Source organism: Neolamprologus multifasciatus, chromosome 6 (genome assembly GCF_963576455.1).
Source record: "Neolamprologus multifasciatus chromosome 6, fNeoMul1.2, whole genome shotgun sequence".
Taxonomy (NCBI): Eukaryota; Metazoa; Chordata; class Actinopteri; order Cichliformes; family Cichlidae; genus Neolamprologus; species Neolamprologus multifasciatus.
In genome coordinates this window covers 28648333-28791223 of record NC_140444.1, presented here as the reverse complement: position 1 = coordinate 28791223, position 142891 = coordinate 28648333, and the positions used below count along the sequence as shown (strand labels likewise).

General features: G+C 41.8%; 8 protein-coding genes and 2 non-coding genes across 10 annotated transcripts; 4 read left to right on the top strand and 6 right to left on the bottom strand.

Moving 5' to 3' along the window:
* The first annotated feature begins 33625 nt into the window (after nucleotides 1-33625).
* On the top strand, nucleotides 33626-68983 carry gna12a (guanine nucleotide binding protein (G protein) alpha 12a). Its single transcript, XM_085162694.1, has 6 exons — nucleotides 33626-34528; nucleotides 39921-40139; nucleotides 57301-57351; nucleotides 57434-57634; nucleotides 57957-58163; nucleotides 60942-68983. Exons 1-6 carry the CDS (start codon nucleotides 34211-34213, stop codon nucleotides 61101-61103), a joined length of 1158 nt encoding a protein of 385 aa, XP_085018820.1. The 5' UTR covers nucleotides 33626-34210; the 3' UTR covers nucleotides 61104-68983.
* Nucleotides 63956-80679, bottom strand: ern2 (endoplasmic reticulum to nucleus signaling 2). The gene is made up of 24 exons (XM_085162692.1): nucleotides 80353-80679; nucleotides 79362-79479; nucleotides 79237-79270; nucleotides 78618-78690; nucleotides 78463-78535; nucleotides 78245-78367; nucleotides 78063-78164; nucleotides 77796-77855; nucleotides 77462-77678; nucleotides 75738-75816; nucleotides 75487-75637; nucleotides 74358-74509; nucleotides 74059-74247; nucleotides 72715-72856; nucleotides 72428-72541; nucleotides 72172-72262; nucleotides 71239-71428; nucleotides 71050-71146; nucleotides 70711-70910; nucleotides 70440-70587; nucleotides 70054-70181; nucleotides 69722-69845; nucleotides 69523-69590; nucleotides 63956-69421 (listed from the first exon to the last, which is right to left on the bottom strand). Exons 1-24 carry the CDS (start codon nucleotides 80440-80442, stop codon nucleotides 69239-69241), a joined length of 2946 nt encoding a protein of 981 aa, XP_085018818.1. The 5' UTR covers nucleotides 80443-80679; the 3' UTR covers nucleotides 63956-69238.
* Nucleotides 80680-82803: 2124 nt separating this feature from the next.
* On the bottom strand, nucleotides 82804-94379 carry LOC146517233 (carbohydrate sulfotransferase 12-like). The gene is made up of 6 exons (XM_085162693.1): nucleotides 93837-94379; nucleotides 91861-92497; nucleotides 91501-91643; nucleotides 87995-88123; nucleotides 87707-87899; nucleotides 82804-83443 (listed from the first exon to the last, which is right to left on the bottom strand). The coding sequence occupies exons 2-6, from the start codon at nucleotides 92386-92388 to the stop codon at nucleotides 83171-83173; spliced, it is 1266 nt and encodes a 421-aa protein (XP_085018819.1). The 5' UTR covers nucleotides 92389-92497; nucleotides 93837-94379; the 3' UTR covers nucleotides 82804-83170.
* Nucleotides 94380-100811: 6432 nt separating this feature from the next.
* Nucleotides 100812-107096, bottom strand: eif3ba (eukaryotic translation initiation factor 3, subunit Ba). The gene is made up of 19 exons (XM_085162929.1): nucleotides 106863-107096; nucleotides 105661-105853; nucleotides 105415-105534; nucleotides 105263-105320; nucleotides 104954-105082; nucleotides 104681-104838; nucleotides 104308-104439; nucleotides 104140-104206; nucleotides 104007-104053; nucleotides 103718-103928; nucleotides 103552-103624; nucleotides 103327-103449; nucleotides 103156-103234; nucleotides 102822-102960; nucleotides 102583-102708; nucleotides 102236-102313; nucleotides 101873-101981; nucleotides 101674-101786; nucleotides 100812-101378 (listed from the first exon to the last, which is right to left on the bottom strand). The coding sequence occupies exons 1-18, from the start codon at nucleotides 106960-106962 to the stop codon at nucleotides 101686-101688; spliced, it is 2043 nt and encodes a 680-aa protein (XP_085019055.1). The 5' UTR covers nucleotides 106963-107096; the 3' UTR covers nucleotides 100812-101378; nucleotides 101674-101685.
* On the bottom strand, nucleotides 102429-102513 carry LOC146517232 (small nucleolar RNA SNORD60). The gene has a single exon (XR_014874792.1). It is a non-coding gene; the product is annotated as a small nucleolar RNA SNORD60 (small nucleolar RNA).
* On the bottom strand, nucleotides 103032-103113 carry LOC146517231 (small nucleolar RNA SNORD60). Its single transcript, XR_014874794.1, has one exon. It is a non-coding gene; the product is annotated as a small nucleolar RNA SNORD60 (small nucleolar RNA).
* Nucleotides 107097-107250: 154 nt separating the features above from the next.
* On the top strand, nucleotides 107251-115144 carry brat1 (BRCA1-associated ATM activator 1). The gene is made up of 12 exons (XM_085162927.1): nucleotides 107251-107627; nucleotides 108284-108432; nucleotides 108528-108675; nucleotides 108905-109361; nucleotides 109694-109801; nucleotides 109957-110048; nucleotides 110135-110235; nucleotides 110600-110795; nucleotides 111040-111113; nucleotides 111805-111889; nucleotides 111978-112264; nucleotides 113326-115144. The coding sequence occupies exons 1-12, from the start codon at nucleotides 107501-107503 to the stop codon at nucleotides 114244-114246; spliced, it is 2745 nt and encodes a 914-aa protein (XP_085019053.1). The 5' UTR covers nucleotides 107251-107500; the 3' UTR covers nucleotides 114247-115144.
* A 347-nt stretch (nucleotides 115145-115491) lies between these two features.
* Nucleotides 115492-123093, top strand: LOC146517228 (GRB2-related adapter protein-like). The gene is made up of 5 exons (XM_085162930.1): nucleotides 115492-115793; nucleotides 115878-115975; nucleotides 116263-116382; nucleotides 120343-120652; nucleotides 120762-123093. Exons 1-5 carry the CDS (start codon nucleotides 115716-115718, stop codon nucleotides 120939-120941), a joined length of 786 nt encoding a protein of 261 aa, XP_085019056.1. The 5' UTR covers nucleotides 115492-115715; the 3' UTR covers nucleotides 120942-123093.
* Nucleotides 122879-142377, bottom strand: slc5a10 (solute carrier family 5 member 10). Its single transcript, XM_085162932.1, has 15 exons — nucleotides 141981-142377; nucleotides 141822-141893; nucleotides 141085-141189; nucleotides 140560-140619; nucleotides 139469-139573; nucleotides 139248-139353; nucleotides 138976-139056; nucleotides 138670-138875; nucleotides 136143-136278; nucleotides 126961-127068; nucleotides 126718-126868; nucleotides 126471-126639; nucleotides 123804-124019; nucleotides 123209-123302; nucleotides 122879-123075 (listed from the first exon to the last, which is right to left on the bottom strand). The coding sequence occupies exons 1-15, from the start codon at nucleotides 142086-142088 to the stop codon at nucleotides 122879-122881; spliced, it is 1914 nt and encodes a 637-aa protein (XP_085019058.1). The 5' UTR covers nucleotides 142089-142377.
* Nucleotides 128424-137401, top strand: sack1gb (scaffolding CK1 anchoring protein Gb). Its single transcript, XM_085162928.1, has 5 exons — nucleotides 128424-129732; nucleotides 131049-131216; nucleotides 132129-132253; nucleotides 133437-134823; nucleotides 136507-137401. Exons 1-5 carry the CDS (start codon nucleotides 129241-129243, stop codon nucleotides 136876-136878), a joined length of 2544 nt encoding a protein of 847 aa, XP_085019054.1. The 5' UTR covers nucleotides 128424-129240; the 3' UTR covers nucleotides 136879-137401.
* Nucleotides 142378-142891: the final 514 nt, after the last annotated feature.

The window sequence follows — 142891 nt, the reverse complement described above, 5'->3', positions numbered from 1 at the left end:
AATGATGATATTACATTACATTTAAAAGTCCAGTTTATAGAATGGCACTCGCTGAGCAGCTCTTTCCCCTTTGAAAAGAATCTGTCATTTCTTTCTTTCTCCATCATCATCCTTTTATTTTTCAGTCCTTGGGAAATACAGCAGCTGTACTTAGAGCTCACAGATTTGTGAAAAACTACTGAGAAACCATTTGTGTTGAGCAGTTTGAAAAATTTGTCCATCCATTCATTCTCTTCTGCTTATCAGGGTCGCGTGGTGGGGAGAGGGGAAGCTGGAGGCTATCCCAACTATCATAGGCCGAGATAAAAAATATCACATATTATTCATGTTCATGTTATTAACCCGCCTCGTGAGTGTTCTTAATTGAACCGTGCTTGCTATCATTCATCCAGTCATCTTTTCAGTGTTCCAGGTTGACACAGCCGAGACGACCTGAGTTGTTGTTGATGTTCATCCGAACAGCAGTCTGCAAGCGTGTAAACTACTGTTAGCCAGTGTAGCAGAACGCCGTTAGACCAGCGTGTGCAAGGCGGAGGACAGTGCAAATCTTCAGTGATGGATGGCAGCTGTAAATCTGGCAGTGGAAACATTTACATGCAAATAATAGCATCTGTCTGCAGGCTACTCACGCATGAGATGCATAAGCACGCAAATCATTATAAAGTATGCAAACACAAGACTACACACAAACAAAGGAGAAAAACCACGGGGAGAGATGTGAAACTACACACACACGCACACAGCAGAGGTAATGAGATGATGTATGAGAGCTTTTAAGCGCCTGTCCAGAGCCTCCTTTACTTCACTCTCCACTGGTCTTTCTTTCCAGCTCTCTGTGTGCATCTCTCTCCCTTTTTTTTGTCTCTCTATGATTATTCGGCCCCTCTCTCTCTCTGACTGTTGCTCAAACATGATGTATTTGCTTATACTCTCTTAACGCAAAAAAGATGGACAGAAACTGCTTTTGATCAGTTTAGAATAATAAGGCTGAAAAAGAAAGAAAGCACCCTTTGTCTGTAGTTTTCACATTGCTTTTTTCCCCCACTATGATGTTGAATCCAGGAAGAAACTGGTTCCAGGATTACAGCTATGAACTCATTTTATACTGTTTCATAAGTTCGGCCACGATAAGTGAAAACATGTGATGAGGAGAGGTGAAGTTTACCTTTGCTATTCTAGCAATTAAAAAAGGAATGCAGCCACATGTTGGTGTTTGTTTCAAGTCTTGATTTCGGCAATATATCCATTGCTGTCTATTCTTTTTATTTGGAAACAGAAGTGACCGAGACTTCTTGGACGGTCATATTATCCAATTGCTATCCAAGACTCAGAAGCACACTTAGAAATGGAGACAGTGTTGAGAGGTTTATTTACAAAACATGAGAAGAATCTGAGCCAAAGGAGTGCTTAAGGTAACTTCAACAAAGTAATGATTGAAACTGTACGATTCAGCATAGACTGGATGAGATGCACTGGTGGGTGATGAGCTGATGGAGTGCAGTGATCCCAGTGGAAACAGGCAGAACGACACACCGGGAGGACTTCACAGGGTTTGCTCACTCACTCACACCAGAGAAACATGGCAGGAGGCGTGAGAGATGGTGAGAAAAGGGAGAAAAGAAATACACTGGGGATAACTACCAACCATGTCATGTAATAATGATTAACTTTAAGCCCTGGTACATTCTCTTCTGCTTATCAGGGTTGCGGGGTGGGGAGGGAGGCTGGAGCCTATCCCAACTATCATGGATGAGTTATAAAATGTCACCGAAATGTATCGTTTTATTATGAAATGAGCCATAGAATCCAAACTTGCTTTTGCACTGCGCAGCATACATGTTTATTCTGACAGCCTCAAGTCATCTGAGGAAAGCAGTTCTTGAAACATGGCTTCCTCTATTTTTTTTATCCCCCAGGGCTTGTTCCCATCCTTCAAGTTACACGTGATTTAATAAGACATGTTGTGAGCTTATGTGATCGAAATAACTAAAATGTCAGATGCTTCCGAATTATCAGTAAAAAATATTTTTCTTGGACAAAAGAGATGTGACTTATTCATGTCTCAGCCAGTCATTCGGAGCATTTTAAAGGAGAAAAGCATTCTTCGGTTGAAAGGAAATGTTCAAATATAAAGTCATATTCAGCCTCCGATGAGGTTTACGGTGAATTTGAGAGGTCACGAGCCAACAAGCGAGCTGTGAACCGTGTGTTAGACCACCAGCTTAAACGATTAAAGGCTTTTGATGCGTGAAGACGCTGTGCCTCTCCGCCTTTGGACTGCAAAAAGAATCCCATAAATTTCATATCTTTTGTAATCAATGCTGTTTAGAAGGCATGTGTTGAATGGTTACCTTGGCGATCTCAGTGAATTACCATGTTTTATTCATTTACCTATTCAGCCTGACATTGTGTTCTTTTTAGCTGAGGCTCTGACGTAACCACTTGATGAGCTTTAGCACAGCCGCTGCAGTTATTATCCTTTCAATCAAATGATGAACTTGAAAGTTTCTTCTTGTTACATTTATTAAAGAAGTCAATAGAAGCTTTATCGTCTGTACGGTCTGGCACACAGCCACCTGGTGTCAACCCTGTGTCAGTTTCATTCACACAGGTATGCTCTTCTATTTACGATAGATCGCACAAATTGTTGATACCTCTTTTTCTCAGACTGTGTGTTTTTTGTTTTTGTTTGTTTTTTTCAAATTGGGAAAAAAAATAAATCAGGAGCTTGGCATTAAAAACATACTTGCTAAAAAAGTTATGAGCTGCCACGCAGTGGTAAGGCAAAGGTTAAGAGGGTCTGAAGGGAAAAGGCGATGAGCTCTGGCAAAAACTGCAGCTCTGTCACTTCACAGACGTCTACACCTTGAGTCACTGGTCACTGTGATATTGGAGGAGTGTTTTTAAAGAGCAACAAAGTCATCGGGAGGAGCGGCTGCGGCTTAAGCTTGATTTAGACTTCTGTGGGAAATCTGTGTCCTAACTTGTGATGTAACCAGGAACCCCCCTTTAACCCTGCACTGCAACCTTCCACATCATTCAGGTCGTTGTGGGGTATCTGGACCTGATGTGTAGTTACATTTCTCAGGGGTGCAGGTCAGATTAGGTGGAAAGTTACGGCACACGGTTACAGCGTAAATTAGGACACAGATTTCCAGCTGAAGCATAATTCACACTTTAGTCTTAAAGTTTTTTTTATCATTTAAAAGCAAGTTAGAACTGTTCGCTGTTGTCATAGCTCATATTTGACTTTTGCTTTCACTGCATGTCTTAGTTGTGACACCAAAAGCTTCCTTGAGTTCACGAGAAGATCATCCACATTACAGCATTATAGTAGGTGAACACTGCAACTTATCCAAGTGCTTAAACTAACAAGTTGTCCTAAGCAAGCGCTTATAAACTCAACTAACCTAGCACCAGGTCGGGTCCCTTTTGCCTTCAGAACTGCCTTAATTGTTCATGACATTGATTCAAGGTCTTCCACTCCACTACATCCCCAAGGCACTCTAAGAGAAATCTGGTGACTGTGGAGAACATTTAGAGTGAATTCATTGTTATGTTTTTTTTAGTGTGAGGACTCTCTAAGTCTGCAAAAGTCTGTGTGGGCGTGAGAAGGAGAAGGAGTGGGAACTGAGTTTAAACAAAAAGTGAGCCGTTTATTACGGCTGATAAAACATGAATACAAAATAAAGCAAAAAGCAAATAGGGGTGTAAACTAAACTAAAACCTAAACTGGAAAAACTAGTCTATGATAACTGTGACAAAAAGGACGTGAACATGATTCAGGGCACGAGCATTTGAGAAACTATAAAGAAAAACCATGAAGTATGGAGATGACCATAGCCAAATCATGAAGTACCTGAGCTTGACATAACATGGCGGGGGAAAAACAGATGATCTGACAAAGACTGAATGAAAACACACAGACTAAATGCACACATGAGGTGATCAGGGGAAGTGGAAACATATGGGGAAACAGCTGACTGTAATTAACATAATGAAGAGGAACAAAACACGCTGAACATGGAAACGCTTGACTCTTCAAAATAAAACAGGAAACATTGAGAGATGTGACAACACAAGAGTGACAATAAGGAAGAAACAGATAGGGCTGGGTATCGTCACTGATTTCTAGAATCGATTTGATTCCATTCGATTTGAATCGAGGAAATTTTGCCTCAGACAGTCAGAAATATTATAATTCTGATCACTTACATGTCCATATTTTTATATCTATGAAAACAAAGTTGACACTTGCGAGACTTTATCAAAGGTGTAAGCATGACGTGTCTGAGGATAAAACGCAGAAAAACATGAAGGCGACTTTCCTGGCCTGGGATTTTATAGCAGATGACCTTAAAAATATTCTGCAGTAGATCAAAAGTGAAAGAAAACCACTAATCAACATATGAACATTACCTGATGCTGCTGAAGTAAAGCAGAGCAAAGTTACAGAGGTTTTATTAGAGACACAGCTAAGCGTTTTGCAATTTTTGTATAATTTTAAGAAGTTTACATTTGTTCAGTAGCCTGCTGAACAGCAGAGATGAGGCTTGTGATGCAAAATGTGAAGCGTAGTTTGGATCTTCTTTGGCTGCCAGTTGAGTCAATATTGTTTGGAGAGGTAAAAGGGCGTAAACACAAAGCGCAAACCCGCCGAAACACCAGAATCAGCGAGCTGTCGGCTTTCAGCCCCGACCGTGTCCGTGGTGTCGGGTGAGTTAGGCAACATCTCACTGATTCTGATCCGTCGGCGGGTCCGCGCTTTATGTTTACGTCTTTGTGCAGAATCCTTGTTCCTGCTCTCATTTACTGTTTTGGCTGTTTGGTGGTTGTTGAAATTTTGTGAGGTTTAACCTGAGATTCTGGTGTTTTGGACAAAAATTACTTTACTGATTACTTATTTTCAAAAGTAATTAGTTACTTTTTAAAAACATGATTTGCAACCTGAATAGGTAATAAAGCAATTGATCTTTCAGCATAATCCATCATATAAAATTTAATTAAATGAAAAAGTCTCTTTTTAAAACTTGTTTTATTAGTTTTAATCTTTTAACTTTATGCATCAAACAAAAATTAAATTATATGCAACATTCACTGACTGGAAGAGATTTGTTTAACATTTAAACTTATTTTCTGCACATTCCAGCACCTATGCATATTCTGATTTATTTATAAAATTAAAAAAAATTGTGTTTACACTCACTCTTTCAACTAGATGCAAGTAAAACACAGCAGAAAAATCAAAAATCAAATTAAAAAGACTCAAAAAAAGACACCTGTTGCTCTATTTTCACCTGTATAACAGGAGTGGGGCAGGCGGAGGTTTGCCCTGGTGCAGGTATGCTGCAGTGGTCATGTCAGTGGAAGGATGCGGGAGTTTCTCTATGAATTTCACATTCCCGTGGCAGCGTAGTCGGTGCTTGCTCAGAACTTTAGGGGTTTTTTCGCTGTAAAAATACATTTTCTTCCCATGCAGTGAACAGCGGACGCTAATGTTTTTGTCACTTTTTACAGAATCAAACTCAAAGTAATGTCAGTACTTCCACACTTTAAACGCTGCACGCTCATACTCTCTCCCGCACTTGTTATATTATCCATTGTTGATCTGCACACAGCTGTTGCCACGAACGTCGCACTCGCTTACGTCATTGTCATGAGACACTCTCGCAAACGAAATCACGGTTTAGTAACGCAGTAACGTAGCGTGCTTAGGGGAAAGTAACAGTAATCTAATTACCTTTTTTTGCAATACTAATCCATTACTTTACTCGTTACTTGAAAAAAGTAATCGGATTACAGAAACTTGTAACAAGAAAAGACTTATAAACCAGGAGTTGTAGAAGAAACAAAAACTAGAATGAAACTCAACTAAATCCTAACCAATAATAACAACAACACAAGATATTTCAAATACAATACAAGAAACTGCTGGGTCACAGGCCAGCACCTGACAAGGACAGATAATATAAAACAAATGCTCTCATTGGTTTAAGTGCATTTTTATGAATGTGTGTTTTTACCTGCCATTAAGCAACGTCCTACTTTGCAGGTATTTATTCATTTGCACAAACCTGTAATCCCTCCATCTAATCCATGAAAATATGTGAATGCACTCAGTACAAATACATATATGCTCCAATAATTTCTGCTCATGCATTCACAGGCGAGCTTGCACCGACTAAAAGCCACACACACTCTCCACTTTCTGCATTAAACCTCCTTTAACAAATCCTCCACCTCCTTCATTCTCAACAGCCCGCAGAGCCCTCTCTCATGTCCGATGAATGGACTCCTCCGAGGAGCAGTTTTACCTTCAACCTCTGCTAAAGAGCTCTCTCGGAGACTCTTGTCTTTGTCGAGGCGTCTAAATTGTACACGCATACACACATTTTTTGCTGTTTGCAAAGCAATCTTGCACATCTACAACCAGCAACCTTCTGTCCAATTAGATCTCTCCCTGTCTTACTGTGTATAATTCCAGTTGATGGTTGCTCCTTCTTTCTGCTTTGCATATAAATTGCTAAACATGGTTTCATGATGTCTGTCTAACCGCACTGCTCGAACGCTGCAAACAGTCACAGATGATGGAACAACAGAGCATAAAAAGAATACAAGATGTAGAATAAACACACACTGCTGTATGTGTGCGTGGGTGCGTCTGATTCTGCAGTAGAGATTGTGTGATTCCTGACAAAGGATTTGCCGAACAAATCTCTCCAGTTTTTTCAGTCCACCACATGCTCTTCAATATAACAATCAATGCCGCTAATTCACCTTTTTGCTGATGAGTTGGGGACGGTAAAGGTCTTCTTTGCAGAAATGTAACAATTCTTTCAACAAGGGGCACAACAATAGCAACCTAATCATGTTTCAGAAGGTGATATTTACTGTGATTACAAGCGAGGGTGACATGAACAGGGTTTTTTTCATCAGTGAAATAACCACTTGTTGTAGAAAAGGTCACCGTTCGTGTCTTTGTACTGTGCCTGTGTTTCAGTGGAGACTAAGAAAGTGTTAAGTTTATAGTTTGTTTGTTTTTCCTGCAGAGACCTAGGAGACAGTAACAGATTACCTTTCTTTTTCCAGTTCAGTGTTTTTAGAAGTTCTTTTTCTAGCTAACATTTGCAAACTTTCGTCATTTGAGCTCATTAATGATTCCAGCAGTTCTGCCAGCATTAAAATGTTGGTAGTCAATGTTTGAACTCACAAGCAGAAGCTGTGACGCAGAGCAGGAGAGGTTAAAGGAGCTTGACTGAGTCTGACTTCAAGGTCGGCAAAGGGCGTGAAGCCAAACACACTCGAGAACGAGAGCAGAGCAAAAACAACAAGAGCAGGCAAAAAAAGCTGGAGAAAGCAGGCAGCCTAACAAAAGCAGAGAGTTTGACACAACGGCTGCAGTGACAGGATTTGCAGTGAAATTACAATGAGAGAGAAGCTGGTACGACTCAGCGGTCATGTAGTGTGTTTTACACCAACTACAGGGCCTGTGAAAAATCTTTTTCACAGGTACAGGAGGTCTTCCTGTTCTTGCTGCAGGAAGACGTGACAGCAGAATGGGAACAAACTGAGGCTGCTGTGAAGATCGGGAGGCTGGAACAGGTGAAAGTCAGAGTCATAATTAAAAGTTAACTCCTTCGCATTTAAGGCAGAAACACACGAGCGGCACCGTTCTGCTTATTTAACTCTTCACCAGAAAGTAAATAATGAATGAGAATGTAAATGGAGCTGCCTGAATCAACTATAAAAATATAAAGAAAAAAATGACTCAGTAAATAATTCAAATGTCAATATATTCACCAACAGTTTAAAAATTATATGTGGGCATGATTTCCGTTTTTTAAATGCGTAAAATATGGCATTACTTGAAATTTCAGTTTATTAACTAATTCCCCTGTTTTTGTTCTCTACTATTTAATTATTAGCACCATTTAATAATGTAAATATGGTTACTTATAATTGCATTTTCCACAAGTATTTATATCTATCTCTGTATTTTCTATTTACATTTCTTTTGGGATTATGCTGTTTTATGAAAATGAAGGAGCTGCCTTTCAAAGTGTGTCCTTGTGCCTATCCGTGATCGATGTGAGGCCCACATCTGGGAAAACTGCCCCCAGGCTTGAGCTCACTAAAGAACTGAGACACTAATGCGTATTTTATACTTCTTCAAATTTGCGTCATGACTTACGATGTAATCAGAAACTACTTTTAACCCTACGCTGTAACCTTGTATGTAACCTGAGAAATGCAACTACATGCATCCTGCAATGACTTGAATGGTGTGAAAGGTGGTGTTATAGGGTCAAGTTAGGATGTAGATTTCCCATAGAAATCTGGAAAAATGTGTTTTCTCTCAGTGGCTGGTAAGTAGTTGGTGGAGTGTGGCTGTTGCAAAGTGGGTGCTACACCAGAAACTGCCTTGTGCTGGCTTTGACCACCGGCAGGTTGTCCCTGAAACCAGGACTTTTGAAAGGGCACAGCTTTTACTTTGAAGGTAAACTCTCCATTTCCGCTTAGCAAGTTATTGCAGACAAGTCGGAGTCTTCCAACTGAACTAGAGGCAGCAACATCAAATTGCTGCAGGCTGAAGCACTCAGAAGCAGGTTCTCCAAAAGTTGATTCTGTTCATCTGGACGTAGCGTTTTCCAGATGAATGCATCAAGACGTCAGAAGCAGGTTATCAGTGTTTGGCTATAGTTAGTTTTATGGGTGATTTTCAAAAGCTGCACAGTTTTCTAAACACTCGCACAGTTGAGAAAATCAGGTTTTAAATATTCTCCTCCACAGAAATACATATGCAACAGGGTCAGACGTAAAACCTTTGAGTTCCCACCGCTTACACACACTCTTTCCACTGTGCTCTCTTAGTGTATATTAATTACACGTTAATATGTAATTACACGTATTTCTATATATTCAGAATCATGTATATCTTTTATTTCTTCTTTTAAACATGACACTTTTGATCCTCATTAATTCTCAGAATTTAGTCCTGCGTGGCTTCTCCCAGTGCTCATGTCTGGTGCAGCTTGCGTTTTCAAGGCTTAAATCCCTCAGTAATTTCATTACTCGTTATATTTCTGTCATTTTTATTCATTTTCTCGTACTGTTTAACTCTGCCAAGTACTAAGGTTCTGTTTTATTGCATGCAAGCTGTTTTTATTGTTGTTGTTGTTTTATTAACAATTTAACGTGTCTTTCATACCTCAAATTGCTAACCATTGCAGCAACGCATAGCTGAAGAACACACACAGGGGCACGTAATTAATCATAAAAGCAAAGCTGTTCACTCCAAAAAGACTAAATATCAAGAGCTTCTTTAGTGAAGAGACAAACCCACACAGAGACGTCCACACATACAGATACAAACATACAGCTTCAATAATTAAGTGGCTGATCACAGAAAATTGAAAGAATAATCTCTTTGCTAGTTACTGTTGACACAGTCGTGAACATGAAAGCCAGGACTGATGCGTGTGCGCACAAGCACGCACAGAGGGAGAGAATGATGTTTTCATGTCTTTTTTTTTTCTGCTTTCACCCTCTCATTTTCATGCTGTTTTATTTAGACTCATCAAGAATTCTGTCAGAAGTTGTTTTTGAAGACTTTGGCTTAGTACCATGCTCCCTTGTCCTGGTTTTGTTGATATTTTTCTTTCTAAATGTTAATTCCATGCATATGTGTACGAGTGTGCATTCGCCTCTTTGTGTGCGTGCATTTCTGTGTGTGTGTGTGTTCGGAGGAGTCCTTGGGGTGGTGTTTACATATAAAGCTGGAAGCTGCCCGACAACAGCCACCACAATGTCCCAGCACTAATTAACTAATTAAAACACAAACAGGGAAAAACAGGAGCGGACGTACTGACAGACAGTGAGTCGCAGCCAGCTGAATGTGTGCAGGGTGAACTGACAGTCAGACCTGCTCTGCTCCTCTCCTTCAATCTAACTTGATTTCTGAATGTGTGATTGTACACTGGAAAAACAATTGAACTTCTCATCATCCTGCGTCCCTTTCCAAAAAGGCCTGTCATCGGGTTATTTCATAGGAAATCCTGTGAATGAATCACTGAAACTGTCCTGTTACTGTCATTACAGTTTACGATCATTCAGCTTTCCCCTTCTGCAACCTCACCATGACCTGTGTCACAGCTAAAGAGCTCATTCCCTTTAAATCTGACGGCAGCAGGGTTGATGCCAAAAATAAATTTCTCCAATAAGAGCTTCTGCATGTTCTTTGCACTGAGGCAACTTTCCTGACTAAACACTATACACTAATGTTTTTTATGCTCCATTTTATAGGCAAGTGGGGTAAACTGTTCTGGGACCGATAACGCTGTAAGTAACTGAAATTGTTGCAAACTGTCTGGATAATGTCAGACTGTACGCCTTTGTGATTCCTCTGATGCAGTTCTGTCCACGAACCACTGATTCAGTCTCCATCGACAAGATTAAACCCCCAAAATACTCATGATGAATGGGTAACATTATTGGTCCTGTGATTAGATCACTTATTCATGAAAGACATTCAAGTTTGCTGACAGTGGCGAAAAATGGAAAACTTCAACTTGTCAGCAATAAAATGCACCACTGCCCAGCTGTGGTTACCTTGCCCATTGTCCATATTATTATTAAAGTTACTCAAGAATGTTAAAACAAAGTCTTTTACAAACACAGTCATGGATTTTTTGACTTTCAAACCAGCGACGGTGGACCTTCCTTTTGTTTTATATTGAAGTCCTCACAGTTCTCAGTTTTCTTGTTTGTCTCTCATGATAGAAAATCAATCCAGTGTGTCCTGCGTTTACAGCTGTGTGGGAAAAAAAGCATTTATCAGTTTAAGGATGTAACATATAAATCACCCAGTCTTTATCAGTTCTTAAAATTAGATCAATACAACCTGAGGTGAACAAGAAAACATAACATATTACACAGCGTTGTCATCCGTTTATAAGTAGCAGTGTGCAAAAACCAAAATACACCCCATGATCAGCACTAAGTTGAAGTAATAATTTTCTGTACGACTTCATCAGTTTCTCATGTTGTTGTGGAGGAATTTTGGTCCACTCGTCTTTCTAACGAAGACACATGCAGACCATCCACCTCACACCAGAAAGTCCGTTTGTAATGAAGTTTAAATGTTTTGTTTGTCTTTCAGGGTTTTGAAATTTGGAGGATTCTGATGATGAAGATGAGTCGCTTCTGAAACTGTTAAGGCTAAAAATCTAGAAAGACTTTTAGTAATTTGTAGATTACCCCCAAGGGGAAGTATACCCACACGATATTCTGCTCACTAAAACAACACGATCTTTCACCCTCAGATCCCAAAAAAGCCAGATCATATGGCACCTGCTGCTCAAACACTGGCAAAGGTTCAAGATGACTTAAATATTGCTGCGGGAAGAACCAACAAATCCAGAAAATTACAATGATGTGATCCTACAAGGCTCCACATCAAGTTCAGGCCAAGGATAAAACGCTCCCGATATGTGAGGTTCACGTCTCCCTTTTGAAATGTAATTAATGATTGAGGTTCAGGCCCATGAGGAATCCTCTTCTGAAATTCTATTCATAATATTGCTAATTGGCTAGTTGAACCAATTAGCAATATTAAAGAGAAATTGGAAGACTTTTGCACCAAGAAGAAAAAGTAGAAAGAAAAACACCTTCTGAATACTCTTAAAAACTGTGCTGTTGCTGCTTAAGTACCACAAAAACAGATTGATTGTCTTTAAGATAACTAAAAACAGATAAATATATTTATATAACACAAAAAATAGTACTACAGCAAAGATAAAATTGGGAAACGATGACTTGTTTCAGGCCCTTTTTCTCTCCGTCCTCTGTCCCTTTTGTCCCTCGTTGTTTTCTCTTTCCTCACCTCGAAGCACTCACACCAGATGGCTGCTCATGAATTTGTTTCTGTGTTAAAATAAAACAATATGTTATTTAAACAATGACAACTTCTATATATAAATATATGGATAAAAGTCATAAAATACACTTCAACAATTTCCTGGAAACATTCCTGAGAGATTTTGGTTTATTGACACGACAGCATCACACAGTTATTTTGTCAGCTGCACATACCTGATGTCAATCTCCTGTTCCACCACATCCCAAAGTTGGTGCTTGGAGACTATTTGAGTACAGAGAGCTCACTGCCATGTTCAAGAAACCAATCTCAGATTACATGCCACTCGAAGAAGCCATCACAAGATGGTTACAGATGAGCCATGCTTTCATGCAGTAAATTCTGATCCAGTCATCCAAATGTTGCAGCAGAAATAAAGACTCTTCATTCTCTGTTAACCCTATAGATGGTTGCATGGGGCCAGCCTGCATGGGGCCAGCCTGTCTGGCACCAACAACCGTGCCATATCTAATTGTAAAACACTTATACTGAATTTTCATTTTGAACTTCTGCTGACAATCTCAACCATGTCTACATGCCTAAATGCACTGACGTGCTGCCTGTCGTGAATGGTTCAATTTTAAAGATTCTTTGGGTGGTGTTTACATATAAAGCCGGAAGCTGCCCGACAACAGCCACCACAATGTCCCAGCACTAATTAACTAATTAAAACACAAACAGGGAAAAACAGGAGCGGACGTACTGACAGACAGTGAGTCGCAGCCAGCTGAATGTGTGCAGGGTGAACTGACAGTCAGACCTGCTCTGCTCATCTCCTTTACTCTAACTTGATTTCTGAATGTGTGATTGCACACTTGAAAAACAATTGAACTTCTCATCATCCTGCGTCCCTGCTAAATATTTTTCCAAAAAGGCCTGTCATCTAATTGTAAAACACTTATACTGAATTTTCATTTTGAACTTCTGCTGACAATCTCAACCATGTCTACATGCCTAAATATACTGACCTGCTGCCTGTCGTGAATGGCTCAATTTTAAAAATTGTTGTCATTTTTTTTATGTTTGAATTTTATTATGGTTATTATGTAAAGCATTTTGCCCTCAGGAGCTCAGTGAATTCCAGCGTGGTACTGTGATAGGATGCCACCAATGTGGAAAGTCCAGTCATGACATTTCCTTGGTACTAAATATTCCACTGTCAACTGTTAGTGGTATTAGAACAAAGTGGGAACAACTCAGCCATGAAATGGTAGACCACGTAAAATCAGGGTCAGTAGACGCTGAGGCACGTAGTGCGTGGAGGTCACCAGCTTTCTGTAGAGTCAATCACTACAGAGCCCCAAACTTCATGTGGCCCTGTGATCAGCTCAAGAACAGAGTTTAGAGAGCTTCATGGAATGGGTTTCCATGGCCGAGCAGCTGCATCCAAGTATTACATCACAAAGCATAATGCAAAACGTCAGATGCAGTTTTGTAAAGCACGCCACCACTGGGCTCTAGAGCAGTGGAGATATTCCCTGGAGAGACGAATCGCACTTCTCCGTCTGTCAATCCACTGGACAAGTTTTGCAGTTTCCAGGACAACGGTACGTGTCTGACTGCTTTGTGCCGAGTGTAAAGTTAGGCAGGAAGGGTGGATTATGGTGTGGAGTTGTTTTTCAGGAGTTGGGCTTCTAGTCCTAGTGAAACCAGCTCTTATAACTTCAGCATACCAAGACATGTTCCCAACTTTGTGAGAACAGTTTGGGGATGGCCCCTTCCTGTTCCAACATGACTGAGCACCAGCACACAAAGCAAAGTCCATAAAGACGTTGATGAGCAAGTTTGGTGAAGAAGAACTCGACTAGCCTTCACAGAGTAGAACACTTTTGGGGTGAATTAGAGCGGAGACTGCAAGTCAGGCCTTCAAATCCAACATCAGTGTCTGACCTCACAAATGCACTTCTAGAAGAATTGTCAAAAATTCCCATAAAGACCCTCTCAAACCTTGTGGAAAGCTTTCCCAAAATAGTTGTAGCCGTTACAGCTGCGAAGGTTTAGCTGACATCACATTAAACCCTATTGATGTCAGCCAAGGTCAGATGTGTGTGAAGGCAGATAAGTAAAAACTGTTAGCTACATGACTTGATTCTGTAATTATAGCTTTGAAATAGGTCTAATTGTTAAATAAAAAGCCAGCGGTGTGCATGTGTGTGTGTGTGCATGTGTGTGTGTGTGTGTGTGTGTGTGTGTGTGTGTCCATGACATTTTTCTTCATCTTATCCGCTGTTTACATTTGTTGGCAAGTCACTGCAAAGCACTCGCTCCATGTCCCTTGTGGAAAAACGACAGTCAACAGTCTTTCCCACTTAACCTCAATGATGTGTTATACATACAGATATGAGCCAAGGATTCAATGCATCTGAAAAAGTTCGACTTCCTCTTTTGCAGCAAGATTTCAAAGCTAGCCCACATTTATGTCTGGAGAGCTACGTTTATCTCAGAAGATTATCTTTAAAGACCAGCCTGAACCTCATGCTGCTTTGTGATTATCAGGAAGTAAATTGAGTTCAAGATCAACCTGATGATCCTCAAGTGCATCTTTGTATTTCCAGCAAAACACTTTTAGTTACTTTACACATCGATTTCAGGTCCAGGGTCAAAAGTGCCCGATGCAGTTATTCACTTCTATATTTTCTAAATCACTGAACGCATTAACAATCATTCCGTGTGCCTTTCAGGTCTCAAACATTTTCAACCCTGATATCTCTCAGGTACTCATGCATGGATATGTCTGTTTATGTGTGCGTAGTCTAATAGGCAACACACACAAATAATAGACATCTGGGTCGGGGACTGGGTGTGTTTTGGTTACTACAGGTCACCCAGACAGTTGCATTGTGTGTGTTCGGTCATGCAGGAAATCCGAAGCCTTTGCAGAGCAGACAGGGGAAACAGGTCATATATGTGTTTATACGTGGCACACAGTTCCACACAAACATGCAGACACGCACTGAAAGCCCCTACAATGCACACAAAGAGCACTCTTACATTGTTATTAAAGTTGGATATTAGGCTGTCAGGGATGAAGAATTTGCAGGAGGAAACAGATTTTTTTTCAAGCTCTCTCAAAAATGAAAATGTCAGAGCTCTTAATGAAAACAAATCCTGTCGCGCTGAATTCATACAAATATAACGCCACATAACATAGTGTACTTAGAGAGTAAAACACACAAAGGCATACACATGCAGAAGAACAGCAAGACGCCACATTAGTTTGCCACTTTTCTTTACGCTAATGGACACAGTGGAAGCAAAAGTAAAATTTACATAAAATCTGGTATTTTTGTAAAATGTCATTGGGAAATAACGCAGCACACTTCTTCTGGTGAAAAGTCAGCTTCTTTGTTTATCACCGCTCACATATCAATCATCGGGGAAACACATTTCAATGTCTTCATTTCTTTCCACAAACAAAATGATGAGATATTTTCTCTCCAAGCTCACATGTTGACTAGGAAACATACAATACATCGAAAGAAAGGTTTATGCTTTAAGTCACCGAAACAAAAGTGGATACAGTTTCACATTGATACTATTGTGTTTTACACTTTTTCTTGTCTTTCAACACAATCTTTGAAACTTACTTTTGTGATGAACTTTTGTCTCAAGATGTTACAATAGTCAAAAGAAATCAAGCCTAGTTACAGAAAAACTCTAATTATAATGATACATTTAATAAGTAATTCCTAAAATGAGCTGCAGCAGCTGCTGTTATGGAGGTCCTGGGGGTCCAGACCCTCTTCCAAAAAGATCACTCTGCTCCGCTCAGCTGGATTCTAATAACACATTTTTACAATTATAATCATAGTTGCGCTACACTACAGTTTGGTGATGAAAAGTTTGGTAATTACCGGTAATCACCGGTAAGTTATTGTCACAGCCAAACTTGTGCTAACCAGTCTGTTAACAATAGCTTGGCGCTCTGCAGCAACTGCAGTGGAACGAATGAGAAGAACCTGTGCAAGTCAAATATATCCTTTTGAACTAATAAGAGGTCATTTGTCAGCTTGTGCAGCTTTTAAGCCTGAGAACTGCAGAAGTGCATCTTTGTTTGTAATCTCATGTTTTGAGGACCAAGCTTGTAAGCACAACGACACTCAAATGTTTTGTGGGGTTTTTTTTGTTTCTTTTTAATTATTATTATGAAATTAGTCAGTCAGTCACAAGACACGAGAAGAGATAGAAAGCAAAAATGATCCCTTATGAACACACACTTGGCTACAGTGGGAGGAAATGGAAACTTCTTGTTATGTGACGGCTGTGTGCAGGCAGGAGAAGGACCCAAAGTGCAGACTCCAGAGACAAAACTTAAACTCAAAACTGCTTTAATGTTAAACTAAAATATAACATAACTGGAAATATCAAAATAAACTTACACCGGAGGATAGAAAAAACACACAGCTAAATAAACGGTAGATCGCGACAATGACAAACTGAAACACAGGGCTTAAATACATAGAGGGAGCAATCAGGGAATGGACAACAGGAGGGAAACACAGCTGGGGCAAATCAGAACTGACGAGACAAGGAAGCGTAAACTGAACACACTGAGATAAGACAGAGACCTTCAAAGTAAAACAGGAAACACATAACACAGACTGAACAAAAGACACAGACTCACATGCAGGCACTACAACAGAGGGAACAGAGATGTGGGACCAGGGCAGACACAGACACCGACTGGACACGGGGATATAGCAGACAGGGGAGACAGCAACCAAGGATTACACAGAAACAAACCATAAGACATGACTCTAACGAAAACCCAAAGACTAGAAATTATAAATAATATAATAAACTCAAAAACCCTGGTTCAACGACCCAGGCATCCTAACAGTTCTATGCTGTCAGTCCAGGACAGTCTCATAAAAGAGATTCTTCTTAATCTCAGGAGTTTCGCTTCCTCATTAAAAATAAAGGTTAATAAAAACAACAAAATGAAAGAACCCCCCGGCAGAACCTGGCTTAGAGAGGTGGCCATCTGCTCAGCATTTGGAGTGAGGGCAAAGAGATGAGAGAAAAGGAGACCACAGAGAAATGAGACAGTACTGGACTTATCTTGGAAATATGGGTTCTGGATCTTTACTGTGTCGTGAACAAGAGAAGAACCACAGCTGATGCCTGCTTCTCCAGATGGCCATGAAGGGATTAAAATAATTGTCAATATTCATCTTGTAGTTATTTTATGCCAGGTTCCCAGAAAACAACTTTTTGGCTTCATCTGACCTTGAACACTTTTGACAATCCTTCATCAGTAATTTTATATGACAGAGTTTTCTTGATTCTTAAATATGATGTCATACTTTTAATGCAATGACTGATGAACATCTATAGCATTATTATTATTGCAATACCTGAATATTTAATTCTGAAGCAGCTTTCCATTGTGTGGGTTACATTCTGGTACTTGTTTTAAATCGATTAATGTCTGTTTAATGCATAGTTAGGAATTCTTGTTAAGGTCTGATGAAAAAAAATTTAATCTGTCTTTTTTACATTTTAAAGTACTGTCAGTGTTGTACTATATATAAATATATGTATCTAGTTAAATGGAAGAAAGAAGGTCTTGTGGGAAATACTAGAAATAACCACTTTAGTCACAGCAGGTTGGAGATGCATGTTGATGTTTAAGATGTTAGTGATAATACAGAATAAAGACAACACTTTTACCCCTTCATGTTGTTGAAAACCTCTGTACACTAGACGTGCTCTGATCGTCCAGTCAGCCTCCAGCAATTACACAGGTGACCTGGCCGGTCAGTTAAAAGCTGGTCTATATCATGTATGCACACACGTACATTGCAGCGCAGGCAAGCTGTCACAGCCACCTACTGAAACATTGTTAGCGTGGAAACATTCAAATCTAATCAGACATTTAAATCTCCTTCACCAAACTAAACATGGATACAAGCTAACAAAGGCAAAGTGGCTAACAGCCTCGGTATGAGCAACGCATCAAAGTAAACATGAGGAAAAATATATAAATGAGTGAAAAAGAGAAAATTGTCAGTGTCCTGTTATCTGGTGAATTTATTAGCATACTGGGAAATATGTATATAAAATTTCATTTCATTATTTTTTTTAATCTCATTCCAGTAGCAGAGCGCTTTAGTTTTAGCTCTTTCAGAGAGAGAATGTGTGACTTACCAAAGTTTGGGGGAAATTGCGAAGCTTAATAATTTCTTTATTACGGAAATAATATTTTGTGTATCAAAAATGAAGAAAAGTTCATTTTTGATAATACATGCTGTCAGTTATTGTTCTTGGAGAGAAAATTGGAATCAGCAAAAAAATAAAATAAAATGAGAAGTTAAAATTGGCCAAGAAAAATGTGATCGGTGTGTCTCAACCATCCATCCTGACTTCCACTCTAAGAGGTTAAAAAATGGCAGTGCTTCCACTTTACCTCTGAAAAAGTCAGCCATTATTTAAACAATGACCAGAGGCTTAAACAATAACTGCAGATGCTGTTTCATTTGTCTGGCCTTTTCTTGTGTATTTGATAGTAAGGTAAAGGAAAAGGAATTCCCCATAAAGAGAAAATACATGCACAGCAACATACGCTGCAAAAGGATTTACACTGATCTAAATATCAGACACACGCGCTCGCAAAGAGCATCGGATATCTGAGTTGTAATCCAGGATTAGCCAGATTAAGATCTCTAGCTATGTGTGTGTCAAACAATTATCGCCAGAAGGGCCTGTTTGCAGAAACGAAAAGATAGACACATCAACAGACAGAGAGCTTCAAGAGAGTGACTGTGAAGAAGAACAAATTATCTGTTCTTATTCTCTTAAAATGTCAGTGTTTACTTCATAAGGCTGACAGAGAAGGAGGAGGAGTGGAGGCAGAAACTTAATGAAACTAAAGAAAAAGATGGCATAAGAGAGGAGCAAGGTTAGTACGTGTCGGCTGACAGAACCTGGATGAATGACAAAGCCTTGTAATTAATAAAGTCAAAGGATAATCAGGGGGCAGCATGCGCGTACACTTGGAAACACAAGCTTCATTCACACTGCTTCACACACACACACAGACATGTATATGACGGGGAGCATATCGCTCCACACAGCCAAGGACCAGAGGCGGCTGTGGAGTGATCGAGTAGCTGAGAACAAATATAAAGTGAGCGAGCGCCTAATGAACATTTTAAATGAGGACATTCCTGTGAAAATATGATAACCCTCCTGCCTCACCCACTGTGTCCCTCCCCTCTCCCTTCAAGCTCTAATGCCAATACTTCTTCATCCTCTGCTGACCCTCCCCTCTTCCTCCTCCTCTTCTGTGTATGTCCTGCGCACTATAAACATTGCGTTATTTTAATTAGGATCTGTACGCTCCAACACTTTAATTTTCTCATCCTTATTTTCCCCAGAAATCTCACTTTTATTAGCTATCAAACCATTCCAGGCCAAACTCATAATTACATACTATCAGGGGGGGATGTGTGTATGTGTGCATGTGTTGGGGTTTATATGAGCTTGCGAGGACCTGTGAGGAAATGTAAGGAGACAGAAATCTTGCTGATCTTCGCAGAGTAAAGAGGAGATTTTAAAGATCAATTCATGAGACCCTCAGGTTTGTATTACAAGTTTACATTTAAGACTGCTAAGGGGAAAATCAAAGAGGCATTGAAATGCTCTCAAATGCATAATATGCATGTATATAGAGTGTGCGTGTGTGTACTTGTATTATAGGAATTATGTGGTCCTGCCTCCTCTTTTAGGGACAAACTGTCCCCATAAAGTAAATTATTACATTTTAGAGCAAAAACCTAGTTTAAGGTTAAATTCAAGTCAGATTATGGTTTAGATTTAGGTCAGGGTAAAGGCTAGATTTAGAAGAGTTGTAGTTGTAGTTATGGTTGTGGTAAGCCTGAAGGAAATGAAAATAAGTCGAGGTAAGGTCCTCAGAAGTGATAGAAACGTATCTGTGCGTGTGCGTGTGTGTGTGTGTGTGTGTGTGTGTGTGTGACAGGAGGTTTTTCCTCTTTATAAATTCATTGTTTGGGCAAATGTTAGAGCGAGGGGTTATGTTATTTACCTGTGGTAATTGGTTTTCCCAAATGGCAGTTTTCCTCATTACACACACACACAGACATTCACATTCACGCACATACACACAGTAATAAAGGGTAAGACAGCGATGATGCCATTTCAGATAGTGAAAGCTCAAAGTCAACACACATACTGAGCACACATATACACACAGCTGTTCAGTCATACGTGTGTGTGTAGCCAGCAGTGTTTTAGTGAAACAGTGATGATCTTAGTGTAGAATAGCATAGTGAGAGAACTAATCAAACACACAGGCTACCCAGCAGTGTCACAAATACATCCATTACACAAAATCCTGATATTTGTACTCCTCATGGCCTCAGGTGAATACTAACTGAGAAAAGTGTGTGTGTCTGTGTCAGGAGAGAGCTGCTCTGATGCCACCACATGAAAATAAAACTGTCATTTTCCTCACAGTCATAATTAACAGCATTAGTAAATTACTGAACAAATGGTTCCACAGCTGGATTGGGACCACACCGCTGGAAAGCAACTCCAAAATGTAGCATGTATAGTTTATCCAAACTGAAATCTGAATAAAGATACCTTTGAAGGCGAAGCTACATGGGGACTAATGCTACTCTCGTCCAACATCAACAAAAAGTTAACAAAAGCAATTGCAATTAAACAATTCAAAGACCACCATCTTTATAAATGGTTGCCTCAATGACAAATACCTCAAGTTCTTAATAAAAAAACATTTAAGAATTGCAGCTAAACATTTAGCAAACCATAAGCTAAGTTATAAATCTTAGCTTAAATCTACCAATGAGTTTAAATATCCCAAATGAGCCCTCTATTTGTAAGAAACTGTCTCAAAGTAGGAAACAAAGAGAGAGTCCACAAAAGAGGTTTAGTAAAATAAAAGATAACGTATTAAACCTAAACTAACCAAGATGTCAGCACCAGAGAAGGTTGATGTCAGGTGGAGAAGAAGAAAATGAAAATACAGAGCTGTTCATCTGAGCTAGGTTTTAGAGTCTAAAAGGTCCAGGTGAATTACACTAACTGATGACCTTCATGTATCGGTATCTCAGTTTCAGTTTTCAGCTTTATTTGTCATATGCAAGTTAGCACAGGGTCAACATTGCAATGAAATGTGCTTGATGAGCAGAAGACAATTCTCTCAGCAGTATAATACAATATAACAGACTCTCTCTCTCTCTCTCTCTCTCTCTCTCTCTCTCTCTCTATATATATATATATATATATATATATATATATATATATATATATATATAACGTATATACAACGTAATTGTATCAGCCAGTTGGGATCAGTAAGGATATGCTGGAACTTTCTTGATGAATGGGAGCAGCACCACACAACTGGAGCACCTGAGTTTGTCTTTCATGTTGTATATGACTTAATCAGTGTCATGTTTTCAGCATCAGCCCTCTTATCAACGATGTGACAGAGCCTTATTCAAGCTATAAATTTCTGCCACTGGAAACAGAATTATTTTTTCACTGCGGTGGGCCTGAATAAATTACAATTCATGCTGCAGCCTCTGTTTATATAAAATGTTTCACCTCTGTCCAGACACTGGCATGATCTCCCATTTCTTCCCGCATCACAGAGTTTCTGTACAGCGGTGCATCTTAGGTTTTAGTCGCTGTGAGAAGACTTTTCTCTGCCTCTTCCCACATCCTGGATAACATCTGTGACAGCTGGTTTGCTCCCAAGGGAACAGAAATATACCAACCTGTCTGTAGCAGCTGCTGACCCTGGGCTGCAGGGATATGGTGTTTGCAGCAGGCAAAATTTTGCTCATTTTTTGAGAGATGCTACCAGACAGAAGGGATTCCCTTCCTCCACAGATAAAGTGACCTATTACTACTTTTTCTGTCTCTCTAAAATGGCAGTTTTTGTTCTTTGTAGTTGCTATGATGTAATACTTTTCTTCATTCTCATCACATTTTGGGATGAACGAGCTAAATTTGAAATACAGCTACCCCTCCTTCCCCCTGTATCTGTACAGCAACTGAATATTGTACCGGCCCTTGTTCAATAAACCCTTTGGATTGTGTGGATTTAGTGTTGCAGAATATTTTCAGATGCACTTCGGGTCTTCAGGTGAAATTGGGAGGTGATGGTGTGCTATTTTCCTGCCCTTCTAATCTCTTTCACAATGCTTCTGAAAATATTAACAGCTGATTTAAATGCATCAAATACCATAAACAGCTAACCCGAGGCTTAGCCAGATAACAAGGCTAAAGCCTGAGGTAGTTTTCAGTGCTGTAGCTCTTTCCTTTGCAATAGTTGTCCATTTGGATCCAAAACCCTGTCTCAAGACTGTGTTGTTAACATTCTTCTTAACAGTTTATGTTTTTTTCCACCACTAAATTATGTATGCCTGAGAGGGTTCCTTTCTGATCGTCTCTCATTTTGTTAGGTTAGCTGTCATGTAAGCAGGCCTGCAGGTTAGCACTGAAGGTTTATTTTCTTTATCTTGTTTCGATGACCAAGTGTTAATGATTTAATGAAGTGTATCTTAGAACACCTGTAATTCAAAGTAACACATGTACAGTAAAGAGTGTGAAGTCAGTGACTTTATGTCATCAATGAAGAGACTCATGCTAAAACACATTATTTGGTTCGATAAACTATAGGGAACAATTTCTATCATATGCAAGAAAATCTATACGACTGGGAAATGTCAATCAAACATTGCACATGTGCTATCCTGAAGAGACTTTAAAAAAAAGATTTAAATAAAAAAAAGCTTGTGATTTAAGTCTGACTGCTGCAGAGATGCTTACCATTCAGGAAAATCTTCAATCTGCTCTGTGCATAATAAAGCCTTCTACATAACTTGAAAAGTGAAAAATGCCTCGGTCTGAAGAAGAAAGTAGAAAAGAGCAAAATTACCTGAAGTACAACCTTTTCCTTGAAAGACTATTTTGTATGAGACCCTTAATAAACCAATTTAATATTGGAGGCTCTGCAGACACACTGAATGGATCAGGATGAAGCGGCTATGTGGATGATGAAATAAACTCCACTTTGTACAAAATCTATCAAATATGAATCCTTCAAAGATTGTGATTCAGAAGATTTACAAATTAAATGACATGAGAATTACTGCAGAATTCATTTTCACACAATTTATCTTTCGTTTTTCGAAGCTGAAAGTCCACCAATTCAGCTAGAGACAAGATGGCGAATGCATGGCTTTGATGGCTCTTGTCCCACTTCTTTGAAGGAGAAAATTAGGAAGTGTTAACTCTACTCAGCCTCGCTCACTCTTGCCCAGATGACAAGGCAATAAAGCAGCAACAAAAAGGAGCATGATGTTGATTTCACAAAGTCGCGCTTTAGTCCCCCTGAGTTTACTCCAATCTATCAATTCAATCAAGGCAAGTTCAGTCTGAATAAGACTGCTACCTTAATGCCTCGGGTGGAAAATGGAAATACTCTGGCTTGCAGACATTGAAGAGCTGGCAGGTGTCAAAGTTTTCAGATACCTGGTATTAATGCAAAGAGTCAGCCAGAGTCGTGGCTCCTGTGTGAACAATAAATGGGCCGGCACCTGCTGGCAGCTTGGAAAAGATTGGATTATTAGCATCAAGTATATATATAGGGGTCAGACTCTGTAGTAACCAGTGTTGGGTAAGTTACTTTAAAATGGTAACTTAGTTACATTACTAGTTACTTCTATAAAAAGTAACTCAGTTACTTCAAGTTACTCGTTACTTTCAAAGTAACTAGTTACTAGGGAAAGTAACTTTGGTTTTACTCAGAATTCTCTTATTAATGTGTTGCTTCCATAACTTTGCCAGTCTTCTAGCTTGCTTGCTTGCCACAAGTGCACTGTGCCACCTACCAATAGAAAGGAAAAGATAATGTGCATATTTCCACGAGAGAAATCCCACGCCTGGACCGTCATTGACTGCTGCCATGATTCTAGCCTATGTCACAGCGTCATGTGCGCCTTTTACATCCAACACAAAAACTGAAGTCGTGGTGCTTTGATTGTACTCAACTTCTGCCTTCTGAATAGGAAGATGTGGGTAACACCAGACTGCAGATGAGCTGCATACAGGGCTGGACTGGGACAAAAAATCGGCCCGGGCATTTTGACTAGAGACCGGCCGCCATTATAGGAAAAATCATAAAGCCTTTGAATGAAAACAAACGCTATTGTGACAGTGATATACACTGTTCTGATGGTATATATGCATCAATCTATCAATCGTTTGTTGTAAGATTCAGATAATTATTTTTTAAAAGCTAGACATTTTAAATGAGAATAAGAAAGAAAAGTATTTCTTTGTGCCCACCTCTCCCTGTTAATGCCCTACCTGGCCCCCCTGGCAACACTTTGCTAGATCCACACCTGCACAGTTACCAGCTGTCAGCTACCTAAAAAAGGATCCTGGTGTTATTTGTCTCTCAGAAACAGTTCATAACTTCCCTTCAACTCATTCCTGTCACCTAAAAGGTAAACTTGTTTCTCCATCACCTGTTCAGCTCTGATGATTCAGTAAGGACGTCTCCTGGTTTCATCTTCATGTTTCCCTCTCACCAGATAACCAAACCGACATCATGACCAGCAGCTTTTTTGCAGCTGTGGCTCCAGCAAACATCAGCTGATAGTAGAAATTAATATTAAATAAATTCTAACAACAGCTGATCAAGCTTAAACGTGCTGCTGTTGTTTAACGCACATCGGCTGGTTTCCTCTTTGTGGCGCAAAGTGGGCGATAAACAAACAAGAGAGCCAATCAGCTGATCATTGATCAGTTTTCATGATTGAAGTAGAAACGGGAGAGGGAGGGGGGGGAGAATGAAAGAAGAAGAGGCAGCTGTGCAGCAAAGACACAGAATAACTCCAGCTTTGTGCCTTTTTCATTGTAGCTGAATTACGGGACAAACTGTTCCTTTTCACCTCAATAAGAAACGCGTAATATTTTCTCTGAATACCAGACGGGACAGTTGGCAACTCTAATAACTTATGAACAAAATAAAGTTCAACATCATTAACTTCATAGCACCCACCCAGCTGTATAGAAACTCCGTCATGCTAGCTAGTACGCAGTACGGAAAAAGTCAGAATAACGAAAATAAACTCCACCTAAACTTGGTTTATATCTGACCCAGATAGACTGCAGGTCATAACTTCTTACCTGAAGTTCAGTTCACACTTGGACCGGCGGCCGCCTCGGGTCTCTTTTCCTTCTGTCCCCTTTCCCTCATCCACCTGCTGCCTCCACCACTTGCTAATGTTACAGAATCTGTGGAAGCACCGCGATGCCACCACACGAAGTAACGAATAACGACCCTATCTAAATCCCAGTAACGACTAACGCGTTCCTGATTTTGGCATAATAACTAGTTACCGTGCTCGTTACCACAATAATAACGTAGTTACTGTAACGCGTTACTTAATAACGCGTTAGTCCCAACACTGGTAGTAACTGCCTAAAAAAAGCTTTGTATTACTAGAAACACTTTTTCTAAAGCAAATAATGATTATTTTATAAGCTGAATGTGTTTTTGTGACTTAAATGTCAAAAGGGGTTTGTTGTCTAAAGAGGTCATTTGACTTTGAAATACATATTATTGTACTCCATTATAGCATTTTAATGAGTCAAAACTGAGCATACACAGGGTTTCCTGTGGCTTTCTGTATGGTTATGATAGCATGTCAGGGGGTTGTTTTGAGCTCTTATAATAAAATTTTGTGATATTTATTCATAAATTAAATTTGTGAATAAATTTCTATGTGCAATCAAAGGGTGGTGGTGGGTGGCACTTTGACAATCCCAGGATCTTGTCTTTGCTTTTTTGCAGATGATGTGGTTCTGTTTGCTTCATTGAACAATGGTCTCCGACTTGCATTGGGGGGATTTGCTGCTGAGAATGATGCAGCTTGGATGAGAATTAGCATCTTTTAATTTGAGGCCACGGGGGAGACCAAGTATTTCAGGGTCTTGCTTACAGATGATATGAGAATGTATTGAGTACAGAGTGTGCTGTAATGCTGATGGTGTGCAAGTCTGATATGGTAAAGGGAGAGCTGAGTATGAAAGTGAGTCTCTTGACTTTCTGGTCAATCTGTGGTCTCACCCTCACCTATGACCAAAAGCTGCTAATAGAAATGAGCTTCATCCAAAGAGTTTTGAGGCTTTTTCTTAGAGAAAGGCCGAGGAGCTCGGTCATTCAGGAGAGGGTCCATCTCAAAAGGAGCCAGCTGAGGAGGGTTGAATGTCTGACTGTGATTCTTTCCCACACTTTCTAGGTGAAGTGTTTAAGGCATGTCCAACCAAAGATGTTGCTTAGATGGCTTGGGAACACCTCAGTGTACTCCCCGAAGGAGGTGGCTGAGGAAAATGGATGAATGGATGGAAATGAGCTAAAAAAGGATTCTGGCAGTGTAACCACATTAGCCTTCTGTTACTCGCTAAAATCTCTGGTTGGATTTCTTAAGTCTGACCATTAAGAAAGCTGAATTATTTACGTCCTCTATCTTTCCCAATAGTTTTACCATCTGTCATTTTTCTTTGACTTTCATTGATCCATTTATTTTCTTAACTTATCCAATTTAGGGTTACCCTATCTCAGCTGTCATGGGGCTAAAGGTAGGATATCCTTTGGACAGGTTACCAGTCTATCACAGGATTGTCAACACATGCTAGCTTTGCAAAGTTGCATCTGAACAAATGACAGGACTTCTGGAACAAGTGGTTTGGAAAGATGGCACCTGGTGAAAACTTAACACAGCATCACAGCACAAACACCAACTGTCAAGCACGGGAAAGCAGCTGAGATGATTTCCACTTGTTTTGCAGCCACGGGACCTGGAAACCTTGCAGTCATTGACTGGCTCATGAACACACTGTATACAAAAATATTCTAGAGTCAAAAGTGAGGCCATCTGTCTGACAGTTAAAGCTTGGCTAAAATTGGGTCATGCAACGGGAAAATGATCCCAAACAGGGCAGAAAATTTACAACAGAATGACTGAAAATAAAAAATCAATCGAGGTGATACAATAATCCAGTCATTGAATTCTGACTGAATATATATGCAAATTTTCTTAAAGCTGCATTTTCTCAAATACCCAGTAGGGGCGACTCCTCTGGTTGCAAAAACAAGTCCAATTGTAAAGAACTCTATAAGATATGACTCCACTGCTTGCTTTATTCATCATCTCACTAAACACTTTCATTCATTTTTATGGTCCCAACTCATGAGTTCAAGGAGCAATTACATTTATATTCAATAATAAAACATGAAATTCATTTGAAAACTTATGGTTCCAGTTGGAGTAAAATGGAAGATAAAGCAGGTTTTAGAGTCATAATGATCAAAGAAAGGGTCATGTGGCTGTATCCATATTTTATATACAATCTATGAACTGGACAGCAGAGGAATCTGAGGACATCTGGTGGCTGCATGAAGAATGTCATAAATTAGAAGTACTTGGAGCATGGCAACTAAAAGATTCATGTGGATAAATTGCTGGCTGTGAGGTCTTTGGACGGCTTGTGTTACTGCCCAGCAAAATCTTGTTGCGCTGTTGTCACTCTAATCCCAGATCTCAGATACTAACATGGTTTTGTGAATGATACGGGGGAAAAAAATACACCAAAAATGTCAAACGTATGCAAAATTAGGTGTGTAAGCGGGTGTAATGCGCCAGCCCTAGAAGTTGCAAAACGCCGTACGCTGCCACTCAACCCACTGTGCCTCCTCTCGCTGACATCGAGGAGCGAGCACAGCTCTGCCATTAGAGAGGGAAGAAGAGAAGCCTGTTGCACTGTGGGCCCGTCAATCACTGCTTACAGCTACATTTGGCATTGCAGTCAGGTACAAAAAGTGTGTTTTGTGCCAAACTACCTCAAGTCAGACAGGCATCCAGACAGTGTACCTGAATAACAATATTTCATCAGAGTAAAGTGGGAATAACAGGGAACAGGATGTGGGGAGTAAACATAGTTCAGGATGGAGCTGCAGTCGTGTTGTTATGTCTTACAACAAAAAAGCAACATACGTCTTCAAGGTTCTCCTCTACCTCTCCTCCTACCTCCCCTGTTCTTCAGCTGTAGCAACTCCTTCCTCCTCCTTCTTCTCCTCCACGCACACACACCACTCAACGTGCCCTTCCAGATTCATTAGCATATAAATAACTCGTAAAACACAAAACACACACACAAGGCAGCGGTGCCATCACACACATGCCATTTGAGGTGGTGTTAAGAGGTGAATGTGGAATATTAGTGGGTATAAGCAGACTCTGGTGTCCATTAGTATGTGTTGGTGTGTGCGTGTGTGTGTGTGTGAGAGAGTGAGCGTTGTGCCAAACCTGATGAAAAGGCTTTTAGACTAATTACATGAGAAGAGTGTGTTGCTATCTGTATGAATTTTAATCTTGCGCTGACATCTTTCTCTCTCGCTCTTTTTCTCATACACACAAATACAATGTGTAGACACACACAGCTCTAGGTCAGTACTCTGCTGCAGATGTGCTTTAAATTAGGGAGACATTTTAATAGAATAACTTCTATTAACACGTGTCCATGTGTGCACAGTGACGTCTTCCACAACTCCAAACCCAACAGCTGAGTGAATAAAGACCACACGTTACCCACAACAGATACCTTGTTTGTTGACCATGCATTTTATTTGGCCCCTCTTCCTTCCTCTACTGTTTAAATTGAAGGATAAAAGGGGGATTTTGAAGTGAGGAATGACTGGATTTTTAAAAAAATATTGTTTTAAAAATCTGATGTAACAGTGCCCTCTGTCCAGAGAAAGTTAGAACTGCAACAGGACATTTCCACGTGAAAAAGTGTTCCTTACATTTTCAAACAGCTTCTATCTCAAATCAAAGGCGCAAAGCCAATTTTTATCCCCTCAAAAGTAGATTGCAATCAGTGCAGTATTAAGTGCTGTCTTCTTTTGAAGTTGCAACAAAGGCAGACAAGTAGACAGCCTATGACATTTGATACGAGGAAATATGGAGATAAAAATGTAAGACGATATAGATTTGGGTTATTAAGATAGCCTTGATTCCAGGTTCATGGGCCAAAAAACAAAAAAAGAAATACCATTAGACACTGTAATGAAGCCCAAGCAGCATGTAAAAGAGAAGCATGGATCATAACAACAAACCACTAGACGTGTTTGCATAGTGGATCAAAGAGGATGTCAAGTAAGTAGAACTTTTCTATTTGCAAACTCAAAAACAACCTTTTTATGCTTCACTTTTGCTTTTCTATGCGAGGCTGTTACTACAACATGGGCTCATTTGGTCACACTTAAAAGCGGGATAATGGATGAGCAAATTAAAGTCACTTTCAGCTTAATAATTTTCATGCACTGGCTTTGAAAATTCTAATTGTTTCTGCCAGTGGAAAAATCCACTGGCAAGATATTTCAGATAATTCTCCTTCTCATGCTTTTAGAAAGTATGAATCATATGAATGCCCTTGAGTTAGGTTAGCATGTAGAAATCTCCCTTTATAAAATCCAAAAATCATGTGATTTCCATCCCATTAATCCCATTTAATCAGAGGTTTGTGTGTCACAGATGTAGAGAGCATAAACATGGATGTCATCACCCTTTGGTTTTGAACTGTTTTTAGAAGTCCGGCTACCGGCTATTTATTTCTCCTCCCAAAACTGAACCGGGGATCTTTCCTTGTTTGAAATTTATTTAAAAAGAAATTCCAAAAGGCTCCAACTGTACACGCACAGCACAGGCTTAGCAGACTCAAATTCGCTCCATCCATCTGATTACATGGCCACAGACCTAACTAAACCATCCAGGTAGATGAGTTATTAATTAATTTGATGTGATGAGAGGGTAAACTTTCCATAAAGAACAAATGTGCTTTTTAATGCTTTAAACCTGCACATTTTAACATAGGAGTCAATGAGGCTTGACTCCCTTTTAGAGTCTGCTTCAAGTGGCCACTTGAGGAACTGCAAGTTAAAATGTATTGTCCTGCAATGTCCTCATAAACTGTAATATAATTTACATGCAAATATGGTAAACTAACTTAACTTGAAAAAACTGCAATGTGAACCCATGTCTTCTGTAATGATATCAGTGTGTTGAACTAACAATGCTTTTGCCTGCTGCACAACCTCAATTTCATCACATTTTTACAATTTCAAGTGTAACATTCAATTTGTAATAATCAGTCAGTTATGTCAGCAAACGGCTGTCTGTGTCTATTTCAACATCTAACTGAGTTTCAGCATTCATGTCCTTTGAAGGGATCTGAAATGAGTAAACACTGAGCACATTTTTGGATTTCCTTAAATCTTTACAAACTATATAAATAAAGATGGATTTGCTTTGAAGTCAGCCAAGTAAAATGTTTCATAGGAGGGAATGTACGATGCTTTATGGGCTATAAAACCATGATACTGTGTCCCAGTAAGATTTGGATGAGGAGATGCCAGTCCAAATGAAAACAACACAAATGAAATCAAATTTAAACTGTGGCTGCAAACACTATCAGCTCGTCCAAATGGACTCGCTCTGTTGGACCTCACTCCTCCTTGCAGTCCACCCCCACCTCCGCGTTTGCTGCTTCGTCCAGCTGGCTGGTTTCGGCTGAGTCCACTTCCTTTTGACTCACATCACCGTCTTGGTAACGGCGGACAGTTGGTGGGCAGAAAGACGTCTCCAACGATGCTGGAGGTCCGCAGACCCAACTGGCGTGTGTGTGATTATTCTTGTAGGGAAACTAGCACTGAAACAACCTGGATCCCGTGGATGATTAGACTCAGACAAGCTGGCAGGGACACTGTGGAGCAGAGGGTCTCCTGTTGGTTTGGCTGAGTGAGAGGCTTGGCCTGCCTGGTCCAGGCATGGATGCTACGCTTTGGCTTGCTCAACAGAGAAGAAGTGAAAGAGTGGAGAGAGTGAATGAGGAGAAGGCGTGCAGCCCAAGGAAGTGTGCTGAAGACAAAGGCAGGCTGTCTTGTAACTACTCTGTAACTACTTTTATTAAACTACACTTTGTAGCCCCAGTCTTCTCTGCATGCTGGCACATCAGACGTCATTCTTCATTACTTCACTATCTCCCAGTAAATGACACAGATTTGGACTACATCAGTTTGCACAGGTTAAGCTGTAGGCTAATTAGTTTAACATTTAAACTAGTTTTGTGTTGTATTTACACGTCTCGTTTGATTTTTCAACATATAATGGTACTTTAACTCTGATTTGACATATCACAACAATATTTTCATTTAAATTGTTATATAACAACACAGTATCACAGTCCAAATTGCATACCTCCTCTTTTTTCAGTTTTCCAGTGTAGTCAGGCTTGCAGATGCATTTTAATTTCCACCCATTTTCATCCACTCGTCCAATTCAGGGTCATGGTGGGCTGGCGCATATTCCAGCTGTCATGGGTACACCCTGGAGAGCTTGTCAGTCTGTCGCAGGCAGATAACCATTCACACTCACATCTTCGGCCAATTCAGAATCACCAATAAGTCTAACAAGCACTCTTTGCACTATGGAAGGAAGCCAGAGTACCCACACAGGTCCACACAGAAAAGTCCCAGTGTGGATCTGAACCCAGAACCTTTTTTGCACCACACTGCAGATTCCTACCAAAATAAAAATCTGGTAATCCACAGGAGACCCTAACTCTTCGCTGCTACTCAAATCTTATGGTTTAATGTGTTTGAATGAGGCAAAATCTGTTAATCTGTTTAGGGGCATCAGGGTCTGGTGCTGCAGGTCTTGAGTTTGAATCCACTGTCTGGCCAGCACCTTGTCATGCATGTTAGGTTAATTAGTGATTCTCAATTAGCTGTACATGCAAATGTGAGCATGAATGAGTCCTTTGGTGGACTGGAAACCTGTCCTGGGTGTATCCCACTCTCACTCCATGACAGCTGGGGTATGCCACACACCTCTCATCCTGTAACCCTAAACAGAATAAGAAGTAAAGAAAATAGAGGGATGGCCTGGTTTACACATACAGTAAGAAGTTGAATTGGTAATATCCAGCACCTGGAATGTGTCCAACTCAATTACACACAGTGTAGAAAAATTCAAGGTTTGTCTGCTTGCCGTGTTTGTTTGAAATTCCACTGATCACTAAACACGTGGTCAGATTTTGAGGTTCTTGGGAAAATATTTAGATCAAAATTGTAAAAACTGCGAGCTTCATAAAGACGTGAAAGTAAAATAAAATAAATTATTGGAAATGGAAAAGCTAAAAGGATGAGCTTTACGATGCACTGCAGCAATATGGATAAAAATCAGAGTCAGTAAAGACCGATTTCTGGTCTGAGCTATAACTGACAAATTACAGACCACGAATCGGAAATCTGATTGGACTAATTCAACTAAAGAAAATGGTTTGAATATCTCAAGATGGATCTAACCTGCATCAGCTCAGAAATATCATGAGACTACTTCAAACTAATGCACTAAACTTAATTGTTTCATTTAAAATGTGGATGCAGCAAGAACTTTATACTTTTATTGTGATTTTTTTTCAATCATTTTAAACATTTTGATTAGCCAGTGTGACTTTCTTTCAGGATTTGGGAGCGAACATTTGAAAAGAGAAAATGTGTAGCTGTATAAAACTACAGATCATCTTGGTGTGTGCGATCACACAAGCCACAGTATTCCTAGGCAACACTCCAACTCAAGAGTATTCAGTAATCATTAATACCTCATTACATGTTAACATGAGTACTCAATACTTAGTGCAGCATTCAGTGTCCTTTTTGTGAAGGTAGCTTGCAGTGTTGCAATGTTATTTTACATCGTGAGCCACTTACGACCCACTTTGATCTTAAGTGGGCTGGACCAGTGAAACTCACCTGTTTGTCAGCGTAAAGAAATTTAACTACACATTTAATCCTAGAAATATTTTAATTAAAGAAAAAGAAGTGCAGTTTTTCTACATGATACAGAAATGCTTCAGCAGTAAATGAAAGACATCTGTCAGCCCGACTCTTCAGCTTAAATTCTGAAAAACAAACATGTAAAATGACAGAGAGGGTTCTGGTATCCGATTGTCCAGACTGTCTGTCAGTGAAAAAACATTAACTTTCTGTCATTTAACTCTTTACCTGTTACTTATTTACTTCAGTGTCGTATGAATTTCCACTGCTGAGGACTTCAGGAGAAAAGCTGCAAAAATGATGAAAACACAGATAAATGTCCAAAATTTATGCTCAAATTTGCCAAAGTCCCCCAGCAGGCCAGATTGGAGCCTTTGGTGGGCTGATTCTGGCCCCCATGCCTTATGTTTGACACCCCTGATCTAGTACTCAAACTGCCTCTGTCTCATATTTTTTGCTAAACTAATGCCTGCAGACCCACGCTCACAAACATCATCAACTATGCCACAAAGGTAAATTGGACTTTTGTACCTCCTACTTCATACACACTTAAAAATTAAACAGGATGTGCAACAGGGGTATAAAGTGCCGAGCCAATAGCCCCTTGGGTGCCCCACTTTACTCAGTGCTAATGGGCCACAGGTATCTTTGACCTTGGCCTGTAAACTTTTGTGACCACATGTAAAGTCTGTGTGACGCTGACAATAAACCATCCACAAACAGAGCTGTAAAAGTGCTCAAACCGAGCTGGACCACATTTCCCAGTGATGACGCGCGCGCGCGCGCGCGCGCACACACACACACACACGAACAGCAGGAGAAAACATCACCAGCAGCGCTAAATGTTTCTGTTTTTCTTCTATATGTATTTCCTTCCGTCTGCTAGCGCCCCCTGTCGGGAATTATCAGTAACCCTCAGCAGTCTGGCCGTCCCAGCGCCGCCCGCAGGAGCTTCCAAGTTCACAAACCGCTGGCTGTGTTTGGATAGTTTGGATAGCTGTCCCACGGAGTCAGATACCACAGCCTCAGCGTTGTTACAGTTGTTGTGCTTTGGATGAACACACGGACTCCAGGTCAACTTTCTGTTTTTGTTTTCGGGCCTCTAACATTTGAGCATTTAAACTTTCTTTTGTTGCTTTCTGGCTTTGTTTCTGTGTCCAGAGTGATTTCTGTGGATGGCGAGGTCTAACCAAGATGGACACGGGCTGTCTGCCGGTTGAAGACTAGATAACGGCTTCTCAAACTAAATGTAGACTTTTTTTTTTTTTCGCGTGTTTATCGTGTTTATCCGTGAACTTTGTAGTCGCAGCATTTCCATCCCGGGGTGGGGGATCAAAATCCTATAATGAACATTTTCCCACTGGAGTTTCGGTAAACTTTTCCCACGACTCGCCATGTCGGGAGTGGTCCGCACCCTGAGCCGCTGTCTGCTCCCGGCCGAGGCCAGCCGGGACCCCGGCGGCAGCAAGGAGAGGAGCCGGGAGAGAGACGCGGCGCAAGAGCGGGAGGCGAGGCGCAGGAGTCGGGAGATAGACGCGATGATCGCCCGGGAGAGGAGAGCCATTCGGCGGCTGGTGAAGATCCTCCTGCTCGGGGCCGGGGAGAGCGGAAAGTCCACATTCCTCAAACAGATGCGCATCATTAACGGGCAGGAGTTTGATCAGAAGGCACTTCTGGATTTCCGGGACACAATCTATGAGAATATACTGAAGGTAAAGACGTGGCTCCACATATCTAATGTTTGCCGTGTTTGTTAAACATCCAAATCATGTTTTATATATGAGAAGGACAACAGCGAGGGGGCTTTTTGAAAGTTTTCACAAGTAATTGACACTTTAGGTCACTGTGGCTCTAACTATTCAGATTTTTAAACTAGTTGATTATGTCTTAGCTTTTATAATAAATCTGATTGATTTTTATTTTTTTAGACAGGCAAAACCTTTTCTGAGGAAAATCAAGATGATGGGAACAATTTATATCTGCAGGCCTGGGCCATTAGCGACTAAGGTTCACACACTTATTTAAACACACACAGAGGTCTGTTGACATAGTGCATATTTTTATCCTGAAGTGAGTCTATGTGTGTGTGTGTGTGCGTCCTGTCCCTTTGTTTGCTGTCATGGCTGGGCCTCCTTCACCAGCTAACAATACCAGACTATTCCTGAGGGATGAGCACATCCGTCCTGAGTGCCACACAGCCCAGACGAGGATGATAAGAGCCTGCACTTCTGCACAGACAAGACAGTATTCAGTACCCTCCCCCAAACACAAGTATACAGTGACCGTCCTGTCTCGGGCCAGATCAAGAACACAATCTTCCCACACACCACATATTTTACCATCAGCCAAACTCCGGAAAACACACACAATACGCGATGTGTAGGAGCTGATGGGCCAGGCCAAAACTACCAGCTATTACCCCGCTTAAAACATCTGTAATTCCCTCACCAGCGCTGCAGTCATTCGTCATGTAAAGTATATAAAGAGCGAATGTTAGTATTAGGGCTGTAAGTGGAAGTTATTTTCATTAATGATTAATCGTTTCTGTTTTATTCCTCTGTTCAGTGTCCGCTCTTTTCCCCGTCTTTTTGGATGTGGCTTTTTCTTTGCAAATCTGCACAGAAGGCCACGATCCTGGAGTGACCTCACCACTGCAAGAAAAAAAAAGCTTCTGGTTGAAAAGTGATGCACTCTTGCTCAGTTGCAGATTCGGTGCTGTTTGCTGAAGAGAGTAGCGCACGCGGTTGTAAAATCTGGAGTTTATTGGAGGTTCATGCAGGCAAATTGGGTGATGCTCCGCATACTCGACGTTTATGGCTTCTTTAATCAGCACAAGCTGTGCTAACATAATTGGAAAAAGGTTTTCCCGATGATCAATCATCCCTGTAACGTGATAAACGTTCACTGGGCGACACAATGTGCCACTGAAGGACTGATGGCTGCTGGAAACAGGTCTTTGAGCATCTATGTAGATGATACAATAACAATAATAACTAATTTATCATCAGTGGTTGAATTAATGAGTGTTAAAAATCATATCTGGATAATTTGGTGTTGGGAAACGAGGACATTTTGAAGCAATCCCAGCTTAACCGCACTTAAAAAAATAAAAAGCAAATGCTGTAAATGGTCATCATCCCAACACTGGATCCTTTCCAAAAGTGTTAAAGCAGTAACTCTCCGACCTAAATTTCATTTTGAAGAAGACAAAAAAGTCACAAGAAGCCAAACTGCTGATCCGTTTAAATATGGGATGAAGATCGTGTTGGTTTTTTGGCCTCCAAATCAATGTAGTGTGAATAATATGGCGTGCACCGTGATCAGACACCTCACTGACGTCACACTGACAGTTCCTGTGAACGTTAAAAAGGAATGCAGCACATTACCGGTCGTGCTCCTGCGTGCATCCTACACGATGTGCCTTCTTTGAGTTTGGACGCCGCTGTTTGGATTTCCCACATCACAAAGGAATAACAGCCAATCGTTTGCTAGATGCGGTTGTTGGTGGAAGATCAGTGTCACCTACCAGGTGTAGTGGGGAACCCCCTGTCTTATGGGAACCTATTGATGAAGAGTGAGAGAGCAAAGTGGGAAAGGAAGGAAAGAAAGGCGGATAAAGCTGAAAGAGAATGCACAGGTGTGCTGCACAATTAGGCCTGCAGAAATAAACAGCGGAGAGGTGGAGTTCAGATGCGGGGTCAAGGGGTGGATAAATCTGTGGTTTAACCATTGTCAGAGGTGAACCAAACAAACAAAAAAAAAAACCCTCTGATCTAAGTTAGCCTTAACTAGCAAGTAAATGATCACTGAGTCATTTTTGACTTTTGAGGTGCATTTCTTTATCACAATAGAAGATAAATACCAGCAATAAAAAAAGAGCAAATTTTTCTAAACTGAGCATGTGATGGCTGCTCCCTTCTCTTATCTCTGGTAGCTTTTATCTCTCATTGCCTTTCTTGAATTTCTTTGAAGTATTCGCCTGCTTTTTTTTTCTCGCTTTTTTTCTTCTTTTTTGGCTCGTTTGGTTCACAGCAGATATTTTGGCACCGGCTGCCCGCTCATGTGTTGTGTTTCGTGGCTGGTGTTGATGTCACTTGCAGTCCCATCGTTCACTGGGGCTCTGTGGGCTCAGAAGGCAGGCGTCGCTTTAGAGGAGGAGGAGGTCAGTGCAGTTCGCATTAACGCAGGAGAGAGAGCCGCTTTTTAATACAACATTTATAAATGAAACTGAACTCTGCCAGCTCCAGCCATCTGCCGGAGGCAACTGCTACTAACGCTGCTGACCACGCCATGACTGTGAGAAGCCCATCAGCTCAGACATCAGATTTTAATGTTTTTTCGCCCCGTGTGATCAGATACTGAGGGCCAGTAACACATAAAATGAGCTTTTCAATCAAAGTCTGTTACTCATTTAAATTTGTGCGTCCTGTGGCGTTGCCCTCTATGGCTGGGGAGGAGGTGAAGTTTGGTTGGAGTTAACAGGAAGCAGAAGATTCAAATACTAAATCCCCATATATCCTATGTAAAGAAAATCTTCTGAGCTGTTTTTTTCTTTTTCTTTTCTTATTGGTATTTCCTCCGTCTACTCTATGTAGCTGTTTTTACACGTGGATGTCAGGCGAATGAAGTAAGGATATTGTACACTCGGAGTCTGCTTCACATTCAGTCTGACTATCTGTTTGCTTCAGGCTGCCTGAGCAGCGCGTGCAGGGCCCGCAGCAAATTACGACCACTCCCTCGCTGTGAATTCGCTAGACTGCTTCCTGCATAAATTTAACCTGGGCTTTATTTAACTGATCGCCCAGACTTTGTGCTGCCGAGCTGGGGGGATTTTGCATTTTCACCTCTTTAAGGTATAGCCTCGAAAAGTTCAGGGGTGCCAGTGCATGTGTGGAAGCATCCTATGTCAGTCACATAAGGAAGTTGTCCGGTCAAAAACTGGGTCATAGTTCTGGGAAGTATGCAACCTGCACTTCCTGGGAAGTAAAGCGAATGTTGTTTATGGCCTTTGTGCATGCATATGTTCAAATGTTCATCACCAGATAATCAGTGATAAACTAGAATTACTCTGAATCAGTTTACAACAGGAGTTACAACATCCATGCAACACCTGTCCATCCATCCATCCACCTTTCCTTCCACTTATCCAGTTTGGGGTCAGTGGGGGGAAGGTAGTGGTTGGAACCATTCACACTCGTAATTACACCTACGGCCAATTTAGAATTGCAAATTAACCTAACCCAGGGAGAACCAACACAAGCACAGGGAGATAACTCCACAAAACTCCACAGAGGTCCCAGCTGGGGGATTTGAACCTGGGGCCTCCTCGCTGTGAGGCAGCAGTGCCAGCCATCTGTCTGTCATTTCTGTGTAATTACCAACATGTTCAGACTCATAACAGTAAGCAAACCTGACTTCCAGTGTTTAGCGCTAGCTTTGTTCCCCTTTTTCTAGCTGAGATTCACAGTAACCCATGAGCGGCAGAACAGAAATGCACACAAGCTGACGTCATCTGAATGTCCGGATAACGCACAAGCTAGTTCTCGTTAGAGAATGTGTGCAATCCTCTGGTACTGACCTCTTAGATCGGGCAAAGCAAAGCAACGTCAGTCATCTGAATTCTTCAGAGGCTTTGAAACTGAGCCGCACATAACTGACTTGTTACAGACAGACAGTGACAGGCTGATCGGCTTGGAAGCAGACAGTGGAGTAAACATGCGGGCACTCAGGAAGAGATGCAGACAGGAATATGGAGGATTATGATACAAATGAGGCAGATTAGTAAATTGATAAGGCTCGTGTCGTCTCGCAGACAGTCATCACAGTCTGGATGTGACTCACTCAAAGCTCACGCGGTCATTCTGCTTTGGGAAGTTCGCTGCGTCCACGCTGGTAGTGGGTCTGCATGTTCGTCACATTAATGCAGCATGTGTGTTTGTGTGTGTCTTTGTTTTAAGCAACACTGTGGGATTTCCTCACTTGTTTAGGTTCACATCCATCTCACTCATTCCTAAAAACAAAAACAGCATTTCCGAACAAAAAGTCTGAACAGGCTCAGACTTGAAATCACTCCACAACACTGAGTCACAGAGGGCAGCCAAGTCAGACTGCACGCACACACGCACATGAAATAGACAAACATTGTAGATACATTAGTCAAACCTTCTTTTCACTCTTTGCTTTTGCCTTTTTTTTGTTATAGCCACGATCAAAAGCGTGGGTGGTGGGGCCCTCTCTCTCTTTGACTTCCTGGTTTTCACATGTTATTTGTAAAGACGACGCTGAGCCGGGTCAGGAGATGTTGATGTTGTGGGTGTGTAAAAGCCTCTTCAGTGTGTTAAGTGTATTAAGCAATACAAATAAATTTGACTATTGCAAAAGATTCAGATGGGTCATGAGTCACTGACAGACACACACAGAGCACACGTACTTTGACCCCTGAGACACTCTTAAATTATTCACAGCAGAGTCATTGTAACGATCCATAGAACAGATGAGCAACAACTCTTTAATAATTCAGCCGCTCTGGACTTGGAGATGCTGTGAAATGCGCCTCACATTTGCAGTGAGTTATTAAGAGCCGGTGAGGGTGTAATGGATCGGCGCGAGCTCACCGATTCAAAAATCAAAGGTTTTTATAGCTAACTTACATTTTTGGTGATGCTCGCAGTTGTTCCCAAGAATTGGCTGGAGAGAGAGAGAGAGAGAGAGAGAGAAAAGAAGTATATATTTATAGTTGCTGTGTGAAGCGGGCGTAAATGCTGCATCATCACTTCCAGAAAGTTACAGCCCACCTCAATCTGACATCTGGAGTAGCTGTTCAAGAGAATAGATGGCAGAAATAGAAAAAAGTAGAACTGAAGGAGGAATATTCAGTCTCAGGAAGAGACCTCCCACACAGATCCCACATGGTTCTCCTCAAAAAACCACCAGCAGACACACATGCATGCGTTTAGAGTGTGACTTAAATGCATGATTTTCAGCGTTAAAGTTACTCCGTGTTTACGAGGAATGCTAGACTCATTTTTTTTCTCCCATCTGTGTGGTAAGAAAAATATCTGCGACATTAAGACAGGCGGCTCGTCTTCTTGTGTGTGTCTGCAGGGCATGCGTGTGCTGGTGGATGCCCGTGACAAGCTGGGTATCAGCTGGCAGAGCTGTGAAAATGAGAAGCAGGGCATGCTGGTGATGTCGTGGGAGGGCCGCGTAGGCGCTTCGGGGGTCGAGCCCAGTGAGTTCCAGCTGTACGTGATGGCGCTGAGCGCGCTCTGGGCGGACGCCGGCATACAGGAGGCCTACACGAGACGCTCCGAGTTCCAGCTGGTGAGTAGATTAGAGAGACATTATTCTCAGTCCTTTTAATATCCTCCCACGCCCCTACGAACTTTCATCACTAACCACCTGAGACATCCAAAAGTGGTAAATTTAACTGGATGATGTTTAACCCTTGTAATTATATGAAAGTGATTATTGCTATAGAAACTCTGCAAGATGCAGTAAAGTCAGTCTGTGCTTTTCATGGCAACAAGCTGCAGTACTCTGAGGTGGTGAGAGGGTGCAAAGCAAGAAGAGAGGGCAAGGTACTCGTGTGCAGGTGCTGCAGAAAATGAGCACTTAAATTAAAGCGTTGTTTCGAATATTCAGCTTTTTTAACAGCATTATTATCATCTGAGCAATTTAGTTTGACTTTTCTGCTCGAGTGCTTTTTCATGTGCTGCTAGTGTGTTTGTTATAGTTAAACCAAAGCAAATCACCAGCGAAACAAACTGTTATCCTACTTGTACTCTTTTCCCCTCTTTTACACAAATATGTGGATGTTTTTTAGATTAGCTGAACCATTGCAAAATATTTCCCTGATCCTTTTTGCTGCTGCAGAAATCTCCTGTGTGGTGCAGATACCCCTCTTTGGGATTTTATAGACTTAAAGAAAAAAAATGTACAGTGGGGCAAAAAAGTATTTAGTCAGCCACCGATTGTGCAAGTTCCTCCACTTAAAATGATGACAGAGGTCAGTAATTTGCACCAGAGGTACACTTCAACTGTGAGAGACAGAATGTGAAAAAAAAATCCATGAATTCACATGGTAGGATTTGTAAAGAATTTATTCGTAAATCAGGGTGGAAAATAAGTATTTGGTCACCTCAAACAAGGAAAATCCCTGGCTCTCACAGACCTGTAACGTCTTCTGTAAGAAGCTTTTCTGTCCCCCACTCGTTACCTGTATGAATGGCACCTGTTTGACATCATCATCTGTATAAAAGACACCTGTCCACAGCCTCAACCAGTCAGACTCCAAACTCCGCCATGGCCAAGACCAAAGAGCTTTCGAAGGACACCAGGAAAAGAATTGTAGACCTGCACCAGACTGGGAAGAGTGAATCTACAATAGGCAAGCAGCTTGGTGTGAAAAAATCAACTGTGGGAGCAATCATCAGAAAATGGAAGACATACAAGACCACTGATAATCTCCCTCGATCTGGGGCTCCACGCAAGATCTCATCCCGTGGGGTCAAAATGATCATGAGAACGGTGAGCAAAGATCCCAGAACCACACGGGGGGACCTGGTGAATGACCTGCAGAGAGCTGGGACCAAAGTAACAAAGGTCACCATCAGTAACACACTACAACGGCAGGGAATCAAATCCCGCAGTGCCAGACGTGTTCCGCTGCTGAAGCCAGTGCATGTCCAGGCCCGTCTGAAGTTTGCCAGAGAGCACATGGATGATACAGCAGAGGATTGGGAGAATGTCATGTGGTCAGATGAAACCAAAGTAGAACTTTTTGGTATAAACTCAACTCGTCGTGTTTGGAGGAAGAAGAATACTGAGTTGCATCCCAAGAACACCATACCTACTGTGAAGCATGGGGGTGGAAACATCATGCTATGGGGCTGTTTTTCTGCCAAGGGGACAGGACGACTGATCCGTGTTAAGGACAGAATGAATGGGGCCAAGTATCGTGAGATTTTGAGCCAAAACCTCCTTCCATCAGTGAGAACTTTGAAGATGAAACGAGGCTGGGTCTTCCAACATGACAATGATCCAAAACACACCGCCCGGGCAACAAAGGAGTGGCTCCGTAAGAAGCATTTGAAAGTCCTGGAGTGGCCTAGCCAGTCTCCAGACCTCAACCCCATAGAAAATCTGTGGCGGGAGTTGAAAGTCCGTGTTGCTCGGCGACAGCCCCAAAACATCACTGCTCTTGAGAAGATCTGCATGGAGGAATGGGCCAAAATACCAGCTACTGTGTGTGCAAACCTGGTAAAGACCTATAGTAAATGTTTGACCTCTGTTATTGCCAACAAAGGTTATGTTACAAAGTATTGAGTTGTATTTTTGTTATTGACCAAATACTTATTTTCCACCCTGATTTACGAATAAATTCTTTACAAATCCTACCATGTGAATTCATGGATTATTTTTTCACATTCTGTCTCTCACAGTTGAAGTGTACCTCTGGTGCAAATTACTGACCTCTGTCATCATTTTAAGTGGAGGAACTTGCACAATCGGTGGCTGACTAAATACTTTTTTGCCCCACTGTATATAGACAAAAACTCTTTGTAACCATTTAAAAGGGCATTTCAGTCAAAAAGTGTTTGTTGTCTTTTGTAAACCCAGTCAATAGAAAAACAAGAGCAAAGGTTCAAAATGTTTTAACCTACTCGTTCAGCAGTCTAAGGCAGAAGCTTCCAACCTTTACACATATCAGAGGCCTATAAGTATGAACTGAAGATGCTCGTGTTTATGTCAGTGATACTTACAGTGCTGTAAAAAGTATTTGTCCCCTTCCAGATTTGTTAATTGTTGTCACACTTATGTGTTTTAGATCATCAAGCAAATTTTAATATTAGACAAAGATGACCCGAGCAGATACAAAATGCAGGCGGGCAGCGTCGGCACTTAAGTTAGGAGCGATAACTCTTCAACAAGGCGACGTAGGAGCTTCAAATTGATATTATAGGTGCATCTACTAAAAATCTTTTTTTCTGACCTCAAGGTTAGAGTAAGGTCAGAGTAAACTTTCTGAAAATCTTGTGCGTGTGATAGCTTGAAAACAAGACAATGTAGGATTTTGAAATTGATACCATAGGTGTGTCTACTGGGAGGATAAGGGGTAGTGTAAGGAAGAGGACTCCTTACTACATTTGTTTATATTATATTATCTGTATAGCACTTTAGAGCACACCTTCAACTTTATTAAAATCATCTTATCAAGCACTTTTTTTTTAGCATTGCACTTTAAACATGGATTTGCACAGTAAAACATTTGCACACAATAAGTTTAATTATTTATTGACTATTTATTGGGAATTTTAAAATCAGTTGGTAGCCTTGTTTCAGATCCTGCACAGCTGCTCCTCATCAAGGAATGTGGTGGTTGTCTGTCAGGAGAGAAGAATGGTGATTGAGATTAAGGTTTACCAGCAAGGAAAACTAATGCAAATGTGTGTGTGGGAAATCTAGGAATAAAAGTGGTGCAAATCTCTGTAAGAGATGGTCTGTAAGATATGATTACTCATCTTTCTGGGAAAGTCCATTGGTAAAGAGAGTGTGGTGAATCTTTTTGTGCTTGGGTTTTTTGGGTTTTTTTAGAATATTGGGTTTGGTGTAAAATTAAAGTGTGAAATATTTATTAATATGAAAACGTGATATGTATTTATTTATTCTAATTGATATATTGTATACTGTGGTGGAAGGTTGGGATTTAAGAATTTACCTGAGAGTGGAAGAATGGGTTAGTCCGTGACAGCTGAACATATTTAAGGCTGCCGGTTGTCATTAGAGGGTTGATTGTGCTGTGAAGAAGCTCAACAAGCGAATTGTTGTAAGGAGAGCTGTATAGCAAATAAATACTTTTTGTTCCACTACACTTGCCTTGGTCCATTTCACTGTGTTTCCAGCCGCTAAGGGCTGCCCTGTTACAGGTAGCACTGGCAGGACTTTTAAATGATGATTTCATATTATGAAAGGAAAGTAGCGATCCAAACCTACTTGGCCCTGTGTGAAAAAGTAACCTCCTCCACCCCAGTGACTAGCCACAGTTTTTGAAAGTTGAGTTTCATTATTGACATCCAGGCCTGATAACTGCCAAACCCGTTGAATTAAAAAAAAAATCACTTAAATAGAATCTGCCGGACAAAGTGAAGTAAAATCACTGACATCTGTCCATCACAAAGGGTTACAAAGTCTGAGGCTTTGGGACTTCAGTGACTACAGCGAGAAAATTTGGAGCAGTGGTGAACCTTCCCAGGAGTCACTGGCCTACTGAAGTAAGAGTGCATAGATCAGTCAAACATGGTGGTGGTAGTGTGACGGTCTGGGGCTGCTTTGCTGCTTCAGGACGACTTGCTGTAAGTGATGGAAACACGAATTCGGCTTTTTACCAGAAAATCCCGAAGAAGAATATCCGAACATCAGTTCAAGAGACCTCGGGTTATGCAGCAGGACAATCATCTAAAACCTCTCCAGCAAGTCCACATCTGAATGGCTCAAAAAAACCAACATGGTTTTGGAGTGGCCTCGTCAAAGTCTGGATTTATATCAAACTGAGATGTTGAGGCGTGACCGTAAACAGGCCGTTCATGCTCGAAAACCCTCGAATGTTGCTGAATTAAAACAATTATGCAAACAAAATTAAAATTCCTCCACAGTGATTTGAAAGTCATTTCCAGTTATTATAAACACTTGTTTGCAATTCTTGCTGCCAAGCGTGGCGCAACCAGTTATTAAGTTTAGGGGGCAATCACTTTTTCACATAGGTTGGGATAGATTTTCCCCTTTAGTAAGTGAAATCATGTTTTAAAAACAGCATTTTGTATTTCCTCGGGTTATCTTTGGCTAAAATGAACATGTGTTTGATGATCTGAAACATTGAAGTGTGACTAATATGAAAAAAAAAAGAAATCTGGAAGTGGGCAGATACTTTCCCACGGCACTCTACAATGTCCAGCTCTTCATTAGTGTTATTTTCTAGTTTCTTCTGTACACTTCCCACCTTATAATACTTAACATGATTTATGTGGTATTATGTAAAGAAATATATGAATATACTGAAATCTCTGACACAGTGTAGTCTGGGTTTTTTTGTTGTTGTTGTTTAAACCAGATAAACTGGCTTTAAGCTTTGGCCAAAGAAAAGGTCAAGTAAAATAACATCTGAGCTTTCTGTTAAAGAAGCAGCTTAAAGGACTTTTGAGGACGTATCTTTGATATCTAACATCCAAAGTGAACATTTCTTTGAATATCTACAGCTCTGGAGTTTGGTCTCTTCAGTTCCTGAACTCCGACGCTTAACAAAATATTACCAGGAATTGCAACACTAATGGTTTGATTTCATTAGTGTTCTCTTGTCTTTCATCTGGCTTCAATGAAACCTCAATATCGCAGCTTGATGCATGAGGGTCAGATTAAGAAAAGGATATTTCAAAATAATAACTGGAACAGCTCCGACACAAACAGCTACCGCTAATTTACGAGCTACTTTGATGTAACTGGTTGTATGTGAACTGATGTAACCCGCTCTCATATCGAAAGAATGTAACAGTAATGTGTTTTAAATGTAACGCAATACGGGGAACGTTCATTCTTGCGTTGTACTTGGCGGTGTGACAAAAAGGGGTTGGTGAGCTGAACAATGAAATTATGATAACTTGGCTTGTAAATAATCCTCCAGAGTCCAAGACGGCATTCGAATGTATTGTGTCCAGATCTCAGTTTGAGAACTGAAGGATGTACATGTTATTTTGCTATATCGAGGGCAAAACAAATCATTGCTTTTAACTGCAAAACTCGAGCACAAATTTCCTGGTAGACAACTCGGGAAGATGATTATCCGGGTAAAAGCCGCGGTAACCCCCGGAATCGGTGGGAGACATGTTTAAAACGTTGTTGTAATTGTGTGCCTTTCTTCTTAGAGGTGCCACTGGCTTCTGAGGCTGATATTGTCACATTGTTTATATTGATTTTGTAAGAGTAAGGGAGATGTTAAGAGAGAGCGCGAGAGAGAGAATGAGCAAGTGTGTGGGATGCAGGAAAGAGGGGCTGTTGTTTTACTAAAGCTTGTTGTAAACTTGTAGTGTGTGTATATACTGCATAACAATGCAATAAAATACAAAAACGATAAAGCCGTAATAATGCAGTACATTGTCCAGCTCAGATATATTAGTTTCCCTTTTTGCTTTTTAGCCCAGTTCATCATCTTCAGCTCTCTTGGATGAGAATGCATTTAATTAACAGGCTTTAACTTTTCCATAAACTATAAACACCGATCAGCCACCGCAAAGCCACGGGTCTAATATTGTTGATTTCCTTGCACTGTTGACGCAGCTGACCTGCTGGAGCATGGACACGTCCTCTGTGGTCCTGAGCAGCGGGATGTGAGTAGTGGATCCTTTGGCTGCCGAGGCCTTCCTGGATCAGATTTTTCCTGTTGCATTGTGTAGATGCTCAGTTGCATTGGGATAATTGGGACGGGGCTCATCATCGTCTCATGTGTGATTTGTAGTTCGTGGATATTTAAAAGTAGAATGGGAGGCATAGCCTTCAGCTGTCACCAGCTCACAGTTTGGACACCCTCTCTACTACTAAGATCAGGCCTAAAACTGTCCTTTCTGATAAAACATATCATTTTTATCACTCACCTTTTTATCTGCACTCTGCATTTAATCATTAGTTATTATTCATTTCTGGCTCTCCATTGTCCCCCTCATCCCCAACCATTCATGGCACATGGCCGCCCCTCCCTGCGCCTCGTCCTTCTTCCTGTTAAGAAAGAGTTTTTTCTCCCCACTGTCGCCATGTGCTTGCTCACGGGCTCATTTGATTGTCTTTACCTTTCAACATAAAGCACCTTGATGCGATTGCTGTTGTGATTTCGCACTATATAAATAAAATTGAATTGAACTGAATCGAATCTCCGAAATTGTCAAGCTGGTTGTCAAGGTCACTCCGGAGCTCTTTTTCATGTTCTTTGAAGCATTCCCGAGCCTTTCTGCTGCTCTGAGTAATTAGCCTAATATATCTGGTATATCTGCCCCTTCTTGGGAGGGGTTGCAACCACAGGAAGCTCCTCGTGTTTGAGTTTAAATTAAAAAAAAACAATTTTCCTGACCAAATCCCAGGATCTGTAAACGACTACATTTCTAAATAAAATCCTTACTAAATGTTAAATCTCCCATTCAGCAAAAAAAGCACCTCTCAGTTCACTCTCTGATTTGGGTATAGTCACTGGCTGACCTGATGATTTCATTTGCGTGTCCGCATTTAAATTTAGAATTGCATTTTTAAGTTTCGATATGATGGCAAACAACATTTACAGCAAACACAAAATAACTGCTACTCATTACTAATCATGCTCTTGTCCTGTTTCCATTTCCTCTGCTCTTAGTGGTCTGACTGAGTAATATTGCAAAGAAGAAGAAGAAAAAAACTTTGCACTGTAGCCTTGTATTCCACTTCTGTAGTCATGCTGTGGAGAGCAGGAGATATTTGCATGGTAACTGATTTACCTCTGCCTGTTTTCTCTGATCTAATAGTCACTGATGTGCTCAAAACATCCGAGAGAGCAACCGGATCACATTAGAAATGTTTATACCTGCCAGCTGAAAAAGAAGCTGCAGTTAACTGTTTAGTACTGCACCGAGTGAAGCCAAAGTATTTATTGTCTTTTTACATAACTTCCTTATCTCTCGCTCGCTCGCTTTCATTTTTTTTGTTTTGGAGATGTTGCAAAGATGTAATTATTTTCCTCTTGACTGTAAATGGATCCACTGAAGTGCACTCTGTGGGGTCTCTTCTCTTGAATTACATCCAGCAAACACAAACGTGAAACTCCTCACAGACAGCAGAGCAGTTCTTCTCCCTTTTAACAACATGCAGAACATTAAACACAGACAGATCAACACCAGTGTGTTGCACAAGAAATGTTTTCTTTACAGGCAACGACCAGTCACCACGAGTGTACAGAAGATATGCAAGTTATTACAGTGAAAGTGATGGAGGACATTTTTATCATCATCTTTGTCTCTCTTGCTAAGGTTTTACATCCACAAAATGATCATCAGAAGGCATCATAACATTACGTTATGTAATTTTACAAAACAGTGAACCAGATAAGCTTTTAAAAAATAAATGAAAACGCTCAAAAGTTTCATATGAAACTTCCCAAAATGAGTCACGTCTGGCAGATATTTTTTTCTGCTGTCTTATGCGGAGCAGCCTTTGCTTTTTTTTTCCAAGTTAATCTTTTATTCTCCCGTCTCGCAGGAACAAAAACAAATAGACTCCCTTCAACAGCCACTTGCTATATTTTAAAGAACATTTTGTGGGAAACAGACCGGCTAGAGAAACCATTTGTCCAATAAACGTCTACAGATATGCTGTGAAGGGCCAGACAGCTTGTCAATGACACTCAATGGTTCAGCAGAATGTCACGAATGATCGCTAACCATATTGTCAACAGAGGGAATGTCTCACGGTGTCGGCATCACCAGCTGGGCTCGCTGTCTGTGCTCCGTGCATGGGCTGCAACAGCTAGTTTTATTTGGACTTTATTGAAAGCGACGCAGCAGCTTTACTGTCTGCTCGGGGCTGTGAGGACGACCTTTTACCTTGTTACGCTTTTATCGGTGACAAAACAAGCTGGAGTCACATAGAAGGTGCTTACGTCTCTGTCTCCGCTGTCTCACACTCAACAAACTGTGTGTGCGTGTTTGAGATGTACGGCTCTGGGTCAGACCGCTTTGTCTTATCTGGAGTTGCTGTGTGATAAAGTTAGTGTGTTACAGCTGCACACAGGCCTGCAGGCATCATTCTCTCTAAAGGCCAGCGTGCATAGGACGCGCATTTAGAGGCGTTTTTGATGCTCGTGGCCTGCTGCCACTCTATCAGCAGACTTTTTCAAACATATCAATCTACACTGACTCTGAAACACGCGCAATCTGCTCGTCACCTCAAGACAGCTATTTAAATCGCTGCTGTTCCAGTGTTGTGAATGATGTACAGTCTGTGTGGACTAAGTGGACTGAGTGCTTCGGTTCAGCTCTTCATTTGCTTTAAAGTGGAGTAAAGCTGGTTTTTCTGATTGTCAGCAAATTCCGTAAAGAAACCAAAAACAGCAATGCATTAAACACCTGCTGGCTGTGTAGCGAACGCACTGCACAACTCTCCTTTTTTTCTGCATGGGTCCAGACTGAATTTGAAGCAATTCTAGCAGATTTGTACGGCAGGTGTAAAGGGAACACTTGTGTAGGTTATGATGTAAAATAATAGTTCAGCCTCCATGTTTAAATTCTGTCTCACTGACATCATTATTGTGGCTCGGGAGGTACAGCGGGTTGTCTAGTGGCTCAATACCCAGAGTTTCACCCAGTCGGAGGATGACTGTGTGCGTGAATGTTTTGGTATAGAAACAGAGGCTGAATGTGTGTGAGACTGGGTGAACGACGCTTGTAGTAAAAAACCCGTTAATTTGCATATATGAGTTTTAATTTGTAACATATTAGCTACATCTGGCCTTTTTTTTTTTTTTACAATGTATGACTTAAAAAATCATTAATTTAGGTTTTTGGGTGGAAAAAAAATCACACTGATGATGCAGAAGTGTCAAAAATTCACAAAAACTGAATGTATGAAATATGATGCTCGAGGCGTTAAGGGGTTAAAGTTGTAAATTTAAAGGGGGAAAAAATGTGTTTTTCTTTCCTGATGAAATCAGATTGCTTCACTTCACAGGACCCTCATCATACTCCAGAGGTCACAGGTAAACAGGAAATGCTGTGAGTTTAGTGAGGAGCTACAAGCTGATGCCAAAAATAGCCGTCAGCTCATTCCAGAGCTTCTTCAAAGAGCCGACGCTTCTGATAACAAGCTTCTGCAGACTCGCGACTAAAATCACAGCATTTTCTTACTGCAAAGTATAAATGGAGTGTAAAAATCGTGCATTACAGGTATTTTACATGGCAACCTGTGGCATGTGTGGTGTGATGAGGTACATTCAGCCTTGCAAATTGAAGTGCTGTGGTAAAAAAAAGTAATAATAAATAAAAATAATAGGCATTTGTGGTTTTCTAGATGTTCAATGTCAGTGGATGATTCAGCAGTGACCCATAATATGACACTATTTGCTGTCAATTGCTACTGGTATTAAAGCATGAATGAATGTGAACTGCATATCAGAGCTACCGTGCCGATCTACAACTTAACCTCTCTATTTTTTGATTCCTTTCATTTCTCCAGCAATTCACTGTCTGAAATCATCTAGTTTGCACTATTGGAATTGAGCAACACTGCAGATCTCATCCATGCTGCTAGTGGAGCTAAACATTTAACCAGTGAGCCCACGAACACTGTATTTCTATTTAATATTGGGCAATCCCTGATTCACTGTCCTGCTGCTTGCAGTTATTACCAATGCACCAAATTCAAGCAGTTAGTTCCCAACATATCTAACGTGTACTACAGTGCCCAGTTGTTTTTGAGATTACTTAGACATAGAGTGTGAAATATAAGGCCCAGGGGCCTGAATAAACCCGCCAAAGACTAAAGTATGGCCCACTGGAAGGCTTTGGAAAATGTGAAGGAGAGCAAAAAATTTTATAAGTCATATAGCTTCATACAGAAAGAAGTCCCCTATGGCCATTAATACAATTCATTCAATTAATAGTAAAACAAGTAAATGTCAATAGCTCCTGGGTTGTTGTTTTTTTTTTACTTTCTGCTATAGAAATGTATTATTTTTACAGCTTCACACTAATTTACAAAGTTTTCCATTTTATAATTGCAGGAAAGTCTCCTCGATGAGCCAAAAGAAGGTTTTATGTCATTTTACTTATTTATTTCTCTGAATTTTTGCCGAATAGACGTGCTGATAGACTTCTTTAATTAACTACGACGGCGTTTTTTTATCATGTAGAAAAACTCAGACATACTGTTAAACTGCACACGTTTTCTCAGGGATTAAATGTGTGGTTAGACACTGGAAGAAAGGGGATTTTCACTGGCCCGACCCACCTAACATCAAAGTGGCCCACGATGTAAAACAGTTTAAGTCAGGGATGTCAAACGTAACTTTATATTTGTCACCTCTTTTTTAAATGATTTATGTGCATGTGCTTGGGGCCCAATCGAGGATAAAGGAAGTTAAACGCTACCAAAAAAGTGCTGGTTTTCTTTTTCTGTTCACTTTTCGGACAAAACATGGAGCAACAGCAGCTTTATTCTCGACAGCAAGAAACCAAAATGTCTGCTGTGGAATAAATGTGCTGAGTTAGATACTCTCCGCCTCCACTTTCTTGCCGCTCTTGGAGAGGTTTTCCGGGGACACCGCAATCAGCTTTTCCCAGGCACAACTGGGCCCGAGCTGGGCCGCGAGCAGACGGGGGAGAGGGAGGAGAGTCCGATGAGAGGAAGAGAGAAAGGGAGTGGAAAGAGATGAGCGTGGAGCTGGGGAGTCTCCCACAGTGAAAATGGAGCGAAGGAAAAGGGGAGATAGTGAGGGGAAAAACAAACCCAAAGCAAGCACAGGCAAGGAGTTTGTTTACTTGTAGGCTTTTCTGTTTTCCCACCACACCCAGATAACACGCAGTTTGATACAGGACATAAACATTGAACCTCCCCTGCTCGAGGAAAACAAGGCTGTAGATCGAGGAGTGACAGTAAGTGGTGGCTGCTGTCGTCAGCGTAGGTTTAGACTTTGCACTGTTCAGGGGACTTTGAAGTCTCACAAAGGTGTAAAAAGGCTATAAATGCACAAATGCGTGCGACGCTGCACACACACACATTTCGTCGATGACTTGGGCCTTGCTGAGGTTTAACATTGTGTATAGTGTGTCTGTGGTACCCCATTTTATCTATAATGCATATCCCTGCCTTGATAGGAAGAAACATAAAATATCCCCAGAGCAGGGATTGCAAATAAGATAGTGGTGGATCAGCTAGTGAGTGCATGTTTTAGACTGATAGATTTCAAACATAATCCCTCCCTGAACAGGAAACCTGAGCTGAAGCTGAGCACAGCTGTGTTGAAGAGTATCGGCAACAGTTTCTATTCCAGACAAATCTGGAGAAAAGTGAACTGAAATAACGCTTTTTTTCTATAGATTTCTTGAACTCAGCTCAGAAATATAGATCACGTTGAGCATTACAGCTGAAACACTTGGTTTAGATTCATTGATTTGTCACATTGATGAGGTTTTGTAAAGTTTTCTGGATTTAATTTAAATCCAAACTGAAACTGCTTCCCCCTCAGTACTAGAAAAGTAGGAATTTCTACTTCTCACCCTTTTAAAATTGATGATGCTGCATTTGACTTCTATCACACCCAGCCTGCATGTTTATCATGCACAGGTTGACAAGCAAAATTTGCACTTTTTAAATGTAGCTGTTTGCTGTGTGCAATACTGTAAATTTAATAGATAACAATTTGTGGACAGTTCTTTGTCTGAAATAAGCATAGACTGAAAAGAAAAGATGGTCAACTCCAGTTTTGAAGCTGCTGTCGACAGCAGGCACAGTTTTAGCTAACAGCAGCAAACATCCTCAGATTGTGCATGCATACATCACGCAGATAACAAAACTTTAAGGTGTAATTCAGTTTAACAGGTCACGTACATAAAAATTCTCCCCTGTAAAATTGCTTGTTTCAGATGTGTCGTTGGTCTCTGGGGAACAGCTCATTTTTGGAGCCAGCCTCAAGTGGCCACTTAAGGAACTGCAGTTTTTGGCACTCAGCTTTATTAATTTATTGATTAGTTTCAACTCTCTGGAGGTTAAAGCCCGACTAGCCAGTATTAGCTACTTGTTGATTAATCTGTATTGACATTTAAATTTTCGAAAAATGACAATTAAAAAGTAACGAGGACAGGGGAGAAACACCCTAAAATTGTGATACCAGTGGTGATGTTGCATAGATTGTCCACTAGAGGGCAGTTTGCAACAAACAACCAGCTGATCTATTCAATTCAGTTGTGTTTATTTAGCATCAAATCATAACACGAGTCGCCTTAAGGCACCTTATACACGTACGGTGAAGACCCTACAATAATAGACAAAATAGCAATAGAGAGACTAAGCAGAGTCGGGAGAGTGTGAACAAATGGACATATAAATGAAGGCGAGGTCTTTTTATGTTTTGTGTCTCTAAAAGGAAAAAATATTGGCCGACGTATCAAGATATCTGATTTTTACAGGACTAAATATCGGTCTTAAAAATCCCGTATCATCGCTGCATGAGGCACACAACAACTTCTCCGCCTGACTCACCAAGCGCATCGATGACTGTGCCAGTCTGCCTGCCTCAAGAACTGGATTCATGGTGTGTCATTCAAAGCTTTTGGGCATGAAGTGTAATAGTGTTGATTCATTCTTTGTTAATAAATAAATAAAAATGTACTTATGTGGTGTCATAAAATGACACTCTGGAAAGGTCAGTGGACATTTTAAATTTTAAAATTATTCATTAGTTAATAAAAAATAGTATTTATTATTATTTGAATTGTTAAAGGACTGACCCACAGTAGCACTGCACTTAGTCCCACACTCAGTGACACATATACCTGTGCCCCCACACACACACACACACACACACACACACACACACAGAACAGGAGCTTATTCAGGTCTTTGCTGGAATAAAGCCTCTAATCTGCCCATTCACACCATGAATGGAGACATTCCTCTTGCCTTACTCAACACACACACAAATGCACACTCACACACGGGCTCACATACATGCACGCTCGCACACATACGTGCTCACGCCCACATGCACGCCCAGAGCTATATTTTATTCATTTACAGCTCTGCATTACCAGGCACTAAAATCCATCCTTGATCTAATAAAATAAATTCAGTCTGAAGCTTCGACCGCATGAATGATCAGACTGTTTCATTTGCGCTGATGGCAGTTGAAGCGCCTGTGGAAACGATCTGTGTTTGAACGCGTGTGCGTGCGTGTCAGTGCGTCTGCGGGCGCACACTCACGTGCGTGTCTGTCTGGTGTGTCTGCATATCCCTTCATCTCTGGGAATTCCCCTCTCCCTGCTTTTCCCTCCAACCAGCCTCCCCTGTCGTTCGTGTCCGGCTGAACCAATCAGAGCCCCCCGGCTTTGTGTTTCCTATTGCCAATGACACCGTAGGTCAGCAGCGGGGTCACCGGTTCACATCTCACCCACACAGAGGTCACGTTTCCTGGTTGTTATGGGGCATGTCAGGGCCAACATGAAGAGTAAGAGTTGTTTTTTTGGAGGTTTTTTTGTAACTGTTGCTCGTTCATCAGTTTGAAAGAAACCGAAACATCTGGAAAAAGCTGCTGTCAGCACGGCATTACAGACGAATAATGTTATATTGTAGTGTGTGCGTGTGATGCAAGTGCTAAACTGACTTTGAAACTTTGCGTTCTGTCTGACTCGCTAATCCCTCCCTCCCCCTCTCCTCTCCTGTTTTCACACGCACAGCTGTTTCCTGAGGGAGGAAGAGAAAGGTTCATTTTTAAACTTTTGTTGGGAATCAGCCTGATTCCAATTTGAAATGCATATACCTATTATTCCTGCTTGCTTTCAACCCATTTACAGCACATGAGTATAGCACGACACTCTGAAGATCAAGCTCCCGTGCTGTAGAGAAACCAAATAAACCTTTTCCCTCTGCTGCAGGCACCCGCTGGTCTCCATTCATTTCCAAGCAGCATGAAAATCAATTAGCAGCCTCTTAAAACCTGAGTGAGCTGTGCGATCCACTGCAGTGAAGATCGGTGTGCACTTAAACCACATTACTCTACAACAGTGGATGGTGGAGCAGTGACAAAAAAGCACACATGGTGCTCATAGTAATGGACTACACATCTCAAGTTTCAACAGTTGTCTAATTGAGTTTCGAAGCTAGCAAACATGAAAGGAACCAACCGCTGTCCGAAGTATCAGGAAAGCTACATCCAAAAACATCAGCTGTGCTATATGCATTCGGAAAGAGTTGGCAAAGATCTTGGATAATCTTGTGTGATCTAAAGTGAAAGAGTTGATAGCACACTGGGATATTCCACCAAATTAAGTTCTGTGTGTTCAGCGCAGACACTGTGGTAATTTTTAGGTACTTCCCTGATGACTGATTCGGTGGATGTTTGCAGAGGATATGAAATGATTCGAATCATGTTCTTTCTATAGACTGGAACATGGTGAAACTGTACAGCGTGACGCATGAGCCATCTTAATGTGTTTCCTTATTCCTGTGAATTAAGTCACGTTCATCACATTTTCTTATCCTCGGTTTCATTTTTCCTCTCCGTGTAAATCGTCTGTATGTGGAAGTCAGGTTGTGTTTTGATACGTGCCCACGTGAGACCAGATTTATTCATCACAGGGTCGCCTTGTGACGCCACAGCCTACCTTTTGTGCAGTGTGTTGTCTGTTATATTCTCTCATTTGTGCGAGTATTTCTGGTCTGTATACAATCATGGTAAAAAGAAAGGACACCATCTGTGTACCATAGCCAGCACAAGTCTTAAAATGATGTAAATAGAGCCTCAGACAGGGCTGGACTTTGACTTGTCCGTTGCAGCACCGTCATTCTTTTCTTTTTCAGCTCCTCTGATTTGCTGCTGTGTTTGGGCTCATTGACATATTGCATGAACCAATTTAGACAAAGCTTTATCTTGTCAGACATGTGATGGCCTCACATTAGACCCTAGAATACTTTGGTACACAGAGGAGTTCATGATACACTCAGGGACTACGTGAGTGCCCAGGTTATGTGGCTGCAAAACAAGCCCAAATCATCACCCCTCCATCACCGTGCTGACAGCTGTCGTGCGGCGTTTGCGTTGATATACTGTCTTTAGTGGCATTGTGCAATATTTCTAAACATCATCTGCCTTGTTGTCATCTGTCTAAAGAACAGCGTTCCAGATCTCTGAGTTCTTCAGATGCAGTTTTGCAAAGCTGCGCTGCCATGATCTGTTTAGTGTCTTTCTCCTTGCAGCCATTCCAAACAAGCCATGCCTGTTCAGTGTTTTTCTGATCGTACTGTCATGAACTTTAACATTTAACATGCTAACTGAGGCCTCCAGAGCCTAAGATGTGGCTTTTCGGTTTTTTGGACCTTCCACCCCTGCAAAGATTGGCATCTGTCTTGACTGTTTTCCATTTGTCAATAATCTTTCTCCCTGCAGAGTGATGGAATTAAAGTTACTTAGTCCTTCCCACATTGAAACAATTAACTTCTTTAAGATCATCGGTAAAGGCTTTCCTCCTTGGCATTGCGCTAACAAACACCTAATTGCTGTGTTTACACTTGCTGAGGATCAGTTAATCAAGTGCACCTGGTTGCTAATTACCATTATAAGGAGTAAGGATGTACTTGGCTTTTCACACGCACTTTTTTAATGAATATATAGTAACAAAGTGTAACTATCTATCAGCATGTTGTTGAATTTTAAGATCTGGTAGGGAGCAGATTATTTTTATTGTGTCCTGAAACGCAAAGTGAAATATCTCTGTGTTTAACTTTGTCTGGCTGCTGTTTGCCGTTAGGCAGATTATTTACTGTAAGTTTATTAAATGTGAAAATAGCTCTCTGCTCCAGCTGGAAAATTGGTGCAGTCAAATCAAACAGCTGTGTTCAGAAACAAGGTCGTTCAGAGTGCTTTACAGAGACGAAGTCGAAAACAAAGAGATATTTAAAACGCATATTTGCATAGGGGTCACGATGTGAAGCATGCACAGATAAGTCATGATGGGAATATAACAACAACCTTATTATTTCCCACGTTCACATATGTCTAGTTAAATGTATCTGGCATGCTAATGTTTACTCTAAAATGATCATCGGGGCAAATCCGAGTCGTTTCTGCCACAAACTCGATAAACGCGATGTCAGAACAGCGTTAAAACTGTGGGGGGTGTGATTGTGGGCCTCTATAGAAAACTGTTTTTCTCTACTCTCTAATGGCTGATCTTTAGACCACAACACGGGGCTGTCACACCAGCACAATGAGCCGAAAGAAGCCAAAACCTGTGGTGAGCCGCACCTCGGGTTTACATTCTCTGCGGGTTTGTAACCGCGATTTTTCAAATTAAAAGTCACTGTTTGATCCTTTGTTGATTGGAAAATGTGGATCAGTGCAGCTTGAATGTCATCTTGAGCTTTGAAGAGCTGCGGACTCGTGGCAGGTTCTGTGTGACACGATAACTAGATGTGATCAAGCTGCGAGCTGCACAGATGTAATGGGACTAATATGATTGTGGTCGTTCACATGGTTTCTGTCCTTTGTTGCAACGATTGATGTCTTGTTAAATTAATAACCACAATACGACAGCCTCCATGGAAATGAGAATTAAAGAAGGAAGAAATACAAGAAATGAAATCGTTCCGATAATGTGATCAAGAGCCATAATTTGATTATTTTGAGTCTTTTAAGTTTGCTTAATGCATATAAGATGACTCAGGTCTGTGTCGCGGCTGTGATGGATTCTTTCCTTCTTGTCTGCAGAGTGAGTCGGTCAAATACTTCCTGGATAACTTGGATCGTATTGGACAACTGGTGAGTCATAGTGACTAGTTAAATATAAAGCACACTCTGTACTTTTTACCTTGCAAGACAATGTTCTCATATCCTTTTTCAGAGCTATATTCCCAGCAAGCAAGACATTTTGTTTGCGAGGAAGGCGACTAAAGGGATTGTCGAGCACGACTTTGTCATCAAAAAGATTCCCTTTAAGATGGTGGATGTTGGAGGGCAGCGGTCCCAGAGGCAGAAGTGGTTTCAGTGCTTCGACGGGATAACCTCAATACTCTTCATGGCCTCGTCGTCGGAGTACGATCAGGTACGTGCACACACAAAAAAACCCCCACATATTATCAGCCCAATTATGAAATGCTGATGCAGTGGGAGCATTTGTCAGACGAGTCTCTTGACTATTGGGATTGCGAAATGCACAAGAAACATCAGAGAGACGCACAACATTTGCGGTAAACACAAAGCCCTCTTTGTGGTGCGCTGAGGAAACTTCATTGTTCCCACAGTCGTGGCTCGAGTTCAAGTCAGCGGTCATATGATGACGACTGAACCCTTAATTGGCTACGCAGATAAGACCTGAAAAAAAAAAAAACTAGACAAAGAATAATGTTGAGCCAATGTGATTCCAGGTCTTGATGGAGGACCGCAGGACAAACCGTCTGGTCGAGAGTATGAACATCTTCGAGACCATCGTCAACAACAAGCTCTTCCTGAACGTGTCCATCATCCTCTTCCTCAACAAGACGGACTTGCTGGTGGAAAAGATTCGCACGGCCGACATTCGCAAGAACTTTCCTGAGTTCAGAGGAGACCCTCGCAGGCTAGAGGACGTACAGGTAACCCGAGGTTTCGCAAAACTCTGAATGCAGTTGCAGATTTTGAGCGTCTTCCTAAAGTGCTCCATTATCTTTCTCAATGCAGCTTTGCAACAGTGGTAACTTTCATGCATTCCAGAAGAAGCTGTAGCAGGTCATCTGCTAATCGGAAGTGCATGCCAAATATCCTCAGACAAGATAGTAATCCCAATTGTGTAAATGTAAGATAAAAAGAACTTACATAAGGAAGGGTTTGCATAAATGGGAGAGAATGGGTAACTAAGGCGAGTTGTATAAAGAGCTTTGAGTGCTCAGTAGAGTAGAAAGGCTCTAACTGTTTACCATGTAAGATTATAAGGACCAAAATTTCTGTCATCACACACGTAGGTTGTTATGGGCGACAATGAAAGATGTAAAGGAGCATTTATAAAGACATCAGTTTATTACCAAGGCTTTATTTTAAAAAAGAAATACAGTTAACATTAATACTGCTAATTAAAGGCTTGTTTTTCTGCCAACTCATATTTTCTCTCGTTTCAGCAGAGATAATCCAGGTTGCTTCTTGCCTTTAATAAGGCTTTTAGCATCCGTGACTGAAGTCAAGATAATTAATGATAATCCTAAAAGCTGGATTATAGAGCAACACTCAAAATGAGCGCATTACTAATACTACCTGGGTTTCTCTGCAACCTGTGTGTTACAGTGCAGCTTTCTAAATGTTTTTAAGTACTGGTACTGGTTTCTTACTACAAATCTCATCCATCTCTTGTATGCCTTTAAACCTAATATCCATACTCGGGGTTCAAAATGCAGATTAACGCAGTCAGCTATTGAACCGCTGACCTTTACAATTTTTAGCTGACTCGCTCTTTCTCCTCGCTCCTTTCTCCTGTAGACACCAGCTTTGTGACGAGCAGATTTTAGCGCAGAAGCATAAGATTAGTAGTTTTCAGCATATTTTTAAGGGTTTAAAACACGTGAGCATCTTAACTAGTTATAAAAGAGGAAATACACCCGTATTTTTCTCACAGCCTGTGAGCCGTGTTGATCACTGTTTTGTTTTTAACCGTCAGATAGAGCATCGCTTCAAACTGAGCAGCAGCATTAGCTCCTTTCCTTTCATGAAGGATGAAAAGGAGTCACTGAAACACATTTGCTTTGCACTGAGAGCTGTTTTCAGGGCTTCCACCTCCATGATATCAGGTTACTGAGAAACCTTCCTGAAAAGACTTATTATGCTCCCTGTAGCTCTAGATTTTTATTCTTGGACTCTACTGGATTAATTTTGCATGATTTATTTATCTTGCACTGTTCTGATCAGGCCCCTCGGTTTATCCACTGTTTGAAGCAAGCTTTCTTAGCTCCTTTCTTCAGATTGGTTCTCCTATGCAAACAGAAGGTTTAAATGACAGGTGGGCGGGGCTTCTGTGCTTGCAGCCAGAGCCTTAGTTGACCATTTTAAGGATGTCTGCTGTTGTTACAGCATCAAGAGTAGAAATATTTAAACGGTGTTTAGAGCAGTGCTTGCACATACAGTGGGAGAAATAATCACTTGATCTTCTGCTGAATTTATAAGTTTGCTCACTCACAGAGAAATGAACAGTGTCTCGTCTTTATGAAAGTTTCATATCAATAGACAGAGACAGTGGATCAACCAGAAATCCAGAAAAAACACATTACATAAAAGTTTGAAATTGATTTGCATGTCATTGAGTGGAATAAGCATTTGAGCTGCCAGCAAAACATCATTTAGTACTTGATGGAGAAAAACTTTTTGGCAAGATGGTAAGATGTTTCTTGTAGCTGGTCAACAGGTTTGAAGGGATGTTCACTCATTTTTACAGAAACTCCCAGAAATGTCTATAAATTAGGTTTCTTGGCTGCCACTTGGCAACTCGAAGCTTTAGCTCCAGCCACAGATTTTCTATAAGTTTGGCGTCTGGAGGCTGTTGCAGTACGTGGCCCCGTCCAGAAAACAAAAGCATAATGTTTCCACCTCCGTGCTTGACTGTGAGGGTGGTGTTCTTTGGGTCATACTCAACATTTCTCCTCCTCCAAACACAGCGGGTCAAGTTGATGCCAAAGAGCTCAGTTTGACCACAGCAGTTTATCCCAATCCACCACCTTTCTCATGATCAACCTCACCCTGTGAGGCCAGATCTTGCATGGAGCTCCCGATCGCGAGGGTGACTGATCTTTTACAATCACTACAACAGTTGTGCATGTCTGCAATTTTGCCCCTGATGTCCTTCAGCAGTTGGCTCATGGTGGTGGAGAGGTTGGAATGGGAGAAATTGATTCTCTGGACCGGTGTCTAGTGGAGCTGATATCAGGAGTATCTGTAACTGACTGATTGATTTATTGATTGTAATCTGTGTCCCACAGTGGAACATAGTCAATCTGTGGGAGACATGCAAATCAATTTATTATAACTTTTATGTAATGGGTGTGTTTTTTGTTGTTGGGGCAATATCTCTCTATTAAAATTAAACTACCATAAAAATTAGAGACTATTCACATATTTGTAAGTGAATAAATGTATAAATTAAGCAGGGGATCAAATAGGTTTTTTCTCCACTGTACATTGACCTCATTATCTGAAGCTTAGGCCATGTGTAACACGAACATCCATCCCTCTAACGCTACATATGTGACAATAGTTCCACAACAAAAATATCTTCCCCCAAAAAGTCCAATCCTCCTGCTATGTCATAAAAGTCGGTCTGATCTTGTATTTACGTCAGTACAGTATATGTGAACACACGCACATAAAGACTCTTCCTCCTCTGCTTCTTCCAGGCGTTCCTGGTGCAGTTGTTTAGTCGTAAGAGGAGAAACCGAGGGAAACCGCTTTTCCATCACTTCACCACTGCGGTGGACACAGAAAATATCCGCTTTGTCTTCCACGCCGTGAAGGACACCATCCTGCAGGAAAACCTCAAAGATATAATGCTGCAGTGACCTTCACGTCATAGACGATGGCCTCTCTGACTGTTAACTGTGAAACCAGCCGTGAATCCAGGCCTGGAGGACTTCTGAGAAGGTCTCCTTTGATCTGAAGCAACAATGACCTGTGGAACCATCACTTGACCCACGCAGAGTGGATCTTAGTGACCTCTGAACCTGTGGAGCCCTGAAGCAACTCTGGACGTTTTGGCCCCTGTGGAATCTCTATGTTTAACCTGTATAAATGTGTGAATGCTGTAAAAAAAAAAAAGAAAAAGAAAAGAAAAAAGACAGTGGGCTTCTCCTTGCACAGGTTCCAAGATGTGTAAAAAATGTAGAGGAAAGCACCAACTACATGACATGAGCACTGAACGTTGTTTTTCTCTTCTGTATATAAGACTCATGACAACATGTCACTAAACCCAGTCAGACTGCTGCCTGTTGAAATGTAGCTCGAGCTGTGTGAAGACGCCACGGGAGGGGAAAGAAGCGCAAAGAAAGAATACGAGGAGGAAAAACATGAGGTTTGGAGCTGAAAAATACTGTCTTAAAGTACACCTGACAGAGGGAAGGGGGTTTGGGATCCATACTGGTCATATGCTGTGTTATGTGAAAAGGTTGCACAAGTGTTCCTGTCAATGAACTTCAGCAGAGGAGTGAGACTGAGCTGCGCTACACCGCTCGTCCTCTCCTGCCCCGTCTTTTCTTTCCTCATCTTGTGTTAATTCTCTTGTTCCCGCCATTGTTCGAGAGATCAACAGCTGCAGATAACAAGTGTTATTCTTCTAATCCCACTCCTTCTCGGCACAATAGACACATTGTTTTTCTCCTCAGAAGTAGACGGTCAAATTAGAGTCTCATCTAAGCTCTGAAAAGTGCACGCAGCTCCTGGTTTCGTATGAATCCATACACCTTTCCCGAGCTTTTCTCTCCCTTCTGTGATTTCCATAGCATCCCAGTAGATGCACCACAATAGCCTAGACTTGACCTGAGGCAGTATAAAAAGAAATATAGTAAAAAGTATTTTTAAAAAATCTACAAAAAAGCTTTGGCTTCTGGTTACGCTGCTTGTTCCTCTTCCCTTTGTCCTGTAAACGTGCCGGGAACAGCAGAAAATGAAGAGATTGAACTGCAGATGACCTTATCCCTGTGTTTCTTGTAGCCGTTTTGGACTTGTAGCAGTCGGGGTGGGAAGCCTTCCTAGCAAAAACACTGAGACAATAACAAGTGACTTACACAAGCCAGACCTTTTTAAAAAAAGAAACAAAAATCATCACAGGGAAGCGAGTTTAAACACGTTCTGGTGACTGGCTAGTCTGTGATTTCCTAATGAGTTCCTAGAAAGTATCCTGAACAAAGTAGTTGGTCGTGTAAGGAAAACAGGAAGCTGCCAGAAAGAAGTGCTGCCTTCAAATCCAAATATTTGATTACTGTCAGAAATACAAGTTCAGTGATAAGCGACGGCTAGAGATCATTTATTTAAATGTCCGCTGCATTGAAAACAAGAAGAAAAAAACTCGGATTTAAATTTTTAAAAATACAACATACTTAAATTTTGGAATCAAAACAATTTCACTAAAGATGTTCCAATATTTTTAAAAAAAGCTTTGGTCAATGCTGCGTATATGAAAGGGAAAGAACGGCTCAAGGTAACAAATTCACAGATCATCGGTCATCATCTGAAAACCCTCGGGTGTGTCCAGCGTAAGGCTGATCTAAGACTTCCTGTTCCATTGATTGCCGATTGTTTATGAATGCAGTTTTCTTTTTAAATCAGGTGATGGCAGATGTTTTTTTTCAAATTGCACATCGGCAAATGTGTTCCTCTCGTTCATCTATCAGACGTTCTTGACTGCAAATGGAAACCAGAGCATTTTTGGTGCCTGTTGACCTTCAGACAATTTCTATGCATATATATATGCATATGTGTATTGTTGTGCTCCTCTAAAGTTCCCTCCAGCTTTATATGAAGTTTCATAGTGTCCTTGAGCTCATTGTTTTGGTTTTAGAGTCTCCAACATTACTTGTTTGGTTCACTCTCACCACTCACGGCCTTGTTTCCATCCCAAAAAAGTCCTAAAAACCAACCACACTGCACTTCTTTCCGAACGCTAAACTGCAGCCGGACAAAAATAGCAGCCAGCCTGTGAACATAGTGGACTATTTAGCAGCTGAAATGTCAGATATTTGTTCAGCAGGAGGTGCACAGCGAAAGCCGAAAAAGCCACAAGAGTTTATATTACCCAGTCCATCAAGATGTCTTGATTTGATTGATTTGAATGTAATGACTGAATTTTTTTTCTGCATTGGGTTAATCTGATAACTGCAGAAATATTTTGTTCAGTGCAAGTTTTTTCAGTGTCAGACATGTAATGCAGGTATAAAGGTGAAATTATAAGTCAAGTAACCAGCAGGTTAACTATGAATGCAATCAGTCACAATATGTCCTGTTACGTAGCTTATCTGCAGTTTTAACAAACGTTATGCACTGATTTCTGATGGTGGTTAAACTACTCACAGGAGCATCCCTCATACTTTGTACATTTTTAAAAACTACTTTTTTCCCTCCAATCAAGTGAGGTTAAGTGAAAACCCCTGATTTGCATTTTGGTATGCAGCAGTCGGACACAGCCGGGCTGCTCTTCCCACCCCGAGTAATAAGTCTGCATTGCCTCGAAGGCGAATGAGTCAAACCGGGAACGTTCCCACTCTCGCCTCGTTCTGATACTGTATTAAAACTGTGTTTGTGTTGATAAATCCTGTACATTAATTACTGTAAGTATGTGACTGACACTGTGTGCACATCCTAAAATACAAGCGGCACTCTGTCTAACGGTATCACTGTAACTATAACTGCTCTGTTGGTGTTGTTAGCTAACCTACCTTGTTTTCCTCTCACGCTTAACTTTTTTTTTTTTGTCGTTTTGTTCAATTTTGTAATTGTCGTCATTGCACTGGATATGTCCGAGAGAAAATGAGCAGAAAGGAAAACGCCTGGGGAAGAAAAAGGCAATGAAACAAACAAACAGATGCAGACGCTGAAAGGCGAACAGGATGAAGGTCGGGAGGGTTGGCGGGGGGGATGAAAAGAGGGAGGTCTTCTGCCTTTGTTTTTTTGTTTTCCAGTGCCTTGGCTCTGTGCTCTGTGGTGAAATACACTGCCGTTTGCTGACACGCTGTTTCTTTATTTTCTCAGTGTGGCCGTCTTTTGTGTGCTTGAGTGTGTATGCTGTAAAGCAAGAGGTCGAGACCCTCTGAGCTGGAAAGTGAAGAGTGGTAGAAAGATTAGCGGGGAGGAGGGGTTGGGGGGGGGGGGCGGATAGATGTGAGGATTTTTAAGAAATGTTTTTGAGCTCCGAAGGAGAAACGCGGGGGGGAATAAATTCAAATATGTTTTTCTAATGTCCTGGGGCCGTTTAATCAGTATTTATGAACACGAGAAGCTCTCTTGCGAAGCCAGAGAGTTGAAGCTCCTGATAAGTAATGTCACACTGATCTACAACCTAGGCTAACCGTAGGCCCTCATCCCACATAATGTAACATGAAACTCATCAACCAGAGCTATCAGACCACTGGGCATGAGAGTAAAGCTGAAGTCGGGCAATATCTCTGTTACCCAGCAGAGTCTGACCTTTGCTTTGGCTTTTAATCAGAGGAGCTCTGCTGCATAACAGACTCCAAGTCTCAGGAGAGAGGGAGGGAGCCCAGAAACAACTAGACCAGAGTTTTAGTGTTGTTTTAGAAATCACTGGTTAACATAGATTTATTTACACAGGAAGTAAGCAGAGTGTAATTTAAGGTCCGCTCAGGCACGCCGCAGAAATGAATGTGACAGCCATACGAGAGCTCCCGGCTCCAGAAGAACACTGAAGTGACCTTGTGAATGGGTAGGCGCAGACTAAGGGGGGGAGGGACGGACAAAGGGAGGAAGGGGGAATACAGGGAAAAGTAAGAGGATAGAGGGAGGGAGAGAAGAGAAGGGGGAGGAGGTCATGTTTCCTCTGTTGAGCCCACTTCCTGTCCTGATCCCAAAATGGAGAGACTCAGAACGACATCGCTCAGGCTGTTTCGATCGCCTGCCCCTCTTCACCCCACAGCACAAACTCACACACACACACACACACACAGGCTAGCACACATCAGAGAAAACCTAACCAGCCTCCTGCGGTGTCGTACAAAGGAGATGAGAGGAAAAAGCAGGGAGCAAAAAAATATATCCCAGTGGTCTCTGAAACATAAGGAAGCATTCGTTTATAGAAGCTGAGAGGCACAGGACATTTCGTCCTCACACTGCATTTCAACGTTTGTGTCTGATGTGTAGCCTGTGTGTGTGTGTGTGTGTGTGTGAGTGAGAGAGAGAGAGAGAGGGAGAGTATCAATGCTAAATTCTACACTATAGTCAACACCAGGAGGTCTGTGCAGGATATTCTTATAGTTGAATTCAATTCAACCCAAGGAGGAGTTTATTTCAAAGTGAAAATATAAAATTGGAGTAGCACTTTATAAAAATGTCACACTGTTAAGCATTAGAAAGGTATTAGTAAGGCGCCTAATTCAGTTTTGGACAGTGAATATTCTATATACTTGTATATTATTTATACGATAGTTAGCACTAATTAAGATAGGTATTTATATCGGTGCACTGCAGCCATCCAGTCTTTATGTGCAGCTTGCTAATAACGACTTACTTCTCTGCCAAAAAACAAACCAAAATAAACACAAAATGGCAGGAAATAATGCAAAGCTTTTTAATGCAATGGATAAAAGGTGATTGTAGCCATTTTTATTATTTTGCCTCCAGCAACCAAAGTAAATCAAGAATAATGTAGAAACACCATTTTTAGCCACAGACCAACTCACAGAAATCAAAAGAGGACTTCTCTGTTTCTTGTTACAGCAATAACATAACGTAATTGTTGCCTACCCGAATATCCACAGACCTGAGAGCCATCACGCACATTTATCTGTTATCTGTGTGCGAGTGTGTGTGACTGTGGGTTCGAGTGTGTATACAGCTGCATGTGTGCAGCGCAGTGAATTTGGTCTCATGACTTTGGTTAAGCTGATGTTTCCCTAAGGCTGTTTTGATTAGACCTACAGCTGAACTCTGATATTTAATAATGAGCCGGGTACGCCCTCTGTTTTTCTCCACTCACACACTCACACACTCACACACACACACACACACACACTGACCAAACGACTGAATCAGAGATAAACGAGCATAAAGTATGAACGAGTGGTTCATTAGCTGATGATTTGGTCATGACAGATAGCTGCTCCCCAGGCTTTCAGATCATTAAACCACTTCTGTTTAAGTTCACACTGACAGTGGAATTAACTGATGTCTGACATCTTATCTGCTCTACGGGAAGTGTTTTTGAGGGCAGATTGTTAATCAGGCCAAAACGAACGCAAGAGAACAGTTTTACATGTTTGGACGGTGACCGCATATACACAAGTACACAGCTTTAATCTGTTACTTAATAACTTCAATAATAATAATGGATTGCATTTATATAGCGCTTTTCGGGACCCCTCAAAGCGCTTTACAATACCACTGGTGAAGGCAAGCGAGGCTGCCATATCGCGCCATCGGCCCCTCTGGCCATCACCAGTAGGGGGTAGGTGAAGTGTCTTGCCCAAGGACACAACGACCGAGACTGTCCGAGCCGGGGCTCGAACCGGCAACCGGCCGATTACAAGACGAACACCCAACTCTTGAGCCACGATCGCCCTACAATCACACAATCGCAATTCTGTTTAATGCATGAAAGCAATTTAGAAGCCTGCGACTTCCTCTTTACTTCTAGCCTTTACCAAGAAAAGTCATTTAAATGATCAGAGCTGGGCTTGGCACATGTCTCCCTCTGCTGGAGTAAAGTAGACAATGCAGCATTTTTACTGTGATTCAATGATTCTGTTTTTACTGTGTAACTCTGAATAAATAATAAAAATAATACATAAAAAATGAAGCAAAGTCAGTTTAGTAGTTTTTTTTTTTTGTTGTCTTTTTTTTTTTATACCCACTGACATTTTCAAATGGTAAGTACCTCTCTGGCACATTCATCTGCACAGGAATGACATTTTCTCACCAGGATAAACAATTGACATCAGAAAAGGAAATGTCTGAAATGAGTCTTTCCTTATTCAACAAAGTGTAAAAAAAAATCTTTACCTTTTACCTTCTTCATCTTTAATCTTGCTTTCCACCATGTCTCACTCTGTGCTGTATACAGTTTAATGCTGCAAGTGCTCCTGTTAGGATTTAATAACTTAGATTTGAACAAATTTATTTTGCTTCAAGGTGAAGACAAAAATGGGTGTACCTGGCATAAAACCAAAGCTTCAGTTTATTTCACTCGTTCATTAATTTTCCTACATCTTTTTTCCATACACTTTGCCTGGGACGGGGGTCTACAGGCAAGGTGGTGTACTTTGGCATCATTCCGGTTTGCTGTTGATTCGGGGCACCACATGCTCGCCAACACCTCAACAGTGGGGGGTGGGGGTCAATGTGTGTGCAAGTGTCTTTATGTCTCTGTGTCATTAGTGGGTGGGTGTGGGTGAATGGTCGGAGTGTGTATGTGTATGTGCGCATATGTGTGTGCGCGTGCGTTCTGGTGTGGTTGTTGGCCCCAGCCTCTACCAGGGTCAACTGCCCGTTGCTTCAGGTCTGCTGGGACTCTCACCCTTTGGCCGTGCGCACCGCCTCCCCTCTTCTCCTGCTGGGATGGGTGTGCGAAATGTGTGGCCTCAAGTCTTCTACCAGAAACCAGAAATAAACTTCCAAGTTTTCACAGCTTTACCCACGTATGAAGTGTGTCAGTGATGTCTGATTGTGATATTCACTGTATTCTCTTTAGTGGACGACATGCCTGGGTGGAGCTGTATAACTACCTTCACTTATGCAGGTACGGCACTGTCTCCAGAACAGTTAAAGAAAGCACAGCACGAACATTAGTGTGTAGCCTTGTGTAACTGTGTACCTCAGTATCTGCGGTGTGTGCTTTACCTACAGCTTCAACAACATTTGTACACCCAGTTATAAACCTCTACACTGACAACATGAAGACGAGATCTGCTGCAGTTCTTCAGCACACTCTTTAATCATTTCAGAATTATTATGCATCAGTCTACATGATTCTGTCAACCTGTAAAACTATCCCCACTGTCAGAGAGGCTATTTTCAGTAGTTAATATAACTTATCATAATTTTACTTCATTTTGTTTCAGTTCAATAAAAGCGGCTGTGTTTTCACCTTCCATTTTAACTTGTGCTACACAATGTACTTGCTCAAGGGCAGGTTATTTTCTACACAAATAAACACAGCACCTTCTGACCAGTCAATTCTCTTAAAAAATATATATATACTTTATCATGCTGAAAGATCATTGATGCACAGGTAACAGGAGTGTCTACAGTTTTTAAACAATCACCTACAACCTTTGGCTTTTCCTTCCAATCAGGAGAAGCCAAAGGTTTTGCTCTCAGATAGCTAGAGATTTGCAAATAATTTACTTTAAATTCTGTTGGGTTTTTTGCTGTAACAAAGCAAAAATACACTTACACACCATGTAAGCAACACTGTCACTGTGATCAAATTTACTTTCATGATGGGCCAGTAAATAACAAGCCTTATTAACAGGCTTATTACTTGGCTGCTGTATTTAGCCTGTGTTAACATTTCTTATCCATTTGTTTACAGTTATAGTTTGTTCCTTTGGTCAGAAATGTGCTGGATCAGACCTGTCCGTGTTTGGATATCTGGTATCATTAACATGCTCATAGCTCTCATTGGAAAAAACCGAGGCTGGCTCACAGAGTTAATAACCACTGTTGTTTTTTAGGTTTAGTGAAGCCCAAAAAGAAAAAGAAAAAAAAATAATAATAATTTGACTGAGATCTAGTTTAAAAACATATCCTATTATTAATACAAATATATACATTCTTTAAGTAGGGAAGAAATAAAAAATACAATAAAATTAATCTATAAAACAACCCCAAGTTCTATAAAAATATTTTCAGAGCAGCTGTAACTTCCCCTGAAGAACAGCACAGGCTTTACAAAAGCAATAACAGGGTACAGTCAGGGATTTCTTTTACTTGGCCCTGCACATGAAATGTGGAGTGCATAGCCTTGTGAAAGCTATTTGGCATTGGGGGGTAGGTAGTAAGGGTGAAACAGTCTTTCATGGGCACAGATTTGCAGCGCAGCGTGCGTGTGCATCAGTAACCGTGGAAACCGTGATGTGAAGTACCCGACGAAGCCTTCGGGCAGCTCACCAAGAGTCTCCTGCACCTCTGGTGGGAGCTCGTGGTAGTGATGCTTCTGTAACGTAAATGCAAAAAACAAAACAAAAAAAGTCAAAAACATAAAAAGTGGGTTGAAGATAATTCTGCATGAATCTAATGATTGTAATGCTGGCTGACCTTATTCCTCATGGCTCTCAGCAAGTCTCTCACCGAGTTTCCTTTATAGGTCCTGAACCGCCTCAAGTCTGGGGCGCCCATGGAGGAGGAGGAGGAGGAAGAGGAGGGGGGGAGGAAAAAAAAGCATTACAGGTTTATTGTCCTGCACAGATGTTAAGCATGCATGTAGAGCTCCGAGGGTGTGTCTGTGTGTGCAAACCTGTCTGCAGAGGCACGGAGATGTGCATCCTCCAGTTGGTTCGGACGACTAATCTTCCTGCAGTTTCTAATCTGACTACAATTGGACTGTCTGCAGGCTCCTTCTCTATGCGGTCACTCACATCCTTTATACAAACATAAACATAAAAAAATAAATAAATAACACTGCTCACAGAATCTGCAAACACAAAGCAAACAAAAAGAAATTCCCCACAACATCTTTTCATAGCCCATCTCTAAATAGAAATAATAAAAGTAATAATTTTATTATTAGATTTCAATGTCTACATGCTGCTATAAACGAGTGACCACAGAGCAACTGAGGCAACACACCTGGAAAAATAGCAGCTGCTTCTCGGGGCTCCAGAAGAACGGATGTTTGAGCACGCAGGCAGTGGAGGGGCGTGACTCCACCTCAGCACTGATCATCTGCTCTATCAGATCCTGTGCTATGACATCATCTGATAAGACCAGCAAATATAAATGTTTTCCAGTTAGTAACATGTGATGTGATCTGAGCACGGTTTACAAAAGAGGCCAATCAAAGCATCAATTTCACGCCGGTAACTGGAAAAACTGCAGCCAAAAGCATGTTTGAACTGATGCACCGGTTCAAAGTCTGGTGGCTAAATGGTGCTCACGTATGAAGGCATGGACGGTTTTCCATTTTCACATCATAGGACCTACTAAGGAGAGAAGCACGAGTGAAAGACACTCACCATGTAAATCCTCCATAAAGTGTGAGAGCGAATACTCTCCTGACAGGATGTTGACCTGTCTTCTCAGTGCATCGCCAAAGGGGTGCTGCCCCCTGCTGATTACGTAGTAAAACACACAGCCTGCTGAAAACACGTCCACGGCTGCTGTCTGGAAAGATGAGACGAGAAACACCTTTACCAACAGGTAATGAAGTACTTCTCACTCTAAAGACCAACCGGGCTTCTTATTGAGAAGAGTTTAGCAGTTTTTATAAAGATGTTTGCAACCTACCGGTTTATTTTCAGGGTTGTCTCGCAGCACTTCAGGAGCTATCCACCCTTCAGTTCCTGGTATTCCAGAACGCAAAGAGAAGCTGCTCCGGCCGTCGGGAATCTTCTTACAGAGCCCAAAATCCGAGATGAGAGCTCGGACCCGACCCAGTGCGCTCGGCCCAGAAAGCAGGATGTTTCTAGGCTTCAGGTCACGATGGACTAGACGGATAAAGGAAAGGTAAGTTTTAAAGAATATTATAGTGTATATAGAATATATAGAATTTATAGTGTATGTAAATATACGTGTGTGTGTGTGTGTGTGTGTGTGTGTGTGTGCGTGTGTGTGTGTGTCTCAGACCTATATTGAGTGAGTGGAGATGTGAGAGGCCACACATGGTCTGTTCCAGCAGAGTTATAGGACTCAGCTCAGGAAAGGAGGACGGCTCTTCCACATACTGCAGTGAATACAGACAAAACAAATGTTTTAAAGATAATTCAATTAACAGTCAAAGCGGAGATCTCAGTGACAGTCCACTGTAGCGCCAACCTGTTGCAGAGTTGCGGTGCACAACTCGATGGCGATGTAGGTGAAGAGGTGGTCTCGTTCTGTGCAGAAGTATCGGATGACGTTGGGGTGCGTGTCGGACTCTCGGAGGAGCTGCACCTCTCGCTCTGCCACCTCAAAACACTCTGGCAGAATTCGCTTCACGGCAACGAGGCGGTCGTCAAATTTACCCCTAAAATCCCCATAACATGATTATGTGCATGTGTGTTGTTCAAAAAGATAAAGTTTGTTGATGTTTTGCTGTTATAGAGAGTAGGAGTAAGAAATACTGACAGCTGTGTGCTCCGTATTTTGGTGCTTGTCATATTTTCAAAGACATGAGTCAAGTTTTTCAACCTGTGGTCACCTTAGCTTTGAATGAGTTCCTATTCACATTCAGTCACACCACTAGCTATAGTATAGACCTTAGTAAAGTCAAAAAACACAATCAGATAAACATCCATTAGAATCCATTTCTTCCCTCTCTAGTTTTTAACTCTTTACCCATTCACAGCCTACCAGGAGTAACCCTTGAAACCTTTGTTTCCTGATTGGTTGGAGCGTTTCTGTATTGATGCATCAGAGGTTAGTGAGGATGGTCTCTGCCTAAGCAGCTACCCTCAGAAAAAAAATAAGCAAACTATCCTAATGGTCACCAAACCATGTCTTTATTGACATACACTGAAGTGTCAAAACTCATCATTTTGGGTACAGAGGAGGTGTCGTCCTCATCCTTATTAAGGATAATGATTAATATCGTAATCATGAGGAAAACATACAGAGGATTAGTGCTATTTGTGATGGGCACTGAAAACAGCGTGCTACTTTTTATATGCTTAAGAAGAATTCTTGACAAAAATATGATACAAGTTTTCTCTTTTGCTTAAAATCATGAAAATCCACTGATACAGTTTTCTGCTTACAAACATATCGTACCTGAAGACAAACGTTCCTGCAGAGCCGTGTCCGAGCACCTCAGAGGGACTGAAGCAGATTTTACCCACGTGCACCTCCTCACTGTTTCCTTCTGAGAAATAGAAAAAGTAAAAATAAAGAAAGGAAAACTAAATGTAGCTCATCTTTAAGGTGAAGGAGCAACAGTGATTTTTTTCCCCCCCCAGTAATGCTTTCTGTTGAGTTTTTATACCCAAAAGCATCTTGAGGCAAATTTGCCAAGTATGCTGCGTTTCACCTGCTGTGGGTTTGTGTCCATTCTTGCCATTTTTATCTCCATGCGATGTGTTGCTGCTGCTGCTGCTGTGACTGTGAGGACTAGGTAGAAGTTCTGTAGATGCAGGCAACGGGTCTAGGTGTAGATATACAGTCTGAATAAGACTCTTGCAGGTATTAAAACTTATACTGAGTCCAGGTTAATCTGGTCCTCAATAATGACAGGTTTTATTAACTCTTCATTTCTCATCACCATCACTGCACTCACAAGCACAGAGCGACAGAAAACTTGGTTTTTAAGTTACACACCGCTTGAGATGTTTGCATCAGTGGAAGGAGGTGGGTCTGAAGAAACCAACATTTGTGCCTGCGTATTTGTCTGCATGCGCTGGAGACGAGACTCAAAGGCTTCCTCCAGCTGTCTTTGAGCTTTCAACTGCTGAGCTGCACGCTGGAGAGACGCATATCGATATACAACACATCAAACAAGAAGGTTGAGTTCAAAAGGTCAGTACTGAAAATATAAGATTAGTAAACTGTCCACACACTCAAAAACATGGCAACTGCAATTCAGTCTCAGTAGTGTGGAAACTCCACATAAGCCATTTAAAAGAAGCTTAAAAACAAAAACAACACAAATAAATGTGCAATTTATCCATAATCACTGTTTCAAACTATGATTTATTAGATTAAGTGGGGAATATACTTTTTTCTTTGTTAATCAATCACATACACTCAGTAGCCTATTAAACTCTGCAAAAACAATACTTAGGAAATGCATATATATGCAGGAAGGTGCTACTGAAGCTGTGAGGATAAGCTTTGCTGTAAATATGATGTGTCTATCACGCGGTGGCATTGAGCAAATAACCTGCTGCAATAACTGAATGTCCTGTTCATGATATGTGGCGTGACATGATAACTGCCTGAGGCTTAGTTACTGTATCTGGCTGAAACCCGTCCAGAAAACATATTTGTTTCTATTCCAAGTGCTGCTGAGGGGAGCTTCATCAGCCCAAAAAATGAGACGCAGACGCAAAAGAGGCTGCATTTTAAAAAGCATTACAGCCCTCGGTTTTTCAAACAGAGTGGAAACGCTCTTCATCTCTCACTTGTACTGTCACCATTCATTACCAAGCCCGCATGAGTAAACAACAGCTGAAGATGAAACAATGATCTCTGTTCTCTAAGGGTCAATGAATGACATGCTGGAATAGGAACACAGCTTTCTAACTTAAGTAGAGGAATAAGGTGGGTGGAGGAAAACTGGGAGCAGCAAGAATTTTCCATCACACTGTTTTGGATTTAATGACGATCACAGGTCACTTACAGGGGCATCCCACCTGCCACCATTAAATCGGAGCACCTTTGTCGGACACCCAGACAAAACCATAAATCCTCGCCTTTGTAGTTTGCTTTTCTTTCTTTAAAACATGTAATGAGTTTATTAATGAGCTATGCAGCAGCGGTTTACTCCCATTTCTCATGTTCATACTAAGGTATGCTCATAAGCTTATATATGGGTGATACTGCATATTATTGATTAGAAAGCAGTGTTAGTGATCACCTCATTTAATTCTTTAAAAAAAGGAAAAGAGTTTTTGTTAAAGCTTCTGAAAAAAAAGAAGAAGCATAAAACGAGCAGAAACTCACGATGGGATATGTGAACATGAAGGCGAGCCATCCTCCCAGCAGCAGAGTCACGACAGCCAGAGTCAGACGGTCCTGAGTCACATAGAGAGGCAGCACGGTGGCTGACCTCTGATCCTGTCCTGACGTCTTCCCATCAGCCCCTCCTTGGTTAGCCTTAGCGTCACTATGTCTGCCAGCTAATGTTTGAAACTGAGATACACAAGAAAGAAAAAGAGAGAAAAAAAAAAGAGGAATTAGATGATGAGGATACTTTTTTTTTTTTTTTTTTACATTTTTCTTGTGAAACAGCCGTGACTCACATAGCGCTGATGGTAGTGGGAGGCAGGGGACAACGGGGAGGCAGGGGAGGCAGAAGATCGAGGGGGGATGACCGCCTCACCAGAATGCTGCAGGGTGGTGGGAAAATCTCTCAACATGGTTGTGTGGGCTACCGGGGGGAGCTCATGGTGACCTGAAGCAGCAAAACACACAGATCAAATACATTTACATCTGCACAAGTTTTTTGTTTTTTTGTTTGTTTGTTTTTGTTTTGTTTTTTTTGGGGGGGGGAGGGGGGGGGGGTTGGTTTGATGCATAAATCAAAGACTCAAAGGCTCGTACACCAGAACTCTTACCATGAAAAATAAAGAAAAAGGATATTAATCTTAATGCTCCACTGCTTATGTGAATATCATTTTTAATATATTTAAATACTTAAATAGATAATTATTTAATGTAGCAAGAGTATATATGCACTAACTTAGAAAATGATACACTAAATAAATATCTCCATTTTGACATGGGTGTGTATTTGTTTACATTTGTACTGAATTAGTTATTTTCCTCATTAATCATTCCTTACTGACAGTATTGTTTTCGGCTAGATTAATTAGGTCTCCAGCGATCTAACAAGTGGAGGCAGCCATTACATTTGTGAGCCAAACAATATGCATAAGACTGACCCCATTGCACTCTTTGAATAGCAGCCCACTCATTTGCATACTGAAGCAGTATGCAAATTATTTGAGTAAAGGATAGATGAATTAGCAGAAAGGTAAATAAATACAGAAGCAAATTAACACACAAATTCATGTTACGTTCTGTGAATCGATTAACGCTTCATTTTATTATTATTATTTTAATTGATTTAAACGTCATTTATGTCAACACTTTTATTTCTGAGTTTGTGCCTGTGAGGTTAGCCTGCAGCTCACTACTCGTTTTTCTTCACTGCGATTTTCTCTGCAAGGAGGTGTCATTGTTATGTTCAGGTCAGCATTTTTTTTATTATTATTATTATTATTATTATAATTAAAAACCAGCAGCCAATTTTTCTAGTTCTGGACAATAACTTCATTAATACAAATGTTGTCATTTGGGTTGGTTAGTGTCTGAAGAACTTATTTATTTTTAATAAAGAAAGCTGTCTGTGTGTTTGAACACGTTTACCTATAAGCAGCCAGTGGTTTTTCTGGTTGTTTATGCTCCCCGGAGGATAGCGCACATCGGTGGATGGTGTGATCTCACACTCCCCTCTCTCTCTGACTGTCACCTCAGCCGTCAGTGGACCGTCGATCCGTGCCAGGGTCAGTCCCCGAGGCTGCCGTGGCAACAAAGAGCACAGATGAGTCAGGAGTGGACTTTCCCCATTATCACCTCAATCACCAGCTGACTGGATACACTGTTTAGCTTGAACTCACCACTAATGAGACTCCGTGGTGGACAAGAGAAGTCGAAGCATAGAGGTGGGAGTCCAGCTTTCCCACATAGAGAGTGGGCCTTAAGGAAATAAAAGCTGAGTTATTTTAATTCAGTCATTGTCCAAGTATTCATGAACCTAACTGTGCATCAAATGAGAGTCATGACTGTGTAGCAATTTAAAACATCATACGCTCTTTCCCGTCTGTCTCTATCCAATAAAGATGAAATGAAGATTTGAAAATAAGGGTCTCCTCTGGTTTCAGGAGTTAAGATTAGGGGTGGGTTTTTATAATCGATCTATCGATTAAATTTGATTCTGGCTTGGATAACGTAAAATCGATTCATTAAAATCCTGAATCAATTTTTTTATATAAATTTATTTTGCATGAAATGCCAGAATCTCTGGTGAAATCTCACAAAATTTCAACAACCACCAAACAGCTAAGACAGTAAATGAGAGCAGGAACACAGATTCTGCACAAATACTTAAACACACAGCTGGGACCCGCGCATCAGAATCAGTTAGATGTCGCCTTTCTCACAGTCGGGGCTGAAAGCCGACAGCTCGCTGATTCTGATGCGCCTTGTGTTCACGCCCTTTATACGCTGATTCTAAAGCTGTTCGTTTGATGTCTCTCCAAACATATTGACCGAACCAGCAGCAAAAGAAGATCCAAACTACGCTTCACATAAACATCGTCATGTATTCACTCTTACTTTTACTGTTTTGCTTCGACCACGACGCACAGCTCTCTCTCTCTCTCCCTCCCTCCCTCTCTCTGTACTTCAAGAACAGTTTCCCGTCTAAAAATCTATTTTCTTCATTATTCGCTTGCTTGTTACGCACAAGTCTACCGTTGTTTACAGCGCTGTCGGCCGACGTTTTTTTTTTCTCGTTTTATATACTTCCGAAAAGAAAACCTCATTTCTGCCGTTCAATACTGAACAAATTTAAACTTTTTAAAATTATGCAAAATGCAAAACGCTGTGTCTCTAATAAAACCGCTGTAACTTCAGAAGTAATGTTCATGTGTTGATTAATGGTTTTCTTTCGTTTTTGATGTACTGCAGAATATTTTTATAAAATCCCAGGCCAGGAAAATCGCCTTCATGTGTTTCTGTGTTTTATCTTCAGCTACTTTGACACAAAGGCATCTGCTGTGACGCTCACACCTTTGATAAAGTCTTGCGTGTGTCAGCTTCCTTTTTATAGATACAAAAATATGTAAATGTACTGATCTGAATTATAATATTTCTGACTGTCAAAACTTCCCAGATTCAAATTGAATTGAATCGAATCGAATTAAATCGAATCGATTCGGGACCTTGTGAATCGGAATTGAATCGATTCTAGAAATCAGTGACGATACCCAGCCCTAGTTAAGATAGACCAGGAACCGGTTTCACAGCTTTTTAGGAGACTTTCATCGCATCTTTTTTTCCCCTCAGCTTGTCTTTTTGCCTGTAGCAACTGTGTTTTAATACGTGATAATATATCTGGTGGTATTCTGATGGAGAAAAACACTCAGCAGATCTTGGTATCTGTGTTGCATGTTAACTCCAGTTATGAGGAATCCCTGTCATCTGTCATCATCTGCATTTGAAGCACATGCTTTGCATTTTCTCTGAGTCCTGGTTAGATCATCATGAATAACAATCAATAAGGAACTCAGTGACTGAACAAAACAATCCTCTATTCTTCAGTGAACACAATTCTTCTTACACAAGCTGAGTCTGTGCAGTGGCTTGCTCCTTCACAAACTGATAGCTCCACTTCAAAGTGGAGTGTGCATCTGCCTGGTTGCCAGCAGACGAGAATGTGAGAAAACGCAGTGTTTCCATTGCAAGGGACAGGTGGGGCGCGTGTCTCAGCGAGTCTCCAGAGTACAGGTAGACGCCGATCACTGGCGAGCCATAGTTCTGACTCCAAAGGACATCACCTGGAAAACAACAACAACACGGGACTTACAAGCCTCAATATGACTGTTAAGGAACACATCAATCATATGAGATGTTAAAATATTCACAAAGGGATAAAACCACACACCTCCCCCTACCTGACTCTCTGTCAACTGTCACAACAAGACCATCACCACTGGAAACAAGATGGGCCATTTCTATAAGGAAACCAGAGGCAACAGGTTAGTGTTGGAAGTGTCTGAGATCATTTTAACCAGCTGTTTACATGTAAAAAATAACCTAGAGTCTGTATCAAAATACTACAATAATGGATAATCATGAGTTACATTTGTGCAATGTCACAATAATCCTGGCAAAACAATTGTATTCACACTCAGCAACTGATTGTGCGTGCAGGGACGTACTGTAGTCTTGCTTCTCGTCGTAAGGCGGAGCAGAGTAATCGTTGTACGTGGCGTTCCATCGCAGCTCTTGTGTCTTCGTATCAAACATGGTAACAACATATTCTGGGAAAAACAAACAGTGACGCCCATCAACCTTCAACCCTCAGCCACGTGAGCGGGTGCAGCCACCTGTGCAGACATACCTGTGCGTCCAATGTAGAGCAGGGGACTGTTGGGACAGATGGAGTCGGAGGTGGAGGTTGTTAAACTGGTTTGCTTTTCACCGGTTTCAGGATCCACCACAAACCACACATCCTGCTTTTTACCTGCGAAGATTAACAAACAGCAGCGATGTAGGTCAGTGTCTCCTTTTATGACAGTCTGTTTCACACATGGTGATAAAAAAACGTGTTAATCTGACCTGTATAGAGTATCCCATCAGAGCTCCTGCAGGGAGCAGCCTGTACCAGCTCAGGGATGGTAAAAGGCAGTTTCTGCAGATTTATCAATACAATAAATCAAACAAGTTCTTTTTTTTTTAAATATAAGAAATATAACACAAACAAGCATCCTTACCATCAAACCTTCCTTGTGCTTTCCACCGAGTACATATAAACTGCCATCATTGGGGTCTGGGAGGAAACCTGGTCTAAATGAAAAGTGCACAAATTTAGAAATGAATCACTATCAAAAAAAAGAGAACATCTATACAATCTATACAACAACTAATAACACAACTTCCTTATAGAAATGGGCAATATGGAATCACCAGTTAACCTAACCCCCCTAACTGCATGTCTTTGGACTGTGGGAGGAACCCACACAGACACGGGGAGAACATGCAAACTCCACACAGAAAGGGCACCATCACACCACCGTGCTGCCCTATCAATATATGATTCAAACTTAATTATATCAGCTTTGTCTTAAACTAAGGTTTGGAGTTTGTTATTAACACAGGATTTTCTGGTGTGATTCATGCTTTGCTTAAAGGCAATCATAAGACTTGATGAAGAATTTCCACAGTTATGTAAACTGTTTATGCATTTAGATGATAAGGGTTGTGGCTCACTCTTCCTGAGATAAGTCTAAAAGCACAAAACAGCAAAGCAGTGACACTTTAAGGAAAGTTAAGCTTTTATTTCTGAGTAGTGGTACTCAGGGCCCCATGTCTGTGTGTCTCTATGTTACTTACTCTGTGAGGTAGACAGGAACTTGAATAATGGGGTCTGAAAGAATTAGAAGAGCAACTTAATGATGTATGATGTAAAAATAATTAAATACAACAGAGTAAACAGTACTGACTCTTTGTGTACAGACCTTCTCTTAAAGTCCATTTGATGTCTCCTGTCTGTTTGGAGACAGCATGCAGACTACCGTCCAGAGTGGAGACAAACAGGAGGGACTCTGGAAGGGTGACTGATCTGACCCCACCAACCTGAAGGGTCGCCAGAAGAAATTAGATAGACAAACACAACACAAACACACACATACACACACACACACACACACACACACACAGAAACAGACTGAAACTTTAGAACAGCTGTCTGACATTGAGGTCAGTCGTGTCATGTGTCGAAGATTTCAGCATAGCTTGTGTGTGTGTGTGTGTGTGTGTGTGTGTGTGTGTGTGTGTGTGTGTGTGTGTGTGTGTGTCAGGCCCACCACTGGGGAGTGGGGGTTGATTGTAATGGCCTGCAGTGAGTTTCTACTCAATAAGTGCACTGTGTTCCTGATTTAGCAGGATATCTTATTTGCCCTGCCCTCCAAAACTCGACACCACATGCCGAGGGGTGTGTATGTTAACCTAAGTGTATTTGTATTACTCACGCTGTGGGCAGATACAGTTGTTTAACAAAAGTGGGGACTTGACTGCCTTTAAGTTTAGTTTATGTTAAGATTAAAGTTAAATCACTTTAAGTCGAGATAAGTTCCCTTCGACTGTGTCTGAGAGTCCACCTCTCCCATATTTATACATTAGCAGAAGAGTAAACCTGAAGCAGAGGTACAAGTGAAGCAGGCAAACTAAGCTCACTCTCTCTCTTCCCCCCTCTCACACACAAACACACACAAACACACGCACACACGCACGCACGCACACACACAGTATTAACTTTCTTCTGACGAGTGAGCTACCTAGCTAGCTAAAGACGTTAAACGACCCATCATATCACCGCAACTTTGCTAGAGCCTGAAATAGACACACATGCCATTTGGGAGTTCCGTTAGGCATAAATAGAAACACAAAAACAGTGTTCACAACAACAGAAGCAGAAAGCGCCACACAACTCAAAGTTACAAAGTTTACCTGAACCAGCTTGCCTTCCAACGACAGCAGGAGAAGAGACAAGATCAGGCGCCCTACAGCCCCCATGACCCCTAAAACACTTTGTTTCATGGCTCTTAATAAACGAACAACTGACGGTACTCAACTAAAAACAGAGGTCGAAGTCTCTTTCCATTTCCAGCGCCTGCCAGCCACTGTTTGTAAGTTAACCACGGGCCTTTAACATCGCTAAATCCATGCGGACAGCCACTAAAAACGAACATTCAAAGCTCGAAGTGCCGCTTTAAAGCCATAACAAACGCAGCGTAACATCTCCTGTCACTACTCCATATTTCCGTGATGGGACGGATTCGGTGACGTCAGCAACGAACTGTCAAGCGGACAGGTGGGCGGGCCCTTTTCGCAGACCTGCCCCAGCTGAGTGACAGGAAGCTACACCAATGAGAGGAGATATTTGGAGCAGAAGGGGAGGAACTGTGGAAATGGCTGGAACACGTGGAAAAAGACAACAGGGCAGGTGTAAACGCAACAAGAGGGGGTCTTTGTGCAATCGAAAGTAGTGGAGACATTATGTTTTTTGTTCTCTCTCAGCACCCCGCCCAAAAAAAGCCTATACACACCTATCAGTGGTGGAAAGTACGTTTAGTTAGGTAATATAACGAATTATTCTTGCACTTCACTTTAATACAGGGAAGGAAATACTGTGTTACTTTTTAGTTTTAAAAAAGGTATCTGACCTCGGTGGGAATGAATGGGATTATTTTGCAGGGATTATGTTATCTGGGGGAAATATTATACTTATGTTTACATTTCTCTCTTTTTCTTTATTTCACTTTTTTCTTTTTCTTTTCTTTTTTCTTTTTTATCTCACAACCTTAAGTGTACAGGCTAATTACCCCGAATGTGCAGATCATCTGTAATCATTTTCCTCTCTTTTTGTTTATATGTATAAAGGGAAAACTCTTAATAAAAAGACATTGTTTTGTTGTTGTTGTTGTTTTAAGTATCTAATTTCAGTTTGGCTTTGAATCATACATTACCATTAAATCATCTTTAGTCTCATTACTGGAAAATGGAAAAGAGATGCAGTGATTTTTTTGAAACATCCAAAAATAGATGGAAATACAGTATTGTTATAATTCTGTGTAGCCTGTAGGTCAATATTTGGTATTCTTCAAAACAGCCTGAACTCTCTTAGGCAGCTTTCTTTTAATTTCTTTAAGTGATCTTCAGGAATAGTTCTCTAGGCTTCTTGAAGGACATTCAAAACTCTTCTTTGGATGTTGGCTACCTTCTGTCCTCTGGTAAGATGATCCCACATTGCTTCAGTAATGTTGTGGTCCGGGCTCCAGGGAGGTCAATCAATGACTGATAGTGTTCCACTGTGTTTTTTTATTCAGGTATGCTTTACTGCTGTGTCAGGTGTGTTTGTGATCACTGTCACGCTGATCAGATCCTTTCCAGTTGGAATTAACCCTTGTAATGTCCTTGGGATTCCCATTCTCTTGATGACAACACAAGGACAACACAAGGGTTAAATGGTGGAGCAAAATCAGACTGTACTTTTCTGTGTTCTGTGTTTTCAGTCCAGTTCTTGTGTAATTTAGCATATCTCAGCCTTTCTATCCATTTCATGAAGAATGGCTTCTTGTCGGTCACCCCTGTTGAGGCTTCACTGAACAGTAGATAGATCAGCTGAAGGGATTTCTCAGGTCCTGCGTCAGGACTTTACTGTTTTTGTTTTTTTTCTTATTTCTTACATACACGACTTTCAGATATGGTTTATCTGCTCTTTATAGTTTTTCTTCTTTTGAATTCAACTTTCACAAACTTTAAGGGGGGAAATGGTATCACCTTGTTGATACAAAAGTTCTATTTTATGGCTGTCAAAAACAGAACTTTGGAATTTTTGTACAATCAACTAAGAAAATGAGAAAAATATTATTTTTGTTACACATTGTATGTGTTTTTGTGAGTATCAACGTGCCTAGAGTTACAATTTAAAACTGATTCTTTGCAAGGTTGTCTATTTTGTGTAGACACAAGACAGGTTCATTGCTTGAGTTAGGTGAATTCTTTATACTCAAATGATTCAGATCAGTGTGAAGTGGCTTGTGTCGAGACTTTTGTGCAGTATGGATGGACTAATGTGTTCTATTTTATTCAAACTTCTGCCTCTATAGTATACTTAAAGGTAAATAGAGCAGGGATTTATTACTCCACTTTCGTGAAGCACTCACATACAGATTTTTTTTTTTAATGGCTTTAATGGATCTTTTAAAAATGAGTGGCAGTTCCTCCTAATTTGCAAAGCACTTATTCCTCAACCTGAGATCTGAAGACTTGACAAAATGGAGGATTTATAGATGTTTTCTCAAGCTTCGTAGCACTTCCAGTTATAAGTAATTAGAGATTAAAATCTAATTTTGAATTGAGAAAGTTTAAACACAAATTACCTACAGAGAATCACACAGTAATTTGAAAACTCTTTATTTTTCTGCATACGTCCCCATCAGAAATGTGAGCTAACATGCAGCCCAAGACCTTCACTCATGACTTACCAAAATACAGGATTCAAAAAATACTCTTTAAAGTGCCATTGCAAGAGGAAACACAGACTGGGATGAAGTAACTTGTAAGCTGGTGCACTTTGGATATGATATAATGTCAAAAATAAAATAATGCAGACAGGCACTTTTGTCTTTTGAGGTATGCATAAAACAAATTAAACACACAGCTTCACAGATTGTTTTTTAAAGGCATGTGCTCGTTGTGCACAGGCAGGGAAGGTGTAGGCGCTACACACAGTGCAGCGTCCGGGCCTTTGGCTTGGTATGGTCTACTGGTGAAGCACGCTGTCAGGTTTGGGGTATCCAAACAGCTCAAAGTCCAGCTCATACAGCTTGTACAACTGTCTCTGTGTTGAAATGGGAATCTGTGCAAACCAGTCTCTTTCCCAGCTGGCTGCAGTTTTGTTTTGAGCCCCTGAGGGGAACCGTATCAGATGATCCACCTTCAGAAGCTTCAACAGGTGCTCTGCATCTGTTTCCAGGGTTTCTAGCTTTCCGATAAAGTCATACTTCACCTGGCATGGGTGGCACAGACGGTAGACCTGAAACACAGCGAAAGCAGGAGCATCATTTAAAAACTGCATTGGTTTGTGCGTGTTTGTGACTTTGTCTATCTGCCTCTAATAATTGACTGTTTGTGCACATATACTGGCATTCAAGAAAAAAGGAGACACAACTGTACTCTTGTGTTTATTACTAAAATGGATTTGAATACACAGGCTTCCTCATTAATCCATCCAAAATACACAAAAAAATAAAGAAACGTTATTTAATCAGAATCATGCATCAAGTCATGGAGGAGATTGCCTGCCTTCTGGAGTTACTCTCTGACAGTTGGACAGGGCCGTAGAAGGTCCTTAACCCATAAGTGGGAGTGGTATCTTCTGCTTTGTGCAAGGAGGAACAAGATGAGCACTGCCAGAGCCAGGCCACTGGTGTGAATGTCTCTGCCAATGTTGGGCTGTCTAGTCAGCTCTGTACTCACTACCTGGCACTGTGGAGCCTGACTGCCGTTTGTCATAGAATACCAGAATTGTCAGGTCCACCACTGGCACCCTACCCTTTTCACAAATGAGAGCAGGTTCACCCTGAGCACATGTGACAGACATGAAAGAGTCCGGGGAAGTCGTGGAGAATGTTATGCAGCCTGTAACATAGTTTAGCATGCCTGTGGTAAATGGTGGGTCAGTGATGGTTTGGAGAGGCATAGCATTGGAGGGATGCACAAACTCCTGTATTCTAGGCTAACAGCACGGTGACTGTCATTAGGTATCAGGATGAAATCCTTGGACCCACTGTCAGAGCCTACATTGGTGCAGTGGGTCCTGGAGTCCTCCTGGTGCACGATAATCCCCAGCCTCATATGACAAGAGTATGCTGGCACTTCCTGAACGATTAAGGAACTGATACCATTGACTGACCCCCACGCTCACCTGACCTAAGTCCAACAGAACACCTCTGGGACATTATGTTTCACTCCATCCGGTGCTGCCAGTTGCACCTCAGACTGTCCAGGAGCTCAGCAATGCCCTGGTCCATGGACATAATCTCATTAGGAGAATGCCCCAACTTTGACAGGCATATATACAAGCACACAGGGGGCTAAATAACAACAACTCAAACAACATTATGAGTTGCTGAATTTTCATTTCCATCAACAATGTGACATCCTTTGGTTCCTAACATACAGTGGGGCAAAAAAGTATTTAGTCAGCCACCGATTGTGCAAGTTCCCCCACTTAAAATGATGACAGAGGTCAGTAATTTGCACCAGAGGTACACTTCAACTGTGAGAGACAGAATGTGAAAAAAAAATCCATGAATTCGCATGGTAGGATTTGTAAAGAATTTATTCGTAAATCAGGGTGGAAAATAAGTATTTGGTCACCTCAAACAAGGAAAATCCCTGGCTCTCACAGACCTGTAACATCTTCTGTAAGAAGCTTTTCTGTCCCCCACTCGTTACCTGTATGAATTGCACCTGTTTGACCTCATCATCTGTATAAAAGACACCTGTCCACAGCCTCAACCAGTCAGACTCCAAACTCCGCCATGGCCAAGACCAAAGAGCTTTCGAAGGACACCAGGAAAAGAATTGTAGACCTGCACCAGACTGGGAAGAGTGAATCTACAATAGGCAAGCAGCTTGGTGTGAAAAAATCAACTGTGGGAGCAATCATCAGAAAATGGAAGACATACAAGACCACTGATAATCTCCCTCGATCTGGGGCTCCACGCAAGATCTCATCCCGTGGGGTCAAAATGATCATGAGAACGGTGAGCAAAGATCCCAGAACCACACGGGGGGACCTGGTGAATGACCTGCAGAGAGCTGGGACCAAAGTAACAAAGGTCACCATCAGTAACACACTACAACGGCAGGGAATCAAATCCCGCAGTGCCAGACGTGTTCCGCTGCTGAAGCCAGTGCATGTCCAGGCCCGTCTGAAGTTTGCCAGAGAGCACATGGATGATACAGCAGAGGATTGGGAGAATGTCATGTGGTCAGATGAAACCAAAGTAGAACTTTTTGGTATAAACTCAACTCGTCGTGTTTGGAGGAAGAAGAATACTGAGTTGCATCCCAAGAACACCATACCTACTGTGAAGCATGGGGGTGGAAACATCATGCTATGGGGCTGTTTTTCTGCCAAGGGGACAGGACGACTGATCCGTGTTAAGGACAGAATGAATGGGGCCAAGTATCGTGAGATTTTGAGCCAAAACCTCCTTCCATCAGTGAGAACTTTGAAGATGAAACGAGGCTGGGTCTTCCAACATGACAATGATCCAAAACACACCGCCCGGGCAACAAAGGAGTGGCTCCGTAAGAAGCATTTGAAAGTCCTGGAGTGGCCTAGCCAGTCTCCAGACCTCAACCCCATAGAAAATCTGTGGCGGGAGTTGAAAGTCCGTGTTGCTCGGCGACAGCCCCAAAACATCACTGCTCTTGAGAAGATCTGCATGGAGGAATGGGCCAAAATACCAGCTACTGTGTGTGCAAACCTGGTAAAGACCTATAGTAAACGTTTGACCTCTGTTATTGCCAACAAAGGTTATGTTACAAAGTATTGAGTTGTATTTTTGTTATTGACCAAATACTTATTTTCCACCCTGATTTACGAATAAATTCTTTACAAATCCTACCATGTGAATTCATGGATTTTTTTTTTTCACATTCTGTCTCTCACAGTTGAAGTGTACCTCTGGTGCAAATTACTGACCTCTGTCATCATTTTAAGTGGGGGAACTTGACTGACTAAATACTGACTAAATACTTTTTTGCCCCACTGTATTACGTAGTCCATAATAGTAGAGATGTCCAGCATGAATTTCTCCCCATTGAGATCTGATGTGTTTTCATGTTCCTTCACTTTATATTTATGTATTCCATCAGACATGCAGTACTTCACTGTGAGGTGCTTTGATAATACCAATTATGTAATATTTTATTTGATCTCTATTTCAAAACATAGCTCTCCAGCTAACTACTGTCCTTTCTTTTTAGCTATTGTCCCCTCATTCTGAATATCTCACCTGGGTTCATCTCATCTCTCTTTCTGAATATCTAATATGGCTGAGATATAACTGTGATGCAGGTATTGTGCTAAAAAACTCAAGGTAAAGCCTAGAAATCACCTATTATAGGGAAACAGGTTAAAATAGCTTGAAAAAGCTTCTTCAAAGCAGACTCGTTCTTTCTTTCTTCCCTTCTATAGAGACAATGAATTTTTAATGGGTATCAGAATACCAGAAATATAAGATTGGAATATGCCAATCCTAGTGCTAGTCCCTAAGCAGGTCGCATAAAACATTACAAAACAAAGAAACAAAGACAAATAACACATAAGAGAGAAATTAGTTAAAACTGGTAACAGGCGTGGTCCACCTTAAGAGAACTGGGGTATGTGGAGTGCTGCTTTATTGTCATTGTTATGCTGTTCCAGTGTGTAGTTTCCTTTACTGACAGCACAGTTTGTCCAAATACATTGCACCGTCGTGTTTGTACTAATGCACGTTGCATTAGTACAAACTGTATGCTCTATCTTTTGACAACTAAATTCATTCAAAGGATGTGAAGCAAGTCCACCTAAACCCTTAAATATGAAACATTCATACTTTAAATGTTTAAAATCATCAAAACTCAGAAACTTGAAAGTGTTAAACTGATAAAATGTGAATTACGCTATGCTAATTCACCTGTTAATGACCAGGTAGTGAAACAATACCCAATATGTCAGATCATTTGCCATTTGTCTGCCAGCAGAAAGAAACACAAATATTTTAGAAATCTGCCAAAAACGAGTTTAAAACTAATAAATTATTTTATTTGTAGTCAAATAACAAGCTGAATTCATTTTTATACTGCAGACCTGGACTTCTCTAAGAAGTCTGAAATTAATCAAGCATAAAAGTCGACCACTACCAGATTTTCCTGTTCAGGAATTCAAATAAATGATTTGGCATCTTAATCAAAAGATAATCATGTGTTTTACAGTTTTTTCTCCTCTGTTTTTTTTTTTTGGATGACACAATAATTATATTTTAGTATTAAAAATATCATTGGGTGGATTACCTATTATAAGAAGGTTTTTTAAGTAACTACCAGTACTGTTAATTTATGGAAGCTGTGGAATAAGCCTTACAGTGGGTGATGGTCTAATAAATGTGTTAAATACACCCCATGATTTTAATGAACAATGCAAGGAGAAAAAGTTAAAAGTGATGAAGCTCCCAGTTAAATCAAATCTTTCCTTAACCTGCACCTGTTAAAATGCATGCGTCTGTTTGTGTGAGGCAATCACCTGCCGCCAGTGTTCGTTGAAGATGCTCTCTTTCTCAGTCTCTGGATCTAGCAAGTATGTGATAAACTGCTGAAATGTTGGTTTGATTCCTGCCTTAAATGCCTCGGCCGCGGTCTCTGGCAAATCCCCAGACACATTGCCATAACGACGCAGCATAACTGAACCAAACTGCCTGTAGAAGTCCTGGTTGGGCCTTAAAACACACACAAATACGCACACTTCAGTGATTCATCAATGACATGGGCTACTGTTTAATGCAAAGTGAAGCACATTTCCTTGAACACACACCTTCCAAACTTATTCCTGAAGGCAGAGATAAGACGCACAAAAGGATCGCGTACAAACAGAAACTTGGTGTAATGCTGGAGCTTCAGTGCCATCAAGTGGCGGGACAGGGAACCATAACGGCGCCAAAATCTAGAAATACACATAAAAATCACAGTTAAAGATCTTGTTCTGGGGTTACCTCCTTTTCAAGTTGTGATAGTTAGATATGAGTTGGATACACAAACTCTGCATGTCTGAAGTCTCATCTGTGAGTGATCATTTGTGGCTGAGTCACAAGATGAATGAAGAACAAAGCCAGATCACATCCAAAGGGCAAAAGGATATGTCTTGTGTAACGACGCAGACAGGAAAACACATGTTCGACTTCAATGGGCTACAGAGCGGTCTGCCTGTGCTGCAGCACCAAGCTCCGCCTCTCCTTTCCGCTCAGCCTTCCAAGCGTCAACTCATAAACGACTCGTTCAACTCACACATTTTGTTTGTGAAACACATTTTTAAATAACTTAAAGTGAGAATATACTTCCAGGTTTTGGGGAATCTTTCTTTTTATTAATGCTAGACATACTTTCAATTCAGTCCAGTTCACATTTCAGAAAGTTGTTTGGCAGACATTCATCTTGGAGTATATATTTTGCTTGGCTGTGCGGCCTTCCTGTTCCAGAACATTTTGCATGAGGACTTGGTTATTTAAAACTATGGTGGTCTTGACTTCCTTGTGTGGCTTAAGAAGACAATTTTATTTATGACTTATTGACATTTTTCCCAAGAAACTAAGCAGGCAGAGTGTTCTGAAGAGCTACAGTGATGTATTTATAGTAAGCATCACCTGTTTAGCATTTGCCGTTCCTCTTTCTGGTGCTCACTAATTAAAAAGTAAATGCCAATATCTCAATTATTCTCAAATCATTGACTCTTCCCTGGAGGTAGGATTAAGGCCGAGACCATTAGAGTGCAAAAATTATTAGAATGAGCAACTCAATTTCAGAGTAGGAAAAAAGTGGTACTGTTGATGACACCAAGGTCATTCTGCTATTATAGCAATAAATCACAAGAAACAGGCTCAGAACAGCTCAGGAATGCTAATGAAGTAGCTTTGTTTGTGCAGTGTGGATTCTGAAATATAATTCAGGAAGCAAGAATTAGAAAGAAAATATAATTTTAAATGTATAAATATGTAAATATGAGAGCGCAATTAGCAAAAGACTGAACAAGTATGTCTTGTAAGTTTGGAAGGGTAACCAGGAAAAGTGTTTTCTCACTAAAAAGAACCTGGCAGCACAGTTTAGGTTTGCATCTGAACAAACCACAACCTGAACACTCTGCAGTCACTGGGCTGAATGTGAAACTCTGTGTACCAAAGAATTATAGCGTCAAATACGAGGCCAGCTGTCTGACAGCATACTTTTGAGATGCTATTGATAAATAAATGACTTGGCTCTGTAACATGTTTTACAGCATCACAACCCACAGGTTCTAACTTGTGAATGATACAATGAATGATGCTCAGATTAGGACTGAATGTTTTCCATGCGTGGTTGTCCGCCCCTCTCTATCAGCCCATCACTGCAAAGCCAGGAAACTGTGGGTGTGATTTCTTCTGCATGTAACTTTTCATCACAGCAAGTTTCTGCAAAAAGTGGCAGACAGCAGCCCGGTATCCAGCTGCATTACTACAACTTGAAAGAAGAAATTCTGATGTCAATGATCAGGCGAGTGGCTGGCAGAAAGTATTTCTAGGACAGTTTTGAGTCTCCTAACGCTATGAATCCAGTTAATTTCTCTTTTATTTAGTTAATGTAGTTTTCACTCACTTTTTGGCTTGTTGGAAAGGGGGAGGGGAAACAATCCAGAGCATCTGCTTTTGTACCCTGGCTGTGCATAAATGAATTCCCGCATACCTCAATAAACTTTAGCAACTCTGTAAAGAAGCCAAAGCTCCTCCATATCGATGTTCGAGACTGATAAAGTCAAATAGAAAATAATTACTTCAAGTTATTCAAGTGAAACTGGTTTTACACCCAACTGAATCATGGGGTGCAGCCAGATTTTCCCATGCAAATAAATAATGATACTGGGTTATAAGTTGTCTGTTGTTATTCAGCTCAGATCCCATTTAATTAATTTTAGAGCCTGATAGTGACTAGATATATTTTTATGTCCTGATAAGTAAAATTTTAGATTTGAAAGAAGGAGTACTTTCTTTTTCACAAGTCTGATCACTACTAAATGAACATTTATCACATCATCAGTACTTGGATAGTTATTATAAAGCTGAAACTGATACGTATAATTAGGGCTGGGCTATATCATACCGTTCACGGTAATACCGGTGTAATTTTGGACAACGATAGGAAAATGAAATATCGCGATAGAATAGGGGTAAAACGCGCATGCGCACTGCCTATGTTTACATACGCACATGGCGGCGACGCAGAATGAGAAGCGCGAAAGCGGATCGTTAAATGAAACGGATAAACCAGAACTGGTTTGTTAAAATGCTGCAACTTCAGTGGTGTGGAACTGGTTTAGCTTTCGTCCATCAGATACACAACAAAGCACTATTTTTGGTAGAGCATGCTAGCGGGCAGTCGTTATTACCGTGTTGTTTGGAAAATACGGCACACTTAAAATCAATCCTTTGATTTTTCTGAAAATCGACAGTGCCCCTTATAATCCCATGTGCCTTATGTATGAATTCTGGTTGTGTTTACTGACCTCGAAACGATTTTATGTGGTACACGGCGCTCGAAAATCTGTCACATGTTTCAGTACGACTTTGCTAAGCTACGAAGCCGCACTGCTTGATGGATTGTCGAAGCATTACGGCTCCGACAGTACGTATCACCTCGCGGAGTGATACGTACTGTGCTTCAACATAATATTACGGTATTGTGTGTGTATAACCTCTTTTTAAGTTTTGTGGATATTACACATGGTTATGCTGAGGATATGTCGACCAGTTTCCACTGGAAATGCCTTTTGGTTAAACTGTCAGCAAGGAATTTGCACTGTTACATTTTTATGTAACTTTAATGCACATACAAAAAACAGCTGCTTGTTTAAGTTGTGGAGTTGTACAGTATTTTGTCTAGTGTCAATTATATCGTCAATTATATCGTTATCGCAAATTTTCAAATGTATATCGTGATAAATATTTTTGGTCATATCGCCCTGCCCTACGTATAATATTTTTTAGAGAAATGAGCTGGTGGTGGTATAAATGGCAAGCTAGGATGAAGCTAAAGCAATAAACCAATTTATAGTTTGGATTAGAATAGACCGAAATCACAATATCTGCCGTGCATGGTGAAAAAGGGCACAGAGCACATAAAATAGATACAGAGGTCAAGATGTGAGATTTTACTCATCATTAAAAACCTGATAAACCAGTTTTCAATTCACCAAATTAAATATTTACAAAAGGAGTTATTATAATGGTGCAAACACATCACCAAAACTGATCTAATATTTGTCCGTGTTATAGGTTCAATATTTGTGTGTCATACTTGGCAAATGTTAGATGCAACGTGGAGTTGTGTACAAGGTCAGCAGGTACAGCCTCTGGGTCAGTGTAGGGTTTCCCTGAGGAGCTTGAGATCAGAGACTGAGACAGAACCACCATCACTCGCTTCCAGTTGGTGCACGCCACCTAAACAGAGATCAGCAGCAAGGCAGAGAAGAGGGAAGAAAAGGGAAACCATTTAGAAGACATAAACCATTTAGGGACCATAAAGGAGAAGAACAATAATGAAGCAGTGTGATTTAAACATCTGCTTCTCCTCTTGTTACTTTCCCCACACAGTGAACTGACTCGCCACCCATATACACCCCACACCCCACATGATCACTCACTGAGGCAGCAGTACCTTGGGAACATAGCAGTAGATAATCTGGTGTGTATCGTCCACTATCAGGTGATCCAGTTCCCTGTTGGGGATCTGTGAAAAAGGCCGAGTCCTTTCGTGGACTTCCACGTCTTCCTTTCCTGAACACACGTCGTCGATCCTCTTCTTTCGCGCCTCCTGTTCCCTATCATAAGCAGAGATCTCCATCTCTACATCCTCCCTTGTTTCCTCCTTCCTCTGTGCATGTTTTTGCTTCCCCTTCCCTTCCTCCGTATGTTCCTGAGCCGCTTCCTTTGGGATAAATGAAGCACTAGAAGCGGTGGTGGAAACAATGGAGGAAGAAGTTGTGTGGGCTCTGCTGGTGGGCGTAGTCTGAGGCGGGCTCATAGTCGTCGGGGCACAGCATCCGGACTGAAGCACCTCGTGTTTGGGGTCCTTCAGCGGGTAGAGACTAAAGCTCCCAACATCATCCCAGTAGACAATGATAAGCAGGATCATAAACAAAGATCCCATGATGAAAGCCACTCGGAGACCACGCCATGTTCCCATGTTTATAGTGCAGCAAGAGCCGTAATTGGTGAATAAAAAAGGAAGAGTTTATCTCAGCTCCATTGTGGCCGCCTTACGGAAGGACAGACTTCCTGTTTGAAAGAGTCAACTTAAAAAAAAGAAAGAAAGAAAAAAAAAAACAGGAAACATTACTAAACCTCGGCTTCTCATTTATAGCCTTACTAGGCACATTTAGACTGTGGTTAAAAGTGTTCAAGTTTGTAAGAAATAAAAAAAAACTGAAGCAATGAAACCACCAGATTTAAAAAACTGAAATACTTCACTTTTTTTTATAATTACCCCACTTTTTAAAAAATACATTAAAATCATTTTACACCTCTTCCATCCTATTTACACACACCATTAGTAGCAAAGAAGCACAGTAACAAAAGTCCATTAGCAATTATGATTTTAGTCATAATAGAGCAGATGTGGAGTGTGGGTAACCTGAACATCTGCGAAGACCCCACTAACGCAGATTTCAGAGAGACGTGCTAGAAATCACGTTATGGTGGTTTCAAAAGTACTCCTCAGCTCTCAAATGCTTACAGAGCACTGTTAAAAAGAGGAATGTGAAGCAGCACAGTGCTAAACATGCCCCTGTGGTGGTTTTCCTGAGAAAAATATCGATTTTGACTGATTTGCAAAGCATGTATTGTGTATTTATCTGATTGTTTGACTTAAAATTCACTGTGGTGGTGAACAGATGAAGCTCGACCCTCACCCGATGACACTAAACTGGATAAGGGAAGAAAATGGCTGGGTGGATGTGCACAGTGGTACACAGTACTCTATGGCATTTGTTTCCATTTTAAAGAGAACAGCTGCCAGAGTATCTTACTAACTTGATGCCGGGCTTCATGATAGGCCAGGCTGTGTTCCTGAGCTGTGCCATGTCAACCAGAGGCCGTGGGAACCTCAGGCTGCACCCTGGGGCGCTCAGCTGTCACAGGGAGATGTGAACAAATGGTTATGCTGATGAAGCAGCTTCAGACCAGAGGCTGCTTAAGGGTTCACATCCCTGATTTTTTGTCCCATAAAAAACACCTGCTATAGTGGAAAAAATATGGTGCCTTTTAAAACCAGAAGAAAAAAAAATTCAGACAGGGCCTGAAGCATCCTCCAGCGAAAGTTGCTTTTTCCGCAGTGTTTTTCCTCTCATTGGTTTAAATTTAAACTCCGCGAAGACAAGACGAGCCTGTCTGGAAAATCAAACATCCACACAGTCTCTTCAGTCTTGCCACGCGCTACACACAAGCGCCCGCGCGCGCATAGACACGCGCCGAGATGAACGGAAAAGATCCCGGTGAAAACTTAAAATGTTCAGTGACAAGCTGCAGGCCCTTCGCCCTACTTCCCTTAGAATATCTTAACCATTTCTCACTGAAAGCAGCTTACTAGGCTTTATTATCTCTGTTAATATTTTCCTCGTTTAGCAGCAGACTCACCGTGACCTCCTCCCGGCCGTCGGACGGAAACTATCTCAGTTTACAGAGTAACCAACAGAGGTTACAATGCGCCCTTTCTGCGGCCGCACCGGCCAGTCCCTTCTCTCTCACGCAAACGGGACTCTTCCAGTTTCTCCTTCCCCGCAGCAGCCAACCACAGAAGGACTGCACCTCTTTCTCTCCACACTTTCATCCGCTCACACTCCGCTCATCATACCCAGGCTCTGAGGAGCAGGAAAGCCTCCTTTTGTTTCTTTTACGCCTCTCTCTCTCTCTCTCTCTCTCTCTCTCTCTCTCTCACTCACTCAGAGAGCATCACGGCAGCAATTTAAGCCAGTCTGAACATTAATCTGTCTGTGAGGGAAAATAAATTAAAAAAAAACGGCTCATGACCTAAATCCTTCATATCACCCTGCAGAGGAGCTCCATAGTCAGTCCGCTTCTCTCGCTCTCTCTCTCCGTCTCTGTCCGGCTGCCCCGGTGATGTGACCGAACGGGCGGGAGGTAGGGCGAGACAGAGCAGCAGCGACTACGGAATGATCCCTATAATGAGGAAAGGCTCGCGAGATTTTGAAAAGAGATTTTTGTTTTCAGAATCCAGCCACGCACTATTCCACGTGTTCCAACCCGCCCCCCCAACACACACATTTTTCTTTTCCCACACTGGTCTTGGGACTTCCAGGGAAAAACTAAAATAATTATAAATCTCTGTTGGTCCAGAGCCCGGGAAGAGCATAATCCGTCTTTTTGTAGATACAGTGTACTCTTATCCTCTAAGTGCTTCACATGCAGACAATAATAAAGTCAGTGTTTTGAAAAGAGAACAGATATAACGAAATTTACATTTCAAAAGCATAAAGATTTGGTGTTTTTTTTTATTCCGCTACAGTGCTTTAAATTAAGTATTTATATTTTATACATTATCTAGTTTTATTATGGGAAAAATAAACCTGTATAAATCTGCCTGGTCTGTATGTGAAAAGTAATTGCCATTCAGCAAACTCATACCCCCAATTTCAGTTTCACTAGCCACACCCGTGCCTGATAATTGCAAGGCCTGTTGAATCAAGACATCCCACTTAAACAGAACCTGTCTGACAAGGTAAAGTAGAGCTCAGAGAGCTCAAAAAGCAACACTTCATGCCACAATCTAAGGACGTAGCTGAGAAACAAAGTTAATGGCAACAATGGGAGAGATTAAGGTAAAAACCACTGCTGGAAAAAAAAAGGGGGGGGGGGGCACAAAAGCTTTTGGGACTTTTGGGAAAATATTCTGTGGACTGAGGAGACAAACACTGAAACTAACACAGCCTTTCATAAAAAGAACATCATTGCAACAGTTAAACATGTTGGTGGTGGTGGTCTGGGGCTGCATTGCTGCTTCAGGACATGAAAAAGTAATTGACGGAAACATGAATTCTGCTCTCTACCAGAAAATCATGGAGGAGAATGTCTCATGCTTTGAAGCTGAAGCACCCTTGGGTTAGACAGGAGGACAATGATCCAACACACTACATCAAGCCTCCTGCTGAATGGCTCAGAAAAACAAAATGAAGGTTTTGGAGTGGTCTAGTCTGTACTCAAATCCAATTTTGGTGTTCTAGAATGACCATTGGCAGGCCGTTCATGCTGGAAAACCCTCCTATGTGGCTGTATTAAAACAGTTCTGTGGGCCTAAATTCCTCCACGGTGATGTGAAAGACTCATTGTCAGCTACTGCAAACACTTGATTGTAGTTCTTGCTGCCAAAGATGGCAAAACCAGTAATTAGGTTTAGATAGCAATTACTTCTCCACACAGGGCCAGGTAGCTTTGTATGACTTTTTTCTATAAAATTGTGATTTAAAAAGTGCATTTGGTATTTACTCCATCTTTATTTGCCTAAAATAAAATGTATTTATTAATCTGTGTTAAAAGATTTTACCTTAATAATTGTTTACCTTTATTTGAATTTCACAGAAATGCTTGTACATAGCGTGTCAGCAAATTCTTTAACTGGAACAAAGTGACCACATGAGGAAGTTGCTCAAGTTTAGACAACACCCACATGTATTGTTTTAACCCACTACAAGATCGTTAATCAACTTGTCCATCTTTGTCTTGCAAGGCTGCATCCTGTGCAGCCTCGTATGCAATCACCAGATAAGAAGTTGTTTTTTCCTAACTTGTGCTCCACCCATGAGTGTTACGTGAGTAAGACAGTATATAATAAAGTCTAAGCAAATGGCTGGCGCGCATTCCTGCAGGACTCTGTAGTTGACAGATCCGTGCTCAGGAATCGCCCATGTACATGAATTAACTCTGGGCCCGTGATTCTTTGCTTTCCTGAGGTTTTTCTCCTTACATTTCTTGGTCCTCCGAGCCGGAGTTGGAAAAAGTAACTCGATTGTTGTGACTCCAAACCAGAGATCTACCTGTATCCTGTTGCCGTGGGGAGCCCGCACCGCAGACTGTCGACAGCCGCCTCTAGGAAAGAGTGAAAGTCCTGGGACTTAAATTGTAGATGAAAAATAATCATAGGAAAAAGGTTTTGTGTTTATCAGCCAAGAACAACTACAATCTCATTTTCTGCTTTTAAGAAAGGACAGTTCACAAAAACAGAGAGAGAGAGTTGTGTGTGTTGGTTAAGCAGTGATAATAATAATGAACATGTCTTAGTTTGTCACTTTTAGGTGACAAGCAGACCTGAATCAATTTTCCACATGCAGCGGTCGGAAGAAAGTTATAGTTTAACATCATTGGAAACATTCAGGCCAGGTTTCTGGCTAACTTATTTACAGCACCATGTGTCTCTCAAACTCACAAGCGAGCTCTCACTCCTCCCTGAAGACAAGGAATGCAGCTCCAAAAAGCAATAACATGGCAGATAAAGAGACAGCAGCAAAGTCCTGGGCAAAGAGTCCCAGCAAGCAGCAGCAGTGTGGACAAACAGCATCAGAGAAGAAGAGCAAACCCATCATCCTGCCTGATTGGATGAATGGCACTGTGTTCCCAACAAGCTGCAAATTCACTGTGCATGTGAAAAGAACGTTTGAGGAGAACTGAGGAGACTGTTGGAGTTTGACATTTGCCACTTTTGGAGAAAATGGCAAGAAGAGACAGTGAAACACAGGACAAAGCTGAAAGAGAACTGCCTGCTATTGGACTGTTGAAGTGGGAGAGGACAATAGTGAGAGTAAGTGAGAATGCTGGTATTTAAAGTGGGAAATTTAAAATTTGGGTTAGCAAACCTGGGAAAAACAAAACTGACTGCTTAAGTGGGAAAATTGTGAAGGAGTCTGAAACACTGCAAAAAGAAACATACAAAATCACACACACACAAGCAGAACATGCATTAACCCTACTAACACTTCCAAACACAAGAGTACTCATGAAGATTAGACAACATTTTAAGCATGTGAGTTTGTTTACCATCTTGTCCAAGTCACTTAGTGTGATGCAAAGATTAATGGACTCGTAGCACATTAGTTACAAAATGATTAAATAATAGCAGAGAAATGTGTAGGAAAGGCAGCTTTAAGAACATGCTCTGCTGGATATGCAGCTCCACAGACATGCATTAAACCTGCCTAATAACACAAACACCCATGCAATGAAAATTAGCTTGTTATCTCTCATCAGTGTTAAAATAGTGTGAATTTAACAGACACTTGTTATCAAATGCTGAATTTATCCAATAAAAAAATTGACTCTCTAAGTTGCAGGACAACAGTTTAACTTTTGTGGGAAAAAAGATTCTGGTTTGACCAACCAGTGATCAGACAATAAATTTAGTTGTTAATACAGTAAATTGGGAGATGCTTTCTGCTTGATTGATGCAGCACAAGTAAGTTACTGTATGAGGGAAATTCTATTTTTGTGATAACATTTTGAATTTGCTGTACAATTCAAATCTGCTAAAAGCAGGAGGGAATGTTAAAAGATTTTACCTTAATAATTGTTTAGCTTTATTTGAATTTCACAGAAATGCTTGTACATAGCGTGTCAGCAAATTCTTTAACTGGAACAAAGTGAGCACATGAGGAAGTTGCTCAAGTTTAGACAACACCCACATGTATTGTTTTAACCCACTACAAGATCGTTAATCAACTTGTCCATCTTTGTCTTGCAAGGCTGCATCCTGTGCAGCCTCGTATGCAATCACCAGATAAGAAGTTGTTTTTTCCTAACTTGTACTCCACCCATGAGTGTTACGTGAGTAAGACAGTATATAATAAAGTCTAAGCAGATGGCTGGCGCGCATTCCTGCAGGACTCTGTAGTTGACAGATCCGTGCTCAGAAATCGCCCATGTACATGAATTAACTCTGGGCCCGTGATTCTTTGCTTTCCTGAGGTTTTTCTCCTTACAATCTGAAATTGCTTCTCGGAGACTTGGTTTTAGGATTAAAGTTTAAACAAGGCTAGGCTAAAGGTCCAGACTGGGCACTTGGTTGTGTAACTTAGTAATGAGATGTTTTGGAATACATTAAAGTCAGTGAATGTCATCTGGTTAACAGAGAACAACTTTGTGCTAAAATGTAACAAGCGTTCTTTGAAAGGACCTCAGATTTGACATTGCTGATAATAAGGTCCCAAGTCTGCAGTGGATCAGATGAGCAGCTGCTGAGAGACAGAAAAATGTCATATAACACAGTCATCACCATCATTCATAAAATAAGAAGAACTATGAGACAGGAAGTCGACATTCTATCTTATAATTTAACATTTTTTTTAATTTCAGGAAATCATATTTGGGACTTAGTATCAAAGTTTGTATTCAGTATGTCATTAAATTTGACTTCTATTTGAAGACACAGTAGCTTATACTTTGTTTGTTGTTTGAATAAAAAGCCAACTTTCATATGTTAAACTATGATTTTTTTTCTCAGTGAGTCTGAATTTGAACTTGTTTTATAATAATCTGGTCATTTCTGTACAGTCAAAACGCCTCAAAAATTTAAAAAAAAAGAAGTTTTTTCTCAGTAAAATTCTCTCTTTTTTTGTTTAAACAGGACCTCCTTCATAATAAAGAGCACATTATCTGCAAATTTTATTTATTCATGTATTTTTATTCAGTTATTTGAAAGAGTGCAAAATTTCACCCACAATTATCCAGTTAAAACATGCACACTTTAAGCGTTTAATTAGCAGATACAAAACTGATTTATGACTGTGGTTAAGCCACATTTCTTCAGGTGGTTTGTGGAACATTTAGTGACATGGTTAACTGGTAGATAACGTCTTTGATAATAAGAGTGTTTCACAGTGAAAAGCACCACAGTGAAAGTGTTTAAAAGTATGTGCAGATATTTGGGAGGTTAATGAGATCCGTGCAGCATAGAGTCTATATTGTGGCTGAACAGTGGCCTCCCGCTCCCATTGGGAATTAGCCATGCAAGACTAATGAACCCAAATGGTGCTAGGACGTCAGCTGTATGTTGAGGTCTGAAAGGGTTTTTCACAATAACAATGACGCAAGTGTTGAACATGAGGAAACAAAACTACTGTATTTAAGGCCTTCCTAACAAGCACATTTAGACTATTTAATGTTTTATCGTAGAAATTATGGCCCACTTTGTTTTACTTTTTGCATCATATGGCCTTGGGGTGAAGGTATGGATGGCTTTCAAATCTGTGGAAAAAGCCAAGGCTAGAATTTCACCTTAATGACAGACCGGGTATCTACAGGAACAGAGAGAGAGGAAAACCCATGATTTTGGTCGATGCAAATACTTCAAGGCCACAAAACTCAAACAACAGATACAAAAGAGCAAGTGACCTTAGCTTACAAATATTTTAAGTACAGCGAAATGTGGGAATATTAAAATCATTTGAGCAGAAATGGGCACAATTTCACTGCAATTTATGGCTTTGAAAGGCAAATTCAGTGGCAGCTAGATGACATGTCTGAGTTTAGGCTCAAACACAGCTCTGCATTTAGCTGCCACGCTTGAAGCTGAAGTCATCTGTTTTTGAGATGGATCTTTTCCCCCCTACAAACAACAAAGATTTGCAGTCGTTTTATATTCGTAACTGCGGTGAGCTAAAGACAAAACAAAACACAGAAAACACTCACCTGACTGGATGTAAACAAACTCATGTCTAATGGAGAAAAGGTATATGTGACTGTGATGCTGTTAATACTGAAGAGATGTGAGCAAACCTGTTGATGGTGATTGGTACTTTTGTCTTGACACTTTTCTACATCTGTAGCTGTCACATTTGGCCCAGTTGAAGGAACTTGTTCCAGCTGAGAACGAGCACTGTCCATGATCAGGATCGGTGTGTTTTCCTTGCAGTGGATTTCACATGCACACCCAAACATCATTTATTTTAGAAAAGACTCCTTGGAGGTTCATTAACAGTTTAAATGACCAATGCAGCAGGTTTGGACGTCAATTAGACATCTCACTAGTACAAAACCTGCACTGATGTGAAATTAGCGTGTGTAATTGTGTGGAATATTCACAGTTAGTGGGCGATTATGCCCTGTTCTGCCTTAATTACTCAGGAAACACCTTCATCTAAACCACAGTAGTTCTGCTATACACGTGTCTCCTGGAGGGTGCTGCATGTAAGTAAGAACAGCTTTTATATCCTGATGCGATTTGATGACAAGAACTTAGCTGGCCTATACCCCTCCCCCTCCCCTCAGGAATTATAAGGTGAAACGGCAAAGAATCAGATACAGAAATATAATCAACAATTACAATTTTAATCTTAGCATCCAATAATCCAGATTATCAATAATCCACATACCCTAATTAGTATTATCAGGGTACGCAGTAATATTTTATTAGACATCAGTGAACGACAACGGCTATGTACATCTTTGAATTATTTTATCAAGTTCGCAGCAGTTTTAGCATATTTACTGTGTAAACACTGCTCCAGACTGATGCAGGTTAATTTTCTGTTAGCTTTCTGATATCACATGTGATCAATCCATATTTCAATGGACTCAGTCTAATAATAACCAAACCGTGAGACAGAGTCAGGTGGTATTCTGTTTGTTTATTTAAAGGTTTTCCCACTGCGCGCCCCCTCCCTGTGTGAAAGTCTAGTCTGAAAGGAGGAGGATACAGGCCACTATAGCGCCACATCAGCACATTTATTAACAAGGCTACTTGTTTATTCACAACACCTCCACCCCTGAATGGTATGGCACTCTGTGCTGCCCTGTAACGACAGACTAGCATGGTGAGGCTAGTTCAAAAAAAATCCCCAGGGGGGCTTGAGGAAGGTCCAACACAGGATGGAGTTTGAGATTAGACACTGAGACTCCAACTAATGAACAGAGTAGGAGGCAGTTTTGCTAAATATCAAAGTCCACAGAGGAAAAAAAAACGGGGAAGATGATGCTGAGAGACAAAGAGAAAATAGGCAATACAAAGTATTCTCTTTTGTCTCTCGATGAAGCTGCTGATCCGTAAGGCGCACTTTGATGATGAGTTGAACGTTGCGGCCCGAGATGAAGCCCCAAGATTCACAGCGTGGTCGTCGTCCTTCTCCAATCAATGACGTAGCTCCTCTCTCCTCCTTCCACACAATAACGGATGGACTGAAGGGGAAGACGAGAGCGGAAATGCAGAGTGAGACTGTGAGCAAAAGGGGGGGTGATGAAGATGCTGCTGACTGTATGAGCATGCGGGAATGGCATTAATTTTTCTGTTTGCCACTTCAGATTAAAACTGAAGACAACATGCATCCCCTAATTTATATGCAGCCGCATTATGTGGACTAATGAAAAGTTTTATAGCTGGATGTTTAAAATACAAACACATCTCCACAGTGAAATCAAAGGCTGCAAGACAAATTGCTGACAAGACTCCACAACAACCTGTGCAATATGTTACCTGCGTAGGGGACTACAGATCTCCAATGGGAATGATTTCTTCGTTGATAAAAAACTCAATGGTCTCTTCCTCCCAGTCGTCCACATTGCTGTCCAGCTCATCTGTGTCCACTCCTACATGACACAAAAATTTCAGCACTCTTAAGAAAAAGCCTCAAAGGCAAGTTAACAGTGAGTGAGATAACAGTGAGAGGCCCCACCTCCTCTGAGCTCAAGGCGAATGCTCTTCTGTTCTTGATAAATCTTCAGCGCCTCCTCCCTGTACCGTCGGTAGTCCTCCATCATTGCCCTGCGCTTGTCCACCAGCTCCTACTCACACAGAGCAGAGTTCAGCATCATAACCCACAAAGCTTACATTTCAGTGTGAACACACAACTTGCATTACCATGAAAGCATGTAAAGAGATACAGGAGATGATTAACTTGCAAATTAACAGGACAATAAAAAGGGGCCTATCCAATGCTGATGGAAGAGGTGGGGGACAGCACATGAAAAACTGGGAAAAGCATTTCCAACAAACTCTCCCAAAGATAAGTTTAAATATAAATATAAACAGGTCAAACCTTAGAAGCCTTGGACTGGCTCAGACGATCCTTCTGCTCAAAGATCTTTGAGTATTTCTTCAGATCCTTTTTGATCATCTGTAAGAGAACAGATGAGTGTATATGACAGCATGTTAACGTGACAGATGGCTTCACAATCACAAACGCATCATCACAGTACATGGTGGACACATGTATAATGTGGTGTAGCTGGGAGCCTCAGATTAGAGCTAGAATCAGGAGCCACGGTGCAGCTCTCATACGAGGTGTCAGAAAAATTATGTTTGTCGTCACTGGCTCTACACACTCAACAACACACACACACACACACACACACACACACACACAATATAGAGAAGAAACTGTACCTTTATCTGTTCTATGCTGAGCAGGGTTGGAGGTCTTGGTCTCCAGAGCAGCTGACAGAATCGATCCTTGTTGTTCTTCTGTAGGAGTCGGCCCTGGAACGTCCACAGCCAGTACGCATTGTCCACCTAGCACGCACGTAAAGGTGGAGAAAAACGAAGTGAATGGATGACAGAAAAAGACCAGATTGCATTTCCTCTCATCTGCAAAGGACTGGCGAGGCCTGAGGAGCGCTACGCACCTTGTGGCTCCACCACGAGACGGAGGTGACGACGTAGCGACCCGTTGGATCCCACTCCACGTCAGAGGCCATGTAATGCTCTGCTATGTTCATCATGGTGCAGTCTGACGTGTCTACAAAGGCAAGAGCTCCGTTCATACTGCAAAGGAGAGGCAACGCGGTTATATCCATGTACAAAGACACTCATCTCTACAGATACTAATGAAACACAAGCCTCAGATTAGCGTTAGAATCAGGAGCTTAGCTCTCATACGAGGTGTCAGAAAAAATGTTTAGTTTGTCATCAGTGGCTTCTTATATTCATCTCTTACACACACACTCAGATAAAACCTACCTCCTGAGCCCAGCCAGCACCATAAACTGTCCCTGTGGGCTCCAGAAGATACTGTTGGCCTGCTGCTTGTCAAACATCTCTGTGAAAGGAAAAGTGTCACATTCAGTTTAGTGGACACATTAGAAGCAACAACGCTCTGCTATAACATTGCATGCCTGTCCTTCTACTCACTTATGAGCTCGATCTTGCCGTTGTTTTTGACATGATAGAAGGAGGCGTTGATTCTTGGCGACTCGCCGTGGAGGACAGCAAACTTACTGCCATTGGGCTCCCATGCAAACGCTATGATGCTTTCTAGAAGGAAAACAACACGAAGGGAAACCGATTAACTTCCTTTCTGTGGAAATTAGAATTACTTGCAGCTCATTTCTGTGTTTGTACAAATACATGTCTTACCCTTCATCTCCACCACATCGACAGGAACCTGCTTCTCTCTCATGCGGAAGATTTCAAAGTTGGTAACGACACCCTGAGAAAGCAAAAAAAGTCAACTTATTATTTCTTGGTTTTTTAAAAAAGAGATCTGTGACATATAAGTTGTTTGTCCTCCTTCTATGAGTACCTGTGTTCCTTTGGGAGTCCTGTCAACTTTCACACACAGATAATCCCCGTTTCTCTGCCAGTGCAGTTTGCAGTCGACGACATTGAAAAGATTGCGAACGCGGATCTCCTGACGGGAGGGCATCTGCATCAGAGTCACCCTGGCTGGGATGTCTTTGTCCTCGGGTACCCAGAATGCTATGATGTTGTCACCAGGAGACCACGAGAAGTCCCTGAAGATGCACAAACATTAATATCTCTATACAAAATGCCATTGCTTTTAAAAGCATGAGAGTATGAAGAACTCTTACTTTATCCCAGTAATCTTGAGACTCTTCTTGTCCAGTAAGCCCATAGACTAAAAGAAGAAAACAAAACATAAACCTTTAATATCATTTGCACATTTCATTTAAACGCATCTAGACTGTTTTCAGGCCTACTTACCGGAGTTTCATAGATACTCAGTGTGTCTGGCGTCATCCTTGCAAAGAACTTCCCATCATGACTCCATCTGACAACAAACATGTAAAATTAGAAGATGCATCCAAACTCTGCAAGGAGCAGCAAATTTGACTTAAATTAGATTTAAAAGAGAGAAAGCATAATACTGACTTAAAAATAGGCCAATGTGCAGAACTCTCGCAGTGGAAGCCTCGCTTCTTCTGTCCGGTCAGAATGTCCCAGATGATGATGGCCTGTGGGTCCTCCTTGGTGTCCATCAGTGGACTGAAGGTCACCACATACCTGGAAGCCAACACAACCACACATTAAAATCAGACAGTGGCTCACAGGCCAACTCGGCACCTCTTTAGAGTGCTTTATCTGCACATTAATCATCCTTTGCTGTCCCCAGGTCATGGTGCAACAACCCACAGGATTTAGGTGACGTTGCCTTATTTACAAGAATAAATAAATACTAGAACGGGATACTCTGTGCACTATAATGTGCTTCTTTGGATTTAAAAAAAAATCGACTTTTTATTACCTTTCACATGGCGAGAAGTCAATGAGGGACACACCCTGATGGCTGAACCTCTGAATCTGTTTGAACTTCTCGCCGCCCCACAGTGCGATTCCCCGCTGGTGGAACGTAGCCAGGTAGGTACCTTTAGGAGACCATCGGACGTACGTCTCTGTCCAGCGCTGCATCAAAGCAGGAAAAACATCAGAACTCTCCAAACCAGTGACTACTGACCAATCATGTTCGATACAAGCCCTGCATTTCCCACCAACTCTGTGTGAGTAATTAAAAACTCACCGCTCTCTCTTCAACTGTGATTGGCTCTTTAGCGTCGTTGGAGAAAATGGCAGTCCTCTCTCCAGCTTCATAGATCACACTGTACTGGTCACGGCAATCTGGGTCCTCGATCCAATGGCGCATATTCCCCTGAAAACACAGACAAAGTAATTGTTGCTTGCAGGGTTTCAGGATAGAGACTGTCCTGTTGATTTATGAAGGTCAACTTAATAATGAAAGTGCTGACATGAAGCTATTTTTGTCAAACAAATTCTAAGTCTTATAAACAGATTCATTATATTATGACTGAAAAGTTAAGGTAACACTTACAAAGTCTTTGAAAGGCTGCTTTGCTGGAGCTTCCCATTCATCGCTGATGTTCATGTATCTGAGAAAAACAAAGGGGTGATTATTTACTTGTATTCCAAGTCTGGCAAGCAATACCTGGACAATGCATTTACTGGGTGGTACTGCATACTCACTTGTCAAAGTCAGTGAAGAGGTTGACCCTAAACGTGTGTTGCTTGTCGAGTTTGTATCCATCTGCGTTCTTGACTGCTTCGAGGGCTTGAGTAGGAGAAGCATACTCCAGGAAGATGTAACTGTAACGAGGAGAAAAAACAATTACTACAAAACAAAACAAAAACCCTCTGCTTCAAATCCATAAATCCACCTTGAATCAAAACAGATGCACAAAAGAACACAGAAGAAAACATCTGTGGTCTTACCCTTTGGTCATGCCATCTGCATCTGGGTAAAACTCGGTCGTGATCTTGCCAAACTTGGAGAAGATCTTGTGTATGACGTTCTTGAGCTTTTCCAAACGCTCCGGGCCCACCTGAGGGACGTTGTCCACCACCACCACCGAGTCTATGCCGTCTGCCTCCTGGGGTTTCTCCCTCAGGATGTCATCAAGAAGCTCTGAAAAGTGAAGGAGGAGGGTCAGGGGTGATGAACAAGCTGATCGGATTGTGTGGGGTTGGGGTTCTTATCTCATTTTAATGACGACCTTCTTTTCATATACAAGAACCAATCTAAACTTTATAGCCACCACTTCAGTTACTGGAAGGGAAGACTGCATCGTTGAAAGAGACACAATTCTTTTGTTTAAATTTCCATTAGAGATGTGTAGGTTTAAGCTTCATGATTTGTAAGTAGACAACATATAATGACATCGTAATAAAGTTGATACAATAGTACATCTCCTTTACACTCACTGCTTAATATACATCATTTTGATGAGGATAAAGAACCGCTATGCTGGCGTGTTTAGCTTCACAGAAGCTATTTCATTTGTGTCTTTGTTTAACTTAAGCTTGCATATTAATATTAAATGGTACTAATTTTGTTGTAAATTTACCCCAAAGTTTCTATATACATAAATAATTATATTGTGACTACTACAGACAAAACACGTGTATCTGATGAGTCATTTTACCACAACTGCAAAACTTGCACAATTGAAAAGCTCTACTGAGCAAACGCCCGTCAGACCTGGGTTAGGATTACCATTGAGCTACAACCAGCTGCCCCATTCAAACTACTTTATATAGGCAAACAGCACAGAGAAAATAATGTGCCCTAACGGCTTTACTAGCCAAAATCCTGTTTCAGTTTTTCAGATCGCATCGCACAGGCCCCAGTGTGGGGTCTGGGTGAGGCTGTAACGGGCGTTAAGTACACTGTGATAACGTTATGTTGGAGTTTTTTGGAGAAAAAGGGTGGTGTCGCTGTTGTATTCCTGGTAATTACGCTTATGCATCCAGCTCATGTTCACTGTTAACTATTCACTGTTCACTATTACTACGTGCCGGTGAGCAGAGAGGCAAGCTAGCTAGCTTTGTAGCATCTAAAACATCCCCACCATTGAGCTCTTAGCTAACTGCTAACAGCAGGCCGGGAAGCCGGCGTTTTTCCTGTGACTGCTTACCGTCGTCGTCGACATCGTCCACGTAGTCCTCCGGGTCGCTGAAGGAAGGCTCCTCCTCTTCGTACTCGGGGTCGTCCACCATATCCACCGTTTCTTTCATTTAACAGAACTACGACACGGACTTTTGTCTACAGCGGAGCAAAAATCCCGAAAACGAAAAGGCTGGCGATCCTCAGCCGGTGCAGCACCATGTGCGGATCCGTGAAAATGGACGACGTGACGGAAACGCCACACCGGAACCTCCTCAAAGGCGCGTGGAAAGGCTGCGCAGAAGCAGTAAAGCTGTAAAGCATAGGGACCGGAAGTACAACAGCTACTGGTGGTAATTTTCCCCCTCGGTGATGTTTAGAGATCAGCGAAGAGCGCAGCGGCGTGAGACCCGCCCAGAAGCACGGAAAAGGAAACGACACACCGGTAGATCCGAAACTGTTTCCCGCGAGACGTTCGTTTAGTAAAGTACAAAAACCAACGACTTTGTGTGTTTAAAGTGGCTGCTGTCTGGTCTGTACTGCATAATTTAGCTAGAGGTCACATTTACATTGACATGAATGGTTAGAGAATGTGTAGACTTTATATAACTCCTAGTTGTAAAGACCTAAGCTAGCAACGGCGGTTATTAACACGCACACCTTAGCACCATGGACAGAGAGTGTGTGTCACTGCTGCCCCGGGTCTGTGAGGTGCTGGCGGCCTCAGGGAGCTCGCTGCCCGATGACACCATTCTGGAGAAACTGCTGGACTGGTTCACAGCGCTCACCGAGGCTGGTTAGTAGTACTGACCCTAACAGGATAGTGTCTTCATTCTTCCCCCTCTCCCACTATCTTTCTAATAGGAGGATCGATTCAAATATTATATTATTAAAAGTACCATCTAATACCATCTAATCGATACTATGTAACCCTCGACCCTGGGTTGAATAACAGATATTTTGAAAATGAAACAAACATGCGATGTCTTTTTTGTGTTGACTGTCACTTCTGCTTGATTTATGGCTTATAGCATATTTAAACGACACAAGCTGAGACAGAGACAAGCACATTTACATTCCAGTTCTCCGAAAAAAAAAAACCCAGCTTCAAAATACATGAAAAGCTGAAAGGTGTGTTTTAAAGAGCCCTCATTCTCCAGAGAACTGATCTAAACTTAATACCATGCAGCGAATCACTGTATTTGTAGGTGATTATTACTCAGATTATATCACTGATATTTGCAGATAACATTTACACTTTGTAAAAGATCCCAAAACTCAAAGATACTTATATATATATATGTTATATTGCATTAATAAAGATAAATTTACATTTAAAATGTTCCTTTTTCATGTATTTTATACCATTATCATTTCTCTTTATGGTGCACATAAAAAAGTGATCCTGTGTAAATCTGTATCATTGTTTTTCTTTTCTTTCACTCTTTGAAGGGGAGTCTCTGCTGGAGGCCTGTCCGTGTCTGCTTGAGTTCATATCTGCTGTGATTCATGACACGGCTTCAGCCCCAGGTGTCCTCTCCTTCACTCTCAAACTCATCGGCTTATTGGCTGCTGCTGAGGATGACTTCATAGTTCTTAAGGTAGAGCTTCTGACGCCTGGTGCATTTAGTAAAATGTTACAAAATATTCCAGTGCTTATGTGCCCTATTATTGTGCCTCCCTCTCTCTCTTGCAGGAGTCCTTAGTTCTGGATCTTGTCTTTAGCTGTCAGCACTGGCAGGAGATAGGGGTCTGGGAGGATCCCTGCATACGGATTGGCTGGATCCAGGGCTTAAGGACCACACTGCAGCATCCAAATGGTCTTAGCTTCTTTATACAAGCAGGTGAGTTTTGTGCATCGATTCATGAGAGGGGGATCATTAGTGGTAAGGATAATATGCTATTTCTGTTCATCCTTTCATTTGTTTGCTCCTGCATATCAAATTCAGGGTCACTGGGGGCTGGATCTTTCCCAGCTGCCATAGGGCGAGAGGCACTGTGCTATAGGTATTATATTGTTGTAATTCTGACACATCCTCATATATATGTATTATCTTTGTTTGGTTTTTTTAGATTTCATTGAGCCGCTTTTGCGACTCCAGACAGACACAAGCCTATTTGTTGCCTCAGCTGCAAATCAAATGCTCGCCCACGTCCTGCTGTTCTGTCAGCCTGTCTCATCTATAGGATGTAATGGCACCGATAAGAAGGAAGATGAGCAGAACACAAGCGTGTCCAAGGCAGTTGTAGAAAACCCAGCCGAGCCCATGGAAATAAACCAAGATTGCACCGCTGTTGTCGATGCAATCTCAGAGTACCTCAAGAGGGCGCTGGGGGTTCCCAAGGGAAGCGCACAGCTTCATCAGTGTCAGCAGACCCTCAGATTGCTGGCTCTGCTCCTGGGCCAGACCAAGCCTCCTCTGCATGACAAGCTGCTGCAGACAGTCACAGCTTCTCTGGAGGAAATGGTGGCAGCAGATTGTAGTGAACTCACACTGCCTCTGATGGATGTCATTCTAGCTGCATGCAGGTAAATCCCTCATAAAACACAGTAGAGTGTAGCTTTATTGAGTTGTCTGTCCTTTTTGGTCTCTACTAGAGATTATTTAGATTTTAAGTAGTGACTTTAATAGGATGGTGAGGACAGTGGAGCTTCCTGGCTGAATATGGAAATCTGCTAATAGATATAGCATCAATGGCTTTGTTCTGTTGATCTATGCAATACAACAGGACAGTGTAATGGTCAGCCATCATTCACAGCATTTACTTAGTGGTTGTTTTTAAGTATACATTAGTGACTGTGCTGCTGTTCAGCCTCTTTCTGGTTTAGTTTATAGACTTTTGCTGTGCTTGCTCCTGCAGCCGCGTCCCAGACCAGTGCATCACCCGTCTTTTAACTTTCATGTTGAACGTCAGGAAACCTGCTGACCTCGTCCATGCTGCAGCTGCTTTTCTCCGCGGCGGCCATCAGTAAGCACAGCTTGTTCAGCCAACACAAACTCTGTACACAAAAGACTGTAGAGGTTGGGTTTTCTGTAAAAAAAAAACATGGGTATTTGTCAGTCTAATATCTTATCTGCAAACTTTTCTTCTTCTTCTTCTTCTTCTTCTGGTTTTATTTGCAGTGACCGTGTCCACACGGCTCAGTCTGTGAGATTACTGCTGCTACCCCTCGACATCATATCTGGCCAGAACCTACTAGGCACAAACACTGCAGGTGACCCACAAAGACGTACACTCTTGAGAAAAATCGATGTTATCTTGCATTTATGTTATGGAGTAACATGAGATCTGGGCCTGTAGGAGACATGCATCGGTTTGCCATGACTGAGCAGCTGAAGAGCAAAACCTGCATCTCCATGATCAGTGTGTGTCTAACAAACACACCTCAGATCGCACACATGGTGAGTGTAAGGACAGGAGAGAGTGGCTAAGTAAATATTGGATCTTTTTCGGTTAACACTATAATTTTTAATTCCTCTGTAATAAAACAGACTTTTTAGGGTATTTTATTTGTAATTACAATGTAATTATATTTACATACACACAATTAAAGGCAGGCACACTAGAATAAGGTGATAACATGTATAATAATAATTCTTTCCTGTACTGTACACTTAAGTAGATGTATGTAAACATAATTACATTGTAACTTCTGATAAAATCTGAATGATAGGAGTAACACGCCCTTAGTCGCAGGCCACGTTATAAGGTGTTAGCTTTTTTTCTAACGCATGGAAAGGCTTATAATCTGCCTCTCTCCCACAGGATCCTGACTGCCTCCCCTGTGCTCCGAATTTAATCGTGTCTGGAATTCTGTCGTTACTGAGGATCTGCAGCGGCGACTCGTCCTCCTCGTCCTCCTCGTCCGCTGGCTGTAGTGAAGTTTTCAGGAATGTCATTGGCAGTGGGAAAGTTCAGAAATGTGCTCTAGAGGCTCTGACAGCTGTCAGTAACAGCCCAGGTAAAGCTGTCATTAGAGTTAGAATCCATATTACATGAATGGAACTAAAAGGGAATACTGAAAACAACCAATCTCTTTATGGAGGATATAAAGACCTTCAGTGCATGTATTAAAAGTAAAGTGATGAGTTTTTAAAAATTCTGTAAGATACTTCTACAAAACAAAAGTAGTATATGGCATATGTGAAAAAAACAAATGTTAAAGGAACACGCTGAGTTAATTTATGTGTCTGTTTGTGTTTCAGGAGCAAATGGCAAGCTGACTGACGTGCTCACACTTCTGATACAGTATTTGGACAATCCTGATTCTGATCCCACTGTAAGTTTGTGCGTGTTTTTGTTCACAGATGTAAGATCATCACAACTATCAGAGATTTGTACAGCTGCTTTGATTCACACCTAAACTGGCTGTAGGTGTGAATTAAAATGTGAGTCTGTTTCTCTGTGTTTGCTCTAATATGGATGCACCCTGGCTCTCATCCCATTACACTGGGTTGGGTCAATATCCTGACCTGTGGAAGATCTAGCTTAGAGTTTCATTTCTAGTTTGTTGTAAAGGTGATGGATGTGGTTAAAGTTGGAGTTTGTCAAGTTTTTCCATAGCGCACAAAGCCAGGAATATCTCTCCCCAGACTGTGGTCGTAACACACTGTTGTCTGAAAGTATCACTGTACGTTGAAGGGACTGTCACTTCTTTCATTATTTGGAACTAAGAGTCCCAAACCATCCACCAGATGGCGTCAGTAACCTGAGTATCTCAACCTGTTTTTGCACAGGTCAAAGTTAAATTTCTTTTGCTCACTTTCAAGCATCAAAAATCTTCTTCACACAATTTTCTGTAATTGTCATAGAGTCATGTAAAAAGCACAAGTTTCTGCTTTTTATTTTTGAATGGACAAGAACTAATGAGATAGAGAAAGGTTCAAGATTTTAAAAGGCAGGTTGAGGGGAACAAAAATGTTTTTGTGGACTGAACATCGTGATAAGATCACTGTGTCTTTGTTTTTCAGGTGCTACATAAGTCCTACCAAGCCTTGGTAAAGTGGATGAGTGTTTGCACAGACGTCTCCTTTATAACAGACCAGCTCAGACACGGTAAATCACAGCGTTAGCATCTTCCCTGTAGCTCATAAAGCCTGTGCAATAGATCTGCACAACAAATCACATTGTTTGTGTCTGTTAGATCTCGTCCAGGTGGTGAAGAAGCGTGCGTGTGACATGCGCTGGGAGGTAAGAGACTCAACGGTGGAGTTTCTGGGGCACCTGGGAGCGATGCGTGTCTGCCAGGCGTCAGCTGAGCAGGCGTGCGATGCCTCTGAGGCCCTGCTGGGTGGCTGCTGCTGTACCACTCCTCTCCTCAGGGAGGCTCTGCAGGATCCAGAGAGTTATGTGAGAGCCAGTGCGATCAAAGCACTGGCACAGACAGTGATGCACAGCTGGCAGGAGGGGGCAGCACCCACACAGGAGCAGGTGAGAAGAAGTAAAGGCAAACCTGTCGAAATAGGACCGAGGAATGTGTACATGAACGTGCATGCATGACAGGAGGATAAAGACACATGTGAATACTCAAGAACAGTAAATATTAGAAACTTAACATTATTATATATGTAGCATGTATTCGTATAACAAACTGGTTTATTTTACCTGCTTTGGTGCAAATAAAAGTGACAACATGTGTACTGAAGAGGCAACAAGAAGACGTCGCTCACAGATCGCACAGTGTGGCCACAGATCATTCTTCTCTCCTCATCCCTCCAACTGATTTTTTTCTAGTTTTGCTTCTTGGTTGGTGTTCTTGTCACCACTGGAACAGATACTGATAACACCCAAGGGCATTATCAGTATCTGTTCCTTTTAGTAAGAGCCCTGCAAAATGTCCTCCAGCAGGCTTTATCACCAAGCTGTCAGAAGAAGACCCAGCATCCTTCAGTGGAGCCTGTGGGCACAGATTGGCACAGGCATTAGTAAGAAAACACCTGAACTGGCAGGTTCACCAGTGGTGGCCCGTTGTTTTCACAGATGATCTTGCATCCACAATAATTATATAATTTTTGCCGTGGTCTGTCCAGACTCTTTCACACCTGCCACATGTGCTCTGTGTGAACCTGCACTTGTTTGAGTCAACTGTTCAGCTGGAAGGAGGTATTTTTGTGGCAAAGGCAATAACACGCTGTGTTTAGTAGAAGTAAAAGGCTTATTCTGAGAGGGCAACAGAGCAGAGATGCAGTGGGATTTGGCGTTTATTATTGTGCCTCAAGACACAGTGACATTAGATGAGCTGGGCGTCGAACTGTGGACCTTCCTAATAGTAGACAGCCTGAGCTGAAAACGCCTCCAGCTTCTGTTCAAAGCATCAATTGCATTAGGGAAGAATTTTTCCACTTTTTGTTTTGTTCTGTGGAATAACAGCAACACTCAAGATAGAGATAGTGGGGCTCAGAACAGATATCAGATTTAAATGATAATAGTTCATCTGTAGTTTGATTTGAACTTGCCCGGTTTTGCTAACTCGATGTCCCGTCTATCTCCAGACTGAAATCGTGACCCAGCTGCTTGAGATTCTCTCCCAGGACACAGAAGGGTTTGCCAGGAGGGCTGTTGTAAAGTTCTTCATCGCCTGGTTCTCTTCACATACGTCACACACGCCCCCGTCGTCGCCTGCCTCCCCCTCCTGCTCTCTCCTCATGCAGTCTGTGCGCTCCGTCCTCTCACGAGGCTGTGCCGATCTGGACTGGGAGGTCAAAGTTCACACGCTGGAGCTGGCGGAGTTGCTGCTGGACAAAGCCTTTTTGGGGCACGGGAGTTACACGAATGGCTCGGACGCACGTCCGGCCCAACCACACGCGTACGCTGTGATGCCTGACCGAGCCTACACACTTCACACACACGGAGACACGCGCGCACAGGACGCGGAGTCAGATTTAGTCGACGTGTTGAAGAGTCTAGTTGAGCAGGGAGTCATCTCTGCATTGCTGAGCGGTTTGGTTGACTGCGATAGGCCTGTAGCTTTAAAGGCCTGTAGACTGCTGATAACACTCAGAGTGACGGTTTGTCCAGCATCGCAAGGGGACCCAGATGTATCTGGTGCCACGGCGACAGTTGCCAGAGTGTCCTGTGAGCTGCCCAGAGCAGGTTGGGCACAAGAGATCAGAAAGATACTGGGTGTAAGGACTGAGGCTAATGCTGAGAGAGATTTAAATGCACTCAATGCCACCAGCTTTGAAGACCACAGCGAGGAAGGAGCGAGCGCTGTGAGTCACTGCGAGCGCGTAAGCGTGTGTGAAGCGTTGGGCTCTCTGGGTTTGGACGAGAGGCTGGAGATCCTCAGTAGAAGCAGTGACCACGTGCATAACTCGCCCCTCTCACTACTGCAGGACATACTAACTGTGAGCACCTCTCACTCTCATTCAAACACACAACCAGGGCAAGAGGTCATAGTGGATTGCTACTAACGCACACACAAATAAATCAAGGTACATTTCTCTTCATGTTGTTGTAATATTGAAATTCGTTGAATCCAAGAGGAGCACGCTAATTGTGGTTTTTTATTTGTTTGCTTGTTTACTTCTTTCATCTGGGTATTTGTAATGCAGCAGTTGAGTTGTAATCAAAAAGTTTTGTGACTCCACTCCACTGATTTAAATGTGCCCACTGTCACCTGCACCTTTACACCACTCACAGTGCCACTGCTATGAATCGCTCCCAGCTTGGATGTCCAAGATCATCCCTGTGAGTGAGACCAGGAGAGTGGTTGTTGATTTTTCTGACCTACTTCTGAATTTGTCCCGGGGGATCACCCCCTCAGTGCCAAGTTCTCCCGTAGCACCCTGAAGCATCAAAGGGAGAACGTTCACTCCAAATTACACACAGCTCACTGAAAAGGCAGATTTGGCTCCCTGCGACTTTGTCCTCTCTTCCGCAACAAAATTCAAGTTGAAGGCTCGCAGTGGAAGAGATCCAGCCTTCAGGAGGAGAGAACCATAAAGGCACAGTGACAGCATTTTTACGCCTGTACTTACAAACCTTTTTGATCATATTTCATGTAATTAATTTAAAAAAAAGGCCCATCATCCTATAAGGACCCCAGCCACATTTAAAACATATAGCTATAGCAATGTGTTGCAGTAAATTGTTAGTGCACCATTTTAAATGAGAATATGAGCTAAATATAGACAATCCCAGAGTTGATGTGACGCAAAAGAGTTGCCAAACACTTTCTTTGCCATGTCCAACCTGCCACTGAATGATGTCACAGTGGCCACTCACATAAGTGGGATGTAAAAGCTCAACTGAAGTTTATTTACATCAAAATCCTCTAAATAAATGCATATTTTGTGAAAAAGCGTGTTATTTTATTACGTTTTTTATCAGTCACTAAGGGAATCTGTGAAGGCGTCCTCCGCTGCATCCTCTGACTGTGTAGATGTTATTTTGTTGTGCTTAAACGCACACAGGCAATCTTTAAGCTCAGGTTTCAAAACTTGACATTTCCCTGTCAAAAGCGCGTGTAACCAAATCAGCTGGAGCCACTTTGTTACCTCCTGTCCTGATCTTTTAGCATTGCAGTCTACTTCAGGTCCTTTTCCATTGCTTTACAGTGTGAGCCTCCCACTGTCGCTTGTTTTCCTGGTGGACGTGCTTTAATAAAGCCCCAGAGTTTAAAGTGTGTAGGCAGAGAAGCTGGGAATGGAAAGAGGCGGTCGCCATCTCCACGTGTTTGCGCTCTAACTCTGTCACATGTAGAAAGGGACGCAGAAAAACTCTGCTCATTAACTTAAGAGCAGAATATCAGCCACTACGCATACACACACACAGTGATTATGTCATCACCCAGTGCTGTCTTCTACTCGGCTGTAGTATCTCTCCATTCATGAAGTGAAACTGTTGTCGAGGCTCCTCCGCTGCACTCTTTCTGTCTGGGATGGAGGCTGTGGCTCTTTTCTCTTTCGCAGCGTCAGAAGCAGACGAGATCAGTTTTCAGAAAGGTGATATCATCAAGGTAAGTGGGTCTTTTAATGCGTTGAGAAATGTTTTGTTTTGTATGTCAATGCAGAGTAATTGTGCGTGTGCATGTGTGTTATAGGTGACAGAAATGGAGGAGGATTCTTGCTGGGTCACAGCAGAGATCCAGGGGAAGCGTGGCTACGTGCCCGGGAACTACATTTCCCTCCTTCCACACCTGTAAAAAGAAATATTTTGTCCACTTGTGCTGCATGAGTAACCCTTATCAGGCTTCAGTGTGTAGTCAGACTGTTTTCCTGTGATTGGATTGTATCATTTTAAGGAGTTTTAGAGGCCTAAAGATAAAAAAGCAACAATTTAGGATGTCATCATTTGTGCTTTATTCCTTTTGTGACCTAAAATAGGGGAAACACTGACTTACATAACTGATTTGAATACTGCTTTAATTGTCTTTTAAATGCCAAGAGAAGTGTGTGAGAAGTGTGTGCTGTTGTGTGCTCTGGTAGGTGGTTTGCAGGACCGGTGTCAAGACTTGAGGCTGAACAGCGTCTGCGTTGGCAGGACACTGGAGTGTTCCTGGTGAGGGAGAGTGAATCAGCTCCGGGAGAGTTTTCCCTCTCTGTTAGGTCAGTGAATGCACCACAAACACACACAACCACAAAAACAAGAACGTCAGCTTCAGTCGGGATGAAAGAATGTGCTTAAATCTGACTCAAGCATGGTCTGTTTCCATGTTCATTATATATGGGCTCACTCTGCTGTCCTGCTAAAATAACCCATTCATCCATCTGTTATACCAAACTCCATCTTTATGATCAACGACTGTTCAAAGCTGGGGCTGAACTCAAACCACACATGCCGCGTGAAACACACACACTCCCCCACGCACACATCCCTGCAGCGTGTCCCTGCGGTATTAAGTGTGCTGTTGGATGCTTGTTTTCCATCCCACTGACTAAATGAGCACATTAAAGCATCCACGTGTCTCTGAGCGTGTGTCAGGGTCGGCACATAGGAGAGCCAGACTATTTAAATTGCTTTATGAGAACCGGTTGAACTAAAAATATCACAGCAGCACAGACAGAGCACAGAGAGGAGGAGGAGGGGGCGGTGCAATCTGGGTCACCAAAGTGACGTGGGACACATTTAATCACTAAGGGTAAATTGAATGTGTTCAATAATCGGGCCATTGCGTAACAACAGACAGTCTTTAATTAAACACAGGTACATTATGTAATGGACACATGACACAGACGGGCACGTACACAATGTGCTCATGTTAACATTTTAAGGCGTAACATCTGTCTACCTGCGAGGTTTACGAGAGATGAGAGGTGTACAGAAACAAAACAATGCGATGCTAAAGTCGATCAGCAGAGGGCGATAAAGATTCAGGAGGAATGGCTGTGTAGTCTGTGCCCAGTCTTGTTTTTATTATCATGGAAAACACATTACAATATATTCCAGGACAAACCAGGAGTTTTACATCATGGGCCACATACGGCTCAGTTTCATCTTAAGTGGGTTGGAGCGGTAAAGCTAACGCACAGTAACTCATTTAAAAGATTTTCAATGTAAAGAAGGTAAACTACAGTTTGATTGCCAGAGATGTCTTCAGAAACAATACTTCTACAATACTTCTGCTTTTTATCATTACAAAGAAATACTGATGTAGTAAATTTAAAAAAAACTGTCAGCAGGGTCATTGGGCTCAGACTGTAAAGGAAATAAAGAAACGAAGGACTTCGTTTATTTGCTGTGACAGAAATCATCTGTGAATTGAGTGTAGCATTATTCATTTGTAAAAAGAAACTTATTTTGTAAACAGGGATTATGAAGGGATTTTTCCTGTTCTTAAACTGAATACTAACAATAAAAAAAGGAAGTTTTCTTGCAGTTAATGGTTTATCTGTTACTTCTCTGTCTGGTGGATAACAGCCCATTGGTTGTGTCTTTGACAGTAAAGAAGCTAAAACAAATAAAAAATACAGTTGAACGTTCAGAATTTATTAACTTTGAAATGTCCACATTTTCCAAAACTTTTGCCGTGGAGCCCTATGTTTGACGCCCCTGACCTCTGACCCTTACAGAACTGTCTGTAGTCTTGTTATCATTCTGCAACACGCGCTGAGTGAGAGTTCGGATTCCCAGCAGATGGAGCTGTTAACAGGGAAATCTGTTATCTGCACTGCAGAGACACATGTTCAAAAACATTTCAGCTTGGGCACGTTTCTCATAAACACTATTCATAAATATGATAATAATATTTGGGAGTGGGACAGCGGTGTGGTGGTTAGCACCATTTCCTCACAGCAAGCAGGTCCTGGGTTTAACTCTAGTCCAGGGCCTTCTGTGTGGATTTTGCATGCTCAGTGTCTGAGTGGGTTCTCTGCAGGTGTGGCTTCCTCCCACAGTCGTCGGGTTAATCGGTGATTCTAAATCAACTGTATGTGTCAATGGTTGCCTGTCTCAATATGTGTTAGCAACCTGTCCAGGCCGTACCCTTCCTCTCGCCCCTCGAACGCTGGGATAGGCTCCAGCCACGACTGCGACCCTGAATTGGCTAAGCGGAAGAGAATGGACGGTCCCATCGTGTTTTGTACCAGGATCTTGGTACTGTACTATCCATGTACAAAAGTGCCATAATCAATATTATATAAATCACACCTGTGCCTGTCCTGCAACATCATGTCAAAATGGGCCTCTTGCTCTTGTCACTGAAAAACTCCTCATAGCAAAAACATTAGAAACTATTTGTTGTTGTTGGCTAAACAGTTCCAGGAACATCTCATAAAACTAAAAATAATAGATGACCTTTTTTTTCATTTAGCAAAACATTTTGCTGAAAGGTCCCTAAATTTATCAGTTATGCCTGTGTAAGATCATCACAACAGTAAATCCATTGTTTTCCATTGCATAGTCTCAGCCTAATTAAGACTTAGTTATCTGCATGTGTGTGTGTGTGTGTGTTCCTGTCTAGCTATCTTTGTTTGGACTGAAAGCTGCATTCTACTATACTTGTGAGAACCAACAGTCACTTGTGAGGACACACAACCCGGTCCTCACAAATGTGAAGGCATTTAAAGGCATTTTTGAGGCTCAAAATGTGGTTTTAGTGTCAGGGTTACAATTAGGTTATGGTTAGGTTTAGGGTAAGGGTCAGGGTTAAGCATTATGTCAATGAAGCACCTCACTAAGATAGCTGAACGGGGTTGTGTGTGTGTGTGTTTGGGGGGTGTCTGACATTTAATAAGTTACACACAACAGAAATGCAGTAGTATACGTAGTATAAGGTGCTTGGTTGAAACTGAAAAAATATCTCAGTCTGTCAATGATTACACATCTAAAACATCACAAAGGCAGTTACTCCCCACAAAACAGATAACACAACAAAAGAGATTATGTGAAGTGAGAGTGTGTTGGTCAAAGCTACAGTTCAAATGTAATAAGGTTTCATAGTGGAGATGGAAATGTATTCCCTAAATAAAGTACTTACCCTTCTTTGTAATCCGTGAAGTCGACCTGAGCAAACACAGTGTGTTTCCCAACAAGATAGAGAAGGAGGGTTGAAATATGTATTATATTTCTTTTCATTATATATTAATGGCCAGCTGCAAAAATAAGCAGCTAAAAAAACATTTTACACAAGTCTTTGTTGATTGATTAATCCATCTTTTCCTTTAACATTTCTGTTTTTAATACTAAACTAAGAATAGAACAGGACATAATAGGAAAAAAACAGCCAAACAGCACAGACCAAAGAAAAATAGAAAGAGAGGGAGAGGTTGGTTAAGATATCAGGATAGGTAGATACTGGGAAAGGTGAATGACTATGACGTGTAGTGTGTGACAAGAGGTGCTGCATGTGTGTACGCCAGTTTTCTTAAACAGAGTTCGAGAGAAAGAGAAAGCGGGAAGAAAGAAAGAAATTCAAGTTAATGAACAACAACATTATGAAACAGTATCAGGAACATTAATCATCATCTTTATTGTCATTTATGTGGAGATTTATAAGTGTAAAGGTCATATGTTTATATATGGTAGGAATTATGCTGAGCCATGTTTTTAATTGAGGGTTTCCTGGGTTTGAAAATTGCCATGGTTGCATTGCTGTGCTGTTTGAATCACAGTTGAAGTTTAACCCAGTGCATGACGTCCATCAGAACTCTTATTGGGCAGTCAGCAGCCAATAGATCCGAGTGTTGTGCGTCTTTTAAGTCTAGATAAAAGTACCCCAGTGACTGTGATGGGACACGTTATAAAATAAATACAAATAATAACATTTGAAAAATAATTGTTTTTGACTAAATTATGGGGTCTATGTTTGAATCTTCCTGATGAAATAGTGAAATAGTGTTAATAACAGCTTGCCTAGTCATTTCATGGCCTCATCTTTCACGGTTGCTTCTGTGCCCTCTGTGCAGGTTAATGTGTCTGCTCACACAAAGACATTTGAAAATGATGGAATGTGATTTTAGTTGGTGGTGTGATTGAGGGAGTTCCCGACCAAAGAATGAGGATGCACATGCTTGTCTTCCTTCTCATCAGCTCTCTCGTTCTCCTTGTTCACCACTCTTATCTTGCAGCTATGGCGACAGGGTGGAGCATTTCCGCGTCCTGGAGGGTGGCGGTCAGTACTGCATCTGGGAGGAGTCGTTCTGTTCCCTCAACCAGTTGGTGGATTTCTACAGAACTCACAGCATTGCTGTGGAGAAGGTGGTCTGCCTCAAAGATCCTCCCTCATCCCCTCAGCTGTTGTCGCACTTGGCGCGTAACCCCTATCCTAACCCTTACAAAAGCACCTCTCAGGAGTCCATCCCCTCGGGCCGTCTCTACTCTAACCCCTCTCACCCGGAGGGAAATACATCATCGCGTCTGCTGAAACCAGTTGTGGAGGTATGACACACCACCTCGACGCGTCTCTGTTTCTCATAAACGACTCGTGCTTCTGTTAAACACGCACTTGTCTGTCTGACTTCCCCGTTTTGGCTCCGTCTTTGTGCAGAAGCCTCGGCTGGCTCACGCCCTCTGTGACTACACCCCCCCTCACACCGCCCACCTCCACTTCCTGCGCGGTGACATCATCGACCTGCTGGACTGCTCGAGCTCCTTGAGCTGGAGGGGTCGCTGCCGAGGCCGGGTGGGGGTCTTTCCACCGGAATACGTGCAGCCGCTGTACCACTGACGCCATATCAGGATCGGGGCTGCATTGCTGACACTTATCAGTCAGCCTGCAGTGACTCACCTTACTTATCCAGTGATCAATCGCTGAAACGATTAGTCAAATGACACTGACTGAGCAGATTTCATTACTGATTAAAGACCTATTTCCTGTCATCTTTTCACTATGACCTTTAAATGATAGGTCCTGTCTCTATGATAGCGACTTGTCAATCTCAAGGTTTGCCCGCCCTAAATCATATCGCCTATTTTACTACAAACGGGACCATCATTTATCAAATGAACACCACGCTGTAGTCAGCAAGAACTGAAAACGGCAACTGAGACCATGAACCAGTTCAGATCCTGAGGTCATACATCCACGAGCACTGCAGTCATTTTCTCATACAGGCCTGCTGCCCGGCAATGCTGCTGACCATTAGAAAGAATTCAGGTTTAATTCACCTCACCGGCGGCTTCATTTTTCACACTCCAAGGCTGTTTCAATCCTTTATATACAGTCTGTGGTTGAGTACAGTTGGATAGGAAGAGATGTCACACACACACTTACACAAAATCACAACAAAAACACACCCTTACGCTCCGGATTACCCTTTGACTGTTAAACTCTACCTAATACCAGAGTGTAAGTGGATTCACGTCTATTTAGTTATAAAGAAATGAACCAACGGCCTTTTGTAGGCAGGTTGGAGGACTTCAGTGCAAAATCAGTGTAGCACTTTTCAGGTTTTTGTTGTTTTTTAAAAAAATAATGTATGCCATTTTAAGTAATAAAGACAAATAGCAAGCAATGCTTCTGGTTTCCTCTTCACAGATCTGAGGATTTGCCGCTTTCTGTGTCTGACACCATTATCCTTATTTCCTAAATAACTCTGGAAGTTATTTACATAGCAAAGCTTGGCTGTGCTTCATATTTGTGGGGTAATTTTACAGACTTATCAGTAAAACTAATAACAACTTACAGATAATTTCATCATAAGCCGAATTGTTTAGACCATAGGAGGAACCTGTGCCGTTTAATCTGAGTCATTCTGATCGGCTTATACTGAAAATATGAAATGAAAGTGAAATTTAACTCCATGTTTGCTTTGTATAGCCATCTTATCTTTGCTTGTACCCCCCCCCCCCCCACCACCACCACCACCACACCAGTGCTCATTGTACATAAACTACACAGAAGCTGAATAAAGAGTCTGCACACAAACATCCGTTTTTTTTAATCTTTTTATGCACACATCATTCAGTTTAGTTTTGATATCACCTGGAAAAAAAGATTACAGGACCACATGGAAATATTACTACTGATAAAATGAACATGACATTTCTCATTATTTCTCATTGGGATGCATTTGGAGCTACACTCACTGTTCCATCGCTTCCATTGGTAAAGACTTCAATATAACAACTTTAGGTCATGTGTGAGAAATTCTGATTAAAATTCATAAATCATGTAAATAAAAGGATAAATCAAAAGAACATTTAGTGCAAACATTCACACAAAGCTCTAAACATAACTAAATAATCAACACTGAGCATCTCGTTTCTAGGCAACAATATTATGTCACACGCAGAGCCTGAACCACACTGATGTGCTCTCACTGCATATTGTGAAGCTTTAAATTAAAGGTGATGTTTGATGCCCTTTTATTTATGTTGGTTTGTTGTAATCCACACACTTCAACATTTTATTTCCATGGCATTTGCCCATTATTGTTATAATGATTATTATCTAAATTTAACTGTTTTAATAGATATGTGTGCTGTGCTGTCCACCGGCATCTACCGGCTTTACACTGTGAGTCGATGTCTTAATGATTCGAGTGAAATCTGAGCAAAAACCTGTTTGCTTCTTCACATTCTTGGATCTAGAGGGATCACGTTCCAGCTCGTGTTGGAGGGACTACAGTTCAGCTGAGGCCAGATGTTAAATCTGACCTCACCTCAGGCAAAGTATGCATAGAGAAAAATGTTAATGCTGACCAGCAGGAGAGCGTTGAAACAGCAGAACCTCGACCACAACACGCTCTCTCGAATGCTGGGGACTCTGGGAGCTGGAGTCTCCTCTGATCGCCGTACTGCTGAGATACACAATCCTGCCCTCTGACCACATGTCGTCACCCGCCGTGTTGGTTCAGAGTCTGCAACACACACACACACACAGAGCGGACACAGTAAGTTACTCAAAAACAAGAGCAGTGTGTGTGTGTGAGAGAATGACTGTTTTTCACATGATAGCTGGTTTTTATTCCCCGTGACTGCTGACAAACTTACCCTGGGAGCTACGGTGGCTGATGGAGGACACTTTTTGCAGAGGAATGTCTCTTTTTGGCTCTTCAGTTATTGTCCACCAAGTCAGGTTACACACCTGGGAAAAATCGAAGAAGCAAAACCAAGAAAGTTTCATTTATTTACTATCAAACAGGTAAAACTCTACTGCCATTTTGACATGAGGTGACCCTGACAACACCCTGACTTTAACATTTCAAAAGTTACCCCCACTTGCTATTTTTTGCAAAAATGTATAAGATCTTTATTGCATGTGCATTTATAGTGCGTATAACGTGCTATCAAAACAAGGGACGATGCAGATAAGCGTGATTATCTGATGCTAGAGATAAAAGCTGCTTTCAGTTCCCCCCTTTTCACGAGAGATCATCACAGCATGCTCTGCCTGTTTGTTTTGGCTGAATATAACAGCGGACGCCCTTCCTAAAGCAACCCCAGTGCAGACTCTATGTTATAGATGAGTGCGAGTCTGTCTAATTCTCTGTAGTGACAGAGTGTTTTCCTCACCAGACACACACCATACTTGCATAAGCTTACTTCCCTCATAGTCGTGTTATTTATTGTATCCATGTGTGCACACCTGTTCGTGAGTGGGCGGTGGTGTAAGCAGCGATACAACGGCAACCACAATTGCCGTGAGCCCACAGAGCAGAATGGCGAAGTGGAGGTAGTGGACACCACGTAGCACCGCAGGTGCTGAATCCTCAACGCCACATCTGGAAGGAGGGAAGGCAAACTCCAGCACCATCCTGCACACGCCGACCACCAAACCCACCATCAGACCCCAGAAGGCGCCCTAAAAATCACACAAATACACCTAGATTGGATTACATGCCTTTCTGAACCGAGTAGCAGAATTTAATTGGACAGGAAGCATGTGTCTCATTCCTGAGGCAACTTTGAACCACACATGGGTGCGTTCAGCTAATGTCATCACTTTCCCAGAGATATAATTTGTCACCGTCACATCACTCACTTCTCACTTACTGTTAATACACACAAACACGCAGAGAGGCACAGATCACTCTCCGACTCCTTCAGCCTTCAGTGAAGAATGTGATCTGTGCAGTTTGAAAATAACCGCCTTGTAGCCACACACAGAGTACATATCTGATCTTATTTTTCCTTTATTTTCATTCCACCTGTTCTTATTTTTTAGACATACCTCACATGTACAGTTCCTATAATGTAACATGCACAGATACTAACTAGGATCCAGATATTATGTTAGTAATTACAAAGTTAGCTGACATTTTTATGAGCTTAATTCACTGCCCAGCTTTGAACACGACACAGATTGTGTTCCTGTGCAAACACTTTCGATTGTTTGCGTGTGACTCATCCCGTGCTGTAATGTGTGTCCTTTGACCCCGTGATTCAATATCATTTATATTTTTATTGTGTTTATCCAAACATACAAAGCTCACAGCTTTTGTGTAACCATGCAGTTCATCTTTCATAACAACTTTTTAATAGGTCTAAAGTGAAATGGTAACATATAAAAGAAACAGAGACACCATGTGAGACATTATATGGACAAAAGTATTGGGACACTTAATCCTTGAATTCAGGTGTTTTGAGTCCCATTGCCTCAGATGTATAAAACCAAGCACCTTGCCATGCAGTCTGCCTTGACAAACACTGGTTTGGTCTAATGATTCATGTATGGTGCTGTAATAGTTGCCAACACTGCAACTCATGAGTTTGTGAAATTCCTAGATATTCCACAATCTTAAGTGGTATTATGGCAAAGTGGAAGCATTTAGTAACCGCAGTAACATAGTGTGTAAAAAATCTCCAACTCTCTGCTGGCTCAATAACTGCACCAAACCTTCTCCGACATTAACCTGAGTACAAAAACTGTGCGCCGTGAGCTTCATGGCATGGGTTTCCATGTCTGAGCAGCTCCTTCAGGTGGCCAAGTACTTTTATCTCTACAGTTTATTAATAGGCTCACTTTTGGGATTAAATGTTTCAGAGACTGAGGTCATTTAACAAACTTTTTCTGCCACATTTTTACCCTTTGGCTAAAAAAAGGCCAATCTGGAATGGTCATCACCCTGCTGGGAGTGTTGGGTGGGCAGGCGGGTGGTGTGGACACACGAGTTCATGACGTATGGGATATTTCAAGAAGGATTTTCACCTAGGATTTTCAAATTGGTGCACCTGCTATTAGTTTGAGGGGTAGCACTGATGGCCAACAGTATTTATTATCACTGTAGTGTGAAGCGAAGTGAGCCGACGTGGATAAGATTTTCTTTTATGTAACAGAGATGTCCTTTGACCTGCAAATCACCAAATGTGTGTTTGCTTGGTGATTGCCAGCTCATGTTGTAACCCCAGGCGATTTCACTGCAAACACAAAATAATAAAAACTCTAAAGTAGATTCTGTGCAGCTGGAGGGGAAGTAGTATTCACAGTAAGAGGGAAGGGAAATCCTGTTCATTCAGAAAAACCTGAGAAAGTGCTCTTTCTTTCTTTCAGTCTGTGGACAACGTGCCAGCAGCGAGAGCAGACACACCCAGGACGTGCTCTATTAAAACAGGGATCGTAAATATCCAGGGGACTGGTCTTTACTCGCTGGCGATCGACGCTTTCCTTCTCATTTCCTCTGCACTTCATTCTGCAGGTTTTAATTGTGACAGTCACAGCAGGCCTCTGTCGCTCACAGTCTGTTATCATAGATCAGCAATGACTTTTATTGTTTAAAGTGAGAACTCCGGCTCCTATGGAGGAAGCAATAAACAATACACTTTATGAAGTGAATTACTGATACACACAGCTTTGAGCTCACACACAAGGGACACCACACCAAGCACTCTGTGCGCATGTGTGTGTGTGTGTGTGTGAGCTGTACACAGCTTGATCCCATTTGAGGCTAATAAAACTATGCAGCCGTTATGGTGTAAGTGAAAGGACAAACAGAGCAAACAGGGGAAAACCTCAAAAGTCCAGAATGTTCTGAGGGCAGGTATCCAGGGTGGAGGGCTAAGCTTCTTTCAGTGTGTAACAACAACTTACAGATGTGTTTTCCTTCTGTGTTGTAAGTGTGTTTGGAATAAAATAGCTTTTTTTTTTTTAACTACATCATGATGTAATTGAACCTCTGTGATTTTTGCTATTTTTATCATGTCACAGTCTTTGCAAGCTCCTTTGATCATGTCACAGAAAAATCACGAATGAAAGAAAAAATAGTAATTTCAAGTTGCAGCTGTAACTTTATTATATTGATTGTCAGTGTGCTACCTGCTCATTGGTCCTCTTCCAGAAGATGGCCAGAGTGAAAACAGCAGTGACGGGTGGAGCGAGGCAGCTCGTCACCGACTGGATGTAAACGTACAGCTGCCCGCTGTTGGCTGACTGGAGGATGGGGATCCAGACCACGCTCACCACCACCAAAATCACGGTCACAATCCTGGGGCAAAGGCAAACTGTGTCAGCGCGTCTCTTTTCTTTATGAATCATCCAGCTCATTCACACGTGAGTGCCACACCTGCCAACCAGCAGCAGCTCCCTCTCAGAGGCTCGTGGCCGGTGCTTCTTCCAGATGTCCATGGTAAAGAGCGTGGAGCTGCTGTTGAAGATGGACGTCAGCGAAGACATCAGAGCGGCCATCATCACAGCTATCATAAGTCCCCGAAGGCCTTCAAAAATGCATACGCAGACACTCAGATGCACGTGAAAACACCTGAAAAGTGTTGTGTGGCTGCTTGGAAAAAAAAAAACATATTCTCACCGCTTGGCATGAGTTCAATGACCAGTTTGGGGAAAGCGATGTTGGAGCATCCAACCTCAGCTCCACACACTCGCACACACTCCTCTGGATCCACACAGCCTACAGAGTCTGAAACATGGAGGCGCAGTCAAAAGTTGTTTGCATGCAGGAGTGGAAGGTGAAGTTGACCTTTCCTCTCATCCAGAATTCAAGTTTGTTCCCTTTAAGTCCCACGAAAGGTACTAAAGGGCAGATTCAGGGTCGTTCCATGTGAAAGCATTCAAATGTGTCTGTTCCAACTACCTACAACCCTCATTCACTGTCACACTGGAGTAGCCAGCTAGTATCCACTGCTCTACCTCTTTAACCACCCTGAACACCACTGGTTTGCGTTGCAATTTGCTGCTTCGTTACCTGTTTAGCTGATGACAAATTTCTTTGTGACATAAGATGGCATGTCCCTTTACTCACCTTACCGAAGTTTAGAGCGGACACATCTAATTGCTGTGACCCTTGTGGTTGATGCATTGCCCATCCAGCTGTCTCATACTCAGGGCATGCACTGATCCTGAGACCCTCTCCACAAGGGCATGGTCAAAATCTGGGTCTAAAGCTGTTTGATCAGTGTAATGTGTCCAAGCTCCTGTACATGGAGCATGTGAATGTTGTTTCTTCATTTCATAGCCATAAACCAATTTAACTTAATAAAAGACAAAGTTATTTAGGAGAAATCATGAGTAGAAGATGTGGCTGGGGTCAAACTGTAAATAAAACCAATACTCTGTTCCATGTGTTGATATGACCCTAGACTTTTTAAAAATTTTCTCCAGTGAACTATCAGAAAAAAGATACAACATCCATGCACAAATAAGGTTTCTGTCAACTTATGTCACTAATGTTAAACTGGTGGAGTTTCTCTATTGAAATTGCGTCCCATGATGTTCACGCTCAAACCTGTTTATAGAAAAATTAGATCATGGCTTCAGACTGTGGCATTTGAGGTCAATGTAAAATAGTTTTTTTTAAAACAGAATTTAAACGTAGTTTTTAGCCGTGAAAGTTTCGTGTGTCTAGCTCCTGTATTTATGAGCCGCTTATAAAGTTAAACAGAAGGTTACACCTGGCATGGCTTTATTAAATATGGACAATTTGTTATTGTTAAAAACAAAACTAACAAACAACTGATTCTGGGTCAGGTGGACGGCATTGATTGAGTTTTCCTGGAATGACTCTTTCCAGGTACAGGTACAGGTATATATATATATATATATATATATATATATATATATATATATATATATATATATATATATATATATATATATATGAACAAATAATAACATCACATATTGTATAACTTGTTATAGCCTCATGGGTGAGCTTTCGTAAGGGTTCTAACTTGGGGTGAAGAACAAGATTTCCCCCTGTGTGCTGGCAGGAGGGTGGAGTTTAATGCCTCTCTTTCCTAACCAACTACCGGACACTCCGCCTCTCTGCCCCCGGACACCGAGCTTCCGTTGCCGGATTCCAGGGTCAGACACTCGCCGCACACAGTCTGCTGGACCTGGACGAGCTTCGTGTGACTGCAGCGACACTTTAAAGTAAAGAGGCTCGGTACCGCCACGTTAGCGAAGACTGCTTTGTGTTCTTTCCGGGAAGTTTCCTTTCTTTGAACATCTGTACACCTCTGGCTTCAGGCTCGCGCTCCGACACAACAAAAAAAAAAAAAAAAAAAAAAAAAAAGTGGAAAAGTGAGTCGTCAGCGCCTCAGTCAGACTGAGTCACACACAGTTTAAAATTTTTAACGAAGGACTAGTGACTTCTTTCTTTGTGTCGAGTGAGTGTGTTCCGCTTTAGACTGACTCACTGGCAGACACACACTCATCCACCCAGACAGCTGTTCGTCTCACTCCGTGTCTGCCGGGCCCCGAGGCTGGAGGAGCAGCCGAGCCGGGCCGCAGCTTTCCGCAGTTTTCCGGCTCCTGTCAGGTGTAAGGCGTGGCGCTGGGCGTGGAGGAGGGGGGCTTTGTTCCAACCACACCTGAGAGAGAGAGATAGCTGTAACCCGAGAGCAGGGCTGAGCTGGAGCCTGCCCGGGTTGAGGAACTGATAGCGGTTTATTTGCCTCAGATGAAAATATCTGCCACTGGTCTGGTTTGTCCCCGGTCACGCGGACCCGGAATGTACCGTAATGACAGATCGCACTTCTTCCATGTTTGAACCCCCGGACGGACGAGTGGAAATTGGGTCAGAGTGGTTTCAGTGTTTAACTATTTACTGACCGGCGGGTTTACTGGGGTCATGGCGCTATCTCAGGTCCAGTGTCTAGACGATCACCACGTCAACTGGCGCGTGAGCGAGAGCAAACCAGAGTTTTTCTACAGCGAGGACCAACGGCTGGCCCTCGAGGCACTCGTCGTCGAGGGCCGCGACGCGTTCACGGAATACATCAGCAAGCATGGCGTCCGGGAGTTCCTCTCGGAACCGGAGTTGGAGCGGATTGTACACACGGCGGAAGCATACAGGCCCGGGTACGAGCATCTCCAGAAACCCGGGACGCCAGGCCCAGGAAACACAACTCCGGGGCCCTGGGAAGAGACCGGAGACGGTGAGGTGTCTCTCGAGTACTGGCCAGACCGGTCTGAGGGCTCGGTGGCAGAGCTGGACCTAGGCTGGCCCGAGGCCATCTCATACCGAGGGGTCACGCGCGTGACCGTGCACACACAGCCTCCAACCGAGGGGCACACGCACATCAAGGAAGTGGTGCGGAAGAGCATTGCGTCAGCCCAGAAGGTAGGCAGAGAAGAAGATGGAGTTTAGAGGTTCTCCACCAAAACAGAAACGCTTCACACTGACGAGAATTAACCAGTTAGCTTATTGTCTTTTCACCTCTTTTTGTTGAATTATGTTAATATTCGCGATTTGATGCTTGGATTTTATCGCAAGGTGTTTTTATTTGACTCCTCCATTCATGTAGCCAAAATGTGGGGGACAAAACACATCTTAGCTGAGTACAAATTCATGACGAGCAGCATAATAGAGAGACCTGAAACGCACCACAGCACTGAGTCAACAGAGCAACAGGAAACCGCATTAACAACTCATCAAAAACTGGAGTGCATTTTCTGTGCTGTCAGTGAATGCACCACAGTCAATAATTGTTTTCAATATTTCTCCAGTCAGTGAATGTATAAAGAAGTTCACTGCAATAAACCCGCAAGTTTCAAAACAATGCTTCACCATCACATTAAAGCAAAGAAGAAAAATCACTTTGTGCACTTAATAAATATGATTTTGCTTGGCGTTAAAATGATTAGGCAACTAATCAGTTACTGGTCTGACAGGAAATTACTGTTGTGACTCATCTGAAAAACACTTTTCACACTTTTTCACAAAATCAAGTGACTGAAATGACAACAGATCATAATCAGCAGATTAATTGTTAATGACAATAACTGTTCTAGCAATGTATTTATTTGTTGGCTGTTGCTGTTTGCATGATCGTTTTATGTTGTTATTAATATTGTTTAAATAAAACAAGTCCTGTCTTGACACGAGAACAGAAAAGAGTTTGTCACATGCCAGCAGTCTTTCTCTCATATCCATAAATGCTGGTACATGTTCATGCAGTAGTCCAGCTTTGCACCTGAGCGACAAAAGAAACATTGAGGCTTAAATGAATCAGACTTAGTGCCAAAGTGAAGGCTGGTTTTCAATGCACATGTATTTTCACAATAAATGTAATACAAAAAAGCATGAAAAATTTCAAGACTTATCATCATTTTCCAAAGTCTACCTAATGCTGCTGTTTTAAACGTAATCTTTAAGCTGGATCACATAAAGAGAGCCGCCTGTCTCTACTGTTGCAGCGTTGCGCAGCACATAGTGTCCACCCACTTCACATTTTATCACCTCTCTGCCAAAAAATAGTCTCTGTTCCTAACAGGCTCTAAACTACAGGAATATTATGCTCAAATTTCTTGTGTTCCTTTGGGGATTGAATATCGCTGATAAAAGCAGCTGAAATAGAACCCACCCTCAGAGACCAGGAAGCACTAACACTAACATTTGTGGTTTTCCTCTATGTGTATGTGTGCTGTTTTTTTTAGGTGATAGCTGTGGTGATGGATGTGTTTACAGATGTGGATATCTTTCGAGACCTGATGGATGCGGCCTACAAACGCAAGATTCCTGTGTACATAATCATCGACATGGCTGCGGTGCCCTGCTTTCTTTCAATGTGTGGCAGAGCTGATATGCACCGTGGACACCTAAAGGTTTGTATTGCCAGTCACATGCATGCACGGATGGATGTTGTTTTGCTGGGCTAGTTATAAAGAAGGGTACGCCCAATAAGTATACAGTAATGGGGAGGGGGAGGATTGGAAAAAACATCTGTTATTAAAGACACCTTTTTGAAATTATATTGTCACTATACAAAGGAAAATTTTTGGGCGGCCCATGATTGATGTAGGTTGCCAGGTTTGTGCCTGCGGGTATTTGTGAGGTGCATGCTGCAGCTAGTTTGCAATAGCTTGGTTTTCTTTGTTATTCTCTGGCTCTCTTAAGTTGAGTTGAACTGGTCTAGGCAGTAACAGAAAATACTTAAGAGTTTCACGGGGGATTTCTTTGGACTGGAGGCCAGAACAACGCCAGTTAAATTCCTGTCTATGCTGCAGGCAATAAAACCACACAGACTTTTTACTTTCTGTAACATGTTTTTCTTTCACTTCTCCTTATTTCTTCCTCACGGCATTTACCGCATTGCCAGTCTCTTTTTTTATCTGACATCTCTTCCGATATTGTGAGCGCCATCACTCCCGTTGTTAATGTCCCCTGTGAGATTTCACACACAGCGTTTACTTACGAGGTAACGCTCAGCCTGTCAACCACACCCTTATCACAGAGCCGAACACAAACACCACAGGGTGTGTCAAACAGGCATGCACGTACGTAGATAGAAAGTCCATGCTCTAACCTGTAGAGGCACCCAGTGGGAGACTATGGAGGTATTAAAGCTGAGCACTGGCTCTTGAGTAACAAGGAAACTCATTCTTTTCTGCCTCTCCATTCTCTTGTTTCCTTTATTTTGCCCTTTGTTCACTGAAACCCTTCCATCCATCAGCACTAAACCCTCTAGAGGCTTTGGTTACCAAGCACTAACCCTTTATGTATGTGTGCATGTGCAGAACCTGCGCGTACGCTGTTGCGGAGGCGTGGAGTTCTTTACGCGATCGGCGCAGAAGGTGCGTGGATCTCTGAGCCAGAAGTTTCTTCTGGTAGATGGAGACAGAGCCATCTCTGGCTCCTACAGGTGAGCAGCGTTCATTTGTGTCTCTAAATCTGCACAATTACATATTTTAAATTAGCCGTTAATTGCATGACTTTTTCCACTCAAAAATAAACAGGCATCCATGCATTTCCTGTGGACCTCTGTGGTAAATGGTAAATGGCCTGTATTTGTATAGCGCTGTGGAGGGCTTTAGGGCCTTTCAGCTCGCTGTTTTGGTTTTCTGACCTGCAGGTTTACTGGTCTGGTTTAGTCTTACCCAGTCCTTCCTGCTGTAGCATGCAGCTGCTTGCAGGAAATGGCCTTAATAAATCAGTCATACACATGCATTCCATACAAGACACACGGAGCTAGTAACTAACTGGTGAACATGCTGGAGTCTTGACCACCATCTGTGGTGAAGAGCTAAACAGAGCTACACGGAGAGTGATTGCCGTTCTGTGTTTGCTAACATAACACAAACTGGACAACTGCTTAAAGCCACTGTACCCCAGCTTTTCTCATTATTGATGGTTATCGTGGTTTCTCACCTGTCAGGGTCCTGACCTCTGAATCCACTCGATCCAGGTGCCTGATTCCTCCGGAAGTGTGACATGAATCGAATGTTTTTTTTTTATTGTCAGCTTGTTGTTATGCATTGTGAGTCATGGCTAGTGAATTGTGTTTTGAGAAACAAGCGGATCAGTGTTGGCTTAAAATAGTTTGATTCAGACTGATTTGTTGGTCTCTAATGATCAGTTGGGGAAAATTGATTCCCCTCCCCTGCTGAAATTACAGAGTAAATGCAGACTCAGTGTCAGGCTAAAGATGTTGACGGAGTGTAAGGGAAGTATATTAAAGTCCATTGCTCTGCTTGTTTTGCTTTTTAGGTGTGTTATCCTTACCGTTTACTGTCATTTATAGTTGCTTATTTACTGAAATGTCGGTGAAATGTGAGACTGGATCTGTTAGAAGGAATTTGAGGAGGAGTACTTATGCAATGTGATCAAAGACCAAAATGTGGTGCATTACATCAGAGTACAAAAGCTTGTTATAATGATTAAACTATTAGAATCTCAGATTTCTGTTTTGTCAGTGGGAGCTGTGACTTGGAAGAAGGAGTTTAGATGTGATAAACAGGACCGGAATAGAACTGGTAGGAAAAAAATGTGCAAAGAAAACATTGAAGTCCCTTCTGAGACTTCTCTCCATTTCTGTGTTTTTCCAGTTTTACCTGGTCCTCGTCTCGTTTGGACCGTAACCTCATCACTGTGATCACAGGACAGGCAGTGGAGACCTTTGACCTCCAGTTTCGGGAGCTTTACCTCACGTCCAGAGGCGTGTCACTCAACAAGGTTCCTATGACAGACGAGCCAGTACCTGACCCTCTCCCTCAGGCGGCTCCTGCACCTGTGCCAGCTTCTGTTGCCAGGAAGCTCATCAACCCCAAATACGCTCTTGTCACCACGGGGACCCACATAAGTCCCACTTCATCTGACCAGAACTCCAGCAACAAGAACCCAAACTCCCAGAATCCCACTGGGCTAAAGATGATGAAAGCACGGCTGAAGGACGTTATTGAAGAGCCACCCATACATCCAGGATTAGCCAATCTGGAGAAAGCATACCTGATTCCGTACCTGCCCACCTGGCCTGAGCCAGACCCACCAAGTGACGTGATTGGCTTCATCAACATCAGGGATGATAAGCGGGCCAATCAGGTTCACTTGCAGAGGTCTGAGAGGTTTGAGGTTAGTCAGGCTATACGCTTCAGCTCACCACTTTCACAGCCAGCACAGACTGAGCAGCCTGCTTCACATCCTGCAAAAGCTGCAGGATCAGCTGACACCCCCTCTGCAAATACAAGCCTGAAGCCTTCGACTCCTGTGAGTCCAACTAACAAACAGCTCCCATCCCCCGCAGCTCCCAACACAGACCAAACTGATTCCCCTAAACAGCCCAACACCCCCCCAGCACAGGATGCACACACACCAGCTGCACAGACGTCCACTTCACCATCTAGTGTTACTGCTGATTCACAGCCAACAGAAAATGCTGCAGAACCTCCACAGACACAACCTGTAGCACCTCCTGTTCCTAAACGCCGCACCCTGCAGCTGCTCATAGAACCTGCCTCCTCAGAGAAACCCGGTGAAGCGCAGGTCACTCTGATAAAAATGGACCAGCTGGAGAGTCTAGAAGGCTCATTTAAGAAAAAGAGATCCCAGAAAGAGGTGACCCTGATACGTGGCCGCTTAACGTCAAAGGACAATGACCAGGACTCTGGGAGCAACGATAATGGCAGCCAAGACAGCACCAAGGTCAACTGTGACCGAGCGGTCAATGACGAACCCTCGAGTAACTCCACAGCATCGGATGAGGAGTTTTACGATTGCGCGCAGCCAGAGCCCAATAACCAGCTAACCAATGGAGTGACAACAGGGTCCGGCCGAGGACAACGCCAAGGAGACGGTTTCAACATGATGGCCCGCTTCTCACAGAGCATGCTGGACTTGCGAGAGCCCCTCCAATCAGAGGACAGTGCTGCTCTCATCCGCCAATCACAGCAGCTGCGCAGACAGGAGCACCTCTCCCCACACAGGCACATAGGACAGGTGAGCACTCGGTATTACTGCTCAAGTGGTGCTAAAATAATCAAAAAATGGGAAATCTCACACACACACATTCATACAGCACTTTATCAATGCATACACACACACACAGAAGGATGCATTAGAGGTCATTTGGGGTTCACTATCTTGCCCAAGAATGCATGCAGGCATGAGGAGTCAGGGATCGAGTCGCTGACCTTTTGACCCTCTCTTTCACCCGAATCATGCATCAGTATATAAAAAAGTTCTATTTGTTCATGATTACCAAGTAGTATAAAGCTTTAGTGAGTTTGTAACAGAAGGTTCATTACTCATTCTCATACCGTCAAGTCACATTTTGTTAGATGTACACACAAGGTGTTGTTGCTGGACTCACTTCACATTCGTCACATATGAAAGCTCAGGAAGAACCTTTCAAAGTCACAGTTTAAAACCTCAGTTACCCTGTGGTGTAGTCTTTCAGAGAGGAGTGTATTTTGACTCAAACTTTTATTTTTTTAAATCTCCTTTTTTAAGTAGATCTTAGTGCCAAAAGAAAACCAAACAGCCAATGAAAACAAAACTAAGCCGTGAGTGAAACAGGACGTGCACTTCTCTCCTCTCCGGTCTTGTGATTTACACTGTTGCCAACCCGCACGCCTGTTTAGGCACGGTTTAAAGCAAGCAATACAAACTGCTTTGTGACAGATATCCATTTAATGTTTATAGCTTCACTTCTCAATATTTATTACCACTTAAAATGAAGCCTTATAAACACAATTTACCACTTTACAATAAACATGAATTATTATCTTTTCATTTTTTAACAGTAAGTAAATGTATTTGTGTTTCTATAAAGTGTTGCCAAGAGTTTAAGTGACATTTTTAAGCTTTTTAAAAACAAGAACACACTGTTTTACTGCATAATGTATATTCAATATCTTCTTTTACAAAGATGTCAGTGTCAGGCTATATTGATGAGTTGCGTAATCATTTAATTAAAAAAACAAAAAACAAAACAGCTTAATCCATTAGGGAAGTTTCTGCCCTAGATGACACAATGCTTAATCTTTTAAACGTTTTTAATGCGTAATGAGTAATCACTGACAAAACCACTGCTGAAATTCCCACAAATTGTGATTGCTGTCCAAAAGTATGCAGCACTTACTGGAAAAGCACACATTTATGTAACCCATGTCAAAATAGGTGTGCCTCATACCAAAAGCAAGTCCCTACCTGCTTGCGGTACATGCTTACATGACATATTTTCCCCCTTCAATTTAAAAGGTATTTGCGTGTCTGTGCGCATGAGCGACTGAGCACCCACGCTCGTGTACACTCACCGGGGTAGAGAGCTCGACTGATCATGCCAGGGAGGACGATGAAGATAAAGGGCAACATCTTTAGATAGGCGGCAAAGATGGAGGCTCCTTTCACATGACTCATGTTCTTAGCAGATAGGGACCTTTGTACGATAACCTACACACACAGAAAGGCGCTTAAAAATATTTCCAAAAGACATAATCAGGTAACATATGGTGTAATAAGATATAAATGAATATAATAAATAGTAACATTTCCTGTTAACAGTAGAGAAAAACATGGATAATGAATAGCAGTGGCCCCTGAATTGACCCCTGAGGTACTCCTTAGAGAATAATGGAGGATTTAGAGTTTTAATCCCCTCTCTGTGCTCTTTCTGCTTAGTTGTTTCAGACCTCTAGATCTCCGGGTCGTGTTGCAAGAGCGAGAGGACCAACAGTAGTTGTCGCCAAACCAGGAAGTTATCATCGGCCCACCCGAGCAGCTGGCCCAGTGATAGGAGGTTACCGCTACTGGCAGGGCCAAATGCTCCAGCCTGACTCGGCCCAGCTGCACGTAGAGACCCGCTCCGGGCGGTCACCGAGACGACACAGTCCCGGCTACAAGAAAGCAGCCCACACGTCACCACAGCCACCAGCCAACCAGACGGGATTACTTGGAGTTTCTTTCTCAAAAATTAACACTTTTAAACACTTAAGAGCACGAGGAGGAGCACCGCAGAAGAAAGCACCTCAGAATAATAAGCCTGTCACGTAGATCTGTGGGCTGGTCGGGGATGTGTTGTTTTTTTTTTTTATCTTATTTTTGTTTGGAAACTGCGACGCAAAGCTTACAAGATCTGCTTTACTCAGATATCTCTGGGTGGTTTCAAATGAGTGCCTGACCAAAAAGAAAGTTTGCTGACGTGTTTGTGCGGAAATAAACGCTGATAATAACATATCAGGTGTTTGTGTTTACAACATACAAAACAAGATAGCATCCACTCTAGCAACTGATTTATGAGTGATCTGGGGGGGGGGGGGGTTTAAGATATGGTACTGTGTTTGGTCAGCTGTGATTCTCTTCAGCCAACCCATGTTACGCGCCGTGCAATGTATCTGTGACATGCAGGCTCTAGGCTCTAGTGTTGATATCATGGGGACTGGTTGCTGATGGTGAGAGGGTGTTGCTTTGAAATCACTGGCAGACTTCCCTAATTACCTTTGCAGATGTATGAACATGTGTGAAAAACATGGGACCAGTAGTTGTAATGTTGTAAATAAAAAGACAGTTAAATTTGTCCCATTGTTTTGTTTCAACCAGCTCACACAAAGCATTAGTTCATTTAAAAATGCCACTGTATTGTACAAACATCTTAATATTTGAAGGAAGCATATCATTACTAAAAATGAAAGATATTATCTCAAGCATACAGCGCATGACAACCCAGACAGCTGATCAGGAAATATTCCACGGTAAATGACTGTGAATGAACACTCTGAGGTATTTTTAGGTATGTTTGATTTTGCTTCCTGGTTTGCAGAAAAATATAATTGTAGCTTCTTGCTTTCTGAAGGGATTTTTGTAGTCTGGAGTTGAGGCAATCAGCATCTGGGCAACACGGCAGAGCCCAGCCTTTATTCTTTTTGCAGAGGTTTGAGGATGCAGTGACACTAGCGGAACAGAGTCTAGTTTGCTTAACTTTTTTCCAAAGTGCTGCATAAGAAACTGGGACTGTTGTGGCTCATAAAGAGATCAAATTAATATCGACCAGAATGGAATTCAGCTTCTTGGAGCGGCTCTCCAAACATAGTCCAGCTTCAAAGTCCTCCATAACCCATAGTTAAAGCAGATAAACACGTTCTCAGATTTCATTAAAAAAAAACTACTTAGTATTATAAGTTCAGACCCTGTGCTATGGCAGACAAACTGTCATCAGAAACATCCTTTGCAATGTGTGTAAAGGATGTTTAGTTACTCAATGAAAACGTGGAGGTCATGGCAGTGCGTTGAAACAAAACTTGCAGTCTCCACTGCTCAGCGCCTGTCTAATGCTTTTCTTATGGTGAAGTGCAGGAACAGTGAAGCATGACAGCAGCATCCTAGTATAGACATGCTTTTCAGTGCCTCAATCTTGAGATTAGTCAGCGTGCTAGAAAGGATAAATAGAGCCAAACACACTGAGGTTTGTAAAAGAAATGTGCTTTAGAATACAGATCTTTGAGCACAACTGGGAACCAGCATGAAGTGACTTCATGACAAGTCTTTGACAGCCCCCCCAAGACTAAAAAAACAACAAAAAGAATGTAAAATTCCTCAGCAAACACGACAATGGCATTTCACAAATGCTTCTTTGTGGAACTCACAAGGGATCTATGAGGAACAAAAACACCTGCCTGAATAATGTCAGTCAACACAAAAAGGCTCGGACATTTTTCATGTGTGTTTGAACGAAAACAACAATTCTGTACTCAGAAGATACAAATAAAGTATCAATCTGATACCAATACCAGTATATAGATCAATCCTCACACCTCGAGTATTTGAATTTCGTCCTTCCAGACTTACCTGGTCGGTACACCAGTACCATGTGGCCAGTATGGTGAGCCCCAGAGTCATCCCGGGCCAAGGAAGGTCTCCGGTGACGGCGTCTCTGAACAGGTGCATGGCGTCCTGCCGTGGCAGGTGGCAGGTACTGTTGGGAATAATTTTACTGGGTATCGCTCTGCTGTACCGCTCGGCCAGCTGGCTGTAGCCACCAATCTCATTGAAAGCTGTGGATGCACATTTATTGCTGCTGTTGAACGATTATTGATTGATATTGATTCTGCAAATTGGCCCTGCAATATTTTGTGTTTATGAAACAGCACATACCAGTAACTGTTAGGATAATTGCACCAACGAGCATGATAAACGTCTGGAGGGTGTCTGTGTAAATGACAGCAGCTAGACCACCTGAAAAACAGAGATGGCTTTTTATTTGAGCAAAGAAACAAACAAGTACCGAGTCTTACGTTCCAAAATATGCAACATGTTTGTCTCTGTTTCTGTTTGCATAATAAAATATTAGAATTAACATTCATCAGAATTGTTGAAATTTTTTAAAAGAGCAAAAAATGTGAAATGTAATGCACTTTCACATCTACCTGCAATGGTGTAGAGCGCAGTGACCACCAGCATGAGGACGGTAGACAGGTACTGGTTCCATCCGAGACACACCTGAACAAACAAGGCTCCAGAGTACAGGTCAGTCTGGTGAGAGAAACATGTCAGTCAGCGACGTTGGCAAACAAATGATCTCACATCTGAGACACTTGTGCAATCAGATGGGGTTGTATGTAGGTGTGTTTGTGCCACATAGTCGTACTGAAATCTTTGTGAAGACGGACAACATCAGCGAGAGGACAGCCAGGTAGGTTCTGATCCTCTCTCCTCCAAAGCGACGTCCCAGATACTCTGGCATGGTCACAATCTGGACACAAGACAGTTCAACATCTTCAACGTGCCACAGCTACATGGAGGAGGCATACTTAAAGAGACATTTTGATTATTTTTCAGTGATAATGCAATATCAGTCTGTAGAAGAAAGTGTGAGCTGTCTGGGAGAAAACATTTGTGCATGTGACAGGAAGTAAACACTACTAATGTTTGTTCTCAGCTGCGAGCTTCCCTTTTCTGTGAAATTGCATCACAAGACGTGCGGGGGGGGGGGGACCTGAATGACTTGTACAAAAAAAGGACGGGTAAATCAATAAGGTCAAAGTCTATTTATACCACTGACCATACACAGCTCACTTTGATCTGCAGTGGGTCTGACCAGTGAAACTATGTGATAAATGTGCAAATTACAGAAAAGGTGCTGGTAGTTCATTGGCCAGACTGTAATTATAAAAATGCATATACTGTCTTTTTTTAACTACTGCAGAAACAGACATTTCTGTGGAAGGTTGTGGGATCAGTAGGAAAAGCTGTAAAACTTATGAGAACACAGCTCACAGGTCAAAATCTATGCACGCCATAACATTTTCCAAAGCTGTCCAGTGGGCCATTTTTCCCGACCAGTTCTGGTCCCTGTACCTTATGTTTGACACCCCTGATGTGGCTGGATGTGGCCCAAAGGGGAGGAAAAAATGTGAGTTATGTCCAGTGACCTATTTCCTTAAGAAAACTCTGGATGGATTCAAGATACCGACTATGAAGAAGTTTAGTATGTTCACAACTGTATTTATGACTTTATTTTTTTAAATATATGTTCCAACAAACAATAAAATGAGTACTAAGATGTGTGTGTGTGAGTGCTGTGCAGTAACACCCTGCTGGGAAATTTACAAGGCGGGGGAATCCTTGTTGGGGAAAAGCCTCCTGGCACCAAAATGTACCTGCAGAACCAGCCTGAACAAGCAGATGGGTACCTGTGTGAGTGTGTGTGCATGTGTGTGTTTGTGTGTGCCAACCAACCCCTGAGGAGATGTAGACAGGCACAAATACCCAGGCTAGAGCCAGCAACCCATAGGTGGCCTGGGGAGAAGGGGTCAGATAGAAAACAGAGGGGTTTAATGAGAAATCCGCCAGAGTCAGCTCACATGTCTCTTTATTTAAGATGCATGCTCTGCGTCCACATAGGACAGCTATGCTGCTGCTGCCCCCTGCTGTAAGCTGCCTGTTACAGCTGAAGAAAGGAAGACACTGAAATGACAAACTTTTGTGGTCTAGAAGCCATGTTCATATTAGGTAAACTTTCTGTTGTAAAGCAGGTAATTGCAAGTGATGTTATTTTTATTTAGCTGCAAATGTCATATGCCCCCCCTCCTTTTGTCTAGTCAGCACACCACAAAAGAGACAAGTTGTCGAAGGATTAGCAGGCTTGTTCTGTTTCATTCCATGCCACAATGCATTTAATCACCATTAACAGATACAGAACACCATCTCATATTGTTTTGATGAGCACGCATGTTTCTCTGACTGCGGTTTTGTGTTTCTCACATTCCATTCAAAGCCGGTGACAGCGATGCCTCCGGCAGCTCCCGTCCCCGCCAGACCGATGAACAGACCCGAGCCCTCTGAACTGGCAAAGAGAGACGATCCAATCTGTGCAAGACAGAAGAAAAGGTCTGGAGGTTTTACTGAAATACTGCAGAACTACTCTGCTGCAAACACCTGACCTACATGCAGAGTTTGTGGACTTGATGCTTTTGCTCATAATGATGGAAAATCTTCTCAGAGTGTTCAAAACTTTTCTTTTTTAAAACCTCCAACTGCAGCATTTGTCTTCTTTCATTTCTCATGTAGCCTCATTAACGTCAGTGTTTATCATCACATTGTTATTTACTTAATGAGAAACAGTTTCCGTTAAGCATAAGTCTACCAAGTCTCTCTTAAGTTCAGAACCCAGCTTGGCCTTACAGTTTCAGCTGTAAGGGGTGGCTGAATTTTAGTAAAACAAGGAGAATTGATTTCTACATTTTTCTATCCCCCCCACCCCCACACACCCACACAAAAAATCCACCCTTTTAAGCGCCTGTAAGAACCATACAATTGTTTACTGATGCTTGATTCACAGAACAAATTTACCCAGAAAGTTGTGTATCTCCTAAAGTCAGTGTAGCCTACATCTATCACTTTTACCATCTGTGAAAACTAAAATCAACTTATTGCAGGGTCACAGAGCCTTCACTGTTAGATCACCCTTTATTTCCACAGTTAATATCAGATGGACTCACCGGCCACCAGGCCATGTCCCTCCCAGCCAAGAAATATCCACTCAGTGTGTTTCTGCTCACCCTGCATGAGGACTGACACACAAACTGGTTTGCACAAACATCCAAAATGAGCTGAATTAGTAGAACGGCACAAATTCATTCACCCCTCTCGATTCTTACCCAGATGCCAACAGCGAGGTTGAGAAGAAAGTAGGTTGCAATGACAATGATGTCTGAGAAACTGAAAGACTGCGACAGGGCGTAGAAGTTGATGGTGGAGTTAGACATCCTGAGCGTTCGCGGCACTGTCGAAAGGTTCCCTGCGGCCACACACACCTGTCCGCCTCTGCGATTAGATTCTCATCTGACGCTGGAACTTTGCAAACACCATAAACTCGAGAAGAAGATGATACACACCCTAAGAATCTGCAAACCCTTTCCTTTAAATGCTCACTTCCCATCCAACGCACTCACGCCGTCAAACACACACACATGGCCCTCGCCTGCGAGCTGACTGGTCTGCTACCAAAACATCTCGAGGCACACTGTTACATCTGCATGTGAAGAGGGCAGACCAGTGGCTGAACTAATGATTAAACACATCACCTTAATGTGCCACCTGAAGTGCTGACACACACACTCTGCTAGGGGATAATGGAGTGCACAGTGTGTGCAAGCAGGGGAGTACTGATGTAAATCAGAGTCCACGGTGACACACACACACACACAGATGGTCAATCATTGTCGATGACAAGTTTATAATCATTAGCGTCTAAACACACAAAAATCTGTTCTGGGAAGTGCTAAGCAGGGTCAATGGAAGTGTGTGAGAACGTGTCTGTGCTGTTTATGGTTCATCCCGATATCTTTAGGAGGTAATACAGTAAATAAGACACCATAGAGGCCTTTCTTTACAAAAGAAGATGCTGGAAATGCTGGAAAAGTGCCACAAATGGATAATAAATATAGAGCATCCTTCTTACAGCAGCTATTCTGATGAAATAGTTTAGTTCATTCTGTCTATAGTATAGTTCACACACCTGGATGCTTTCATATCAGACCCCTAATTAATGCTTACCTGTTACTTCATG

Coding starts and splice junctions, on each gene's coding strand:
- gna12a (XM_085162694.1), top strand. CDS start 34,211: ATGTCGGGAGTGGTCCGCACCCTGAGCCGCTGTCTGCTCCCGGCCGAG. Junction 40,140..57,300: donor GACGCTCCGAGTTCCAGCTG/GTGAGTAGATTA, acceptor TCTTGTCTGCAG/AGTGAGTCGGTCAAATACTT. Junction 57,352..57,433: donor TGGATCGTATTGGACAACTG/GTGAGTCATAGT, acceptor ATCCTTTTTCAG/AGCTATATTCCCAGCAAGCA.
- ern2 (XM_085162692.1), bottom strand. CDS start 80,442: ATGAAACAAAGTGTTTTAGGGGTCATGGGGGCTGTAGGGCGCCTGATC. Junction 71,147..71,238: donor GCACCGCAACTCTGCAACAG/GTTGGCGCTACA, acceptor TATTCACTGCAG/TATGTGGAAGAGCCGTCCTC. Junction 70,182..70,439: donor CTTTATGGAGGATTTACATG/GTGAGTGTCTTT, acceptor TGGTCTTATCAG/ATGATGTCATAGCACAGGAT.
- LOC146517233 (XM_085162693.1), bottom strand. CDS start 92,388: ATGGGAACATGGCGTGGTCTCCGAGTGGCTTTCATCATGGGATCTTTG. Junction 91,644..91,860: donor TCTACTGCTATGTTCCCAAG/GTACTGCTGCCT, acceptor ATCTCTGTTTAG/GTGGCGTGCACCAACTGGAA. Junction 83,444..87,706: donor TCAACGAACACTGGCGGCAG/GTGATTGCCTCA, acceptor GCTGTGTTTCAG/GTCTACCGTCTGTGCCACCC.
- eif3ba (XM_085162929.1), bottom strand. CDS start 106,962: ATGAAAGAAACGGTGGATATGGTGGACGACCCCGAGTACGAAGAGGAG. Junction 105,854..106,862: donor GGACGATGTCGACGACGACG/GTAAGCAGTCAC, acceptor TTCACTTTTCAG/AGCTTCTTGATGACATCCTG. Junction 103,929..104,006: donor CTCAAGATTACTGGGATAAA/GTAAGAGTTCTT, acceptor GTGCATCTTCAG/GGACTTCTCGTGGTCTCCTG.
- brat1 (XM_085162927.1), top strand. CDS start 107,501: ATGGACAGAGAGTGTGTGTCACTGCTGCCCCGGGTCTGTGAGGTGCTG. Junction 107,628..108,283: donor CACAGCGCTCACCGAGGCTG/GTTAGTAGTACT, acceptor CACTCTTTGAAG/GGGAGTCTCTGCTGGAGGCC. Junction 109,802..109,956: donor TTTCTCCGCGGCGGCCATCA/GTAAGCACAGCT, acceptor TTTTATTTGCAG/TGACCGTGTCCACACGGCTC.
- LOC146517228 (XM_085162930.1), top strand. CDS start 115,716: ATGGAGGCTGTGGCTCTTTTCTCTTTCGCAGCGTCAGAAGCAGACGAG. Junction 115,976..116,262: donor ATTTCCCTCCTTCCACACCT/GTAAAAAGAAAT, acceptor GTGCTCTGGTAG/GTGGTTTGCAGGACCGGTGT. Junction 120,653..120,761: donor TGCTGAAACCAGTTGTGGAG/GTATGACACACC, acceptor GTCTTTGTGCAG/AAGCCTCGGCTGGCTCACGC.
- sack1gb (XM_085162928.1), top strand. CDS start 129,241: ATGGCGCTATCTCAGGTCCAGTGTCTAGACGATCACCACGTCAACTGG. Junction 132,254..133,436: donor GCCATCTCTGGCTCCTACAG/GTGAGCAGCGTT, acceptor GTGTTTTTCCAG/TTTTACCTGGTCCTCGTCTC. Junction 134,824..136,506: donor CACACAGGCACATAGGACAG/GTGAGCACTCGG, acceptor CTTTCTGCTTAG/TTGTTTCAGACCTCTAGATC.
- slc5a10 (XM_085162932.1), bottom strand. CDS start 142,088: ATGTCTAACTCCACCATCAACTTCTACGCCCTGTCGCAGTCTTTCAGT. Junction 141,190..141,821: donor GGGACATGGCCTGGTGGCCG/GTGAGTCCATCT, acceptor TGTCTTGCACAG/ATTGGATCGTCTCTCTTTGC. Junction 127,069..136,142: donor CAGTCGAGCTCTCTACCCCG/GTGAGTGTACAC, acceptor TCCATGTTTCAG/ACTCTGTAGGCTGTGTGGAT.